The sequence below is a fragment of the Castor canadensis genome, chromosome 8 (assembly GCF_047511655.1).
Source record: "Castor canadensis chromosome 8, mCasCan1.hap1v2, whole genome shotgun sequence".
Taxonomy (NCBI): domain Eukaryota; kingdom Metazoa; phylum Chordata; class Mammalia; order Rodentia; family Castoridae; genus Castor; species Castor canadensis.
In genome coordinates this window covers 142,109,393-142,253,571 of record NC_133393.1, presented here as the reverse complement: position 1 = coordinate 142,253,571, position 144,179 = coordinate 142,109,393, and the positions used below count along the sequence as shown (strand labels likewise).

The following is a 144,179-nucleotide window of genomic DNA, read 5'->3' as shown; positions in this document are numbered from 1 at the left end:
TTGGAAATAATTTTGATAATTAGAAATGCAGAGGGGTTCAAAGAATATATGAAATATCCATGTGACTACCATCTTGAATTACTGTTGACATTTTACCTTATTTATTTCAAATATTTTTATATGAATGAAATTTTAAAAATTTAAGATAAAGTTGAAGTCACCATTTCTCTTCCTTCCCAGCCCACTTCTGCTTTTCTCCTTCCTCTCCCTGCCTTAGCCACCTCATATGATATAGGCACTGGTGCCATGCATATAGTGGGGTTCCCTCCCATCTGTCTTTCATACTTGATAGAGTTATTTTAAACAATGGGTAACATTAAAGAATGAAATAACTTTGCTTTTATAAACCTAATTTCTCTTCTGTTAGTTGCCAAAATGAGAGACCTAAAATCTTAGTTTTAGGAACAGAATTTTCCAATAGGTATCACTAGGAGTGGTTCTTAGATTTGGCAAGTGTGTTATAGGCTAGTGTTATATATATAGTGGGATTCCACATGTTGGTTACAACCTAAGAAATGACAATACAGTGGCCTTCCACATCTATGAGTTTCATATCCTTGGATTCAACTAAACTCAGATTAATAATATTTGGAAAAAAATTGCATCTATACTGAATATGTACAGACTGTTTTTCTTGTCCTTATTCCTTAAACAATATAACAACTATTTATGCAGCATTTACATTGCAGTAGGTATTATAAATAATCTAAAGATGGTTTAGAGTATACAGAAAGATATACATGGGTTATATGCAAATAGTACCCCCATTTTATATAAAGTACTTGAGCATCTGTAGGTTTTGGTAAATGGGAGTGGGATGGTCCTAAAACCAAATCTCCTTCAGATATGGAGGGATGACTACATACTCAAGATTTAAAACACATGAGAATTTGAAGTACATAATCTCATTTAATTTTTTCTACAATGAAGGTATTTTATCCTCATTTTGCTGTTGGGAAAACTGAGACTTAGAAAGGTAAAGTGAGAGGTTACTCAGCTAATATCAGGGGCAGCTGTATTTGAAACTGTCAGTCTCATGAGATGAGAGACAGCCGAGTGACACAGACAGCAAGTGGACTTAGACTTGCAGGCCAAGGTTCTTGTTCTCATTAGTGAGAACTACTATTTGGTGCTATGTTTTCTTTCACTTACTCATAATTTTTTTGAAGATTTCTCTCCATCAGGTAACATTTTCCATCACAAATGGTGATGTGTTTTGGAAAAGTTTGAGTAAAAACAGCTCTATAGTTCTTGATTGCCAGGGAATGGAAAAACATGTGCTATTCAGTTGTATTTTTAATAGCTACTTTAAGAAACAACAGTCACTCATAAATTGTTTCTTCTTTGTTAATCACCTCAAATGCCATCCAATAGTGTCTCCAAAGAATAACTGGGAAAGTGAGTTAAGAAATTGACCAATTTCTTAGCAGACTTACTCTCCATATGAAGTCTGTATTCTTGGCTTCCAAAAAGTAAGTGAGCCTGCTGTTTCTTAACTTTCATTTACTTAATATTTTCCATGGACTGGCAGACTTCCAGGTGTTTGGGAGGCATCTGAGTAGATATGGTTCCTATTTACGGGATTTTCAACTTCAAAACCTCATAGTATGGGTAAAGATGTGTAAGTTCTGTATTAACTGATACTGACTAGTATCTATACAGTGCTTTGCAGTTCATAAAGCCCATTCACATACAGGATTCGATCAGAGAACCTTGTAAGGAAGAGGAAGGGCCCTTGTTATCCCAATTTTATAAAACAGACAAGCAGAGTGCTCAAGGATTGGGCAACTGATTAGGGTTCCCTGCTCTGTGTGTGGCAAAATTTCTCCTCCAGCTAAGGTCTTCCAATCCTGGATCTATTTATACAATTGCACAGGGAGGCAGACTGACTGGGGCTAGGGTCCTGGCTGATGTTGACTAGCCAGGTGCCCTTGACCACACACTCAACCTCTCCAAGTCTCATGTCTTCATCTATAGAAGAAGCAACTAGGATTCTACAGAAGGGACATGAGAAGAATCAGAGAGCTGAGGAGAGACCTGAATAACAAATGTGTTAGGTCAGGTGTGGTGTCTTATGGGAAACTATGAGTATACTTCTTTTCTCTCCTTTCTTCTCCTCCTTTCTCCCTTTATCTTCCTCTTTCTCTCCCACCTTGTCTTCCTTCTTGCTGTCTCTCTTATCCCCTTTTCCCTTTGTACTTGTCCCCCAGACTCCCTGGCCTCTCATCTCTACTTCTCATTCTGCCCATTTTCTTTCTTCCCTCTTCTCAGAGGCTTCCCCTGCTTCTCTGGAGACAGGTACAGAATGGCCACCTCAGCTCTTACCTGCCAGCTTGGTTTGATTGCCAATAGTGAAGAACCAGAATTTCAGAGTATAAATTACAAATTTTAGAAAGACAAATTCCAAATTGGCCCAGTTTGATGAAACCAGAGTTTTAGATCCCATATCCAAACTCCTTGAATTTGGGATGTCAAGTCTGGCCACTCATCACAACACGCAAAATGAAGAGATGAGTAATGGTGAAGGACAGAGAAAGATTTATTATACGGCACTGGCAGCTGTGGGAAGAGGCAAAGTAAATACGTCAGCATATCTTCGGGGTACAGAAATGAGGTTTAGTTTTAAATAGGAAAAGAACTAGGGCAGGGTGAAAAGTAGGCATAGCTCAACAATCTTAGTCACAGGTATGTCCTGATTGATATTATCTCAGTCTTTCTTCTCAGAGGGGTTCTGGAGATAACCAAGAAGTTGTCATCACTTGAAGGGAGCAATATGATCAGGATAAACAAGTCATTGTTGTCTGGCAGGTGGTCTGTCCTGAGGAGGCTCTGCTGTTCTTTACCTTGGGGGCAGTTTTCTCCATCCCTTCATGTAAAGCTGTTATTGATAATGTAAGAGTTGTTTAAACTGCTTTTGCTGAAAAGCACTGACTCCTAACTTGGGCCTATGAATTAACTAAAAGCAGGAGAAAAACTTGGCATCTCTGTCTTCATTTTACACCTGTTGTCCTTTGCTCTGAGCCATTCTCTCCTATAGCCACCTTGGAATCAAGTAAGGATAGGAATGATCGATGACATCTTTATGACAAAGGACTGAAACTACCCCTAGGGAACAGCGGAGCCTTGCAGAACAGACCACCCCTCCAAGTGAGGACAATTACCTATAATGATGCAGCTTTACCCTGGAGCAGGAGTACTCATCTGTTAGGAACCAGATTGTTCCCCTGGAGTGAAGACAGCAACAGTTTCTACTGAACCCTCAAGGAACAAGGACTGAGGTAATGGTCAGCCAGGCCCCACTGACCACTGGAACACACCTGTGACTGAGACCATTCAACTATGCATATCTTTTGAATTCTGCTCTAATTCTATTTAAAGCTAAAGCTCATGCCTGTACCCCAAAGATGGCTGAAAATGGGCTGAATGCTTGCTCTGGTCTCTTCCCCCAGCATGTCCTGAGCCATGTAATAAGGCTACTTTGCTCTTCACCATGTCTCTTCATTTGGTAAGTGGCCAGACCTGACATGTAGAAGCTTAGGAGGTTGGGCCTTGGGTCCAAAACTCTGGTTTCAATAAGTCCTGTTCTTTCTGGATTCCAATGTGGCTGCAAGTTGAGTAGCTCAGAGCAAAGACAGATACAAAAATGGAGACAGGCTGGGTGCCATGCCTATTATCCTAGCTACTCAGGAGGCAGAGATCAGGAGGATTGTGGTTACATTGGGTCATGGTTCTTGGAGAGAAAGATGAAGACCAAGATTGTTGGTCCAGGGGCCAATAATGACTTAGTGAGCCCTTAAGTGTATGTTGATCAGGCACTGTGAGTACACACATTATTTCATTTCATCCTCACAACACCCTTTGAGAGAAGTATAATGAACCTCTATTGTTTTCACATAGAGGAAACTGAGGCTCAGAAAGATTAAACCATTTACCCAAGACACATTCATAATAAAAGGCAGAGCCAAGATTTGAAGCCAGGTCTGTGACTCCAGATAGTCATAGTGTAAGCACAAGGTAACCTTGCCTTTCTATAAGACATTTATTGCTCATCTGAAGGACAGAAGAAGGCATGAGTGGCTCCATCACTAATGTTTGAAGATGCATAGAGCAGGGGAGTGCCATGTTTTCCCCTGAGCTCCCAGGGAGACACATATGCTCTCCATATGTATATCAGCATCATTCTTGGGTCCTTTAAAAAGTATCTCTCAAGCTTGCCTTGATCCTTCATCTCTGGGCTCTCCAGTTCTCTCCTATCTAAGCCCAAATATAAGACACTGACAGCCAGATACCCCAAAGTTCTTCCAGTCAGCATAAAGCTCCAGCTTGACTTGTTGCACCCTCCTCCCTGACAAGATAATAGACAAAATAGGACTTTTGTCAGTCTAGACTGTTCCTTTTTCAGACCCTTGTATGGTGGGAAACTTTGGAGGGTGAAGTGAAAAGCCCACTTCTGAGCACAGGGTGGTCTAAATGTGATGCTCATAGTGTCAACTACAGGCCCATCTCCGGATGGGTCTTGGGCTAGGGAATCAGGAAACAGTTAGGCAGAGCATAATGGGATCCTGACTCCCATCTCTCCTAGCTAGACCTTCTTTATCTTTTCTTTTCTTTCTTTTTTTTTTTTTTTTTGTGGTACTAGGGTTTGAACTCAGGGTCTGTATCTTGAGTCACTCCATCACCCATTTTTTTGTGTTAGGTTTTTTCCAGGTAGGGTCTTGCCAACTTTGCCCAGCCTGGCTTCGAACCATGATCCTCCTAATCTCTGCCTCCTGAGTAGCTAGGATTACAGGCATGAACAACCAGCAACCGGCTCTAGCTAGACTTTCTATTTACTTACTTAGGAAAAAGGTGAAGGGCATTATATCCAAGTTAATACTATGATGAACCAATTCAGTTTATGAAGTCCTGAGGCAGGCTAGATAGATGAGGTGACAGGGAAATTAAAAACAATAAAAAATAACAAAAAGACCAGATTTGGGAATTAAAACAGAACCAGGAAGTTAAGCTGAAAATTCAGAGCAGCAGATTCTCCTTCCCATCACCTTCCCTTTTCCTTTTTGATATTAAGTTACAATTTCCTTAAGTACGGAGATGTGGAATAAAGGATAAGTCTGCTTTCTCCTTTTAGATGTTAAGAAGATACAAGCTCTTTGAATAGGTAGACAGCAGATAAAAGAACATGTGTGATGAATGTACCCTAAAAATTGCACTATTGTCCCTGTGTTTTGGGTAGGCTTGAGCTACTCGTCTCCATATTTTAAGTAATAACAAGACCAATCTTAGTCATGTTTTGGGTAATAAATCCACCCTAAATCCATTGTCTATAAGCCTAAAAATTTAGCAGAACAGATGTTCCTCCTTCTTTTCCTATTTCTCCCTACTTTATTCTATTTTATTAAATAAATCCTTACTAGGTTTGAACTTAAGGCCTTGCACTCACTAAGCAGGCACTCTGCCATTTGAGCCATGCCTCCAGCCCTTTTTGCTTCAAGTTATTTTTTTAGGTAGGGCCTTGTGGTTTTGCCTGAGGCTGACCTGGACCACATTCTCTACCTATAGTCTTTGGAGGAGCTGGGTCCGCAGGTGTGTACCACTATGACTAGCTCATTTATTAAGATGGAGTCAGTTACTGGAAAAATAGTGTTGATAATTACCTTGGTTCTTATAGCTGGCAGGAGAAGAATCCAAGCAAGATGCAGAAGATGTAGTAAAAATAGTAAAGTTTATTAGGAAAGAAATTTAGTATAACAGGATAAGCATGGGGAGAAATGGGAAGGAAAAAAAAAAAAAGAAACATTTCCTGCTCCATGCAGAAAATGGGAGTAGAGACTTAAAATGGCGGCCCCATCTCTGTGCCTTATTCTGGAGAGCTGCAGGGGGATACACATAGTCAAAGATAATGGATCTGGGTGGCTAAGATGGCTGTTGAAACAGGGAGATGTCATCCTGGTCCAAACACAGAGATGATAGTGTGCTTTAGATCTTCCCTCTGCTGCACACAATTATTCTCCACCCATCCAAGGCTCCTTGCAGCTTGTTAACATCTCAAAGAGGAAAGCAGAAGCAAGTAGCTCCTCTTTGTGTCCCTGTTCCTGTAACTTTAGCATCTAAAAGATGGGAGGGGGCCAGCTGTTCTGGCTTTTCAGTTTTTACTTCCTCATTCCAATGTCTGAGTCTGGGCCTTTAAATAATTATTAAAATAATATTTCCTTGTCTCCTCATCCATCTATCCTGCCTCAGAGTCTTGCTAACTTTTCCCCTGAACTGGTCTTGAACCATGATCTACCTGATCTCTTCCTCCTGAGTAACTGGAATTACAGATGTGAACTACCACAACTGGCTGGAGAATCCCTTTTTGTGAGGCTTCTCAAAATGCTTTTCATGGTGGATCTCAAGTTCCTGTATTTTGTGTTGAAATCAAGAAGCTGAATTGAGGGCTTTTCCTCCATTTTTTCCCTTCCTGGGAAAGTCTTCCATGAACTTTTTCCTTCCTTGGTAACAGTCTCAGAACCCCCAGGGTGAGATAGGAAACCATGAATTGATGAGTCCCTGGGGATGTGCACATATGGACAACTCAAAGCAATTCTATATAGACTTTCTTTCTGCTCAAAGCAATCCTATATAGACTTTAAGGCCTGGGAAGGCCTATTTTACATCTGGGTTAAAAGCAGAGCTTTTGTTTGGAACTAGAAAACTGAGTTTATGCCTTTGCTCTGACCCTCACTAGTTGTGTGACCTTTGACAAATAACTTGTGTAACCACTTCAACCCCTCAGGCTCTGCTCTGTGAAGTGGAGATAATAATGGCTGCTCTGCAGACTTGTTCTAAAGATGAAATGAGGTAAGTGATGTCTCTTCCTGGCACACTGCACATTCAGAATGTTTTTCTCTCCTGCAATTCCCTCCCTTCCAGCTCTACTTTGGGAACATCTCTGTCCCTCAGGGACCAGATCCTATGTCACCTTCTTCAGAAAATCTGCCCAACTCATAGTCAGAGGAAAGCCAAATTTCTTCTGTGCTAACCACTGTCCCTGCGCTAACCACTGTCCCTGCGTTTTTCTTTCTTGGAGCCCTCTGGTAAGGGATTCTAGAAGTATTTGTCTTTATGTCAGGCTCCTCGTCATGATCCTAGTATTTAAGAATAGTTTTTATGTGGACACATGGCTGTCCAGAATAAAGACTGTACTGGTCAACCTCTCCTGCAGCTCCTGTGTCCATGGAGCTGAATTAGGGTACGGACAGAAGTGATGTGAAAACTTCTGGATCTTTAGCAAGGGAGAGCCTGTCTGCCTCCTTTTTCTTCTCCTTCTTCTTCCTGCCAGTTAGAAGGCACATAGGTGGTAAGCCATGTTGACCCATGGGCATGAAGGGACAGCCTCTGTAGAAGTTTTCTGGGGCTGCCATAACCAAGCACCACAAATGGGGTGGGGTAGGGGCTTAAATGACTGTTATTATTCTACAATTCTGAGGCTGGGAGTCTGAGGTAACTGAGGGAGGTAAGGGAAGGAGCTGTTCTAGGCCTCTTCATGGCTTGCAGGTGTCCATTTTTTCCCTCGGGCTTCACATCATCTTCTCTCTGTACGGTCAGTGTGCAGGTTTTCCTTTCTTAAGGGGACACCAGTCATATGGGATTAAGGGCTCAGCTACTCTGGTGTGACCCCGTCATAACTTAATCACATCCACAGTGACCTTTTTTCCAAACAAGGCCAAATTCTGAGGTTCTGGGGGCTTGGACTCCCACCTGTGAATTTTGGAGAGGCCCAATGCAACCTGTACAGGCCTCACAGTAGATGCTGCACTGTTCTAGATCACCTTTCAGGACCAGAGGTCTTACTCCTACAGCTGGAAGAATCCTTGGTTCAAAGTCACATCCCTTTCCCAGGGACGGCCAATCTCTATCAAGTGTAGAACGATCCTACTCCTTCATGTCAACTTGGTCTGAGGCCTTGGCTGTGACTATATCACAGCCCACCTTCTCCCTCTGCTCAGTCCAGCTTTGTGCCTCTGCCACAAGTGTTGATTCTGAGAGTAGTCTTCACTAAACTTCCTGCCTGCTGATCTCCACCTTGGAGTTGGCTTTCTGGAGAGCTGGAACTGCAACACTCAGTAAAGAAACTGAGTGAATCCTGTGTCCAAGACTCCACGGGATCTGTGTATCAACCCTATACTGTCTATACCTGGTCTGGGATGTGGGCAAGAAAGAACTGTTCCTCTATTCTAGTTGCTACTATTTCCCAGTCTGTCACTGTGCCAGAGCCTGTGTCCTGAGGACTTGCTGGAGGCTAGGGAGGGTAGAAAGACTCTGATGTTCTTTTCCAGACTGGATTTTCCAGATCCTGTGCACAGGGGGGCCCAAAATCTGTCTACACATTATTAAAAAATACTTGTGTGGGAATTTTATCCAAGATTTAGGAAAAAGAGCAGGTTGTATTGTGTGGCAGTCAGGCCCCCATTTGCGGCTGGCATTTGGGATGTACTGGTAGTGGTGATGGGTTGGTGGGTGGGGAAACACTGACCTATGATTTAGGGACACAGTCTCAGGTTTGAAGGCATCCCTTCCCACCTCTGTGATTATTCTGGCCTTCAGTTTCCTCATCTCTAAAACAGGACCAAGTTTTATTTGAAAGTCCCTTGTTCTGCGGACTCTAGAAAGTTGCTCGAGGCCAAATTGAGCCCAGATGAGGGCTCTGGAAAGGTCAGTAGCGTTGTCTAAACATACAAAGTGCCGTTATCATGATTGGTTTTGACATTAAAAGGCTGTTTTGGTTACAGGTTGTGTGAGCTGATGCTTGACAGATGGTGCTCCCCCCCAAACTCCCAGGGGCCTTGTTACTGGGGGTTTTCCACTGAATGCAGCTCTCTTTCAAAGTTTTGTTTTGTTTTGAAATCAAAGAACCAGCAAGGAGTCTCTGTTAATTCTGGATGCAGGCTGAACAACTCAACCAGCTGAGCATGGGGCCGGCCTTTTATCCAGGCCTGAACCTTTGGTTGACCTGGGAAGAGATGGTCTTTCAGTCCCTAAGACAGCTGCCCATGGTTGACCACAGGTGGGTTGCAGGTTAATTGAAGTTCCCAGAAATCTCCTAACCGCATTGAACAGAACTCGGCCTTTGTCTCGGTGTACACTCTTTGGGACAGGTGTTGAAGGTATGGAGGGGAAGGAGAAGGAGGAGGAGGGGACCATAGCATATTAGAGTCAGAGGGAACTTTAATCATCTAATCCAATTTCTTCATATTGTTAATCATGACATAAGGCCCAGAGAAGTTTAGGATCTGGCCTAAAATCACACAGAAAACTCACAGGCAGCTAGGAGCAGAGCACAATACTTCTAACTTCTAGATTCTGAACTGTTGACCACATCAAAAAGGTTGTTGACTGCAGCTACCTATGAGTTGCATCAGAGTTGTGGAGGGGGTGGAAAGACTGGACACAATTTCACATTTCAGTAACTGGGTTCTCCCTTTGGTGTTGCTAGGTTCTTGTTAGATGAGATGCAGTCATGGGCAGTGACCTGGTTGTCTCTACTTTGAAATGTGATGGATTATGGTCAAGTTCTTTGCCTCTACCTTTCAGCAGACTGCTGCAACGTTGGCCTGACATTCCTACTGTATAGCCTTTGTGTTGCCTTTCTGGGCTTCCTCTACTGAAAATGCAGAGGCTCTTGGGAGGAGCAACACTTCCCCAGTTGCCTGTCCTTGTATAGGATAGCAGAGCAGGTGGGAGAGAATCAAGCTGAGCACATTTGGGGGCGGCCCTAGGCAGGTGGGAGGGACAGTGTGGTTGGCAGTCCAGGCCTGCCTGACTCTTCCCACAATGTGGGACAGGACTGGGCAGGACTCTGTACCCTAGAGCAGAGATGTTTAGAAACAGGGCCCAGGCAGAAAGCCAGATGCTTCTCTGGTCATTTCTAAGGTCCCTTCCCAAGCTCGAGGCTTCCAAGTGGCCTTAAGAGGGAGCAGAGGGTGAGCTCAGTTTCTGAGATGACCAGAAGGAGTGATGGGGAGGATATCTGCAAAGATAGATTTGGCCCTCTTATTCTTGTGTTGGCTTCAGGGGAAAAGAGAAGAAAGTACCTCCTGACCCCTAAATGCCATCATTGGCTGTGTCCCCTCACCAAGGGATCGACATTTCTTGAAAAAAGAGAGAACATTAGGAAAAATTTACAGCGGGCGCCGGTGGCTCACATTTGTAATCCTAGCTACTCAGGAGGCAGAGATCAGGAGGATTGTGGCTCAAAGCCAGCACAGGGAAATAGTTCAGGAGACCCTATCTCAAAAATTGCTAACACAAAAAAGGGCTGGTGGAGTGGCTCAAGGTGTAGGCCCTGAGTTCAAGCCCCAGTACTGAAAAAAAAAAAATTAAACTCATGATTATCATAGAAAATATAAAAATTCACAAAGAAAAAACCCAAAACAATCTCCTGTAATCTTTATGCACAGAGCAACCCAGTGTAAGCATTTTGGCTTGTGTCCTCCCAGTACCCCCAGTAGTAGGTGTGCCTTAGTGTGCGTAGGATCTGACAAAATGGTCCCCCTTCTGTGTGACATCTGAACCTCTTGAGAGCGCTGGCAGGGCAGATCTCAATGAAGAGGAGTGATATTATGGGAGAAATGGCTAAGGTACAAACAGGCAGTGGCCCCAAGACTAGTAATAACTGAAGAACGTGCCTCCCCTAGGGATGTAAGGAAAGCCAGGGATTCCATTTTGACAGCCTGTGGACATGAGGGAACTGCAGGGCAGGTTCCATGGCCATGAAAGGACACAGAAACTGCCAGCAACAGGGCACTTCCCACTCTCTGCCCTTGCTGGAGTGTTCTGTGTGCTGTATCCAGTTGAAAGCCAGAGGTCAATGGAGCCCAGGAGGTATAGCCCACAGAGGTCAGCCTCTCAGGGCCAGATAAAGAACAGAATGGAGCAGGAACAGGGAGTGGCAATGAATCAACAAATTCTTTCCAGGGGAGGAGTGAGTGAGGTCCATGATGATGGCTGAGTTACTCCACAAGTAAGTAAAAGTCAGGAATGGACAGAGCTCCTCCTCCAGCCCTCCTTTGTCTTTCTGTCGATGGAAGGATGAATGACTGGATCAATATCAATCATTCAATCATGATTCTGAATCCTCCTAGGAGAAAATTGGAGACAGTATAGAATAGTAGCTAAGTGTTGGCTTTGAAGCCAGACCACATGAATTTGAATTGAATGCTGACTGGATCACTAACAGGGAGTTCTCTTCCTTCCTTCCTTCCTTCCCTTCTTCCTTCCTTCCTTCCTGCCTTCCTTCCTTTCTTTCATTCTGTCTCGCTCTCTCCCTCTCCCTCCCCCTTTCTCTCCCTCCTCTGTCTACTTTCCTTCCCCTTCCCCTTCTATTTGGGATTTAATCCAGGGCATCCAGTTCAAATGCTCCATCACTTGAGCCTCCTCCAGCCTTTTTTTTTCAATTTGTTTTTGAGAATAGGGTCTGGCTAATTTTACCCAGGCTGGCTTTGAACTTGCAATATTTCTGCCTCAGCTTCCCAAGTAGTTGGAATTACTGTTGTGCACAGCTGTGTGAGTTTGAACTGGTTATTTACCTCTCTGAGGTTCAATTTCCTCATCTCATGATGAGATTGATGGTGGTGTGAGACATCTGAGTGAATACTGTAAAGAACAATACTGGTACATAGTGGGAAACTATGTCCACATTAAGCTTATTAAGAACTAGTGAATAGCTGGATGATACTTCCTGGTAGAAAAAAAAGAGCCAGCCACTGGATCCTGGGGAGGATGGGGATGGGGAACTAGGGTCTGCTTGTCCACCTCTTCTCAGGTGTGCTCTCCCTAAGTTAGATTCAGGACCTTCCCACTCCTGCCCGCAGACCCAGGGGTGGCTCTTGGAGACTTTCTCTTGTAGTTCAGCCTTTGAAAATGAAAATCTTCCTGAGAGGGAGTGATTCTTACTGAGGTGCTAAGAATTCACCAGATCCTGGTGGGCAGGAAGGAAATATTTACTTTGCCCAGATCCAGAGAGGAGAGAAAAGGAGTGGGGGTGGGGGGGAAGGAAGCAAGGGGAGGAGGAAAATGCAGCAAAGGTACCAAAGGGAATATTGTGTTTGAGACACAAAGACTGTCTGCTTGGTGGCCTAATGTGCACCCAGTTTCCCCATTCCTGCTGCTTCAACTGTTCTGTGGCTTAGTGGGGGTGAGCTCAGTCTGCCTCAAATCCTTCTCTGTCCTTTCCTAGGTGTGTCTGACAAGTCACAAAAAGAGCCTCAGTTTCCATAATGGGCATAATAATCCTTGATTTGTTTCTGGCAAGGTTAAACAAGTAAGTCATCTGTGGAGTTGTCAGGATACAGAACACAAAACATGGAGGCACTGTATGGTCATGATGATTAAAACTAAGACTCAATAGACATTTCTTCAAAGAAGGTACGCAAATGGCCAGTAAGTGCATGAAAATATGCCAACATCATTAATCATTTGGGAAATGAAAATCAAAACCCTAACGAGCTACCGCTTTAAACTATTATTTTGCTTAAAAGAACAACACAGAAAATAACAAGTGTTGGCAAAGAGGTGGAGAAATTGGAACCCTTGCACTCTGTTGATGGGAAGATAAAAATGGCGTGGCTACTGTAGAAAGCAGTATGGTAGTTCCTCAAAAATTTAGACTAGAATTACCATCTGATCGAGTTTATGGGACCCCATCTCCAAAATAACCAGAGCAACATGGACTTGGAGATGTGGCTCAAGTGGTAGAGCACTTGCTTTGTGAGCATGAAGCCCAGAGTTTAAACCTCAGTTCCACCAAAAAAACAAGAACAAACAAACAAACCCCCCCCAAAACAAAAACCAAACCCCACCAATGTAAGGAGCAAAAACTTATGGTTGTGATGACAATTTTCTTTCTCCCTTGCTCATTTCCTTCTCATTTCATTTCTGGGGTCTATCACTGGTCTGGCTTGCTAGAATTTTTTTCTGTTCATACAGGACAAAGGGCTATTCCTAAGAAAAGGCTTGTCTCTGTCCTACAACACTCCAGAGAAATTCACCTTGAGGTTATTGATTTGGAGTGTATAGATACAGCAGGGCAAGGAAGAAAATAAAATAAAAGAGACATCTCCTCTTCCTTGGAGGGATCAGTTCCTTAGAGGGATCATTAGGTGGTGAAAAACAAAAGGCTTGGGGCAGAGGAACTAGGACTTGGTGAGGGAAGACCAAGGCTCTCACTCCTAGAAATGCTGTGTATCTCTAAACAGTCACAACAACAAAACAAACCAGATGACTGTCCTCTCCAAGATCCATGTCACTTCCAAAGGGACTGGCTTCATTCCCTTTGAATTACATAAAAGCTTTCCTGGTACTTTGTTTACTTCATTGACTATTCCTTTGAAATGTTCTAGCTCTGGGACACAAAATAGTTTCTTCCTGGTAGAGCAAGATTCATTTCAGGTTGGATAGCTAGTATGTTAACACCCTTGGAGACTGGAATGACAGACATGTTCTCTTGATTGGCTTATTTTCACAGTGCTTTGGTTCATCCATAGTCCTTTTGTATCTTGTTGGCCATATGAGTAGTCTTTGGCTTGAGAGTAGGATTGGACTCTCTGGCTTACAAGGGCAGCAGGTGGTCTGGTTTCTTCATCTTTTCTTCATCTTTAGGGGAGACTTCCCACAGTCACTGCAACTCTTACCACCACCCTTGTGCAACTCAGCGTTGCCCATTGAGTAAGTTAACGTTTGCTTTGTAACAAAGGACTCTAAGATTTAGTGATTTAAAACCACAGCCACTCTTCTGGTTCAAGAGACAGCGTATTGACTAGTTGTTTCTCTTATCTGGGACAGGTGGCACTCATGTTGCTGGGGTCATGCATTTATAGTCAACTACAAGATGACTCAATGACTGGCTGCAAGATGGAACCATTTTGGATTGATTGTCCCCTCATGTGGCTGTCAGGTCAAGGTCATGGAGCCCAAACTTAATAAGGAGCTCATATTTATGGATGAGATGGGAGGTCAAGAGCATTGGGTAGTTCTCCAAAATTTATCTGTGGGATATCTTAGAACAGAAGTTACTAGTTTAATGGGACCTCAAACCAGTGTTTGAAGATATTTACTTTTCATGTAACAATCCAGTTATAATAAAAAGTGTAGAAAGTAAAGACACCATACCACTACCATGACATGGACTGATGGCAGACTCTTGTCTTGATGTCCCCCATCTCTGGGACTTCATCTTCTCTCCATGGTTCATTAGATCATCATCAGATTTACCTTCTAGGTAGCAAGATGGGGAAGGCTAGCTGGACACTGGTGGCTCATGTCTGTAATCCTAGCTACTGAGGAGGCATTGATCAGGAGGATGGCAGTTCAAAGCCAGCCTGGGCAAATAGTTCAGGAGACCCTATCTGGAAAAAACCCATCACAAAAAAGGTCTGACTGAGTGGCTCAAGGTGTAGGCCCTGAGTTCAAACCCCAGTACCACAAAAAAAAAAAAAAAAAAAAAGGGAAAAAGGCTAAGTACTGTCATGATTTTTAAGGACATGACTCAAAAGTTGCCATATCTCCTTTACTTATGTCCTATTGTCCAGAGTCTAGTTATATGCCTACCTAAGCTGCCAGAACAGCTGGGAAATATGGTCTTTATTCTGGATGATGATGTAGCCAGTTAAAAATCAGAGTTCTACTACTACAGAGAAAAGGAGAAGGAGAAGGGTATAGGACTGCTAAAAATCCTGATACAGCATAGTATTTCTAACAAATTGTTCCGAGGATCCAGTGACTTGGTGCATAGGAAACTGAAAGGCAAAATATAACTGTCCACTTCAGCCTTGGTTTTATGAGTCGTGATTGAAAAGTCTTTCTATGAATTTTTCTTATGTTGTCTGTGAATTGTCTGATGCTGGGGTTGAGGCCTCACTTTGGAGTCAGACAGGATTTCACCGTTTATTATGTGTGCCCTGCAGTGAGTAATTTAACCTTTCTGGAACTCAGTTTCCTCAAAGAAAATATGTGTTTAACAATATTTGCTATCCAATTATGTTGAGAAGGTTACTTAATTAAGATTAATGGGTGCCAAGTACTTACTACAAAATCTGGGATATAGTTAGTGTTCAACATGTTATCATTATTTATGGTCTCACCTTGGTGTTATCCAACTGATGCCAGTCAGATGTTAACTGAATTTTAACTTCTTATAGAAATTAAATCTCTGAGAACATTTCTTGGTTAGCTCCCCAGGAGCAATCACTCACAACCTCTTTTCCTACTGTGGAAGCTGAGTATATCAAATACCCAGCCTGCTTTGCAGCTAAGGGTAGCTATGTCACTGGGACGTGTTGGAAGTATTTCTGTTTATCATAAAAGAAGAGAAAGACACATGAAGAGAGATCTGCTTTTGCCCTGACTGATCTTTAAACTTACCCCTTCATATTTCTTTGAAGCCAATAGTATCAGAACGTGACACCTGGAACTAGGGCAACTATGTGTGACCCTGAGGTAATAATCCAAGGTATTAAAAAAAGCTAAGAATAGTAAAGAAGAAGAATAGACAGAATCCATGTCCTTGATGTCTTTGTTGAGCAGCTGAGTCAACTCTGAAACAATTCACCTGCAGGCTTCTTGTCCTGCCAGATGATAACATGTCTTCATTTATTGTTTCAGGCACTAAAAGGGGTCTTCTGTAAATCCTTCCATCACAGGAGGGAAGTGCTCTTTCCTTAAGGCTGTTCAAAAGAATGTGCCACACACTAAAGAAGTTATTCCCCCAAGGATCCATCAAGTGAACCCACTTTTATGGTAGCTACTTTGAAATGGACACCATTTATTTGGGGTTTTTTACACTCTGGTGTGTTAAAAAATCAGTCTCTCTTTTTTTTATAATTACACTTCTGGGCTTCAATTCAGCTTAGTTCAATATTTACTTAGCATCAACCGCATCAAAGACTGTTGCAGCACGAGGGTGACACAATGAAAAAGAGACCCAGACACTGCCTCCAAATAGCTCATAGTCTAGAAGGGAGAACAAGTAGATAAGCAGATAAATCCAACAAAAACTAGAAAGGGCAAGATGGTAAACAAAGGGGGAACTCAGCTATAGGGCATGGGTGAGGAGGAGCAAATCAAACCAGAAAAGAGATTTATTACCTACTGTGTGCTGTGTAGAGTGTGTGAGCATATATGACTTGTAATTTGAAGTCTCAGTTCTGGGACCAATACCATCAGAAGAGAGATGGTTCCTGCACCCCAACCAGGACCACCATATCTTATCAGTCTTGGCATTTCAAGTTAGCCTAATTTACACATCCAAGAAAGAAAGTGAGAAAGATGGGTGGGGCAGTAGAGACAGCATGGCACTAAAACAACCTATCAACATACCAGAACTTGCTTATTTGCATATCAGAAGAAAATTGTGAACAACAACAGCCCAGGGAAGGCAAAAAGAAACTCCTTACTAAACAGCCCAAGCACCCTAATGGCTGACAGTTAGAGGGCAGGGGCTGTGCTGTGTTTACCCCTCACCTACTTTCCTGAGGCCTTTGCCAGAGGCTCTGGATCATGCTCTGATGAGAACCCTTTTTTCTGCTAGGTCCAGTCTATGGCTAAAGCAAGAGAGACCATCCATTCCTAGAGGTCAGTGATTCCTATAGTTACCTTCTTGATAAGGCCTTTTATCCTAAAGAAATATAGTCTGCCCTCTGAATCCATGGGTTGTGCCTCTGTGAATTCAACTGACCATGAATTGCAAATATTAAAAAAAATTATCTGTACTAAACATGTAAGATTCTTTCCCATTATTGTCTAAACAATACAGTCTAACAACTATTTACACAGCATATAGGAGGATGTACATAGGTTAAATGCAAATAGTATGCTTTTTTACATAAGGTAGAAATGCATGGCTCATGTAACTTGGCATTTGTGGGAGTTTCTGGAGTCAACCCCTAGAGAATACCAATGGAAAACTACATGCATGTGCACATGAATGAGAGGGTTTAGTTTAGATAGCTTAGATTTATATTGGATGTTTGGTCTAAGGTTAAACAATTCTAATTGCGTGTGTGTCATAATGTTCATCTGATGGATTTCTACCAGTGACAGCCAGCGCTAGTAGAGTGACCCTCCATGCCTTTGACAGGGTGCTTGTAAGTGGGGACTATACCGGATGCTTCTGTTAAAGTAACAAAGATGGATTTTGTGGAGCTCTGTCATCTGTAGGTTTCACTCATGAGACCAGAGCGACAGTCAAGATTAGACTGTAGAAGTCCACCCTCAGCAGACAAGGTTGCCCTTGGCCAGCACTGCCTCGTGGCACTTTTTTTAAAAAGGGGATGGGCAGTTCATTTACCTGCATCAAGCTCATCTGGCTATGCCAGAGCTTTTGTTCTTTTGGCTAACACAAAAGAATCTGTCTGTGTCTTATTACATACAATATATTCCTACCTAGAGAGCTAGCAAGTCTTCAAACCTCACCTTTCCACTTTACTTCTTATCACAAAAGTGATGTTCTCACCTCCCCTCCTCTCATTGGTGTCCTTCCCTGGCAACCTGGTATGATAGGTTTGGTGATTATTATACCTATTTAACTGATGAGCAAACAGAGACCAAAAAGAAGCCAAAATTTAAGTCCTTGGCTTGCATTCCAAATTTCTATGGGTGACATAAACTCTTGGGCCTCTTGTTGCTCATCTGTGTATTGGATACAATAATGTAATAGCACAGTCCTGCGGGAAGACAAAAGGATGCATGGTGCTTTATCTTTTCTTTTGCTTGTTAGTCCATTCATTCACATTTAACAAGTGTTTTTTTTTTTTTTTTTTGCAGTCCTGATCTGCAGGACAAAGTGCTACCAATGATGCCTAGGGAGAAATTGCTGCCAACCGACAACAAAAATCACAATACACTCCTCCCCCCCTTAATTGAGTCCTTATTACTATTATTTTTTTTTTTTACCAGTCACCAGGTATACTTTAATAAAATCCTCCCAAATTAAATTTATAGGTATTGCTCCTAGTTTGTAATGCAAAAACAGAGACCCAGAGAAATTAAGCCATTTACCCAAGGTCACACAGGTAGAAATGGAAGGGGCTGGGATTTGACTCAGATCTGATTCCAGAGTTTTCATTTATACTGTTATTGTAAGCTCTCCCACATTGCAATTTTTTCTCTGCTTTTTGTTTTTGTTTTTATTTAACTTTAGTCTGATGCAGCAGGATGCTAAGGGGCTACACTGTTGTGTGGAGGTCTGAGCCAGGAGTTAGCTAGGTCAATGACCCTGGAAGGTATTTTGGTGAGAGCTGTTGGGACTTTCAGGTTAAGGTGTTAGGGTCCCAAACTCTGAATCATTGCTGTTTCTGTGCTGTGGCGGGACATGGCCTGAGCGGGCTGCTCAGCTCAGATCCCTTCCTCTCTGTATGAACCACTAGGGGGACTGCCCATGGCTCCTTTGTCAATGCAGGGATTGGCTGGTAACCTGAGAAGGCCAGGGGTGAGAACTGAGCACAGCAGGAAGGGATTATGGGGTGGAAATACCCAAGATATGCTAATTTCACTAAGTGTCCTTCCAGGAAAATGAAGGTCTTGAGAGAATCCAATCAGCTGCCCTTTTAAGAACAAGGAAGCTGCTGCTCTTTTGAAAACTATATAGTCCTTTATAGCTGACAAAGAGTTTTTCCTTTTGTCTAACTTTTCTCCCCATCCACGCAATAAACCTCTCAGGAGTTTTATGGTTGTTCTTAGTTTTACAGATCAGCTAGTGATGGACTTGGCCTCCTTGCTTTATCTTCTTTTTTCTTTTTGGTGGTACTTGGTTTGAACTCAGGTCTCAAGCTTACTAGGCCAGCGCTCTACCACGTGAGCCACCTCACCAGACTTTCACTTCATATTCTTGTTCTCTAGCCACCAGATCACTTCTCCCTGGTTCCTCAAGTCCTTTGAGCCTTTGTCCTAGGAGTTTGTAATTTTGTGTAAAGGGCCAGATAGGAAACATTTTAAGCTTTGATGGCCACACCTACAATCTCCACGGAAACATGCAATTCTGCCTGTGTAGCTCAAAAGCAGGGATAGACATACAGAAATAAGTGGGCATGGTTGTAGTCCCATAATCTTTATTTATGCACCCAAATCTTTATTTCGTATAATTTCTAGGCATCATGAAAGATTATTTTTAGTTGATTTTTTTCCAACCACTTAAAAAATGCAAACACCATTTTTCGCTTGTATAAGGCCCAAAAGTAGGTGATGGGCCATAGTACACTGCCCTCTGCTCTTTATCCATAGAAGTGGGGAGCAGAAATACTTTTGTCTTACACATATGGATTAAATGAGGTTGCACAGAGTCCATCATTGCCTCTCCATCAGGCTGTAAGAGCAGGAACTTCCCTGGCTGTCAGTTTCCCCATCTGTAAAAGGGAAGGGTTAATCGCTTCCAACCTTGACATTCTATGAATTGCTGCCCAATTATTGCCTAATAAGGCTTCCACTCTGCCTTGTCCCTACCCTGGGGACATCTGTGTCACCTGGGTTTCCCCTGAATTTCCACCCTACCTCATTGTGCCAGCTCCTTTTTCTCAATCCTGGCCATCAGAAATTTTGTGCCTTGGCTCATGCTCAAGTGAACTTAAATTTCTCCTCCCTGTTTCTTGGAGTTTTCAGTGGGTAGAGACTCAACCACTTGGTGGTGCTGTGGGAAGATGTTTTTCCTGGTAAAAGCACCAGGATGTTTCTCCTGGAGGAAAATTCGGGGTTTAAAGGTGGAGATACCAGAAATGGTGGTAGTGGTATGTGTGTGTGTGGTAAGGTAGGGTGGGATCAGGGGTTGTCATTCATACCTGTCATGAATTTTCAGCATTTGTCTACATCCAGTTAATTTGGGCAGTTGACCTGAGTTAAGATGTGTCAGGACTCCAAGGAGGGCTGTTTGTACTGGAGGGTCCTGGGAAAGGGGGATGGATCTGGCAGGGTTCTCCATTCACCCACATTCCTGGAAGTTTTCTAGTTGTCCCCAGCTATCTTGGAGGGAAACTGTCTTTCTCCTCACTGTGTAAAACATGCAGTTTTTTTTTTTTTTTTGTAGCCACCAGGTACATAATCTAATGTTAACTTCCATTGAACTTTTTGTACCTTCTCTATGATGACTGTTCATGAAATGTGATGTCATTTGGACATGAGCTGTGGTGACACTGAAATACCTGTGTCAAAGTCCTGGCTCCTCACTTGTAAACTGTGAGATCTCGGGTTAGTATCTTAATCTCTTAGCACATCCTATGACAAATGGGGAAAATAAAAATATCTAATCCCAAGTAAAGTATCATGATGCTTAAAAGATAGCACATTCATGGGAAAGTGTCTTGTAAACTGTAAAGCAAAATACCGATGGGGTCTTAGAACCCCCTGGAGGGCAGAAGGCTGTCTTCTGGTCCTTCTGTCCCCAGCCTTGGCCCCATGACTGCATCATCAAAGATGCTGTTAATAAATGTTGAACTAATGGATAAGCGAGTGGATGCATAGCACCATGCAGGGGAAGATGGAATGGAACTATGCATGGCAAATTAAAGACTTCAAAGAATGAAACTGAGAGAGGGAGCCAGAGAAGCAGAGCCTTGAGAAGAATCTGGGGCTCACTCCTCAACTGCCAGGAAGGTAGCTAGCACATCCCTGGCCAACTGGCTGCCTGGGCAGCCTGGCTCCACTCAGGCTCAGCTGCCAGGCCCAGGCCATCGTAGTCCTCAGTGACTGCTCCAGAGCAGGTGGGCCTGAGCTTTGCCATCCATCATGAGTATGCCGGTGACCTGCCTGGAATGTCCTCCTCTCGAGCCTGCTTTTAGAGACTTTTCCTTGGTGACAGTAAACATTACTAGATGCAGGGTCCGATGCTGAGCTGCCCTGAGTCTTGGCAGGGTGGGGTTGAGGGACCTGTTTCCCATAGTTAAAAAATTACAAATAAAAACTGCACAGGTAAATATAGGCAAGTATGGAGGAAATCCAGGTCTGAACCTATTTTGTCATGCCCTAGTTTTTGGGTTTTTTGTTTGGGAAAGAGTTACTTAGGGAATTGTAGTTGCTTCACATGGTTGTCACAGACCTGGGAGAGGGAGACTTTTCAAATCCAAGTTTGATTACATCACTGCTCAAATCACAATTGGACAAAGACTTTCAAAGACTCAGAATAAAATCCAGTGTTCTAACATCATTCCATGAAGCCCTACAGGATTCCATCCTCCTTCAACTCTCTGGACTCAGCTCCTATCTTTTCCCTCCCGTTACATTCCATCCCAGTGGCTTCCTTTGTGTTCCTTGAACATGCCAAAGATCTTCCTGTCTCCAGGCCTTTGCATGTACCAGTCCCCCCTCTGCCTGGAAGGTGCTTTCCTTATACATCTAGATGGCTCCCAGCTGCCCAGAGTGCCCAGTCACTTGCTTACTTGTGGACTGTGGTAAAATGTCCCCTCACCACCCTCATCCTTCTCTACCTACTTTACTTTTCCTGCTAGCTTTTCACACTATCTGACATAGAAGGCATTTATTTGTCCATGTCTTGTTGTCTGTAGTCCTAATGAACTGGAGGACTTTTTAGTTCACTTATTTATCCTTATACCTACAATTATGATGGGCCCTTAGTTTATATTGTTGAATGCATTAGCTCATCCAGGGAGCAAAATGTAGAGTCTCTACAGCTTCCACCTTGTCCAGAACCCTCCATTAGGCTCAATGAAACCCCACACCTCTTTCATTGCAGCCAACAGGAGTTCTCTTCCATACCACTCCAGCTGCAGCCTGCATATGACGTATTTACTCTCTCCACACCTAGCGACCACTCTTTCCAAGATGGCAGTGTTGTTTTCTGCTCTGGAGTTGTGCCAGTGTCTTCCCAGTGGATGGGAATTTATCACTTTTATCTTCCAGTGAATCCCTGTCGTTTGTTCCCTCAGGAAGAAGCTATCTTATTTTTCAGCATAAAGTTGAAGATGGAGAAAACGAGGCAGATGGAACTACTGCCAATCATCCCCTTCCCCCAGCCTCTTCCCCTGTGCACAGAGAAGGGATGATAAAAGTACTGTGCTCATCAAAGGAATACAGAGGGCCAGTGCTGGAGGGTCACATGGGGTGTCTCCTGTTCCATGGGTTGTCACCATACTACTGTGGGTACCCACCCAAATGGCTGTTCTCCCCACCAGCACCCCTCTGCTTCTTAGTCACCAACTGGACAGAGAAATGAAAAGGAAAAGCTGAACTTGGATGATTCGGTGGATTCTTCTGCTTTTGTACAGGCTGAGTATCCATCATCCCCAAATGCTTGGAACCAGAAGTGTTTCAGATTTCTGTTTTTTTCAGATTTTTGGAATATTTCCATATACAAGTATAAACATGAAATTCATTTATGTTTCATCTATCTATCTATCTTATTAAAATAGCCTGAAGTTAATTTTATATAAAAATATTTGATAATTTTTTGCATGGTACAAAGTATTACAGTGTGGGACTTTCCATTTGTGGCATCATGCACTCACAAAGTTTCAGATTTTAGTATTCTGGATTAAGGATGCCCAATCTATATTTCTGTATCCTAATGTCACCTATTAACCTCCATGGAAAGACCTTTTCTTATATATCCTTTTATACATAAGGAAGATTGGAAGAAAATACTAACAGCTGACACTTATTGGGTGCTGCTGCCCATCTCTTGCTGTCCTTAAGATTTTTTATTTCATTTACTCACAGTCCTTGTGTTAGTCTACTTTTTGTTATTGCAACAAATATATAGGCTAGTCAGCTTATAAAGAGAAAAGGTTTATTTTGGCTCATTTCAGAGGTTTTAGTTTATGACTAAAGGGCTCTGTTGCAATTGGGCCTGTAGTAGGGCAGAACATCATGGTGGGGAGTGCATGGTAGAGCAAAAGACTACTTTCTTCATGATGAGGAGATGAGGGGGAGAGGAAGACACTGGGGTTCTACAAGTCCTACAAGTGCATATCCCCACTAACTGGAAGACCTCTCACTAGGTTCCACTTCTTAAAGGTTCTACCACCTGGGGACTAATCCTTTTCCACATGGGCCTTTGGGGGACACCTAAGATCCAAACTGTAGGAGTCTTCAACAGAAAAGTTTTGGGGTAGGTATTATTGATATTCTCATTTTAAAGATGAGAAAACTGAGAAACAGAAAGTTGCTAAAGACCATACAGCTAGAAGGTGGGAGAGCCATGATTTGAACTTCTCAGCACCATTCTTACTGTCTTTGTAGTCACTTAGCAGGGGAAGAAACACAGCTGTTGGTTTTGATTTGGGAGTAAATTTTAGTTTTTATCTATTCCATGTTCAACTAGCCTGGGTTCTCCCAAGTTTGGTGGAGGTCAGTTGAATGCTGTAGATTGTGCTTACTACTCAAATTGGCAGCTTGGAAGAGGAGACTATGTCTACAGTATCCAGCAGAGCACCTGCCCCCAGTGTTGCAGATAATATTACTGAATGAGTAAACTGGTTTCTTTCTGTTTCAGTAAGATGATAATTATTATCTTACTTGATAACTGGTACATGTCACACAGTAAAAATTCAAGGAAAACCTCCCCCTTCTGTAATCTGCTCTAGCCTTTGTCATTCCTTTCTTTTTTTGAGACAGGGACTCACTATGTATCTCAGGCTGGCCTTGAACTCACTTTGTAGCCCAGGCTGGTCCTGAACTTGTAATCCTCCTGCCTTAGCCTCCTAAGTGTGGTGGTTGAGGCATGTGCCACTACACTCAGCTTCTGCTTTCTCTTTTTTTATTATATATATATTTTTTGTGGTATTGGAGCTTGAACTCAGGGCCCTAACCTTGAGCCACTCCGCCAGCCCTATTTTTGTGAAGGGTTTTTCAAGATAGGGTCCCCCAAACTATATGCCTGGGCTGGCTTTGAACCACGATGCTCCTGCTCTCTGCCTCCTGCGTAGCTAGGATTATAGGGTGAGCCACCGGTGCTTGGCTTCTGCTTTCTCTTTAAACAAGCAGGCAGAGAATACAAAAGCACCATTTTTGGTTCAAACTGTTCATATGGTTGGAATGACAGTATTTTAATTCTCTTTTGGTGGTACTGGGCTTCATACATGCTAAGCAGGTGCTTTACCACTTGAGCCATTCCACCAGCCATATTCGTATGGTTGTTAAAGTCTTCCACTTGAATTTTATGTGTAAATATAGGCAGTATAAACTGTAGGTATTAGGTGTTACAGCACCTAGCTGCTGTAACATATAAATCCTCTAATTTTAAGGACTCAACATAATAGAAGTGTTTATTTCTCACTCATATACCAGTCCAAAGTTTCAATCAGAGAGTGGTGGTGTTCCTCAAGTGATGTAGGAAACCAAGCTTTTTAAGTCCGGGCTTCACCATCTCTTGGGGTCTTAGAGACCTCTGCTTTTAGTCAAACAAAGTGGAGAATGGTCACCCATTTTTCAAACACCCTGGCCTGCAAGCAACAAACCTCATGAATTTGCTCATGTTCCATTAGAGAGAACTAGTCCCATGGCCCTCTTGCTGCAAAGGAAGCTGGGAAATATATCCCAGGCTGAGCAGCTCCCATTTAGCTCCCCTATAGACAAAGACACATAAAGTTTTGGTGGGCAGTCACATGCTTAGCATATGCTTAGGTTGTGGTTTAAGTAGGTTGTCCAGCAGACAACATGTTCAAATTAGAAATGTCACAGTCTTAGTAATTCGCCAAACCTCGTCTAGCAAAATGGATGAATAGCAATCAACAAAAGCACAGGCATTAATTCTCACGAGCTATGACTGCTGAGCAAAACCTTAGTTGCATTACATTCAAGTCCTGACTTGGGCCATTGTTGCTTACTCACAGGGAACTCTCTTAACCTTTTGAGACTCAGTTTTCTGAACAGTGAACTGAGGATCCTAACACCCTCCTTGCAGTTTTAGCATGATTTGAGGTCATAGATTTAGATGGTAGATAAATGATATTTGGTATCACTATGCTTTCTGAATAAAGATTTCTTGAGAAAGCCAGCATACCTTTTTTCTTTTAAATTACTTTGGAAATATCAAGAGCAATAAGGGACAAGCAATGGGCCTTATGTGACTATAAGATGTAGGATGGTGTGAATATCATGCTTATGGTCAGATGTTACGGTATCCAGCATAAACCAGAAATCACAGGCTAGCCAAGTGGTAGGATGAAACTGCTTGCAAATGCTCACAATTCTAAGTAGGAGCTATGGCATACAAATAATATTTATAACCATGACTTATGGCATATGTATAGGTCCCTTAAGCCTCATACTAACCTTGTGGAACACACTGTTACTACTGCCAGTGCCAAATTATTGTCATTGTCTTCATTTCACAGGCGGAGAAAGGGAAAATAGTTGTCCAATATGGTTATATAGTAAGTGGTAGAGCAGGGTTTTGAACCCGGTCAGTCTGACTCTAGAACTGAGACTCTAACCCGAGGAAATGCTCTCTCTTTGTAAAAACCTCGTACACGAGGCATGATAACATTGTGCTGAAGTGTGGTTCCAGTTATCAATGCTACAGGAATTCAGGCTGGAGAGGAACTCCCAGTGCTTGCCATGACTGTGCCAGGCATTGGACTGGGTGGTTTGCATCCTTCCCTTTTAAGGAAAGGTCGCCTGACGCATATGGAGAGCAGGTGCTTTGGAACCAGACAAGTAGGATTTAAATCTTGGTGCTGCTATTTACAAACTGGGTAATCTCAGATGAAGTATCAGACTAAACCTTTCTGATACAATTTTCTCAACTAAAAACAGGGATTATAAACTACCTTAAAGAGAAGGATTTGTTGTCATAATAGTACTAGCATATTGTAGGTGATATCCATTCAACAGATAGGGATTAAGTCCCATGCATTTTGGAGTAACACAATCAGCCAGAATAAGCTGGGTTATGCTGCTGTAACAAACATCCATAACCTCACTGGTTATGAAACACCCATAACCTCACTGGTCTCTATGAAAAGGCCTTTTCATAGACACTTAGGCTGGCTCTGATGCTGCATTGCCATGATTGTCAAGATGGGAAGAGGACACGACAATTGGTTTACTAGCTGTTAACAGTTCCCATGTGGAAGAGACACATATCACTTCTGCTATTATTTCACTGGCCTAAGCAAGTTACATCTAACCTTAAGGGGTAGGGTAGAAGACTGCTACCATATCCCAAGGCAGGGAGAGAACCAGGAAATAGTTGGTGAACAGTTTTAATTATCACTCCAGACATAATCTGCTTCCCTAAAAAACAGATCTGCAAATCCATATTTTAAGAAGAGCAAATGGAAGCTCTGAAAGGTGAAGTCATTTAACCAGGGTCTTTTTTTTTTCTTTTTCTTGGTGGGACTGGGGCTTGAATTCAGAGCTTCACACTTGCATTAACCAAGGTATGACAGCCAATCCGTAAGGGGCTGGGACTCAGCCTGCACACCATTCACTTGACTCTTGAACCCACATGCACAATACTACAAACTTTGTATAAAAGCAGGATATAGTTCAGGATGGGGGCGGAGATGCCCGGCAAGGGTGGTGGACAGAATAGACTGGAATTTGTCTTAGGTGACTGCTCAGAGGGAAAACAGGAAGGGGCAGAGGAATTTATGTCAAGCATTGGTAGAAAAAAAGTTCGGACAGATAAGCAGTACCAAGCCAGAGGGTAGGAGAGGCACGTGTGGGCGGAGACATGATGACTGTGGTGTTTTAGACCATTACTCCCGCAGCAGGGAGGGATCCCGAGGAGGACAGGCTGTTGCCCGAGTCCAGTGTAAGGTGATAAGAGGTGGACAGGAGTGAAGACAACCGGAATGTGGAGGAAGGCATGAACCTGAGTTACAGAGGCCGCTCTACTGGTGGAAAAGTCAAGAACACCCCAGATGCTCTTCCTACTTTGTTTTTCCAATCCCAATGCGGTATATTGCACCATTTATTAAAAAACAAAAACAAACTTCCCCAAGGAAGTTTTCTCATGCTATTCTTCCTTATTTTTCTCGCCTGCATTAAGGAGAACAGGGCAGCCTTGCCAGGGTTGCTCTTCTTGCCTGGACCCTTACTGGTGAGCTAGAATCTGGTCCCTCTAGTTAAAGCTCCCAAGACCGAAGGGGACCAAGGAGCATGCAAGTCGCCTTTAGCTCAGCAGGCCGGAGGCCCCAGGTTTGTCCATCTCCGATGGCGGCCTCCAGGGCAGAGGGGGCCGCCCCGCGGATCCCGCTCGGGGCAGGTGCCTCGAGTACCCCAACTCTTCCATACCCCATTTCTCCTCCCCTCCGGGGCGACTGTCCCGGGTGCAGCCTCTCGACTCCGCTTTTCTCGGGGAGGGCGCGGCGGCCGGGCCCAGGCGGCCCTCTTGGAGTTTTCAAGGGCCTGAGGTTGCCCGAGGAGAACAACATCCTTCCCCGGCTGGAGGCGGGGGGCTTTGCGGGGCTGCCAGGGGTGCGAGCCTCGGCTGGCGGGAGGGGGCGCGCCCCGCGGCGGGAGTGGGGGGCCGTGACTCACCGCCTGTAACCCAACACCGCGCTGCCTCGGCTTCCCCAGCCTCCCCCAGCTCGGCCTGGCCGCCGTGGCGAAACCAAAAAGAAGATGAAGGGACGCCGGGGCCAGCGCAGACCCCGGCCGGATCGCGAGCGGGCCCCGGCTCGGTGCGTTGTCACTTCCCCGGTCGCGAGGCTCCGCGCGCCGCCGCCGCCCGGGCGCGAGCAGGAACTGAGGCCGAGAGGCCGGAGGCAGAGGCGGCGGCGGGCCCGCGGCAGCAGCGGCGGGTGAGCCCGGGGAGGGGGCGCCGGACTGGGAATCCACACCCCCTTCCCACCAGTGCCCATCCCGGCCTGGCGAGGACAAAGCCCTCTGGTCGCCGCCGCGGCCTACGCCGTGCCGGACAAAGGGCGAGTCGCGACACGCACCCAACCCCCTTCCAGCTCGGGTGGCCCGGCCCCGGTGGCGGCGGGGAGGTGGGGAAGCCCTGGCCGCGCCGCCCCTCGCTCCCCCTCCCTCGGGAACGCGCGATCGCGCCGTCCCCGCCCCCGCCTCGGCTGCGCGTCCTCCCCGGGCGGGGTGGGGGGCGCGGCGCCCTGCAGAACACTCCCCCTCCTGCGCTCGGAGCCACCTCTCTCCCCTCCCTCTTGCAAACACCACCGCCTCCCCTGCCACCGCCGCCACCTCGCCCGACGCTCCGCAGCTCGCCGGGGCTGGGGGGCGGTGCGCCGATCGTGCGCGCCGGGGGCTCCAGATGTGCAGTCCCCGCCGCCGCCAGTGACCCAGCCGCAGCCCGGGCGGGATCGGGCCTCTTCGCCAATGCTGCGGGGGCCACCGTGAGCGCACCTCGGCTTCCCTCGGCTGGGACCCCGACGCTCCGAGCTCCGTGCCGGGTCCTGTCCTCGCCAGCCCGGTGCGCCCGCGTCTGGACATGGAAGGGGCCGCTGCGCCCGCGGCGGGGGACGCCCCGGACTTGGGGCCGGGGGCGCCGGGCTCTCCACCGGAGGCGGTGGCTGGGGCGACTGCAGCTTTCCCGGCGGCGGCGGCGGCGGCGGCGGCGGCGGCCCCGGAGCCCAGGAAGCCACACGGCGTGAAGCGGCATCACCACAAGCACAACTTGAAGCACCGCTATGAGCTGCAGGAGACCCTGGGCAAAGGCACTTACGGCAAAGTCAAAAGGGCCACCGAGAGGTTTTCGGGCCGAGTGGTGAGTGGGGAAGCCCCCCGGAGGTACTGGCTAACCAAGTTGGGGACCGAGGGCGTTGGACACAAGGGTCTGTGCACGCTGGGGTTCTCTTGAATTAGAGTGGGGGCTCCTAGGGATCCCCCCCAGACTGACTCCTCACTCTCCCCACAGCACCCCGTGACTCAGGCGTGTTTCTCCTGAAACACTTGTTACATCCTGTCTGCGCATATTTTGGGGCTTTTTTTCCTCTTTTATCCAAGCAGCAAAGTAGTGTTTAGGATTTGCAAACACTTTGCAGCTTTGGGATCATGGGGTCTCCCCCGCGGGCACGCATTCAGACCTATGCCCTTGAATGCCTTCCTTGTTTGTACAACTCCCCAAAGACCCACATCCTGAGGTCAGAGCTAGTCCCTCAAGCCCTGTGTCTCCCCCCATCCCCCGCACTTCTCCCCCATTCTGCACAGACCCCCATCTCTGCATCCTTCCACTCTGTTGCCCCATCATCCTGATGCTGTCGCTGCAAGGGACCCCGTTTTTAAGAGAAGGTTAGGGAGCAAAAATAAAGCTACTACTGCACGCCTGAGGATTGTGACAGTTTGCATCTTGGCTTCTGGGAACTGACATGGGTGGCCATCCAGACACTGCACTGAGTTGCTGCAGCGGGCTTGGTTTCCTCTTGGGCCCTGGCAGCAGGGCTACTACATTGTTGAAGGGGTCTGGCCAGCTGCCCTTGTGACAGCTGAAACTCTGCCAGGGTACCAGCACCATTTACACAGCTCCAAGGAGTGCTGTGAGTGCCTTGGGGTCCCTGTATTGTCCCAGCCTTGGTTTGTTGTCATTTTCCTTTCTGCAGAACAGGCCCTTGAAATCTACACTGTTTGTGGCTAGAGAGTTTGGTTCAAAGTGACTGACTGTTGCAGAAAGATTTTGTGTGGTGTGTGGCAGCAAATTCACATGGTTCTTTGATTCAAAGCAGATTAGATGTATTTTAATTGATTTAGGGCCAAAGTCAGAAGCTAATTACGAGACTCCTTGTGTGCACTTTGGGGGTGTTTCAGGGCCCAGGGTTACAATGGCCACAGGGAAAGACAGAATGAACCGTCAAATGAAATGTTGGTGTTGACATTTTCTTTTGCATTTGTACAGGGACAGGTCCATGAAAAAAAATAGGGGGTACCAATCAGCAAAATTTAGTCCCCCCAGTTTTCAAATATCTGTGTCCCTGGCCATTCTTCCTTATTTCTCAGGTTTACTGTCTGGGATGATACAATTTTATCCTATAACTTTAAAAAGTCTGTTATCAATTAATTGGAAATTTGGGGCATTGAACTTTTTATTTTTTTAAAGCGGTCTTTGTAATAAATTCTACAGCAAGCAAGTTGAGAATTCACTGCACAGGTGCTATTTATGTAGGTTGAAAATGGTAAAGAGTTGAGGTTGCAAAGATGCCCTTTGATGAACGAAGGCGCTTTTGGGTCTGTAGAAGAGGCTGGGAAACACACGCTTCATTCATGCTTTTCTTCTGAGGTGATATTCCCCAGGCTGGATGTTGAATAAGCAAAAACTAAGCTTAGCTTCTTGCTCGTGTTGTCTTAATAACTGTTGAAGAATCGCGCTGGGAAGTTGGAAGGCAGGATAATGAAAAACAGATGCAGCTGGAGGTGCAGGTTGAGGATGTGAGGATGTGAGGGATTGGGTGGGAAGGGTGTGTCTGGGATCTGAGGAAGGACCCAACACCTAAGGGCTGGGGAGCAGACACAACTGTTTGAAAGAAGGAAATTTTGTCTTAATGGCAGATGCCCTTCCGAGCTTCACTGCGGCTTCCTGTGAGGCGTCCTTCTTGTTTGATCCACAGCCTGGCTTAGAGTGAAAGACTCATTAGCAGGCAGGAGACTGCCTTTCTCTTTTGCTGGTGTCTTGCTCTTCATTTGCAGAAGCCGTGAACATTCCTCCAGGATTTAGTTGTTCTGCCACTAGGGGGCGCCCTGAGAACGCTGGAGACTCATGTCTCAGCGGCAAAGAGCTCTGTTATTGTCTACCTCGACTCACTCTCCCATTGTGCTATTGATTTCAGCTAAATCTCTTGTTTTACTCAAAAATTATGTAAAGATTTTAAAGCTAGAAGCAGCTCCAGCCCCAGAAATTGGCAATCCGCAAACTGCTTCATTTATCCATGGGACTGTTTTCTACTTGCTAGCTAAGCTTAGAATGCTAGCAAGCCTTTCTGGTGAACACCTTGCATTAGCAGATGGGAAGCTGAGGTTTGTCGGAGGGAAGTCCTCCTTACCATGAGTCCTCCCCTGCTGAGCACAGTGCTTACAGATGGTAGAAGAACTTCAGTGAGAAACAAGAATTGTCTGGTGGAAAATTCACTGTCTGGCTGAACAGAAAAATAACACAAAACAAACAAACAAAAAAATCAGTCAGCAAGTTGTTCTTGCCCATTCAGTGCCTGGTGACTCAGGCGGTGTCAAGAGCAACAAGAAATTTTCATCTGAAGTACAAACGTGGCGTTTTCTTCTGGTCCCATAACCCATGAGACATTTACAACTTTCCTTTAAGGTTCTCTTGAAAGACTGGAGAGAGCACTGTGTTAATTCTGCCAGCTCCGTCTTCAGGCAGAGTTCTGATGTGATTTTTAGTATTCACGTTGGTACCAGTGCCTCTTGTAGCATCTCTCAGGAGGCGCGGAGGAGGTTCTAACCTGCTTTGCCAGTGGGATTCAAGGGCTGGGTATCCAGCTGTATGAATACTGGGAGATCAGGGGCCCTGCTCATTTAGAAGAGACTTTTTCTTTTTCTTTTTTTTCCCCTTAAGATGAGAATGTTGTGGCTTGGAATTGCATGTCTGGAAGGATTTTATGAAAGAAACACAACAGGGCACCGTCTCACCTTCATTGTTCTGTGAAGTGCAGTTCTGAACAGAGCTGCAGAGGCAGGAATTGGAGTCGCTGGCCTAGTCCTGTCTGTGTGATCTAGGCATCCCCTCTCTTCATCCCCAACTGGGGCTCCCGGCCCCTGCTTAATTAAGCATGTCCACAAGCCAAGTACTCAAAGTGGCTCGAGATTATCAAGTTCAGCACTGGGGTACTCTTGTAGAAAGGCTAAGAGCCTTGACTTGCATTCGAATGCTTCACTGATGCCTTACTGGCTTTGTGAGTTTAGGCAAGCTATGTAACTTTACAGCCTCAGCTTCCTCATCTGTAAAATGGATCATTAATAATGCCAACTTCTCGGACTTAGGAGAGTTGAAGAAAATAATTTATGTAAAGCCTCAAAAGGGGAAAATGAACCAGTTTAGTTTTTCTTTTAGACAATTTTCTTTCTCATCTCACTTAGGAATTCATTTAGATTTTAAGACCATTACTTAGGCAGGATGCATTGGACAATTAGCTTTATGTCATCCAGAGAGAGGTAGGGGAGATAATTAGTTTTTTAGGGTAATTAAATTAACATGCTAGATTAAATAGGGAGGTTTACCTACAGGAAGGTAAGACAATCAGGTAGATTCAGATAAGATCTAAATGCATTTCTGAAGTCTTGAATTTGGGTATCATTTGTTATACAACCTTTGTTTTGATGTAGTTTTGGGCATTGTTATTGGGTGAGCCTCCGGGTCACCACATGGCATGCACTTCCTTTGAGCCAAACTCTTGGGCCTTCAGACTGCACAAAGCATTGCTAAAATAAAGCCCCAAATAAAACCCATACAACTTTTTGGGGAGAGGTGTCATGTGATCACCTCAATGTCAAAGACCAAGTTCAGTTTTCTCCCTGCACCAGGTTATTTGATATGTGGCAGTTGGTGGTGTGTAGTGAGCTAGTGACAAGGCCTCTTGGAGGAGTCTGGGATGGGAGTGGTATGGGTGGAGTGTGCCCCCAGTCTGCCATGGTGCCCTCAGCCACCAGAGCACTAGCTTGGGATAACAGGGCATCCTTAGATAGCGGGACAAGTGATTTGACCAAATTCGAGTGCTGTAAGCTCTGGCCCAAAGCTGATCATAGCCTGATGACAGAAACTGCAGATCAGGGAGGCAAATGAGCTAGAAGGCTGAGCCATGGGACTGACAAGCCTGAGGTACCATGTTGCAGCTCAGGCCCAAACTCAGTTTCACAGCATAAGAGGCTTTGACAATCCAAACTTCTTATCCTCTAGGTGGGAAAAAGAAGCCATAAAAGTGTTAAGTGACTTTTCTGATGTTGCACAGCTGGTGAGTGACTGAGCTGGGTTGAAGAAACCTGAATCTAGGTTTGGAATTTTTCTCATTCATTGAATACCTCTTTACTACAGCAAGACATGGTCCTCACTCCTGAAGAACTTCTAGTCTAGTAGCAAAGATGAACTATATCTACAAATATTGAACCGAGTCTGTTCAATTTGACAAAGGTTTAGTCCCAACTGCCATATGGTACTCAGCTTGTTTAATGGGGAAGAAATAGTGTTGAGCAAGCCCACGGAGCTCACTGTCCAGTGGAGGAGACAGAGTAAGTAGTTTCTAGGCCAGTTCATAGAAGATGCAATAATTTCAGGCAAGTGTCAAGACTAACTCATTGAAGTTTAGTTCATCAAACTAAATTCCATGCTGGGCAGGAGAACCTCCTCCCAGTATTACCACTGCTACTGTCATTACCACAGTTGACATTTTTGAGAATGTGGGGTGTGTCAGGCTACACAAATACTTTCCAGACATGTTCCCTCATTTAACCCTGGTGCCTTTGAGGTGTGTACTCTGGTTGAATCCATTTTATGAAGGGGAAAACAACACCTAACAAGGTAAAGGAACTTGCATAGCTGTACAGTGTCCCTTAAGTCTGTCTGTTTGGAAACCCATTGCTACTAGACAAATCAAGAACCTTCTTTATGTTGCTCAGCTGGTGACCTCTAGATTTGGACATGGTGCTTTGCCAATGGTGCCAGCAGGGCAGCTGTGGGGCGATTCTTCTCTGGGGTTGGTTTTTGTTGCTGTTCTGAAAGGGGACACAGAGAAGGGACCATGACATTCTGAATGAGAAGAGAAGGGATTTCTCCACCAGTTAAGGAGAGGGTAACTACTGTTGAAGATGACCCTGAATTTGGGTTTCGGAAACATGGGCCATTGCAGGCCAAGGGCAGAGTCATTCATGTGTGTTTGGGGAAAAGTGAGCAGGCCAGGTGGTGTGGAATGCAGGGTTTGTTTGTACAGTGGGAGGCAAGATCGGTCAGGTTGGATGAGGGCAATAATAGTAATTGAAAATAATAACAAAAGCAGCTAATGCTTCTCAAGGGCTTATGACATGCCAGGTACATGTTAACTGATTGGGCCTTTGTAACAATCCTGTTATCACTCCATTTTTCAGATGAAGAAACTGAGTCACAGAGAAGTTAACCAGCTTGCCAAGGTTACATGCAACAATAGAGCCAGGGTTTGGACCCAGGCTTGTAAATACAGAGACTTTGACTTTAACCCTTCTGGAGGTGGGCTGAGCTGGGTTCTGGGGGCTCTGTGCCTATGGGACTGGGGTGCTGGCTTGGAGCAGGGAGAATTTCCCTACTTGAGATTTGAGAAGACAAGGATTAGAAGCAAAGTGGGAGAGAGATGGTTTGCCTCTGGCTAAGCTGTCTGCTGTTGGACCCTGAGCAGTGTGTTTTGATGAATCAGGTTAGGGACCCCTCCACCTGGACATACACTGTGTTCTTTGTTTCTTGAGCAGCCTCAGCCCCAGAATCCTTGGGGAGGGGAAGCTGAATGGGTGAGAGAGTTCACTTCCCTGCCTGCAGACAGAAATGCACTCACTCCACCCCAGGATGCGTGGCTCTCCTTCTTCCTGGGAAGCAGTGGGAGATAAGGGACTGAGTCACGCTATCTTGTTTGTGTTATACCCTGTCTAGCTGTCTTGAATCTATCTCACATTGCCACCCACCATGGATGCCTTGCCCGGTGCCAGGCACAAAGCAGGTCTTCCACAAAGTTTGTAGAATGGACTTAAGGCGCATACATTGAGCAGGGGAATGTCTCGGGAGGTGTACAGACTGTAGGTTATCATCCCTGACCACAAGAAACATTTGGATTTGTTGGCAAGAAAAGACATGACTGGAAATGAATGGATGGTTACGCAGCAGAGTCTGCAAAGACAGGCAGACCTTTCCTGGCACAAATTCCTTTTCTGTTAGATTTGCTCATGCATTTGTTAGCGAGAGATGTATATCCAGGGCTTGTCGGGTTTCTGGCCATGGCTTCCTGTCCTCAGTGGCTCAGGAGTCAGACAGCAGAAGTCTCATTTGTCTTTGCCACATGAAAGTCTTGGAGCATCTGTAAGTTATGATTTGTGAAGTATCTGCTTTAAAGCAGAAAGCGTTTATCATTGTGCTGGCCCAGACGACACTGGTGAGTGCAGGAATGAGAAGATCCCAGGCCTCAGGATAGGAGGGGCTGGGCCAGATGACCTACCCGTGAGTAGAGTCTGGCTGAATTGATAAAATTTCCTGGAAACAGCCCAGGAGCAGCCAGATGTTGGCTTCATGGTGAGACTCTTTGGTAAACTTTTAACTACATGTAAAAACCAAGGCTGGGCAATTTCACCCCTAGGTCTACCTGGGAGAAATGCAAACATATGTCCATGTAGAAACTTGTGTACACAAGTGTTGGGTGCAGCATTGTTCATAAGAGCCCCTAAGTGGAAGCCATCCAAATGTCCATCCGCTAACGAATGGATGCATGGAATGTGGCATGTCTACTTGACTTATGGACTGTTATTTATGGTATCTTGCATAATTTTATTTTTGGACTATTTATGGAATGTTTTTTAGCAATAAAAAGAAATGAAGTACTTAATAATGCTACAACATGGATGAACCTTGAAAAACATTTTGCTAAGTGAGAGAAGGCAGTCACAAAAGATCATATGATGTATGATTCTATTTCTATGAAATGTCTCAAATAAGCCAATCCATAGAGACAGAAGGATGAGTGGTTGTCAGGGCTGGGCTGGAGTTGGTAGTAGATGGAGAAGTACCTGCTAGTAGGCGTGGGGTTTCTTTTTGGGGTCATGAAAATATCTTAAAATTGGGATCATGGTTGCCCAACTCTGAGAATGTGCTAAAAACTCCTGATTTGTAGAATTGGGTTAGTTGTATGATATGTGGATTCTGTTTCAAAGATGCTATTGTTATTTTTTAAAATGGGGCTCTGGGAGGGGAGGTGCTGAGAATGGAAAGTCATACCTTTTTGGCCTCCAAGATGCCAAGCTGATGTTCCACATTGTGTGCAAGACACAGAAGACAGCATCCTGCTTGCCCTGATCAACAGAGAGAGATTGAAAGCCTGGAACAGAGTGCCTGCATTCACATCCCATCCCGTCCCATCCCATCCCATCCCATCCCATCCCATCCCATCCCATCCCATCCCATCCCTTCCCATCTCATCCCTTCCCATCTCATCCCTTCCCATCCCATCCCATCCCATCCCTTCCCATCCCATCCCTTCCCATCCCTTCCCATCCCATCCCTTCCCATCTCATCCCTTCCCATCTCATCCCTTCCCATCCCTTCCCATCCCATCCCTTCCCATCCCTTCCCATCTCATCCCTTCCCATCTCATCCCTTCCCATCCCTTCCCATCCCTTCCCATCCCATCCCTTCCCATCTCATCCTTTCCCATCCCATCCCTTCCCATTCCATCCCTTCCCATCTCATCCCTTCCCATCCCTTGACAGCTGTGTGACTCAGGACAGTCACTAAGCTTTAAAACCCCAGTTTTTCTCATCCAGGGCTCGTAATACTTCTTATTTTATGGATTGCTGGGTGGATTCAATAAGATGATGTATATGAATAAATGAATAATAAAAAAGTAACATTCTTATAATCAAGAATGGGTAGTTGAACCCGAGAGATTTCTATACAGACCTCATAATATGTGCTAATAAAATGTTCTTTTTAAAAGAACTATTCTTATCTTCCTTTAGCCTCTCAACAGCTTAGTTACTTTTCCACAGTTGCCTCTCTTTGTTCAACCTAGTCCAAAAGAATTTAGGTTTTGTCACTTCTTTGGATCTTCATTGCTTATGAAGACTTCTGTGTCATGTACAATTTGAATTAAGTAAATTTTAATACTCTTTTATTAATCTCATATGTCAGTTTAATACTCAAACTCAGTTGAAAAAACACCTAAGCGAGTAGAGATAAAATTTTATCTCTTCTACAAGTGTGTAAATATTTAGTATCTATTTATGTCTGAATAATATTCTTTGTATGCTTATGCCACATTAGTTTGCCTATTCATTCATTGATTGGATTGTTTCCACCATTTAGCTATTGTTAACAGTGGTACTAAGAACACTTATGTACACAAATTTTACCTGCTGTTAATTGGTATATGCCAAGGAGTCAAATTGCTGGGTCTTTGGTGTGTACTTTTAAAGCAGATTTCCACTCCAAAAAGATGATGTAGCTAAGCTTATTGCCTAGTGCCTAGAACACAGTAAGTGCACAATAAGTGCAACCAGGGCCATTGCTAGGCACCTTTGTTCAAATTAGGAAAATTTGAAAAAGCTCTGTCCTGGCCTGAAGCAGCCCCCAGACGAGTGATTCTGTGAGACCCTTGTGGGCCAGGTGCCATGCATTTGTCCCTCAGCTGGGCACCTTGTGGATGCATGACCTATCTTGGCAGCCCTGAAAGTAGCTTTTCTTGACTCTTTTTAGCTAACATGCATCACTGCTCTGTGGCGAAGGCTAACTTTAGCGTAAGAAAGACAGTGCACACACTTGGAGCTTGGCACACGCTCTCTTCTTCCCAGCCTAGCAATCTGCTGGGACATTTAACAAGTGCTGTCAATGTGCCCAGGACCATGGGACACTTCAGAGGGGACTATGACAACTCCTACCGTTGAGATACCTAGAATTTCATCTCAGCTGTGTGAGTACTACATCTAGAATAATCTGAGTATATAAATAAGGTGTAGTAGAAGTCACAGCTGTACAATACACAGAATCGGGTCTACATCCTACCCTGCTTGTCAGTAACTACCTGATTTTGGGTGAGTGAGTTACATGCTTGCTCTGAGCTTCTGTCTTCTCATCTAGAAAATACACCTACCCGTATCCTACCAGTTGGCATTGCCATCAGTAATAGGATTTGAAAACTTCCAGTGTAGTTGCATAGTTCCTGCTCTCTCTCTCTCTCTCCTTCTCTTTTTTGTGGTACTGGGAATTTAACCTAGAGTCTTGAGAATGCTAGTCAAGTATACTACCACTTGAGCCATGGCCCCAGCTGTTTTGTTTGTATGTTGTTTTTGAGATATAGTCTTGCTAACTTTGCCTAGGTTGGCCTCAAACTCACAATCCTGGCTCTACCTCCCAAGTAGCTGAGATTACAGGCATGCACCACCACACCTGGCTTCATAGTAGGTTCTTGAAAACTAGGGCTAGTTTTATTAATTTGAGGAGAAGTGTTAGCGTGGAGAATCCGAGGACCTTATCTTGGCTCCTTGCTTTCCCTGTTAAAATCTTCCCAGGAGTTGCATGGGGACTGAAGTTTGCATTTGCCATGCTGTCAAGGCTCCTGCTTGGATCTCCAGACAACCAGCTCTGTGTTGGTTTCCTCAGAGCACGAAGATTGGATTATTGGATTATTTGTGTGCACAGCCCCTGCCCCCCCCCGCCATTCCTTCCCTGTTATAGGAGGGAAGTAGGGTACTGTCTGTCTTACCAGCCCCTGCAGCCTAGCCCATAGCCCAGTGCTAGACATACAGCAGGTGCTCATCAAGAAAGAAGGAATGGGTAAATGAGTACAGGAAGAGTGCACCAGCAGTCCTGAGAAGGGAAAGTCTGGAAGGCACCCTGGGGCTCGATCCCTCTTCTCACCACTGCACACAGGGGTGGGAAGCCCGCCACTGTCAGCGCCCTTCCATTCTGCTCTGCTCTGCCTGGTGGCTGGAGAAAGAGGGAGGCTGAGCCCTCCCCATCTGGCTTTTCAACAGTCTTGAGAGCTCTACAGCCGTCTTGGCTGGGCTGCTCCCATCCTTGCCTCCTCTGGAGGTTCTAGCCTCCCTGCCCCCCATCTGAGAGGCCCTGGTGACCAGCCCTGCACAGTGTGCAGGCTTTAGATGCAAAAGACATCTGTGAGGTTTCCAAAACATTTCTCTGCGGGTTGTAAATCAAGCACTTTAAGAATTGTAAACCGGCTGGAGTGCGGACTTAATGTATGTCTGGAAAAACACCATCATGATTTGCCTTTTAAACTCGAGAAAAGAATTCCACTTCGTTTACTTTCATTAGAGATATTGAAACTTCAGTGGGAAGGCGCTAAGAGGAGGCTGTGGTAGGTTTAGCTCCTTCCCTGGAAGGGGCGGGAGGCCGGGTTCAGTGGCTCTGAGCTCAGCTTTCATCTGTTTGACTAACGGGCACTTTTCAGGTTTAGGAAAGGTAGCTGTGGCTTTCTCATTATCTCTAGCAGACCTCCTTCCCTTCTGTCTGTGCAAAGATCCTATTAAACACGTGATTCAAGGGCCACGGAGGTGTTTGATTGCAGCGGGTTAGAACGCATCCTCACTGGCTGTTGTCATTGCACTATGAATTGGGTACAGTTTGTGTGTTTTGCCCCACCTGCCAAGGGACACTCACATCTACAGGATGGAGGCAGAGAAGTGGATGACCCAGTCTGTGAGTTGAAAAGCACGTGGAGCTGGACTGTCTGGCATGGAGAGCCCCTCACCAACCTCCTGTGTAACCTGCAGATAGTCAGCCAGTGTTCAAGTTTTCCATCTGTGCAACAGGAGCAGCTGAGAGGGTAACGGAGGTGTTTAGTGGTGTTCAGAGAAAGTGTGTGGTCCTCAGTGAGTGGTCAGTGAGTATTATTCTTGGAAGCCCTCCTGAGAAAGGCAAGATAGGGTCTCAGCTGTCTCTGCACCTCCGCCAGCCTGTGCACAATGCATTGCACATAGGTGCCGCAGTGACAGATGTCCTTGCTTCTTCTGTAAATTGAGGGGTGGGGACAAAATATCTTCAAAGCTAGATCATAGGAAGAGAGTTCTAGGACTCACTGAATGAAATTGGTGAAATGGAACTTCATTTCCCATGGCTTGGTTTTTGGCAGGAGCATTCCTTGCTGGGAAAAGGGAAGTAGCTTCAGCCCTCTGAGCTGCTTTTCCAGTGTGAGGCGAGTACAGAGCATCCACCTGTGTGTCACTGCTCCCTGGTTCTGTTGGGTGGCAGCCCTGGCTTTCCTCAGTAGGTCTAAGAAGTGGTTCTTAGCTAGACTTGTGTGTGAGATGCAAAAAATTCACCCTCAGACACCTCTCTCCTTATCTGTGAAATGGCATGGTGGCAGAGGGACTTGCCTCTTTGGTTGACAGAGTATTCATGACAGGACACCTGCTGAGAACAGTGAGCTGTGGCTGTTTGGGTTCAGAGGCGGCATGCTCACCTCATGTTCTGCTGGGGTGCTTGGAGGGATCCTTGCCTTTTCCTTAGATACTTAGAGTTCAGCGGGGCTTTGCATTTGGTCCCAGTGAGGCCAGAGGTTCATGGCTGCCTTAGACCTTGGCTGTGCATTTGGATCTCTCTTTAAACAACTTTTGCTCTCCCAACGACTTTAGCAGTGATGGGGGTGGGAGGCATTCAGCACCCAGGGAGAGTTGTACTCCTTGGTCCCTGGTGACAGATAGGACAGGAGGGGAGGGGAGACTCTGCAGCTAAGAAAAAGACAAAGAAGGGTCCCTCTCAGGGCAAGAGTGTTTCTGGCAGTCTGGAGTAAAGGGAGGACTCCACTAACATGTTTGCGCTATTTCTCCCTTAAAGATGAACAAAGCCTCTGCTGAGCACTTCCATTTGCCAGGCCCTCTGCAGAGTGCACTGGCTGCACCTTCATACACATTCTTAGGGTGGTCCTAAGTGGCAGGTGCTGTCACTGTTCCCACTTTGCTACAGAGAGAGTTGAGGCCCAGAGCCACACTACTGATAACTTGGAGATGACAGAGAGTATGCAACCCATGTCTTTGTGAGCTCCAAACTATGGCCTTATTATTATTATTATTATTTTTTTTTTGTGGCAAGTTTTCCTTTTGCCTGTCCCAGGTAGCAGGCTAAAAATATTTATTCAAGCTCATGCCTATAATCCTAGCTACTTGGGAGACTGAGATTGGGAGGATCATGGTTTGAGGCCAGCTCGGGCAAATAGTTTGTGAGACCCCATCTCTAAAATAACTGCAGCAAAATGGACTGGAGGCATGGCTCAAGCATGCCCGCTTTGGAAGTGTGAAGCCCTAAGTTCAAACCCCAGTTCCACCAAAAAAAAAAAAAAATGATTCATTTATTTGTGATGGCCCTCCAATGGGCACTGGGCAGGCAACAGGGAGTAAGATATGGCCACTGCCATAGAGGAGTTCACCCAGTCCTCGATTCTAGAATGTGCATCTTATCCTGACCATTTTTGTATCCTCAGTCTTTGTGGTCCACGCTATCCCTTCTTGTTGGTTCTTTTAAGGAGACTGATTCCCTATTGGCTTTTCCTCCTTTAATCTCTCAGAATTTTATCACTTTGCATCAAGTATCCATTATGCAGGCTTGGCTTCCTCAGTATCAATTAAAAGAGATGCCAGAAAACTTTGAACAGCTTCCCGTGGCCCTTGATGCAGCATAGTTACCTTGTGTACTTCTTAGTAGATTTGCAAGCAAACCCTCCTCAGCTAGCAGAGATGAGGGGCGAGAAGAGGGGAACAGTCAGTTTGTCTGGTGAGCTCAGAGCCCAGCACTTGGACATGGTCTCATGGGAAGTGATGATGCTGTCACTCCAGGCAGAGCCTCATCTAGCATCTTAGGTAACAGAGATCTGTTTTCCAGGCAGAATCAAGTGGAGCACTCAGGGAGGAGCTGATGAGTGCGTGGATGGATGTTCAGGCAGCTGGTGGCAGAAATCCTGGTGAGGAGAGGAATTAAGCTGAAATCTCACTCACTGAGTGGCATCTACCTTCTAGGATGTGTAGGAAGGTTCAGAGCAGAGGGAGGATCCGGAAACATTTATCGAGTGGCCAGCGTGTGCCAGGCACAGCATAGACTGCTTTCCTTGTCTTCCTTCCTTTCTTCCTTCCTTCCTTCCTTCCTCCCTCCCTTTCTCCCTCCCTCCCTCTCCCCTTCCCTTCCTTCCTTCATCCCCTCCCTCCTTTCCTCTCCCTGCCTTCCTTCTTCCCCCTCCTCCCTCCCTCCCCCCCTTCCCTCCTTCCCTCCTCTCTCCCCTCTTCCCTTCCTTCTTTCCCTCCCTTGGAAAACCAAAGTTACAGAGCCAGGATTTAGGGCTGGGCTGCCTGACTTTAGGGGTCCTGGTTAGAACTCCATTTCTGTAGCATCTCAGGATGAGATGAACCCTGACTTAAAGCTTGGATAAGCTTTCTCTGTGTTTCTGGAAAGAGCAATTTGGGAACTTAGTTCCATGGTCCCAGTCATTCTGTGTTTTACTCACTTATGTCCTCCCATGCTTAGATCAGGCCTGGCACACAAGAATGCTGTAAATGTAGAATGGCCATGAAGTGCTATGGGACTGGGAATGTGGTCAGGAGACTTGGGTGCCGGTCCCTCTGTGTTGCAACTTAAACTGTGACCTTGAACAAGGTATGTTTGGTGCCTTCAACTAATTTTTCTGTTAGATGAGCACTTTGGGATAGATTTTTGTTTTAGGATTCATTATTAATTCAGCATACATAGATGTTCCTTAACTTCTGATGGGGTTACATCTGATAAATTCAATGTCATAAGTGGAAAATGCATTTAGTAATCTAATCTACCATACATCGTAGTGTAGAAACAGGACACTGCAGAGTGTGTGATCTCTTGGCTTTGTGTGATCGCAGACTGACTGGGAGCTGCGGCTCTATGCCCCTGTCCAGCATTACAAGAGAGGACTGTACTGCACATCACTATCTGGGAAGAGATCCAAATTCAGAATCTGAGGTGTGGTTTCTACTGAGTGCCTATCGCTTTCACACCACCGCCAGGTTGAAACTCATAAGCTGAAACATTGGAAGTCAGGCACCTGCTGCATTTATGGAGTGCCTGCCCCACCTCACACACTAGGCAGCAGTGGTAGGAGTGGTGATGAGGGAGGTTTCTGTTTCTTACAGCTTACATTTGAGCCTCTTCTACAAACTGTGTTTTTTGGGAGTCTTCGTGCCTTGTCCTCACATTACTTCAAAGCAGCAGGGGCTGGCTTCTCTTCCCCTTGTCTTCCTCCACTGAAGGCATACTCCAACCAGAGAAGGGTGCTCATTTAACTTTGTTTACTGATGCGTCCCAAGAGCTTAGAACAGGGCCTGGCTAATGAATATTGGTGGTGTGCATGTGTGAGTGATTGCAACATCTGTCTTCAAATGAACTATCTGGCTATAAAAATTCTAGAGCTAAATAAGGCCCGAGGAGAAAGTTAAGGAGCCAAAGTTCCATTTTCCAGGAAAAAACACCATTTTTATAAATCAGGATGCAGCTGAGATCAGGAAGGTATCCTCCTTGCTAGCGGAGGATTATGGGGTCAGGCAAGATTCTCTGCTTTTTTTTCCTCTGGTGATGCATTTTGCCAACCGCAAACAAAATAAAACAAAAACAGAAACTCCCCTCCTCCCCGCCTTTTGCTTCAAGCAGAAAAAGCACTTGCTTCTTGAAACAGCTCATGAAGGAAAAAATTATAACAAATATTTAGCATTTCTCTGGTGGCGGCACAGTCTGAATTCCTTTCAGTCCCACAATGAGTTCTAATTTTATGAAATGTTTGGATTAGCCACCAATTTTCCGGTGGAATTTAGGAGGCTTGTATTTGTACTTAGGCTTGAAACGAAGCAACCTCATAAAATCTGTGTAGTGTCTTGAGCCCAGTGGGATCTTCTAGCCAAGGACAAAATGGCCATTATCAGAGTGACGGGGGGAGAAAGAGATCTCTTTGGCAGCTGTAGCTAGGCTTTGTGGACAGTGGTGTGTTCTCGAGATGCAGTCCCTGGGGCTTGGCCAGGCTGCATACCACTTCCAACTGATCATGGGCTATAAAAATTCCAGTTCAAGCACAATGCCTTGTACCTGACCTTGTTCTTTCAGTTCCTGGAGCCAGAGACCATTAGGGCATCCGGTAATTGAATGAGAGGCATTTGACTCTATATGCCTTGCTCATAGCACCATCTTGCCTTATGTTCTAATTGCGAGGGCCCATCTCTCTCTTCACCCCAGACCTGCACAGTCAAATAGGGACACGTGTGGCTATTAAAATTAATTATAATTAACTAAAATGAAAAATTCAGTCCCTTGGTTATACCAGTTACATTTTAAGTGCAATAACCCCGTGTGGCAAGTGGCTGCCATTGGACAACATGGACTAGGTCATTTCCATCATCTCAGAAGGCTCTGTTGGGCAGAACTAGTGTTCTGTAGAAACTGAGTTTAATGAGGGCAGGGATAGGCTGTACCCCTTACCTTACTGTATCAAGTTTGCTGCTCTTGTTATTACCTGTGAACATCTCTAAGCTCAGTGTTCATTGATTTTTCTGTATCTCTAGTGTGTCGAAGGGTGTCTGGTAAGTAGTATATGCCCAATGATTTTCAGAATGAATGAAGATGTATTTCTGCTTCAGCCTGCCTTTGCATGTGCCTGACACAGGATAGGCCCTCAAAAAAAAAAAAAAAAAGGAACAAATACTTTTAGAGTTTCCATTGAGTCAATCCATCTGATGTTTGTTGAGTATGTACTGTATGTGTCAGACATGGAGCAGGGTTGTGGGGATACAATTATGAGGAACAGATTCAGATTCCCCAGTGAAGGGATGGTTAAGAAGCTTATCCAATCTGATAGTCATTAAATTTATGAGGACAAGTGAATCTCTGGGGTGTAACTGTTTAAATGCATCATGCTTGGCACCCCCACCTCCCAGAGACTTATTTAGCAGGATGGAGTAGGACCTAAGGACCTGGTACCTTCTGCGTTGTAATCAAGCAACTCAGGTGACTGATGGAGGAGGTCAATGGTCTGTACTTTGAGAAACACAGGACAATGGCAAAATAGTAGCAATATTCACCTGGGGATACACCATGCCACTTTCTTCAGTTTACACCTTCTCTTGTGTAAACATTGGGCTCTAACACTCTAGGTTCTTATATTGGGCTAGAAGCTTGAGGTCTCTTTCCTTTTTATCCTATCATGGAGTAATAATAATAACAACAACTGCACAGCAGTAATTGTGTGCCAGGCAGTATTCTAAGCATGTTGGCACTGACTTAAATTCATCCTCTTGGTAACCCTAAGAGCTGTACACCATTTTTACATCCATTTGGCAGTTGAATAGGCCAAGGCACAGAAAACTGAACCACTTGTCCACATTTACACTACTTGTGAGTGGGACTCAAACCCTGGATTGCTATTATGCTGCCACTCACAGCCCCTGAACTTGAGCCTCCTGAATGCCAAGTGTGCCTTTTTGCCAGTTGCTTGGAGTCAAGGTCAGGTGTATTTAAGAAATTCTCATTTAGGGCATTAACACGTGTGGACATTTTGATCTATGAATGTTCAACTCTGGATCTCTGCTGATCTACAGATGTCCATCTCTGCCCTCAAGGAGTATAATTAATTCATTCAGTGGACATTCCCTTGGGCCTACTGTGTGCCAGCCCTGTGGGGCATGAGATTTATGCCTGTCGTGATAAGGACTTTCTAAACAAATGTTCCACCCCAGGTAGGTTTTCTTCCATACAAAAAAAAAAACCAAGCAAATCAAAGAGTAAGCTTTCCCTCATTTTGCTGCTTATGACCCCATTTTTACATGGTTTTGATGTTTAACCTAGGAGAGAATCTTGTGTGTGTGCATTTTGTGTGTGTAGTGGGGTTTGGATAAACCATTCTTTCAGTACTCTTGTTCGTGATTGCCTTTCAGAGAGGCTGTGCCCCTCTCTCCACCCTTTTTGACCACTGGGGCAGGAATCTCCTCAGACTTGGGAGCTGCCCAAAACCCCTGACCATGTGGGTAAGCCTTTAGATGAGAGTGAAAGGAAGCTGGGTTAATGTTACTGTCTTACTGACAGCCTTCTGCAGGACACACTTAATGAGGCAGCTGACATGCATTATCTTGTACGCTCGTTTTCACTCACAGTTAAAGGAACTGATGCGCAGAAAAAATGGCTGATCTACTTAAGTAATCAGGACAGCATTGGTCTACCTGGCTCCACAATGGCTCTTCCACATACACCACTGGATCTCAGCCCTGACTAAGCACCAGACTAACCTGGGGATGACTGAAGACACAGTGGTGTCTGGGTTTGTCTGGGGGAAGGGACCTGGGAATTAGTGTTTTTAAGTGGACCCCTAGCTCCATTTTAATGCACTGCTGTAGTTAAGAGCCACTGGCTGCAACACGTTGGTGCTGGGGCCTTGCCCCAAGAAAGGTGAGCCTCCCCCATCCTTGCTTCCAGTGTGTTTTCTCCATAGAGACCTGGTTGTCCAAAGCCATCCCACTGGGCCTAGGCTGGGACCTTTTGCTCTGTTGCATCATAGGCTGCCTGTAAATCGGTGGCCCTGCTTGTTTTCTTTTTAGGCCCCAGTTGTAGTGACCTTTGTCTGTCTATTTATTTCAGGGAAATAATTCCATCCTGTAAAATTGATTCCCTGGGGGCTACAGAAGTACATTTGCAGGGACTTCTTTTAGTGGGGTGACCTGAAATGGCCTCTCAAAAGAGGCGACAGCTGCTTCCTTTCTCTGGCCCCTTCTCATTTTGCCCTCTGACAGTGTCCTCTCAGCCTTAGAGTTTGAAGGCCTCATGGTAATGGTCTTTCACATGTCTGCATATGCTTTGCTTATTAACAATAATGAAAATGATGAGAACAGTAAGCATGTTTGGATCAGACACAGTATTGTATGTTGGATACTATACTGTTATCTCATTGTATTTTGCTTTCTCTTAACAGTTATGATAGTGGACACAAGCCCAAAGTTTGTTTTTTATCCTTATAAGGAGGGAAGTTCTGATTGTGCCACAATTTCCTGGTCTTGTCGGAGGATGAGGTATTCTGGGACATAGATGCCACCATATTAGAGGAAATTAACCTAGGTGGGATGAGGGTGGGTAGTTAGCTAGTTGAACAGGAGGGCATGAGAAAAGAAAAGAATAGCCGAATAGTCCCTTGGGTTCAACCTGCTATGGTGTTCTTTCAAGTGAATGGAGAACCCTGGTCAAACTGATGTTTTGGTTAAGTAGTAAGTTATGAGAGAGCTCAAGATATATTTTTCCAGGTAATTGAAGCACAATCATTTATGAAACAATCCTCTTAGAAACTGTAGGCATTTCTTAAGGAAATCTCTCTTCAGTGGATGAGCACTTTCCTGCCTTGTTAAAACAAAGTACCTTGAAGGTAGTTGAAAATTTTCCTTGTTGTATTTGGGTAACTTCTCCTAAATGGTCCTCAGTACTATGTTTGAAAATATTCATGTCTGTTATTTATAGTTTATCTGTCATCTCCCTCATCATCTTTTATTCCTTTTTCTATCTTTTTGAAAGATAAATTTTTCCTTTTTTCCCCTATAGCAAAAGCAATGCATTTTCAAAACTGAACACTCATGAGAGTGTTAAAGGGAAAGTTGGTTGTCGTGTCTTGTTCTATCAGTGAGGCTGTTTCTAGTTCCATTTTTTCCAGCTTCCCTACAGAATTGCTGTGACTAAGCTTGTTGGAATTGTGTTAGCAGGAAGACTGCAAGTGACTATATGCAGGGGCTCAGTGCATAGAATCCATGACATTCCTTTGGGTGGTTTTTTTCGGGGCTATGTTCCTTCTTTGGGCAGTCTTTGAAGCTGAGTGGGCCCTGAGCATGAATCTAGACAAGTTCTGTTTACTGGAGTAACAGGATGAGCTCCCTTGTGGGGAACAGTGCCGGCCAGCATCACCCAGTTAGCATGTGGCTGAGCTGGGTCTCATGACTCAAGGTCAAGTGCATTTCCTATTTTGCTACCTGTTACTTGTGTTTTAGATTGTGAGTTAAGGGATAAGTGGTTTTGGAACAAAGGAGCTATCACTATGATTGGATAATTGAAACCAGAAAAATCCTACCTTTACCTCAGTCCTCAAGGTTGCTCGAGTGACAGATTTTTGAACTTCATTTTTGGAGTAAGAAGCAGAATTTAGCCCTCTCTTTAGCATGCCAAACTCAGTCTCTATTGGAACATCAGTCTTAGATTAACACTGAGATGGACTCAGAAACACACTTGAAAGCAGCTTGCATTATTATCTGTACATAGCTTACATTTTATGACCTGCTTAAAGATGCGGGGAGCATAAATCTTGGGAAGGGCTGTCTTATTTACTTCTTCGTCTTTTCTACAGATGGGATGTTCGCAATAGAGACGGGCTGGCCTCAGATGTCTGCTCCAGGATGTTTTAGCTGAACTGTATGAGTCCATTAAACAAATGTAAGAGTTTTGGGAAAGAAGAGCTATGTCTCAAACCAAATGTTTTACATGGAGAACATCTGGGGAATATTGGTATTTGTGTGTACGGTACATCAGAAAGCAGCTTGGCGGGGTTCCGCTGGGATGTTTTTGGCTCGTGGTTGCTGGGTTTGACAGTTTTGTTGTAACGGAATGGTTCTTATGAAGTATTGCCATCAAGGCAATGCTTGATCCAGGAAGGAGGGTCCTTGTCTAGCTGTACACTCAACTTGTTCTGATTAGCTCCCCAACCAGATTTTCTACAGCATTTGAAAATCTGATAACTGAGCTAGTTTTCCCAAGGCTTAGCCTCCAGAGAAAGGAAATATCACCATGCCAAGGCCCCGAGGGTTTCTTCTTTATCAGGTGGTGCTGTAGAGTTGACAAGTTGTGGAAACAGGTGTTGCCCAATGGAGGCAGCATTCGTCACAGAAGATAAGTACCTGGGTTGAAACTGGGGAGTTGCCTTTATGTCTTGTAGGGATGGGGGAGTTCTTTGGGTTTAATGTTCCTCTCCTACACAATGAATAACCTGTTTCATGGGGTTACTGGGTGAGTAAAATAAAGTGGATGGCATTGTGTATTTAGGAGTCATTTATACAACATACCATGCATCCATGGGTTACTGGTCTTATCCACAAGTGCAGAAGCTGTGTGGGTCATGGTGGCATCTGGGAAGACTGTCTGATTTCAGCAACTTGTAGTTTCTGGACCAGGTTGATGATAGTTGGTGGATGCATAGAAAGGATTAATTCTTATAAGATGAAGACTTATGATATTCATCATGTCTGATTCAATTCAACTCAGTAAATATTGATTGAAAGTGTCAGATGGTCTCCTAAATATTGAGGACACAGAGGGTTCAAGTCAGTGACGGTTCCTGTCTTGTAGTCTATATCCTGTGTGTGAGATGTTGACCATGAAAAACCCTCCCTTTCGTTGGGTTGTGTATTGACTGTGGCTTAAGCAGCACGGAGAGTGACTGGTAAATATTTTGTAGGTGTGAACATTATTTGGCAAAAAATATGGACTAGGGTTCCTATACCTTTGTGTAAAGTAGGTCAAGATGATCCTTTCTGACCTCTTCCCCCAAAAGGCAAATCCCATTTAATATGGTAACCATTGCGGTGTGAGAGGAAGTTGTAGAATCTGAATGGGTCCTAAAAATGGCATTTTGACCAATACTGGTCAAGCAACATAGTCACAGGCCTCTTTAGTGGAGGGGATAACAGAGGGTCATGCATGTCGTATGAGAAAGGGACAGTAGAGACACTTCTTTGGCTCTTGTTGGGAGGGGGAAATGCCTAACTTTGAGCAAAGGAGACTCTGTTCTGGTTTGAAGTGACCTTTACTCAGGAGACACAGTAGAAGTGGGGGTTTCTGAGGAGACCCCATCTGCACATACTCTCACCCAAGTTCCCACAAAGCACGCTTGCCAAGATAGTTCCAGTGTCTTAGAAGAGCAGCTCCAGGGCCAGCAATAGAGTTGTGTGCCCTTTGTGGGCCTGGATGATGAACCCTTTGAAACTGCGTACAGTGGAGTGGGGCTAGTCCCCAGTAGAGGATGGAATGGGTGGTGAGTGAAGAGGAAGAGCCCATGTGCCCTGTGCCTTCTCTGACTGGATTGTAAGCCATTTGAGGGGAAGGTCTAGGTCATGTTCTACAGAACTGGATCAATGCCGTGTCCAGAGCACTTTTAAAAATTGTTTCTGGGGAATGGACTCATTGCTACAGCATGTTAAAGACATGTTCCCTAGACCCCCCCCCTTCTGATTTTGCCTTTGCCCAGCTTACCTGACTGGCCCTGCAGAGAGTGGCAAGGAACACCAATGGATGTGCCTTGAAGTTGGAAGTAATGTAAATATGAGCTGAGAAAAAAGACTTTGGGTAGGTCCTTCATGTACCAGGATTCCAATTTAGCTCACATGGCCAGACACAGTGCTAATGGCATTGTCAGTGTGGTACACAGTTTAAGAGTACGGTCTTTGGGTTTAGTGAGACGTGGCTCTTCAGTTTATTAGTTGTGTGCTGTAGGGCACATAACCTCCCTCCAACTTCATTTATATTCACTGAGAGAGCAGAAGTAATGTTTTGTGAGAATTTAATGAGTGAGATGTTGAAAGATTTAATGGACTGGTACCCAATGCCTGGCACATAGGAAAGGCTTGATAACTGGTAATTATTATGATTACTGTTAGCTATTATTGTAAATCATCCCCCAGCCTCCCTGGAATAGGCTCTGTTATTATCTCCATTTGAAAGACAGAAGTTCAGGTTTAGCGATTTTGGGACAAGTGGGGTTTAGTAACTGAAGGAAGACCCAGCAGCAGGTGTCTGGGGTTGAGGTTGTGTGGAATGAGATGGCCCATTATAGTTTTATATTTTTAACTGGTCTTTTTAGTACATTTTAGGAACAACTTCTTTGTGTATACTATGCACGGGCACCTGCTTGACCCCTGGATCTGCTGTAGTGAATAGAAGAGAGACAGTCTTGGTGCATCTGAAGCTTGCAAATAACGGTTAGCCAGGTGGTGAAAGGGGACCCAGATGTGCATCATGGGAGCAGTAGCAAGGATGGGCCAGGTCTCAGGACGGGGAAGGATGTGGAGGCCTTGCCTAGCTGAAAAAGTTAGTTGCAGATGATAAGGTGTGGAGGGATCCTGTCAGAGAAAATGACAGGTGCAAATGTCCAGGCACATGCCTCCTCTTGGGTCCCTGAGATGCCCTGATCTTTCAAAAGGGTTGAGTGCTGGATAAGTCTCCCTGCCTGCTGGGAGGCAGGAAATGCCTGCCGGGGAAATGTGCCGGGGAGCACATTTCTTGAGTGTTGGGCTGGCATTACTTGGGGCGGCCTATTTGCAGCCAGTGTGGAGGGTGCTGCCACAAGCACCCTAGGGCAGGTTTGTGGAACACTTGTTAGGGAGATGACAAACATCCAGAGGGCTTCTGCAATAGGGCTGTGGAGCAGAGACCAGTCTATTAACTCTGAATTATGAGCAAGGAGAGCTTCTCGTGCAGGAAATAGGCATGGTGCTGCTTGTGAGGAGATAATAAGTGAGGCTTGAGGTGCCCAGGTGCCCTCCAGAGGCTGAAGGGACAGATACACTGCAACCTGTGACATTACTCACTCCCCCCAGTATGCTATGCATTCACATACCCTAATTGCTATTAATCAGTTTTCCAAAGGAGGAATTCCATCAGGATAAAAATAACTTCTGAGAAATCTTTCCTTCACTTATCTATAAAATTATCCATGGTTAAAATAAAACTTAAAGCCATCACCCCTGGTTATTTATTTATTTGTCTGTTATATTTTACCACCTTAAGAAATCTAAAACTTTGTTTTCTGTGTCCTGCCTACCTGGACCAGCTAAACCCAGTGGACTAATTTCTTTTCTTTTTGGAAACCTAATTTGGCCTCTTAGGTCTTTTGAGTCCCTTGCTCATTATCCCAAGGTCAGTGATTTACTAGTGACCTGAAGTTAATACTTAAAAGCAATACTTTCAGTGAATTAAGAAATAAGGGATAAAAACCTTATTCATGTGTGATGTCAAGTCAGGCTTCAGAACTTGGAGTGAGGGTTTGGACTGAACTGAACTGAGAATAGTGTTGTCCATCTAACTATGTGAGGACACCCCTGGCCTGAGGTGGAGGTGACATTGTATGCCACACTGTGAAACAAGTCATCATTTGCCAGCACGCTTAGAAGGATCTGTCATTCCTCATCTCGATTTTTTAATAATCCAGTAGTTTTGGGGACTCATGCTGCCTCACATATGGATGTTAATGAGCCTTTTGTGTGGTGGCTTTAGCCCTATTGCTAGCTGTGGCTTGGTTTTAAGTCAGGACTCCTTGCTCAGACTGTTAACCCCTCCTGGAGTGGGAGTCAGGATTCAGTTGTTGCAGTTCCAGTATTTCTGTTAACTTTGTGAACTTGGGCCTGTATTTCTGCTGATCTCCCTGGGACTCAGTTTCCTCATCTGCCCAATGAAGAGGCTGGTCTAGAACATTCTAAGCTCTTTGCAGCCCTAAAGTCTTGGATGATTAGGACTTCTGCATGCTTATAATTTACCTTTTCCAGGCTCCATGATATACAAAATTTGACAGGATCCCCACACCAGTCTCCTGAGGTTCATACTAATAACATCCTCATTTGTAAACAGGGAAACTGAGTCTGAGACTGGATTACCTGAGAACTTCTCCTTGGAGAAGTCTCCTTGACCAAGTTGCTGAGAGTGCTGACAGGACCAAGTGCAGATGCTAGATTCTTAGCTGTTCTGGCTGGGGCTCTGTTGGGTTCCAAGGTCCATAAGAACAAGATGCACAGCCTTGGACTTATCTAAGTTGTTCTTTAAACAGCATCAGAGGGGTCAGAAACTACTGGTAGAGGTTGTCCAACTTAGAAATAACCTTAGCTCCTGGCTCACCTCTTTCCTTCCCTCTTCAATTCAATGGTAAACTGGAAGAAAAGCAATTGCACTTCAGCATTTTGCTCTGGTATTGCATTTGGCTTTGAGCAACGTGCAAGGCCAAAAATAAACAGCAGCCTGAAAATCCAAGTCTCAGCTCACAGCCTTGCATTTTGAATCTTTCTGAGTCTGACACTGCCTATGTTAGCATCTCTTTTATCCCCATAGGTCCATTCATGCTCCAGGTTGTGTGCAGATTGTAAGGACTCACTTCCTGTGACCTTACATCAGCCATGGACTGGCCTCTGGCTAGAATGAGGGAAATATTTGCTGGGAGCACACTTTCCATTTGCCAGGGCTAAATTATCTGGATCACCGGCCTCCTCCAGGAAGCAGCGTGTTTTTTTGTTTTTTTTTTTTAATTGCCCTCTTTATACATGGGCAGCTCATTAATTTAATCAATCATCTAGTGTGTAATATGACTGCATCATACTTAAGTTACAGAATAATAGGAGCTGGTAGGGTCACAGTGACTCTGGTTTAAGATGACAGTTCTCAAACCTAAGAGTACAGTAGAATTACCTGGGAAGTTGTAAAAACTGCGATAATGGGTCTCCCCTAGCCTCACCACCTCACTGCATTTTAACATCACTTTCCTTTTCTTTTCCCCAACTCAGGAATTTGATGCAGGTGGTCTGCTGCCCACCCTTTGACCAATGGTGGGCTCAGAGAATTTGCCTGCTCTTTTTGGCTGGCTAGTTGCTCACTTTTGGCATGGTCACTCAACACTAACTTTCCACTTCTTTTTGCCTTTCTTTTGGTTGTTTCCCAGTCAGTCATGGTCACTACCTCATGTTTACAAACTCCAACACCATACAGAGAATGTCATCTTAGCCATTAGTTCCCCTTCCTTGTGACATTGCTATTGCAATAAGGACATTCTTGATATAGTCCTTGAAGGGGGCAGGTAGGATAAGGGTGGAGGGTGAAGAACGACAATTCATGTAGATAAAGACATCCCTGCCTTGCTCCTGAGCACGGCTCAGTCAAATACAAGTCAGTTTTGCTATTTAAATTCTGGAAATAGAACACATTTTCCATGGCAGGAGAACAATCGAGATCATCCAAGGAATTGGATCTCTTATGGGAGTTTTGGGAAACAGAGGATTGAGAACCAAGTTACAGAGAATTATATTCTTCAGACTCTTACGATGGCGGGATGGCCCTCTTGGAAGGAGAAGCTGCCCCTTTGGCATCTGGTGCCTCTCCTCAGAGCCTGTGCATACAACTCTTGGCTTCCCCCTGCTCCTGCCTGAAAAAGCACCCATGTAACAACATGAGTCAACAGGCCAAGGAGGAAGAGAGAAAGAGCCATGTGCCCCGAGGCGCAGCTGGCTTGAGCCCCATGGGGCCCATTCCATCCTGGCTGCTTGCTGGAGTGTTGTCCTGAGTTGGCTAGGCTCCTCCACAAAATGCTGAGGGTCACTGAAGCAATTAGGGGGTCTGGTTGCAACATGGCCTTCTGGGTGGCATCACCTTGTGCTTCAGGAAAAGACTTTCTGAGTAAAAGCCTTGTGGTCATCTGGTAAGCCTTTGGACCATTGTGGCCCACATGGAGTGAGGCCTTTCCCCAGATTCTGTCCAGTTTCTAGATGCGAGCAGGACTCTGGACCCTGGCATGTACCACTTGATGTGGCCTCTGGGACCCTTGGTAAGGAAAGATCCTCTGCTCCGACTCAGTGCCCTGAAGCTCTGTTGGTAGAAAGTGGCAGATGTGTGTGAGCTCATACCTTGTGAATGGCAGGGAGGCTGCCAGCCCTTTTTGCTGGGATTAGACGCTTGCTTGTGCTCACTAAGTGATGCTAATGCTGTGTTTATGACCTACTTCTTACCCTGTGGGCTGGCTGCTCACTACCCTAGGCCACCTTCCTTCAGGAACCTCACTTAACCCCCAGGGGGGGGGCCCATCCCACCTGGGATCCTTCCGATTGCATCACCTGCCGTGTTGTTCTTCATCCCACCTATATCCACAGCCTCAGGAGTCAACAGCCTCTGGGCTCAGCACCTGTCCTCAAGTTCTAGCTTCATGTTTTATATGCTGTTTGCTTGACTTGGGGCAATACTTATCTTCTCTGGGCCTCAGTGTTTTCATCTGTAAAATGGACCACATGTAATCTATAATTAGGACCAAATGAAATAAAGTCTGCCGGCCCATAGCTGGCACATACTAAATGTCAGTTATTGTTATCATTAAGAATACCACCAGAAGTTTAAAAATGTTGGTACGTCAAGGTCAAAGATAAAGCAGTAAGACCTGGCTTCTCAAAATGTGGTCCCTGGACCAGCATCACTGGCACCTAGGAACTTGCTAGTCCTGGACCTACGGATTCTGAATCCGCATTTTGACAAGATGACAGGGTGCATCCTGTTTGAGATGCACTATTCTAGAATACTCCTGGTAGACTGACATAGGTCAATGAATGAGCATCCGGGGAGGTGGCTGGGGATGGAAGCTGGTAGTGATAGTCTTGGGTAGAGCCTCGTGTGCACACAGCCTGCTCAGACCTCCCCCACTCCACTCCCTACAGCCTGTTGCACACTTCTCCATAGCCCGTCTGGGGATGGCTGGATTTTAATTTTAACCTGAGTTTACTGCTGTACAAGGGAAGAAGGGATATGGGGGCGGGGAGCTGTGGGTGTGTGTGGGCACGTGTATGGTCTGCTGTGGACTTGTTACTCCTTTAGGTCCAGGACCCTGTATCACTGCGTCTCTTGGACAGGCCCCCCTGACAATCACTGCCATTGAGTGAATGCTGGCTGCATGCTGGCACTTCACTCACATTGTTCTCACCAACCCCAGGCAGCATGACTTGGGAACCCCATTTATAGACAAGGAAACTGAGAGCTGTGAGGTTTGGTTTGGCCTGAGGCCACCCAGCCTGGAAAAGTCTTGAGTGTTCACTCTGCCTGTCTGTCCCACTCATTCCTGCCTGTGTCACCCAACTCTCAATCAGTCACTGCCCATGAGGCTGCCCAGCAGGCTGCAGAGCAGGTGACTTTTGGTGCAGATTCAAAAAAAGGGAAAAAAGTGCCAACCCCAAAGAAGCGGTCTCGGCAGAGAGACGGGAATTGATTGGGCTCAGGGTGTCTCTTACATAGGCAGGAATCACGGAGCAGAACTCACAGGGTCACGGCCAACCCTGCTGCCGCATAAGGTTTCAGTGTTAAACCGTAGGGTGGCCGTGTTTAAAAGCCGACTGTTTTATAAGGTGTGTGGTTCTGTCTAGACTTGGAACATTTATGAAAGTGGCCGTGTTGTGTCGGGCTCAAACAAACACCTGCGTTCCCCGCTTCAGCCTTCCCCTCTGACTTGCACAGAGAAAAAGTGGATCATTTTTTGGGGGAAGGAAGGTGTGTGATTTCAGATGTTGGGTAATCTCTTTCTGCTGAGCCCTTTCCCTGCCTCTGTTTCCCTTTGTAGATGTGAGGTGAGGAAGACTGGAGAGGGGCTTTCCTCCACAATGCCGGACATGTCCACATATTTTTTTGGTAGCCCCTGGCCATGAGAGGAATTACATTATTGGTGTACCTTTTGGTTATTGCCTACCTCCTGTCTTGCAGGCTGGGGCAAAATTATGCTACGTCCTGCCTGTGTAACCTGGACCATGGCAGGAACTCAAAAAGAATAAGTGAATTAACAGTCAAATCATGAAGTCCAAAGTGGATATCTTAAGGCTTACTTTTGATCCTGAGCAGTGAGATTTTATTTCCCTTTTAGCTGAATGGACAGCAGTAAGGAGGGAATGGGAGGGAGGCTGGGGATGATTCTGGGGTTGCTTTTAGGCTCAAGTTGTTCACCCTCTTACCTGATTTTAGACTCAGGTGCTGCGATGACAAGGGTGGCCCCAGTGATTCTGAGCTTCCTCTTTCAAATGAGGTTACCATTTAAAGACCCAGAATGGAGATGTTTTGTCTGGTATGTGCTTTTGGAACAAACGTGGTCTCTATGCCCAAGACCTACACTTGTCCCTTGAGGAATCAGAGGAATTCAAGTTTGCTCTGAGGAGGAAAAGTGGAAAAGAAGAAAGGAAAGTTTTACTTCTGGGACACTTACTCCGGATAAAAGTGCCTGACATTTACTAAGCCATATTTACTGGGGTTTGAACTCAGGGCCTCCAGCTTGATAGGAAAGTGCTCTATCACTTGAGCCCAGCCTCCACCCCCAGGCACATTCTGGTTTGTAATCCTCACAGGGACCTGTGAAGCAAGTACTACTACTTCTCTACTTGATGAATGAGGAGACCCGGGCACAGCTAGTTTATGTAACCTGCCCAAGGTCACACAGTGATTTTAGCCAGGACTCAAAGCCATATTTCTGACCATAATGCTCTATTCTCTGTGCACTGGCTCAGTTTATCTTTCAATGAAGCAGGCACTCATTTAGGAGCTATGTTTATATATCTCCTTCTTTCTGAACACTTTAAAAATGTCCTCCAGTCCTACAAAAACAGGTGCAGAAATAAGGCGTAATATTATTGTAGCAAACAAGTAAAGAAGAAAAACAATGTGAGTTGGTATGAAATTCCCCAAAGAAGATTTTAAAAATGGGAAGGGTATGGAGAGGGAGGTGGCTGTGTCAGCTGGAGGGGCCAGGAAGGGTCTCTTTAAGCTTAGTGCATGGTGAAGCTGAAGCTTGAATGAAAGGATTCAAAGATGTGTGGTGTGGGAAGCTCTTAGCACAATGTACTCTACTTAGGTGTTTAATGAATGCTGGCTGTTATGGTCATTGTCGTTACTGTTTTCTTGGTTTGCCATGAACTGGCTTGGCTGACCTGAGGTCATTCACAGTTCTTGGAACTGGAACCAAATGTCTTCCCATGGCCTTGGAAGTCCTACGACTCTTAATGGTTTCTAACATTTGTTTCCTCTTACCTTCCCACCATGGCTTTGATACGGAGCAGAATGAGCACTCTGGCATTTACAGAGGAAGATTCATTGCCAGGCAGAGGGCAGGCTTTGTGGAGGGACAGCCACTGGGGTTATTAACATTTCCAGAGCCCTTTGAGTTTCCCCAGCACTGAGTAGGGCTGGATGAGAATGTGGGCACTTTCTGTACCCGGCTGGAAGCATCACCCTGGCAATTGCACCATAAGACCATTGGCCTTTCGCTTGGTTGTTGGGGGGAAACGACAGTTGGCTCATTTTCTTACAGGATAGAATGTCGCTATCGTCTCCTGACAAGGGAGGTGGGAGAGGGGGGATGGGGATGGTGAAAGAATGTATTTCTATTGTGATTTGACAATAGGGCCTCCTTGAAGCCAAGTTCAGCTTGCTGCATAATCAAATGGGTGGTTTCTACCCTTGGCCCATCTTTAGTTTATGAAGGAATGTAGGAGTTGGTCCAACAGCCACCCACATCCTCCATGGTCTGTGTGTGTTCACTGTCTGTTTTCTCCAAGAGCAAACTCCCAGGATGCAGGCCTTACTCACATAGAATGAAGCCTTCCACTTATAGTGTTGAATCTGAGGTGAGCAGAGGAGGCTTTTCTTATTGCCTTCTGAGTGGGGCTGTCTCGAGGGCTATGGACGTTCAGAGCCTGGCACCATGGTGAAAAGGGGCCTTTAAACTGGAAGGCCTCTTTGACCAGCCCCAGGTTCCAGCCGCAGGGTCCACCCATGGTGGATGCCTGTCTTGGCAATGTTGTTTAGTTGGGGTGGTCCTTCCTCTTTTGCCCCAGTTTCACTACTACTTCTTTGATCTGGGTTCCCGTTACCTCACCTCCTTCCTTCTCACCTCCTTCCTTCTCTGTTCTCCTTGCTTTTTGCTCTACCTGCTGCCTATCTGCACTGAATGTTTGCTCAGGTCTACTACCCATGCATGGGGTAAGAACTGGAGATAAACAAAGCTGCTACTAAGATCCCCACAACTACAGAGTCCAGTAAAGACACGGATCCTGATGCAATCACAGCTAGGAAAGGGACTAAGTGCATAGGAGAGACACAGAGAGCACTGGGTACAATTAACCTACTTTCTGGGAGGTCAGCAAATAGCAAAACCAAAAGCAACAGCTTCCCAATTCTTGTTGAGTCCCAGATGGAAAGATGTATTATGGGAATGTTTCTGTTTATAGTGTTTGTGGAGAGCTGGGCAGGTCAGAAGTTGCAAATGCTCCAGAATGTGAGTCCATTCCTGCTGTGGCTAGCTGTGGCCCACCCTACAACAGTCAAGGTATAGCTGCAGGCTGCTGATAACAAGGAGTTGTTCTTCTGCAGATAAGTCCATGTTTTATCATCTGGTATGGGATAGCTGCCTTTCACCGAGGAAAGGATGGAGAGTGGAGGTCAGAAGAAGGCCTGTTTGGGAGGGAGATAACTAAGCAGGCTTTTGGAGTCAGCAGCAGATTGGTTGGGGGGCTTCCTGTTTACCCATGGATACCTCTTCCCACTTTGCCTCTCTTAGAACCTTGGATGATTAAATCACCAACCAACTTGTTTATGAGCAAAGTGTATCTACTGGCAAATGTATTTTTCCTCATTAGATTTCTATCGTCACTTAATGCCTTTTTATTTATGGCTTTCTTTTGAGAAATTTCTGCTCTGACCCTGGCAATTCTCTGGTTTGGATTTGCAGACTGCATTGGCAGGGAGCTTTTGGAACCCACTGGGCTGGGCACAGACATGAGAGAGCTGTCACTCCCTTTGTTTTATCCCGATTTGTCTCTGGAAGAATCTCTTTGCATGCCACATGCTATTGAAGGTGCCTTGGAAGGGAGGAAGGAATTGCCTTCTGAGCAACTGCATATGCACAGCACAGGCTGGAGTCCTCAAAGCCCAGGTTTGAGGCAGAACTGGCTTCGAGATGGCCATGTAGTGATGCTTTTGTAAGTCACTACTGTGACTGCTGCTCGGTGGAGCTGAGTAGTCTGAATAGCACCTCACACGTTTAGTCATCAACACCCTGCAAACGGAGCTCACCTTCTTTTCTTTTTCAAAGGATCAGAATTTCTAGAGTAAATGAATCTGGCCATGTTAAGCAGCCTCTGCTTTATGAAAAAAACCCAAGATCCCAATCCCAAGATTGTTAAAACCTGATGTTTTCTGTTGCAGGAGAAGGAGGTCTTAGCTGTAAATGAAAGACATGACAAGGGGGTATTTCGAAGCTTTGTTTTGGCGATTGTCCGTTTTGCCAACAAGTAACATCTGTATTTATTTTCCAAACTTCCCCAATGGCTGATTTGCATCTGTTTAGTTCTCTGAGTAACATTTCATTTCCTGACTTTATAGGTTGCTATAAAATCCATTCGTAAGGACAAAATTAAGGATGAACAAGACATGGTTCACATCAGACGAGAGATTGAGATCATGTCATCCCTCAACCATCCTCATATCATCAGTATTTATGAAGGTCAGTGATTCTTAGTTTTTATTTTTTCCACTCCTGTATTAGTTACCATTTCTCATACCATGGGGACCTGCCAAGACTTTTAGGTAATTGCTGTTCTGGGTGGGAGCCAAGTGTTTGGTCTCATAAGGCAAAAATAGCCCAGTGTTATCTATTTGGTTACCTCGAATGCAACCAGACACACATAGGGCAGCTCATTTTGGTCATAAAACATCTCCGGCTGGCATCTTCTTTCCTCTTTTCTCTTCCCAGTACCTTGGTGCTTGCTAAGCAACCTGACTTATTGAAAGCCAGTCTATGAGATAGGGATAAGGATGGTTTCTGAAAAATGGCAGTTTGCTTGGTAATAAGTATTGTGGAATAAATGCTATTCCCTTAAGCTGATCACTTTGCTGATGGTAGGTAGGAAGGAAGTGCTATTCCAAGCAAGGCTGCTTGAGTTGGGAATGAACTCTGAGCAGGTCTAGGCAGCACCAGAAACAGGGTTGGCTTGCAAGAGGAGTCCAAATTGTAGCTGGTGTTTATAAAAGAGCAGAGTGGGGAAAATCTTACAAAAATGCTCATGCTTCAGTTCAACTCTGGTCCTTCACGGGAAGAAATGCAAAGTATAAACCTCCCACCGCCTGCAAGTTTTTAAAATATCTGTAAAGAAATTATACAAGCCATGTGTGTTTATTACAGAAATGATTGAAATACAAATGTCGAAATTAAAAACAATTTCTGTTCTTAGTCCCAGTTTGTTAAATGACTGCATCTCTATATTTTAATATGTTTTTCTATCTGCGGTTTTTATCCAAAGTTATATTATACTGTTTATATTGCTTTTTAGCTGGCTTTTTTTCATTTGTTATATCATGTATATCTTCCTATGTCAATAAATATTCCCCATAAAGACAGTTTAAAAGGCTTTATAATATTCCATTTATGGACATACCGTAATTTATTGAATCTAATTTCTTTTGCCAAACATTTGAATTGTTCCAAATTTCTGGTTATTATAAACAGGGCTTTATTGATGCTTCTTGGGGAGAGGTTTTTTTTTTTTTTTTGTCTTTTCTTTTTTGGTGCTGGGATCGAACCCAGGGCCTCACGCATGCTAGGCAAGCGCTGTACCACCGAGCTACATCCCAGCCCTATTGATGCTTCTTGTGTATCATTTTTTCATATTCATTTCTGATTATTTTCTTATGAAAAATTCCTAATCTTGGACTTACTCAGTCAAAGTGTTTCTCCAGAATATTTTTAGTATGTGATTGATTCAGAATAAACCTCTTTTAAATTTCTGGGCTGATCATACATTATCAGGAAGGACTAAAAGGAAAGCAGACAGTGGCCCTAAGGTTTTTAGGGCCACTAAATCTTTTGTCCACTTCTCTCTCTCTTTTTTTTTTCCTACTGCTTCTAGTTTTGCTTCTTATCGAGGAGTATATGTTGGTAATATCTTATCTTTTATCTTGACCTTTCTAAAACTCACTTTTGGAGCCCTTGGGGGATAGGATAGGATTTTCATTCATTCAATCACGTATTCGTCCCACAAACATCGCTTGCAGAGGTTCTCAAGGTGCAGTCCCTGGGCCAGCAGCGTGGGCATCGCTTGAGATGAACAGAAATGAATATTCTCAGGCCCCACCTGGGACCACTGAATGGGAAACTCTGGGAGTTGGAGCCAGGTAGTCTGTGCTTTAGCAAGTTTGATGACCATTGGTCTACTTCTTAAGACCTCTGTTAAATGAGGATACAAGTGTAAAGATAAATGTGTTTTGCAGTTCCTAAACAAGAAATAATATAAGGCAGTATGGAGATAGAACTAGGGGCTGTCTGTGTAGCTCAGTGGAACAGCACTTGCGTAGCGTGCATGAGACTCTAGATTTGATTTTTAAAAAGTATGTAGATTATATGTGTAATATATTCTGGGAGCATGGAGGCCTGGGTGTTAGAGGTTTTCATGCAGATGTATGGAATCCTGGCTGAATCTTGAAAATTTTGGGGGGAAGACTTGGCAGAAGTAAAATTCCATACTGACAAAACCAATCTGAATATGCCTGGTGAATGAGGGGAATTTCTAGATGTTAGATGTGAGTAGAGATACGAAATGAAGGGTGAGAGTGAGTTCTATTAAATTCTGAGGGTTTTTACTCCATGTGCTCTGGCTACCATAGAAACCTGAAGGCCAGGGGAAAGGATGACCTGTATGACGTGGGCCAGTGTGGACCTGTGCTCTGTGAGCACTGATGGCCTAGTGCAGGACCCTCTTTATCAGGAAGGCAGAGAGTGTCAACTCCTAGGGTGGATTTTCCATGCTTGTTATTTGGAAGGTAGATATGGTAACTGAAGTCTGGCATGGAGACTGACTTCTGGATCAGCACCCATGGCCTCTTTGGGAGCCAAAAAGGATCAGTGGGGAACAGGAAACCATCCCTCTGCTATAGGATGGTCCGAAATGAACCTGATGGAAGAACATTCTATTGCCACTGTCAGTTGACTTTAGTCCAGCCCCTGCTGGTGGTTTCAGGAAGAGAAGCTTTTGTATTATAACTTTAAATATGGCTACCTGTGTGAATTGAAGTTCTTTTGATGACTAGAAATAATTTCTTTCAAGTCCTCAGGGAGGATCTTGGGCCTGCATTTGTAGAACCCTTAGAGCAGGTCCTAGGGAGTCAGGGAAGAACTTGAGTTTACATGTTAGATGGACGTGGGTTTCTATCCCAAATCCTCCACTGAGGCCTAGAGGTGAGACTTTGGACAAGATGGCAGGCCTCAATAACAGCACATCAAATGGGTAAATTCTCTACCAATCTTATAGGAGTGTTGTTGGGATTAAATGGCATTAGACACATACCAGCTCAAGAAAGATAATTGTTATGAGGACACTATAATCATCACATTTCATCAGTAACCACATGTGGCTAGTGGCTACCACACTGGACAGTACAGATCTGGAACATTCTCACCATTGCAGAAAGTTCTCATGGACAATGTTGATATATAATGCTTTATATATTATGTGCTTGGGTTAGTCTTTTTTTCCTGGGGAGAAGGCACATAGCTTTTATCAGACTCTCAAAGGAATTCCTGCCCTTTAATAGGTTAAAAGAACCTACTGCTGTCAAATGTTTTGGACCTGCCGGTGCCATTCAAATAAAAAGTGGTGTCTTTGTGCAGAAAACTCCCAGGGACTTACATGTGGTCTTTTTTCCTTTCAATTTCTTAGAGATCTCTGGTTTCTGTTCTGTTCCCTTTTCCTTCTCCTACGCAAGTTCTGTTTCTCCCACATCCACTAAATAACTGTGGAGGAGAGCAGCTCCCTCCCTCCTTGGGGGTTGGTGGCAGGAGCTTGCCATGGCTCTGTTCCAGCTCTTACACCTCTGCCTATGACCCTATAATCCCCTGGTCCCATGACCTTCTCTGCTTTATTGCCTAGCATCTCAGGATCCATTCCTGTGAGTGAAATTAGAAATCCCACTGTCATCTTTAGAACTCTTTGAAGTGTCCAAAGGTCTCCCACACCTAGACTCGTTGGATTCCCATAGCAAACACATAAGGTGGGCAGGCCAGGTATTCACATTTTGCAGTTATGGAAACGGAGGCTCCAAAAGGTTAATGACTTATTAATGAATTATTTGTTTGCTAGGGCTGCCAGAACACAGTACTATAGACTGGGGGCTTACATGTAGAACAGAAATGTATTTTGTCACAGTTCTCGAAGCTGAAATCTGAAATCAAGGAGATGGCAGGTGGGTTCCTTCTGAGGGTAGGGAGGAAATAGCTGTTCCAGGCCTCTCTTCTGGGCTCCTAGATGCCACAGTGATAGCACTGTGTTCTCATATCATCTTCCCTCTACATGTCTGTCCAATTTTTTTCTTTTCATAAGGACATGGATCAAACTGGATTATAGCCCATGCTAATGACCTCATTTTAACTTAATTATCTCTCTAAACAGAATCATATTCTGAGGCAGTGGGTATTAGATCTTCAACCTGAGTTTTGAGTTAAGGACATAGGTGTCACAGCTAGCTGGTGGCCCTGACGCCTAGGCCTCCTGACCCTGTTTTTTTCTCAGCTGTACCTCATTCCTGCTTTCTGACCTTTGCTGGCTCTGCAGCCACCTCCCACTGGCCTTTTCTATCCTGACCTTGCTGCCTGTATGCAGGCTGGAACGAGGTAGGGACAAAGGTGGGGTGATGGGGCCTCAGTCTGTAGGTTTATATGCTGGTCTCCTGCCACTCACAGAGTGAAGGGAACCTTTTCTCCAGGAGCTCATTGGTGACATTGCCAATCAAAAGCCTGAGTGAAGTGCAGAAGTACATTCATTTGCTTAGTGGGACATTAATGCTGAGGCACTGAAGTGACTATTTGGACACTAGTCAAGGAATTGAAGCTATTAAAGAACTTTACAATTTCCTCCTCAATAAGGACCTCCATAATTAACACACACATGTGCACACACATGTGCACACATGCACAGTACCAACAGAAAAATAACAAAGCAGTGCTGTTTAGGAACTTTGGGTTTTTGTAAGGGGAAGGCACCATCTGGTACTGTACTCACAGGTGATGCTGGTCCCAGAAAAAAAAAGTAATTCCTTCACTTGAGCTATGTCCCCAGCCGCCCCCTCTCCACCCTGAGCCCCTTTAAAAATTTTTGTTTTTGAGATAAGGTCTTGATAACTTTGCTCAGACTGTCCTGGAACTCAGGATTGTCCTGCCTCCACCTCCCAAGTAGCTGGGATTACAGGTGTGCCCCACTATGCCTGGCTTAAGCATCTAATTTTTGAGGTGAGTCTTGGATGAAACAAGGTGTTAGTCCCTTCTGAGAGTCAGGCCTTCCAGGCAAAAGGAACAGCATATGCAAATGCTCAGAGGAAGGAAGAGTTTGTTTTGGCAGAAGACTGGTGAGTTTGAGGGAAGGGTGAGAGAGGAGATTGGAGAGGGCCAGATCTGGACCTTTCAGCTACAGGAAAGAGTGTAGATTCCACACCAGGAACAATGGGAAGCTACTGGAAGGTTTTGAGGAAAAGCAGCTTTTTGTTTGTTTGTTTGTTTTTTAGTTTATACTTTAAAATAATGTATATTAATCTTACATTTATATATTATATATTTATATTACAATATATAGTACTAATACTAACTAGGAGTTACTGAGTATTTACCCCTGCTAGGAATTGGATATATTATCTCACTTAATACTTATGTCTGTGAAATATAAACTATTAGCACCCCTGTTTTATTGAGAGAAGCAAAGTTTATTTTCCAGAGTTACACTAATTAGTAAGTTGTGAACAGGACTGTGGAATCCAGACAGTGACACCCTGAATTCCTAACACTACCCAGGGCCTTTGACAGTGTGCAGGGATCCTCACTGAAGGAGTGTATTGTCCCAGACCCCGTGATACAGGGAATCCTGGCTTTCACACAGGTTACTGTCTTACACATCTGAGAGCAGTAAGTCCCAGCTTTGTAAGAGATCAGGCAGAGGCTTGAAGCCCACATCCGGTAACCTCATAGGTCAAGTGTTTTCTACACTGCAGAACACCATGAAAATGTATGTTATTTATAGATCAGTCACAATATCCACAGGCCTATAAAATTGTGACTTCATTGAGTCAGCTCTGTTCTTCACATAATTACTTTCAAATGTGTCTTTCTGGAACCAGACCCTGGGGTTAACTATCCTATTGACTGGTGGGTAAAGGTGATTTACCCTCAAATTTGTCTACTTTGAGTAGAGGCAAACCATTACCAACTCCAAATGCAAAGTCAATAAGAGGCCAGACACAGGCTTTCTAGTGTGTGATGCTAGGGTAACTCAATCAGGAGAAAAGACAGAAATCTCGGCAACATCTCAGAGGTGGACCCCTGATTCCTTTCAGTCAAAGGAATTCCATTCACTCAGCAGGGAGGTAATTGACAATATGGGAAAAACAGCTGAAAAGGAAGTGCCCGCTGGAGCTTTCAACTTGGTTGCCTAGGATGGAAGAGATAAAAACAGTTTTTGCCTGAGGTTCTGATTTCAGGCAGAGTTCAAACATCAAAGGCCGGTTGTCTCACCCCTGCTTCCGCTTTGAAAGCCTAGGAGCCCAATCTACAAAACCATCAAGGACGCCCATTTTGTCACAAAGCATTTTGGGGAACCTCAGCCCCATCTGGTGATAGTCCAGCATGTGACATGCGAGAGAAAGACGGGGTGCGGGGGGTTGGGGAGATTCATTCTGAGCTTTCATCGGATGCCTTTGGCTTTGGTCTGGAAATATCTCTTTCTGGCTATGCATGATTACACTTCTTTATTGGCTACAGTGGGCCACCTTTTCATCACTTCAATCTTAGGTATGGAAGATCTTGGCTTTCTGGGACACAGAAAGAAGCCTATTTGGCATTTGTTAGCTGTGATCACTCTCTGTTGGAAGAGTTCTCAAGCCTGAAAACAAAATGAAATAGACAGACATGCCTCCTTTGATAAGTATGTCAATCTCATGCCCCCACCCTGGGAGTCTTACACCTGTTGTCTATGAGAAGATGAAAAAGACTATCTTCTCCAATAGTCTCTGAATTCCTACCATGAAGGCAGTTTGTATGACTCCTCCATCTTTCTAGAAAATGCATTAAAATTTTTTTTTTTTTTTTTACCCAAGCTACTCGTGCTCCTGAGATTTTGGTAGGTCTTTCTGGAAGGGGATATTGCTTTTACCTCCTGTAGACAATCTCTGCTCTAAAAATCCAGAAAAGCAGAGGGGAAATCAAGAGACAGAGTCTGTGGAGAAGCCCATAGCTCATATTGTGGACTGCAGCTCTCCCATTTTGTGGCCAAGGGACAGGGTGGCTTGTGCAAGTTGTTTCTGTAGAATCCAGTAGAGGTCTAGGAGTCAGAAAGTGTTGCTATCCCATCCTCTGCCCTTTGAAAATAACTCCTTGAGAATGGCAAGACTGGTAAGCAGCCTGATGGTGCACTCGATCGATGGTTCTCAAAGGGTAACCCAGGACCACCAAAATCAGCATCAGCTGCCCTGCCCCACCCAGTCAGAACCTTGCGGGTGGGCCTCACCGTCTGCATAAGAGCAGGTCTCCAGAGAAGTACGATGTTCCCCCAAGTGTGAGAACTATTGATATAGAGAAACCCCTCCTTAGCAGGTGAGAAACCAAAGCAGGGCTGCATTCTTATATTCATTATTGGGAAAGACAGTGGAAGCAATTTACATTTCTCAGGCTACAGTGTGCTAATCCAGGTTCTCAGGCACAAGACTTGCAAGCATATTCTGATTTACGTTGTGGCATGATTTAGGCAGAATTGATCTAACAAGATCAGTGGTCAGTAACACTATCCATGCTCCCATTCATTCACTTATTTAGTCATTTGTTCATTATTATCTGCTTTACAAAAACTTACTGAGTGCTTATGTTCCAGGTACTGTCCTAGTAGGGCAAGTATGTAATTTATCGCCCAATCAGCCTGAGATTTTTGCTGACTTCTCAGAGACTCAGTTTTCTTATCTATAAAATGGGTCATTATCTGGCTACTCCATAGATAAGATTGTAGTATTACATGAACTAAGGAATAAAATCCCTAAACATCAGTGCTAAGGTCATGCTGAATAAATGGTATCGATTATTCCTGATGCAATTTTTACAGATGAGTGAGATTTTTAGAGATCTTCTGGCTGGAGAAGAAGTTTCTCTCGGGAAGTGATAGGAGAGACTGTATCATCCAGATTTGTCATTCTGAATGCTGGATGCACATTTGACTGTCATGAGGAGTTTTTAAAAAATGCCTCATCCCTGAGAATTCTAATGTAATTGGCAAGGTTGAGAAATATGGACTGAATCCTTCAACCAAGAGGATGTGAGCCTTGGTCTAAAAGCTTGTCTTGGTCTGATCATTTGTCATCAGTGAACCCCAGAGAATGGTGTCTGGCAGCAATCACCAAGGAACAGTTAGTGACACCTTGGGTTGACTTCATTAAGCCATTTGGTTGCTGTCCTTATTGGGGACCTAGAGTCCCAAGAAACAGTTTGTTGAACTTGGCAATATGGTGTATTATGCTCTTTTGAACCTGTGAACAATTGTTGAGCATTTAAACACACTCTTTGCTGCCATGTTCAAAAGTTCCCCACGAAGTCCCTGAAGTCTAGACCCAAACAAGGACTCCCTCCTATTAATAAACCAGCCCAGAAAGTTTTCTTCTCATTTAATCATAGAATGAGCTGTTCAGCTGTGAGTCTGTCCAGCCACGTTTCTAATGAGTTTCCTATTAAGTTAGCTATTTGACCTTCAAGTGTATTATTTTCATTGTTTTCATTTGATTACACCCAAGTCATTTTTCTAGAGGCCGGAGATTAGAAGTAAAACAACTAAGAACTAATGCTACTCCCTGGTTGTCCTGCCTCACCCTCCTGGGTTTCCTGGAATTCAATATTTTCTAGTGCCTTAAATAATACCATTTGTACTTGAAGTTAATTTGGTGGTTTTTTTTTTTTTTTTTGCTGTACTTGGGTTTGAACTCAGGGCCTACACCTTGAGCCACTCTACCAGCCCTTTTTTGTGTTGGTTATTTTCAAGATAGGGTCTTGTGGAATTATTTGCTTGGTCTGGCTTTGAACTGCGATTCTCCTGCTCTGCCTCTTCAGTAGCTAGGATTATAGGTGTGAGCCACGGGTGCCCGGCTTGAAGCTAATTTTTTAAAGAAAATAAAAAACAGTATTGCATTTAATGTAAGGTCTTCTGAAATGGACTGGATGGCCTGCATAATTTGCTTAGGCGGTCACAGCATGCATTTAGGAAGGCTCAGAGAACACCAGAGAGGCCTCTGAAATGACCATGCACAGCAGAGGGATTTAGATATTGAAAGAGGGTTGGATAAGCTATAGTTTCTAACCTGCAGAGTCTGGGATATATATATATATATATATTTTTTTTTAATTTGGGCAATTTGACCTTCTCCCTACTCTCCATGGGCACATCTAGAAAGTCCATGCTGTAGACAGCACTGGGACTTTGAGATTGACACCTATGCTTTGCGAGGTGCCAGAGATTGAAGCAGGGATCCTAGCTAATGGAGCTAAGTGGCTTTTGTGGTGAGCCACACAAGTTCTTTGATGTCTGTGAGTGTTAGCTCACCATCTTCACCATTATCTCACCCCTCCCTTCACACACACACACACACACACACACACACGCATCTCAAGAAAGTATGATTTAAGGTCTGGGTTCTGCCAATACAGATCCATAATCCTGGCACTGATCCCAGCCTGTGTTCATTTGTTCTTTCTTACTTGCTGTCTAATTGTAACAGTTTGTACTTCTTCATCTGCTGCTGCTGGGTGCTGTCATAACCCTCATCATGAGGATACCAGGTACAGGCTTTGTTTCAACAGATGAAGAAATTGAGGCACAGAAAAGCTAAGTCTCTTGCTGAGGTCACCCTGCTGATAAGTGGCAGAGCCTGGATTTGAACCTAAGGTGCCTGCTCTAAATGTCAGGTTCTTAGCTGCTGTGTTCTGATGCCCAATGAGGCAGACTAGAACTGACAATGGGCAAAACACTCCTCAGAGTGGCTCAGCTGTACGTGATGGGTCAGGCACTGGCTACAGCCGGAGCTGTGATAGACATGGACCTGGCTTTCTCATTGGCCAGGTGGCTGAAGGTGGAATGAGGCCCTGAGTCCCCTCAGCCAAGCCTGCTGGGGTGCTGGGGTTTTCAGGAGAGGAAACTGAGGCTGTCTTCTTATAAGGATTTTGCCCCTGTTGTTGCTGCGGTGGAGAAGCACTTTTTTTTTTCTTGCAGTGCTGGGGATTGAATTCAGGGCCTTGTACATGCTTAGATAAATGCTTTTCCGCTGAGCTGTATCTCCAGCCTGGGCAGCCCACTTTTTAAATTCATTGCGTTAGGTTCAAGAGCCCTCACTCTAGTCTCAGGTAGTTGTGAGAAGTTCTGATCATCTGTCCGGACTCTCAGCTTTAAGATTGTGTGAGTGTGCACATGTGAGTGTATGTGTGTGTGCGTGTGATACAAAGGCTGAGACCGAAGTAGAGGGGATGATCAGGGAGACTGTGGGGTGTGTATGATGGGTTTGGGTGATACTCAGTGGAATCCATTCCCCTTTAGTGTCCTACTTTGTTTCCATGGCCCTCTAGTAGTGGTTGTGTAAGGAGGGTGGAGCCCATGGCCAGTTCAGAATGGTGCCCTTGAATCCTCTCTTCCTCACAACTCCTCTTTTTGTCCTTGTCTTATCCTCTGCCTTCCTAGGATTTGGTATTTGTTCACTAAATAGCACTAATAATCTTAGCAGAAGTGAATGATTCTTAGTGAACCTTTGGGATCCCCTCTTCCACAGGTGGTGTCTACATTTTCTTTCCATTTCCTGAAGTCCACTATTGGCAGTGGGTGGCCTGGCTGGCTATGGTTCTTCTTGGGCATGCCAGCCAACATCCAAAAGAGTGTTGGTTTATGAAGACAATGAAGGAATTAAAAAGCCTTCCATTGTCCAAACCAGGAAACACAATGACTCAACTCTGGCCACCTCGTTGACAATGGGGAACTGCTAGTCTAGTTGAATTTTCTCACCCTCACTGCACTGCCCACTGACTCAAATCAGAGGACCACTCTGTGAAGCCATGAGTCTATGAAGTGTTTGAAGTTTAACTCTGGGGAGAAGAATAAATCCTGTATTGACTAAATTACTTAATTAGGTTGCAGATAGTCCTTTCAAGGAAAGATCACTCTGTTTCTGAAATGAAAACTGGGGGACTTTCTGTGAAGATCTTCCTGGCTTTTAATTAAAGACTGCCCTCAGAGTCGAAAGGTACTTTTTCTGAGGTTTGAGGACACTGATAAAAATGCTGCTGTCCTGTGGTGGGAATGGCAGCACCCTGGAACTAATGTAGGAGCCAAACCTGATAGAAGGCAAAGGCATGAAGCAAATTCTGGTGGGTCTCCTCCAAAGCCCTTGTTCTTCTTGCTTAAAACCCACAAACTCGTGGTCTACCCTTGAGGTTATGTAAACCATTAAAACATCCTCCATCACCACAGGCAGAAAGCCTCCATTTTCTAGAACCTTCTCTCCCAGAGCATCCTCTAAATTGATTCCCACTCACTTCCCTCCCTGGCCCACTTTCCTTAAATGGTCTGGTGTACTTGGCTCTGAAGTAGCAGTGGATGGTTAACAATCTGAAGATCTCCTCACTCATCAGCATTTCTCTCAGGCAAGAGCATGGTTTTATAATTTTCTCGAGTTGTACAGTTGTGTTATTAACCTTGAGGGCAGCAGGCGGGAATCGTTAGGAGTTGGGTAATTAGTGTGGTTGTGAAAGCCAGACAATCAGAAGGCAGAACTGGACTGTCGGAGTGAACATCTGATGAAATTCAGGATTAATTTGGAGAAGTAGCTGTTGCCATAGCAACCAGTCCTCCCTCTCCCTTGAAATGGAAAATAAACAGAAAACAAGAAAAGTCATTCAGGTTGGTGTCTGGGAAGAAGGAAGGCCCTCTGTAGAAGAAAAGGGTGAGAGTTTGAATATTTTAGGATATATGGAAACGATGTAAAATTGTCTAATTAAAGCAAAACCTATGGCATTTTGGAGGGTTTGTTTCTACCCCCACGTTCTCTAGGAATCTTTTCAGGGCCAGGTAGACTCATCTGACAGGTCTTTGATCATCTACATGCTGAAAGTCTGAGCCACACAGGTTAGCTCATGGATTATTTACTAAGTTGAAGTCACTTGCATCGAGGAAGAAACTCCCTGAGGGCAAAGGCTGTGCCTTATGGTGCTGTGTATCCCTTTTAACACATGGCACATAGACACATAGACAAAGGCTTCAGGTGGGCTGATAAAAAACCATCCTCAGAGAAGTCATGAGACAGGCTCCATTTAACAAAGGCGAAGCTTTGCTGAGCACAATGCAAGGACGGTGAATGGATGGCGAACAGTTGTGGAAAAAGCATTCTTTTTTTTTTTTTTGGTGATTCTGGGGTTTGAACTCAGGGCCTCACACTTGCTAGGCAGGCACTTTTACCTCCTGAGCCACTCTGGCAGCCCATAGCCTTCTTCTTTCTCTTCTCTTATTCCCTGGCACCTGCCAGTGGCTGTCAGTGCCCTGCTTATTGTCTTTCTTGTGCTGTCCCGTCCACCTGGCCTGTCTTTCATCCCTCTCTCAACTAGAAAAGTCTTCATTATCCCCAGTGCCATTCACATACTAGGTGCTTTATAAAATTTTTTGGCTTCACTAAAACCCAGGCTCTGTACCACACAAACCTGGCCCAGTACTGTGGGCTGACTCAAACTTAGCTAAGTTTCTATTCAGGTCATTCAGTTTCCTGGTAGACCTGGCATGTCAAGAGCCACAGTTTTCCTTACCATTCTGGAGCCACCAGGCTTCTGGGTAAAACGGTCTGGCCAAGAGACACAGGCTTTCATTTTTTAGAAAGGAAACCCTTCCCAACTGGTGGAAAATAAGCTTTTGCTTAGTGACTAATAACATAAACACAGACAAGATTTCTGGGCTTATAAATAATCAGTTGTAAAAGTGCCCAAGGGAAGCAGTCTGTTTTGCCAGAAGAATGGCCAAGAGTGTTCCTACCACCTTGCTGATAGTGACCCTAACCATGGGCAAGGAGCCTCGGGCCAACTGTGAGGAAGCTGGTCATTCTTCATGCAAATTCCCAGGCTTTGCTTTTACGCATTATAAATCCTGGGCTATTCTGGAAAAGTAATAAAAGATCACTGGTCCCTTTCTGCTTGAAAACCCTGTGATTCCATAGCAGCCACAATACGTTTTAAAGAGTGACACTGGTGGGGAGAGGAAAGCCTTAGGATTTTGTCTTGCCAGGGTTGTCCAAGAAACTAGCGAAGGAATTACGAGAGTAGCTTCTGTTTATTGAGCACTGGCCCAGGCGTCATGCAGAAGGTGAACTCTCTGAGTCCCTGTAACCATCTTTGGAAATTATTAGCTTCATTTGCCTGATGAGGCGAGTGAGGTCAGGGGGATTAATGTATACAGATTGTAATATAACGGCTAAGAGCTTAGAGTCAGCAGTTGGACTGCCTAGGCCCAGATCCAGCTTGGCCAGAGCCTCTGTAGCCATGGCAGTTATTGTGAGCCTTGCTGTACTCAGGTGTTCCCGGCTGTAGGGTCACAGCCATATGACGTCATTTCGTGCAAAATGCTTCTTCAGTGCCAGCACATTGAAGAAGCAATGCAGTATACGTTACTATTGCTGAGAAAGGGCTCAGGAAGCTTTGTCCCTAACATCACACATCCTCCTTGATGAATCGTTGTGCTTCAAGCCTAAAACTCTCATTTGCATATAGCTCCTCCAAAGTTACTCTCAGGGCCTGGGCCTTGAGACTGGGGATGCTTTCTGGGGTGTGTGCGTGTGTGTGACAGATGGTGGCCCAGAGCCAGGTCTGACCATGTGCAGAGTTCTCTGACCAGGCTGCCCACTCATGACAATGAGGGGGCAATCTTACTACTCAGGCATCATTTCATTCATTCAGCATTTCCTCCACTGGGTTCACATCGGTTCCTCTGGAAGTTAGTAGGAATATAGAGGTGGCCCAGGTCACCGGCAGAAGTCTGAGCTAAGGAAACCAGGCTTTCCAAAGACCATCAAATACAGGTATTGGCATTTCCCAAACATCTTATGTTTGTTTGATCATGGAGCCCTTTTCCTCCAGGATATCTTGCAGGACCAGAGCTCCAGGAAAGACACTTGGGGCTTTATTTCTCAGCTCCCTTCCAAAGCACTCAACAGAGGGATGAGGGAGAAGGTGACACTGTGAGGATGGGGTTGCTGGGGTCTTGGGGAGAAGACACAGGTGAATGAACTAGGGATAGAGAGCACTAGCTGACCTTACTGATGGAATCGGCTTAGAGAAATATCTGTTGTTTTGGGCTGAATTGAACTGCACTGTGCTTCTGCCAAGTCAGACAGTTGGAGAAGGGGGAGCCAGTCACTGGAACAGTCCTTATGTGTGTGTGAGGCAAGTGACCTGACCTTCTGACAACAGTCTCTGGAGGGCCAGTGGCTTTGGCTCCTATAAGGATGCACCACACTCTGGGGCGTGAGTTCCCTTGTTTATTTTCTTGTCAAAGTACTTTCCCACTTTCTACCTTCCTTCCTTTTTTAAAATTAGAAAACCTGCTGCTTCCCCCACTGGGCACATTGCTCCATCATTTTTGGAGCCTGAGCATCCCAAGGCAGCCTTTCAGTTTCTAAAGTTTATTGTTAATGAAAAGTCCACGCCAGGCTGAAATCCTGGCAGGAGCTGAAGCGGTGGGGTACAGAGAGGCCAGCAGACGCTGGGGCAGCCAGTTTTATCTGGCGGCTCCCCCTCCTCCTGCCTGCCTCCCTGCCTCCTTCCCCTTCATTTTATCAGAGAGGTTTGGCTGGACTTAAAGGAGCCAAGAAGGAACTGGGGGTGGTGGTGGACTGAACTTTTGCCAGTGACACAGTGTGGGAGGACAGGGGACCCAGACCTGGGGCAGGTTCCAGTTCAACTAAGTTGCTCATTGAGTGTGTGTGTGTGTGTGTGTGTGTCTTGGTCCCAGGCTCCACGGGGATGTCAATTAATATCGATACCAACAATAATAGCTAACGTTATTGAGTATGCCCTATAAATGCAGGCTTTGCTCTAAGCCTCAATGCTTGCTATCAATAGATTCTCCCAGCAGTTCTATAAAGTACTTACTAATTTTATTCACATCTTACTAAACTCAGGCACGGAGAGGGAGAGCAGCTTTCCTAGAGTCACACAGTCATTAAGCGCTAGACCAGGGACCCTACTTAGGAGTATCTTTCAGTCTAGCTCACAGTGCAGGCAGAGGAAATGGCCATGTCACCCATGAAATAAGTTAGCACAGTTTGAAAGTGCTGTGAGGCAAGTATCGGCCAGTACACAAGAGGCAGAAGGTAGGTAATGTGGCTGTGTATTTGAATTGGATCTGGGATGCTGAGTCGGAGTTTCCCTGACAGGTGAGACAGAAAGAGCTGAGTGCAAGGAGGTAGAAAATGCAAGTGTGAGTGTGTGTGTGATTGTGAGAAGTGGAGAATACCCCTGCATAGTAGGCACAGGGGCCTGATGGAAATACTAGAAGTCGATATGATGGAGGGGAGAGGTCCTTTCAGTAGGTTCTGGGGTACCCTACAAAGGTTTTTTTTTTTTTAACCATACTTCCTAAGAGGGATCTATTTCAAAAGTGGTTATTGCTTATTTTGTTTTGCTCAAAGGATATCTTATGTGAAAGATCAAAGTAAGAATCAGGTAGCAATGGCGTGGCTGATTGTGGTGAGGGCCTAGGGCTTTGACTCTTCTGTCTCTCTGCATCAGTCTCAGGATGTCTCCCTGGAGTCTTGAGTTTGAACATCACTGTTAGAGAGATCACAACTGGGGAGAGAGAAGCACTCGTGGGAAATACAAGTGTTGTGGGATATGATCCCCTGGTGATCTGGAGGTTGAGGGAGAAGAGACTGGAACTGAAGGCAGGGGCTAATTCAACAGATGGTAGCTCTGTGGTTCCCCATCTTCAGGAACTAGTGGTAGCTGGTTCTAATAAGCTCTTTGGGAGGCCAAAGAGTGATTCTGTACTTGGTCTTTGGAGCCAAACTGTCTGATTGCAGATCACAACCTCCATAGGCCTTAGTTTCTTCATTTTTTTCAAGTGGTACAGTTACAGCTATTTTCTTGATGCTTTGCTGTAAGGTCTGCATACATCAACTTCTCAAAGCCTTAAGTGAGCCTGGTGCATAAAAAGTGCTATGTGTCTATTTAAGATTGTCTAAAATGCATTTATGAAATTCGAGTTCTCTCATTTACTAGATATTAATTGATCCCCTACAATATGCCGGATACCATTGTGGGTGCTAGGTATACATCAGTGAATGAAATACAGTGAGCCTATTGCCACCCACGTTGGAGATATGGGAAAAATGAATACACAGAATGGATGTGAAATAGGGCTAAGAAGGGCCCATGGGCCCATGGGATCCTGTAGGACATGGTGGGCCACATTAAGCAACTGTGAGTTTTATTTTGAGTGAGATGTATGGGAAGTTTGGATGGTTTTGAGCAGAGAGATGACAAGGTTGGGCATCTGTTTTGGAGCCAGCGTGGCTCTGTCACAGATCAAGTACCTGGTCTTTGTCAAATAGTTAATTGCCTGGGTGTGGTGACTCACACCTATAATCTCAGCCTCTTGGGAGGCAGAGGTAGGAGGATCATGGTCAGGCAAAAGCACAAGACTCTATCTGAAAATCAAATTAAAAAGCAAAAGGACAGGGAATGTGACTCAAGTTGTAGAGGGCTTGCTTAGCAAATGTGAGGCCCTGAATTCAATCCCCAGTACCACAAAAAATGGTTAATAGAGGGTAGCTGCGTTTTGCTTATTACCCAGTATCCTATCCACAGGAATGTGAGGGATGATCTTGGAAAAGAACCCCATTTCCCTCAACATTTTTACAAAGACGCATCCAGGCATGATGGTGATGCTGCCATTATCCACCTGGCTGGAGAACTTGCCCAAGTCCATGTGATGCTGAATGCACCGATCTGTGACCTGATCCCTTGGAAGCATTCGCCTCCCAACCTATCCGCTCAGTGAAGAGCTTGCTGGGTAAACAGGCTATTTGTTTATTGCTACCCCCCACAGTGTTTGAGAACAAAGATAAGATTGTGATCATCATGGAATACGCCAGCAAAGGGGAGCTGTACGATTACATCAGCGAGCGTCGACGGCTCAGTGAGAGGGAGACCAGACACTTCTTCCGGCAGATCGTCTCCGCTGTGCACTATTGTCACAAGGTATGACCGAGCCCGGCCAGAGCTTTGACCACAGATGGCTTTTACCGCGCACGGTGATTTTCATATTATAGAAGCAGTATCCATCTGTTCATTGTAGTCTGTATGGAGAATTTACAAACTAGAAAGAAGAAGGTCACCATTAGCTAAATCCCAGACTCTTAACCTATGTGTCCACCTCTTTGTGGACTCAAAAGACACCCATGATTCAAATCATACAGCATTTTGTCCTCAGGTGTCATTGGAAAGTACCACTGACCATATTTCCATGATTTGAAGTGTGTGAACACATGGATTCTGTTTGAATGAGGCTTTCTTTTATTTATTTATTTTTTCTTTTATTATTCATATGTGCATAGAAGGCTTGGGTCATTTCTCCCCCCTGCCCCCACCCCCTCCCTTACCACCCACTCCGCCCCCTCCCTCTCCCTGCTACCCCCTCAATACCCAGCAGAAACTATTTTGCCCTTATCTTTAATTTTGTTGTAGAGAGAGTATAAGCAATAATAGGAAGGAACAAGGGTTTTTGCTGGTTGAGATAAGGATAGCTATACAGGGCATTGACTCACATTGATTTCCTGTGCATGTGTGTTACCTTCTAGGTTAATTCTTTTTGATCTAACCTTTTCTCTAGTTCCTGGTCCCCTTTTCCTATTGGCCTCAGTTGCTTTTAAGGTATCTGCTTTAGTTTCTCTGCGTTGAGGGCAACAAATGCTAGCTAGTTTTTTAGGTGTCTTACCTATCCTCACCCCTCCCTTGTGTGCTTTCGCTTTTATCATGTGCTCAAAGTCCAATCCCATTGTTGTGTTTGCCCTTGATCTAATGTCCACATATGAGGGAGAACATACAAGTTTTGGTCTTTTGGGCCAGGCTAAACTCACTCAGAACAATGTTCTCCAATTCCATCCATTTACCAGCGAATGATAACATTTCGTTCTTCTTCATGGCTGCATAAAATTCCATTGTATATAGATACCACATTTTCTTAATCCATTCGTCAGTGCTGGGGCATCTTGGCTGTTTCCATAACTTGGCTATTGTGAATAGTGCCACAATAAACATGGGTGTGCAGGTGCCTGAATGAGGCTTTCTTATCTTATCTCCATCTTATGAAAGCCACGAATTTAGCAATGCCATCTAAAGTGCTCCCCATGTGAAAAACCAAACAAAATCAGGTTCCTGTGCCCTACACCTCTTCTTCAGGAGATCAGAGACTTGGTTTTGTGCATTTTTTAATTCAAAGCACTTCCCTGAATGCGTAGATTAGGAAAAGAGTAGTAGAAGTACACATTGTCATCTCTCTCTAGTAAGTGCCTTTGGAGGTAGAAAGGAAAAATAAATCATAAAGAACCAACTGTGAACATGCCGGTTGGTTTGCTCAAAGCATCAGCTTCGATTACAGATGCTCTTTATGTCAGATGATGTTGGGAACCTACTCCTAGGCATTTTTCCACCTAGCCCCCAAATAGGCTCATCCCTCAGGCTCACTGTTCTTCTTTGCCCGCCCACACCTAAGACGATAACTGAGTCTTAAGAAGAATTGAGCAAGCCCGTTGTGACTGCTGTGTAGAGTCTCAGCCTACTGGGGGATGGTCCCTTCTCCCCTTTCAGCTGGCTGGCTGCTTGTCCCTGAAGTTCAGCCTTCAGCCTTGCCAGAGTTTGCCTGAATGAAAAGGCCACACAGCATGGTAGTCACCTGCTTTAGTTAGCCAATGGCTTTGGTCTCATTGGCCTGCTTCCACACCTCATCTTTCCCTGGCCCTGAGTCCTTCCTGCTGAGCAAGAGCAGGACTTTCAGAATCTGCCCAGCTGGCTGCTAAGGAAGGACCCTGATATCCTCAAGACAGATCTAGATTGGTTTCATGGGTCCAAGTAGATTGAACAGGCCCCTTTCCAGGATGGGGGGTGCAGACAGACAGACAGGCAGGCAGGCAAGGCCTGGGAGCTGCCCATTCTGAGTCTCCAGCAGAGAAGTGTGCTGCTTCCCTGGGAATCTCGTTTCAGACAGACAGGGTCTGGCTGCCTGGGATTATATTGCTTCTACACAGTGGAATTACATTCCGACAGAATCCCCCTGCTGCTTTACAGGCTCTGGGGGAGAATGGATTCCAGTCATTTTTCCCTTAACCACACAGCAAGTGACTAATGCTCGCTTGTCACTGGTCGCTGGCAGGGGAGCCTCCAGACAGCAAGCACAGCTATGAAGGATGGAGGTGAAGACCACCGGGCTGGTGCACGCCTTTCATCTGTCAGACGTTTTCCTTTGCTCAGTCTCTTCCTTCCTCTTTCTCCCTGTCTCATCCCACCCGCTCCCATTTAGTTCTTTCCTATCTTCTCATTTCAGAACGGAGTAGTCCACCGGGACTTGAAGCTGGAAAATATACTGCTTGATGACAACTGCAATATTAAGGTAAATCTCTTGCCTTGTGGATTGATAGGCAGGGCCTGGGTATTGCAGCCAGGCAGGGAGCTTAGCTTACCCTGCTCCATGCTGTGCCTGCAATGAGTTAGCCACCACCTTGGCAGGCAGCAGGTTCCAGAAGAGTCTCTCTATTTTCACTCAGTTCAGTTTGAACAGTTAAATTCAACAAGCACTAATTAATCTCCTATGACATGTTTGATACTGTTCTTTCTCCTGGGATAAAAAGATAATAGAGACATAGTCCCTGCTCTCATAAAGCTCATAGTCTACCATCATGACCATAAAAGTGCTTATACATATTTCCTATGTATTTTATATCCCATTTGCCTGATATTCCCTTAAATTCAAACTTCAGGACAGCCATACAAGATAGATACTGTTCATTTACATCATTTCACATGCAGGGGAAACTGAGGCACAGAGAAGTCATTAACTTACCCACAGTCATACAATGGTAAGTAGTGGAGCTGGGATTTGAACCCCACCAATCCAAGTTCACATTGCTATGCTGGATTTGCTAGCTGAGCCCCAATTATTTTAGACTTACAGGTCTTTCCCTGGCCACTTTTCTACTCTGTGTCTCCTGTCCTCACTCACCACCCTCCCACCTCCCTCTGAATCAGCCACAGAACTGGAAGCTCAACAGAAATGATGATGGTGTTTGCTGTTGGGAAATGGCAAGTGATGGAGTTTACTTTTGTAGAAAGTATTATTGCTGGCTGCTGTTGGAGCTGGAGAAAGCTCTCCCGGCTGATTGGGTTCAAGTGTCTCCTGGGTAGTGCTCCGAATGTCCTTTTGATCATGTCTGCAAAATAAGCAAATACAGTTTGAAAATAAACAGAGCTCACCGCATGGGTTTCATTATGAAATGGCCTTATACTCCCAGACCCAGCAGGGGCCTTCCAATTGGACACTTGTGACGTTAGTGGCTTTCCTCTGGTCCCCAGGCAAAGCATGGGAATGACCTTGTACCTTTCTCCTTTTTGTTGTTGTTGCTGTCAGTTGAAAGGTGTGTGATAGGACCACTCACTTGCTTGGAAGGATGGAATTCTTTAGGGTTTGGATTCTGTTTGTAGATCACGGCAGCAACCATTAGTCACCATCATCCTTTGAGAGGCCTCTTGCAGAGAAGTTGACCTTAATCGCATGTTTCTATGTCATCCGTAGAGTAAGGAGAAAATAGTTGATCAAAGCAGTTCTCCCTAGGAACAGGAAGTGAAATCTCAGGGTCTCTTCCTTTCTGGCAAAGTGGCTGGATTTTTCTAGAAGGAACACTGACCATGGAGTTAGAAAATTTGGGGCTCTGAGGTTTACTACCTGCTTGACATTGGGAGAACCATGTAACTGCATTTCCTGAACTATAAAATGATTCAACAGTAATACCCAGAGGTTCGATCTGGGGTCTAAGTGATGTTCTCCACATTTGGTTTTTTAAAACTGTTAAGCACTGTGTACAAATGAGTCAAAAGTAAGAGTTGGATAGCGTGGGTTTGCATTGCAATGCTGCCTCTTATTAACTGCCGGGTTTTGGGCACATTACTCACTAGTCTGAGCCTTTGTTTCATCATCTGTTAAGTAGGATGCCAATTCCTGTCTCTAGGGTTTGTTACTTGTTTATTTTTTTCAATGAGTATTTTCTGAGTGGTTACTGTGTGCGGTGTCCTGTTTCCAGTCCTGGAGTATTAGTTAGTAACAAATGAGATGATTTTAGGCCATACTGCTGTCAAAGCAGATAACACATAGCTATTACTATACCAGGAGTCTGCTTAAGTGACTTGTACCTGGAGAGGGAATTGAACCAGAAGCCAGCTACTATGAAGGTACTGGGTTCTGGGGCAGTGGTGGGCAGGCCCCGGCTGGAAAATTGGCATCTGGCCTTCTAAGTGTTTATGTCATCGACCTTGGTGACTTTCTCTCCAGATTCTTCCTGCCACCTGCCCTCAGAGCTCTTAGAACTAAATGTAGTCTTTACAAGGCCTGGAATGTGAGCCTCTCGCCTGCGAATTGGGTCCTGTGTCACAGTGTGACCTCTTGGTCCCATGATGTAGTCCCAGAAGTGATAAGCCACATAGCTTCCTGCAGAGTCATAGAATTCCTCAATGAAGGAGGAGAGTGGTTAGATTCTTGAAAGCAATTGTGCAGGGGACAATGGGGCAGAAGCATGGAAGAATGGCACAATGACTTAAGTTGTAGGGTGATGACATTGGGCCTAACAGTGCCCAGAGACCACATTCTTCAGCCTGGGATCCTATGCATTCTGTAGACAAACAGTACACACATAGAACATTATAAAATTAAGGCTTGGTCATATTTTTCTCTTTACTTTAGGAATTTCTGCTTCTGGCATTCCCCAAGGTAGAATACACACACACACACACACACACACACACGATAAATAGAAATCGAATCTTCCCAATATTTTTTTTTATCATTTATTCTTCCTGTGCTTGTTCAAGGAATCCTACTAAGATCTGAAAATCCCAGAACTTTGATGGTCATTTTCCAACCCCTTGTTTTAGTGATCAGATCCAAAAAGTCTAAGGCATGTGCCCAAGGTTCCACCGTGGATCAGCGGATTATCACGTGTCTTTGTTTCCTCAGCATGTCACAGAGTGCTTGGCACACAGTAGGTCCTTAAAACTGTTTGCTCTTGGAATGCAGGAAGGATGAGCCAGGATTAGAACGCACATGTTTGACTTCCGGGCAAATTCTCTTTTCATCATCTCACACCCACTTCCAAGGTTCTTTAAACTGTGTTTCAGCTGGTGTTGATTTGTCTTCCTGCTGTATAGGCTCAGCTCTTCCTGACTCAGCATTTTGCAGAAGCGTATTTAGAAAGGACACTTGCTGACAGAAGCAGGCAGACACATGGTCACAAGCTGGCCTGTGTGTACACGAAAGCCCAGGCCATTGCTGCCAGGACCTGGGGTCCACAGGCACAGATGGGCTGCCAAGCACCCGGATGTGAATGGCTAGGTCCACTCAGAGCCCGCAGTGCCTGTCCAAATGTGGGTCCATCTTCTGTATTTAAAGAGTGGCCCAGGAAGCCTCTAAAAATGCTGCTGGTTTAAACTTGTCACATGGTGCTACAATTTTGGTGTGAGCTATGCAACTTGTTTCTTTCCTCTTCCCTGGCTGATGTTGTTTTGCAAAGAGCACATCTAGTGTTGGAAATTTATTATTATTATTATTGTTAATTTTTTTCTGTGCCAGAGATCGAGCCCAGGGCCTCACATATGCAAGGCAATCACTCTACCATTGAGCTACAGCCTCAGCTGGAAATTATTTATCTGGCCACTGCAGGAGGGTGTGGTTTCTAAAAATATTCACACAGTCAGTCGGCAGAAGGAATGAGAGCAATGTACTGCTTTGGTTGCATTCCGTACTCTGTGGAAGCATGTACTAAAATAGCACCCAGCATAGCCTTAATTTGCAATTAATAAAAAAAGGGACCAGATTCACATCCCACTCTCTGGGAGAATGGAATGCTGACAATTCCCATAGAAGGCTCCCGTAAAAACGCCTCCCCATGAGCAGAGGGCCCGGCACCAGGGTCAGCTGGCCTCCGCAAAGAGGGCTGGGAATCTGCTGAGCTCCTGGGGCTCAGGGTACAGGAGCACAGAGGAGATGGCCTGCTGCCCCCCATGACAATGGAAGAAGCAAAGCTGCTGAGGTTAAGAAAAGAAGCTTTGAATAGCCAGGGACAAAATAAGATAGAATCTCCAAGGCTTCTTAATAAGACCGAAGCTTGGGATCATGGGCCTCTGGGTTTTGATTACATGAATGTGAGAACTTTGCATTCATACGCTGACATTCACTTGTCCATTCATTAAGCCATTGTGTGTGAGTGTGTGTGTGTGTGTGTGTGTGTAGCTATATCTATCTACATCTATCCATGCACACCTGCATTCACTCGTCTATTCCAGCATTTACTTCATTCACCTGTTGAACATTCCTTATGGGCAATATTTATTTGGTCACAAATATTTACCAGGTTCTTACTGTGTAATTGGCCCTGTGCTGGGTGGTGGGGATTTAATAGTGAATCAGACGGCCAGGTTCCTGTCTTCTTGGAACTCAGAGTCTAGCAGTTGTTAAACCATCAGAAATAACAAGCCATGGGAAGGATATAGAGGTAAGTGAAGAAGATAGATTACCTCCCCTAATGGGAATTCCAGTTGGGCGATATAAGAAATAACAAAGAAATAGTGCTGCAATTGTTCAGTGAAGGAAATCCACTCAGCACAATCTGGAGCATGGTGGTCCATTTTCAGAGTGGGTGGTCAGAGAAGGCTCCTCGATAGCACTTTAACTCCAAAATCCCAACAAGCTTTCTGACCTTGGCATACCTGGTTCCTTCTGTCTGGAATGCCCTTCCCACTCCTCTTTGCCTGTCCCTCCTCTGGACTTAGGCTTGAATGCTTCTTCCAAGAAGCCTTCCCTGATCCTTGTCCCTTGGCAGGGCCAGATGGTCTTGTGTCACATGTTGTAGAAGTGCTGAACAGGAAGTGGTAGGTCTGTCCAGCTGGGTGGACCAGAGAATCTTCATTGAGAAAATGGTCATAGAGCTGGGTTTTGAAGGGTGAGTAGAAGTTTAACAGAAAGTAATGTGAGTATAGTCTTTCAAGAGGAAGGAATAGCAAGCACAAGAATAGGGCATGGCGATTAGAAAAAGAAAGTGATGTTTATTGAGTCCCTGCTAGGAACCAGAGCCCTGTGCCAGACATTAAGCATACCTTATTCATTTGGTCCTCATGACGTCCCCAGCAGGGTAGGTCTGAGTTCCACCTTTCTGCAGACAAAGAGGTTCCCCTAGCTAATAAGTAATGGTCTGGCTAGTTGACTCTAGTGTCTGCCCTCTACCATCACCTCCCAAATTTGCCCTCAGTCCAAGAGAGCATCATCTGGGGGTCCATTTTGCTCCTCACTTTAGTCAGCCTTGCCTTGTCTTCAGGAGGCTTGCAGACATTGTCCATGGGAGAGAATTTCCAAGTGCTCATGGTGCCCAAGTCACTGTAAGAGTAGCTGTGTGGGATGCTGGAGTTGTGTGTGCAGTGAGCCAGCACCGGCTGCACGTTAGTGTCTCCTGAGAGGCTGGCCCTTGAATGCACCCTCTGTTAGGAGTCTCCCCAGATTGCTCCTGGTTGGTCATTTGTGGTCTCCTGGGAAAGGCCATGTGAGCTTAGGTCTTCTGAAGATGAAAGCCGGCCCCACTCCCATCTGCTCATTGTTCCGCTCCCTGCCTTCACTTCCTCACTGCTCAGGGGTATGGCTGTCATGGGTAAAGCCACAGAAGTTAACTCCAGGGTGGAAAGGGGCAATGGACTGTGTCTTCCTGGATGGGACTGCTGTCTTCCCAGAGTCACAGAAAGCTCCCCTCACCTCTCAGCAATAACGCCCTTTGTTATGGAGCTTTACAGCCAGGACAGCTCTTACTGACTCCTCGGGCAAGCCACTTGACCCCCTGTGCCTCAGTTTCCTCACCTGCAAAGTGGGGATAACAGTGGAACCCTCCTGAGGGGGGTTGCTGTTGGAACTCTACTATGTTAGTGCTTACAGATCAGTGCCTGGTTCATGGGGATACTGTTGTTTTTATTCTTTTACCCCACTGAACGTGACTTTGGTTTTCACAACACTGTGTGGTTTTAGTGCTACTGCAATTTCACTACCCAGAAAAGACTCAGAGAGGTTAAAGTACAACAGCTGGCAGTTATTAAAGGCCTTCTTTGTACCAGGATGGTGTGTGCATTTTCTCTGTATCAGTTCATATTGTTTCATACCTTCCCTTTAGGGCTGATTACATTTTCATAATCAGTGTGGTATTATAGGTTAAGAAATGCACCTCCAGAAGGGCTAATGTACAAGTGAATCTCCTGGGCCCCTGTTCAGATGCAGGTTCTGGTTGACTGCACTGGAAGCAGGGCCTGAGAGTCATTTCTAAGATGCTTCCAGGTGATGTTGATGCTTCTGGTCCGTGGACCAGACAGGAATAGGGCAGGACTGACTGCCCTGCCTCAGGTTAGATGCTGGTAAGAAGAGAGGCTGGGATTTGAGCTCAAGTACTTAAGCTTTACATCCCTTATTTTTCCAGTCCTGCGTTGCAGCCTCTCACATTGGACATACCATTTCTCTTGGCTCTGTAGTGGGCCGTGGTACCTAGTGCTTTGAGCTCTGGGTTTGCCTTGCCTGGCAACCGAATGTTAAGTCCAGTCAACATCAGCACTATTATGATGGCCTGTAACGACTAGGGTCGTTCCATGGGCTTTACCTGCAGGTTCCTCAGGCCTGTCATCACCTTTAGGAACTGAGTTCTACATGAGTCTCATTTTGCAGAGTCACTTGGCAGATCTCACTAGGTACCTGTGAATGACAAGGTCAAGGCTAGCCCCAGGTTCTCCCGACTCCAAAGACTCTGATCAGTCAAGTGCACCACATTTCCTCTTGGACACTGCTAGTGACTGTCAAACCACTGCTGACTATCATCCTGATCAACTTCCTTTTTTAGTGGTTAATATCAGCAAGCTGATACTTCCTTTTTCACCGGGTGAGCTCATTTTTTCACAGTAATCTGGGGTTAATCCTCTTTCTGTGATGGTAAAATATGCATAATGTTGCAGAAAACCTGCTGCATTTGGGCATACAGCACAAGGGCCTTAAGCACGCTCCTGCTCATGCTCATGGTTGTCACCCTCACAGCTCCCATCTCCAGAACACGCTCATCTCCCCTCCCTCCCCCCATCTCTACATCCATTAAGCACTCCTTGCTTCCCCTCCCCCAGCCCCTGGCAACCACCATTCTACTTTCTGTCTCTATGAATTTGTCTACTCAAGGGACCACATATAAATAGAATCAGACAGTATGTGTCTTTTTGTGCCTGGCTTATTTCACTTAGCACGTCGTCTTCAAGGTTCATCCATGTTGTAGTGGGGTTAATCCTTTTGACATGTGAATGATTACAAACTAATTTATCTTTTTAACTCTCATTTTCACTTAGCAGGACACACCTCTAGAAAGGATTGATAGCAACAAAAACTCCCCCAATTAGGACATGAGCCTGGCCCTCCCTGATTCCTTGGCAGAGCCTGAGGCTGAACTGCACTGCACAGGGCAGAGACAGATGGGTGTCTCTGAACAAATACAGGGCTGGGGAACAATCCAGCACCAGCAGCTGCATCAGCAAGGTGCCTTTCTCCAGAGCTTACCAGTGTGTCAGCACAGAGCTCCTCTAAAAGTGAGGCCCAGAGGCGCCTTTGCAGGAGAGCCACCTTGACACCCAGCTAATGCTCTGTTACAGGGAACCTGGACAGCTGGGCGAGTCCCCACATGTCTGAGTGCTTGTTGCCGTCCCCTGTGACCTTCAGCAGAGCTTTTACCTCTGGATCTCAGCTGCTTCATTTTCCGAGCAAAAAAGCAAGATTAGCATCGTTTAGGAAACCAATTCTGAGACGTGATTTTTTTTTTTATTATGTTTAAATCTGATATCTCACAAATCTCAGTTTTTCTTTCATTCATGGATTTTTCTTTTTGCCTTTTCTTGGGCTATTTGACTTAATGTCTTTATTTAGTCCAACCACTTTCTAAAAGAATAATTATTTGAAAAAGGAGCCCTAAGTAATTACCTGTAATGGAAAAAGCAGTGCCATTAATAGAAGATAGCTCAAACACAAATATAGCAGAAACTAAACAGAATTATTAAGTCTAGCTTAATGTTGATTGCTGGTGAAATCTGTGAGCCCAAAGCCTGCTGTCTTTGAGGTGCTGAAGATCCACTGTGGGCCATCGGAGACTTTCTCCTTGACTCGATTCGAAGGACTGATAGAGAATCCAGAATGTATAGAATTCTTCATTTGTGATTCAGTTACTTAATTCTGTGACTGGCACCTAAAACCTTCTCTGTTTCTTCACATTTGAGAGTCCCTGGTGTTGGGATAAACTGTTTCAATCAGCACACAATATACTACCTGCATTAAAAATGGGAGGCAAATATTTATTTAGTTCCAATTTGTGCCAATCACTGTTCTAAGCATTTTATGTACTTTAGATTCTTTAATCTTCAGCATGACACCATAGTGGTAGAAACTCTTCCTACTCCTGTTTTACAGATGAGGAAACTGAGGCTTATGAGGTGTTCTATAACCAGTGGCATCTACCTTCTTACCAATAGTTGATTTAAGCTCCATGTGGATGAAATCTTCAAGCTAAAGCCCAAGTTTGAATGGCTGAGAGTCTGAGAACTTTGTGTGTGTTGATTAATATTGCTTTTCCATTCAAGTGCCAAGAACATGGGCTAATCTAGATTTCTATTAATCTTGTGTCCACAGCAAGGACAGCTTTACAGGGAGAGGCTGATAAGCATCAGCCTGTGAGAATGGGAGTGGGCTGTAACATAAACACACTTCTCCAGAATGACTGCACAGCAAGCAAGGATGCCCAGCCCCGATGAAAACTCCTGGTGTGAGCAGATGCGCACAGCAGGGCTCTCACACATGGGTGTGCGTGGAAGCTCTGACGTGCCCCAGATGGCGTAGACACTGCTGGGAATGTGTTGTCATGTGCTGTGGTGGAGCTATACCATAGCTGCAGCCCGAGGGAGGCTAAAGCTTGGGGTCTTCTTAGGATCTGCAGAGCTGCAGTCATTCCGTTCTTCCGATTGACAGGGCACACTTTATAAAGCTTCCCACCAACTTCTGCAAGCGAGCCAGGGGGCACTTGATAAGGAAGTGGAGTGCAGGGCATTTAGGTGCAATCTGAGCTCTGAGGATGTGCATTCTGAGGGCGGTGGTACATCAGCTGCTTCCAGTGACATTCCTTCATTCAAGGATGACTTTTACAAAATAGGCTTATTCTGGGGGCCTCACTCAACACAGAGCCCCAGGGCGTCCAGGTTGAGCTGTGAAACACCCAGCCTATTCAGAAGCTGCAAATGGAAATCAGGTTGGGGGAATGGCAGAACCCACAGGGGCTCCGTTTGCAAGGCTGGACGGACTGGAGCGAAACATTTGGATTTACCCAAGAGTGGTGTGGCATGTGGTTTGAAACTTGAGAGATGCACCTCTGGTTGCTGCTTACTAGTTAACAAATCCTCCATGAATAACTTCATCTCCCTAAACTTGTTTTTGCATCTGTTAAATGGGTTCTTTAATAAATTGTGGTAATATCCATAACCTAAACTTGACCATTTTTGAGCGTTCTTAGATATAAAGTTCAGGGATATGAAGTATATCCATGTTGTTATATAACTACAGGTTTTGGTAGGATGAGAGGAGAAAATGCAACAGTGCTGATAATTGGAATTTGTTCAATAAGTGATAATAACGCTGACTTCTATTACCATTATTTTGCACTATCTGTTAGTATATTGTGCTTTTCAAAATATAACGCCTATTGTAGTGACAAGTTGATCCTTGGTTGGCAGCAGGTGCTAATCAGGGGATGATAAAAAGATGAGGGGAAGCTGTGGAACCTGCCAACTGCCCAGGGAAACTTAGAGTCTGGTAGGGAAGGCAAATGTGTATGTATAGACACATGCATATGTGTGTATACATAGTGTGTACAGATGTGTATGTGTTTGTAAATGTGTACATACACTGTATACATACACTTGTAGAACTGTTGCTCTAAAGGTAATAAATAAAATGCTTCAGGAAACCAAAGAACAAAATGGTTCCAAGGAGTGTGACATACAGCAGAGGCAGGGCTTTGTAAAATATTTGCACAAAACTTGCAGGTTATGAAACACTTTGACATTCATGGTCTTATCTTGATTGATTTTCTTAAATTATTCTCACAATAATCTTGTGAGCTAGAACAGGGTAGGCATCATGAAATTCTCATCTTCTGGTGGGTAAACTGAGGCTCAGAGTTGTCGAGTGTCAATGTAAACATGAGTTCAATGTTCACGAATTGCCAGTGGCAGAATTTAGGCTGAAATATGACAACTCAAAACCCTATGGTCTGTGCATTCCATCTGTGTCACACCCAGACAAGATGCAGTCCTGATCAGAGCTGGGTGAACAGAAACGTGGTGGTGTCAGCTGTACGGGTCAGGATTTTCCACAGTATGATGTGCACACCATGTGGGTACAGTGTGATTTTGAATAGGCCATAGAGGGACAATTTTTAAATTGATAGACAATAGCCTGTCAATCTGAGGTTTTACTTCCCATGATTTTAATTACCCATGGTGAACCACAGTCCAAATATATTACTTGGAAAATAAACAATTCATATGCTTTAAATTATGTCCCATTCTGAGTAGCATAATGAAATCTTGGGCCCTCCAGGTCCATATCATCTGGGCAGTGAATCATCTCTTTGTCCAGTGCATCCACACTGTATATGCTGCCCACCCGTTTCATTTATCAGTCACTTACTAGCCGTCTCATTTATCAGATTGACCATTGAGGTATTATAAGGCTTGTGTTCTAGTGACCCTTATTTTACTTAATAATGACACTAGTGCATAAGAATGTGATGCTGGCAATTAATTTTATTACACTATATTGTTATGATTATTCTGTTTTATTATTAGATGTTATTAATCTCTTACTGTGCTTAATTTGTCAATTAAACTTTATCATAGGAATGTATGTATAGAAAAGAACATACAATGTGTAGGATTCAGTACTATCCAAGGTTTCAGGCATCCAATGGGGGTCTTGAAATACATTCTCCATATTAAAGGGTGGGGCCTACTGTACCCTCTAATGTTCATCAGAAACATCAGGTTGGTGATTATGTGGAAGTTATTTCTCAGGGTTAAGTCTAAGCTAAAGTTGAAAAGAGAGTCCATAGAAAAAGCAATTTAAAGTAACAGAGTATGCAGTCTGCAGATATGGCAGAACTGGGAATGGCTGTTATTGACTCAGTGGGGAAATGCGTGGCCCAGTTGTGTCCAGTGGTCCTTTGACGAAGACTCAGAACTGGAGAGAAAATGGTGACCCAAGGCCCCATCTGCTCCATGTCCTATGAACTGACTTACTGTAGACACTACCAATTTAACCATAACAAGTCTTGGGTCTTGTTTCTCTTTGTAGATTGCTGACTTTGGCCTTTCCAACCTGTACCAGAAGGACAAGTTCTTGCAAACATTTTGTGGGAGCCCCCTCTATGCATCCCCTGAAATTGTCAATGGGAGGCCTTACCGGGGGCCAGAGGTGAGAAGGTTGCCTAGTGTATATGGGGTTTGAGGGGAGAAGAGGGAGGAAGGGCAAGAACTAGATCTGGAAAATTCTTAAAAAAAAATAAAAAGGAAGCAAGGAAAACCTGTGAGTAGACTATAATCATAAAAGCAATAATATACACACCTGAGAGAAAATTTGGAAAACCTAGAAAAGTCAAAGAGAGAAAATAAAGTCACCTACATTCCCTGATCAAGAAACAACCACTTAATATTTTTGTGACTCTTCTAGTCTTTTCCCAGGTAGATCTCTGCATTTCAAAAATAATTGAGATCACCTAAACATGATTGAGGTCAAGTTAATAGAGGGCAAGATATCCATACTGTGATACACAAGCATATGTATCTCTTGCCTTTTTCACCTAAAATTATATTGTAACAGCTTCCAAATTCATTATTATTAAAAATATGGCCTGTAATTACCACATAATGTCTTATTATGTGACTATACTGTATTTAATAATGTTCCTGAATTTGGACATTTAACTTTCCCTTATTACATCACAAACAAATAGAACAAGCAAAGATGAAATCTACTGACTCTTGAGTTAATATCTTTTTGCACATATTTTTGACAGCACACACATTTAATTAAGGAAATACATTCAATTTGCATCTCCTGTTTCATGAGAAATGTATTTCTTTGCAAGCTGAAAGCTTTCAGAGCCACGTAAGATACGTACATATGAAAACGTTATTTTGAGAACGGGTGAATTGTTAGTGATTATTCTCTTTTAAGAAGATGGCTGTCTTTACAGAGCGGCCCATCTACTCATTGTCCTTTAAGTAGCAGCTGCTCAGTGTGTGGAAATGTTTTCTTCCAAATATTTATCTGTTTGAAAGTGTTTGGGGGCAGGGTTGGAGTGAAGAGAAGTCTGCCAAGAGCCTCTACCAATTAAAGTGAGAGAAAGTCTTTTAAAAATAAGAATATAAGGGAAGAGCATAAGATTTCATTTATGAACTTGCCCAAACTCAACGTTGTAAATTTATCACAGATAATGAATACTTCTTTGGTCTTCGATGGTTTCTGTCTGAGGTTACAAGCTGACAGCCTATGGTCTGGCCACCAAGTACGCTTTATTTGGCCACATCATCTTTATTAAAACAAATGAATAAACATTGAATAATTGAGAGATTTCACAGAAAATCCTGGTTTCTGACTTCTCTGTAAAAACCAAAGGCTCCAGCAGTGCTGAGCCCATATTTCTGCATGGTACCAGTTAGCCAAGGAGAGGTTGCCTGCCCAAGATGGATGAATGCACCGTGCAGTTTGTTTCTGTCCCTAACATTCCACATTGTACCCCAAGTTCTTTCCTATTTTGTTCATGTTTTTTGTCTGCCTGGTTCTTACAAGATTTAAGTTTGCAACCTATGATCCATTTGAAGAAGGTGAAGGAAGGAACTGATTCCTGCATTGGGAATGAGAGCCCAGCATCCTAAGTTTTCTCTATCCCTTGGAGGGGGCCTCTGGAGAAGCCACTTAGCAGCCTTTTGCTTCAGTGTTCTCATCTGTCAAATGGAGCTGAAAATAATCCAGGCCCTGCCTGCTTCACAAAATTGCAGTGAGGAACAAAGAAGATAATCTACTTAGAAAGTTCTTAAATAGGCAGGCCCCAGCTGCACTGCTATCAGTTGTCAGGCTGTGGTGGGAACCTGTCTGCCAGGTGCTAAATTCAGTTCCTGGGGGCGTTGGGGGTGGCTGCTCACACACTGTGATGCCAACAGTTTGGAAGGAATCCCAGGAGTCTGCTTCCCAGGTCCCATGTGTCTTGTCTCTGTGCTCCAGGTGGACAGCTGGGCCTTGGGCGTGTTGCTTTACACTCTCGTTTATGGAACAATGCCCTTCGATGGTTTCGATCACAAAAACCTCATTCGGCAGATCAGCAGTGGAGAGTACCGGGAGCCCACGCAGCCCTCAGGTCCGTGTCTGGGGAGGGTCAGGGTGAGGGGAGAGTGGTTGGCTTACCTGTTCCAGATCACGTGCTCTGCTTTGTATGTCTATAAGGAATCTACTGCTTTTCTGCATTTATCTTTCCAGAAAAGACCACCTTGGAAAAGCTGGCTTCTTGGGCTGCTTTATCCAAATCTTCCTAGGTGAAATTTTCATAGCAGATGTTGTACCTGGCAGCCTGGGAGTCCTGTTTGCTCGCTGTGCTAATGTGGGCCAGTTGGTTAGCCTCTTTGGATTCAGGTTCTCTATTATAAATTAAAAATTTGGAAAGGGTATTATATGAAGTTCCATCCAGTTCTTGTAGACAAATAACCCCTCCTTCCTACACTGAAGTGCCATGAGAGTGGCAATGCTCTGTCCTTTCCATTTCTGTGCCCTGATCAAGGGCACTGTTTCATTTTCACTGTGTAACGGCTATCCTATTCCCCCCAAACTCATTGGTTTAAACTACCACCACATAATCATCTCTCTTAATTGTCTGGGTTGGGGAGCACTCTTTTGGCCTTGCCTGGGGTTTCTTCTGCACTTGCAGCCAGCTGGTAGTTGGGGCTGCTTCTGGGACTGAGTGTCATACATCTCAGTAGTTGACCATGTATGCTTAATCTCTTTGAGGTTCCGCCCCACTGCCTGTTCTTTCTAGGAAGAGCTTGGACTTCTTAGATGGCATCTCAGTGCTCTGAAAAGGAGGGAGAGGCTGTCAGATGTTCTTATTGACTGTGCTTGGGAGCTGGGTACAGTTGCTTCTGGCATGTTCTATTGGTCAAAGCAAACAAGGTCACAGCTCCATCTCTTCATGACAGAACATCGTGCACGTGCAGCAAGAGTGTGTGCAGGTGGCCACCTTGGAATGTGGTTAATCCAGGCATTCCATTTATATACATAGCATATATATGTACACATCCTCCCCATAGATATACATGCACACAGAGTTGACTCTTACTGTTTTCAGTAATTATGTTGTATAAAGTTGCTGTAAACATTGAATTAGTGAATACTGAATCATTGCTTCTTGGGAAAATACAGGGTTAGATTCCTGTGAGCCTATGATCACAATATTTATGTCTATCAATCAATACTCAAGCTTTTTTGTATGTTTATACTTAAAGACACCTTGTATATATACAGTATTTATTCATTCACATCAAAGTGGGTTGTCAACAGCTGTAAAACTCATGCCCAAATGAAAAATGAAGTTTATATAACATATATATTTTCTCCATAGGGAGAACACTTAGGAACACTAGACAACACTTAGAGCGTGTGTTTGGGGCATTAAAAATAGCAGAATTACAGCACAAAGTGCTAGAATGCGAAAAACATAGCACTAAGACAGAGAAAGGGACACTGGTTTACCATCTGAGAGCTGAAACCAGGCTGCCAGTACACATAGGCTTTGGAGACAATCAAGCTTTTCGCTGCTCTGGGCATGTGCAAAGATGCTTGCAAAAGAACTGCAAATATTGGTTTTTGGATTACAAGTAAATTTTAGATGAGAAAGGATTTTGTTTTTTTTTTTTCCTTTTTTTTCCGGTGCTGGGGACCGAACTCAGGGCCTTACACTTGCCAGGCAAGCGCTCTTCCACTGAGCTAAATCTCCAACCCCACAAGTAAATTTTAGTAAGTCAGTTACAAATACAAAATCCATGGATAATGAGGACTGACTACTGTATATGTATATAGACATACTATCTATCTATCATCTGTCTGTCTACATAGAGAGAGATGCATATGTCTATCTATAGATTGTTTTTTTCAATAAGCCAAGCTGATCTTTTCAGAAATTTTCAGGGTGACTTCTGTGGTGGTTGTATTTGCCTCACAAGCTAACTGGTGCCAGTGAAATTCTTGGCACATTGTAGGGTTCAGAAAACACTTATTGAATGACTGAACGATCATCCTGTTAATTTTTAGGGGTGCAGCTCACCTCAGTCCCCATTGTTGGGCTGTTGCCAGCTACTCATCAGCCTTCCTAAGTGGTTGAGGGGAAGTGGCAACTTCCCAGGATATACTTCAACCCCAACTGGGTAAAGACAGTTTGACCCTAAAACTCAGTTTATCAGCTATGAGAGTGGCTTTGGTCTTGTGGCCTTTGACATCCTCTGGGCCTTTCCCCTAAATCTCCGGCAGCAGAAATGTGCAAGGGATATGCTTCCAGATGGACTGTAGACACCCACAGTACAGATCAGCTTTCTGATCTGACAGCTCCACAGATACCAATGTGGCTTATGTCAGACAAGGAAAGAGGTGAGCTCCTGGTGTGGCTTTCAGAATCTGGCTAAGACCTTGGGGTGAGGCTAGCTTTGGGGACAGCTGCTCTCCCTGGCAGGTGTGTCAGGTAAGCACCATGCCTGGCACAGGTGAGCTCCTCTCCTTACTTTGACTGTGAGCTCTGTGGTAAGAACCTACTTTTAGAGGAATACAGTAAGCCATGGTGCTCAACACCTGTTTTCTGTTTTGGTAAAATGATATCCGTGAAAGGTATAGTGAGGTCAAGTGTGAATTCTTTCCCAATTACCTGGCCTTTCGTGCTTTATGAAGATCTGGGGTAGTGGAAAGGCCATTTGTTGACTCGTGGAAAAGCAGACCAGGATGTGACTGCTCACTGGCCTGTAATTCTGAGCCTTGGTTATGTTTTTGATGTCCAATCTGAAGGAGTTTGATTTCCAGCTCCATAGTGAGACTGGAGCAGGACTCCAAATGGATTTTTCCCTAAGTGAGCATGTCTGTAGCCATTTGTGGAGTCACTCCTGCCTTAAAGCCTAAAGCTGCTATGCAGAGCATGACTCTTTCTGTCTTGTCCCTTAGATGCTCGAGGCCTCATTCGGTGGATGCTGATGGTGAACCCTGATCGCCGGGCCACCATTGAGGACATTGCCAACCACTGGTGGGTGAACTGGGGCTACAAGAGTAGCGTCTGTGACTGCGATGCCCTTTGTGACTCTGAGTCCCCACTCTTGGCACGGATCATCGACTGGCATCACCGTTCCACGGGGCTGCAGGCTGAGGCTGAAGCCAAAATTAAGGGTCTGACCAAACCTGGGGCTTCTGAGGTCATGCTGGAGCGGCAGAGGTCACTGAAGAAGTCCAAGAAAGAGAATGACTTTGCCCAGTCCGGCCAGGACTCAGTGCCTGAAAGCCTATCCAAGTTGAATTCCAAGAGGCCCAAAGGCATCCTGAAGAAACGAAGCAACAGTGAGCATCGCTCTCACAGCACAGGCTTCATTGAAGGTGTCGTGAGTCCTGCCTTACCATCTCCTTTCAAGATGGAGCAGGACCTGTGCCGGACTGGTGTGCCCCTCCCCAGCTCCCCCGAGGCAGATGTGCCGGGGAAACTCAGCCCCAAGCAGTCAGCCACTTTGCCCAAGAAGGGCATCTTGAAAAAGACCCAGCAGAGAGAATCAGGTTACTACTCATCGCCAGAGCGCAGCGAGTCCTCAGAGCTGCTGGACAGTAATGACATGATAGGCAGTGGTCTCCCTTCCCCTAATCCCCCGGACCCAACCAGGGTGACTTCCCACAGCCTGTCCTGCCGGAGGAAGGGCATATTGAAACACAGCAGCAAGTACTCGGCAAATGCCAGGGACCCGGCCCTTGCCAGCCCCGATATGCCCACACTGGAATCCTTGTCAACACCTGGCATCCCTGCTGAGGGGCTCTCCCGGAGCTACAGCCGTCCCTCCAGCGTCATCAGCGATGACAGTGTCCTGTCCAACGACTCCTTCGACTTGTTAGATTTGCAGGAGAATCGCCCCGCTCGCCAACGCATCCGCAGCTGTGTCTCTGCTGAAAATTTCCTTCAGCTCCAGGACTTTGAGGCACTTCACAACCGTCCCCGGGCCCAGTACCTGAAGCGGTACCGGAATCGGCTGGCAGACAGCAGCTTCTCCCTCCTCACAGACATGGATGATGTGACTCAGGTCTATAAGAAAGCTCTGGAGATCTGCAGCAAACTCAACTAGCCCTCCAGGGCTCGGGGGATGGGACGGGTGGGTGCAAGGGAGGAAGGGGAGCAGGACTTGTACTAACAGGCTGGTTACCACTGTGCTGGCCATGACGACAGACTGAAAAAAGACTGGCGCCATCTGGCTTGGCCAGGTTTGCAGCCTTGAACCAGCACCTAAAAAGGAAAAAACAGCTCTCTGCCAATTCTGCCAACTGCCAGTCAGAATATGTGTCCTAATTGGCATTTGCATATGGCACCTTGTAGAGGACAAGCTGTCTAGAGAATGTGGTGTTGGCCAGCACTTAGTGGGAGGGGGTCACAAGGAGGAGGATGCATTTCCCTGGAAGTCATCCAAATACTTCTGGAGGAGGTATAAGAGACTGGGACCATCTACTTTGGATGAGCTCAAAGAGCTTGCTCATTTTCTCATGTTAGCAAGCTTGGCCTGACTGCTTGGGGCTGGCAAGATTTTAGCAATCTGAGCTTGAATTGGTGATCAGTTGATAATGTCTAGAGGATGTGCTGGTTTGAGCAGCCCAGGCACATCAGAGAATGCTGTGCTTGAGTAGTAATGGCTGCCATGGGAATGGGAGGGAAGGCAGTAGCAATCATGCTATGTAGTTGTCATCTTGGATCTGGCTAAGCCTGGGCATTAGGTTAAAGCATTCTGTGGAATCTGTGCTAACTCTTCCATGCCATTTGTTAATTTGCTACTTGATCTTGAGTGGAAGGCAGGGCTTTGGTTAGAGTTTAGGACATTCTCTAAACTGTTTTTTAAGGACACAGAGTCAGCCCATGGTAATTTTTTGGCTCCTTGCTGTCTGCCTCCTCTTTCCTGATGTCTGCCTTGCTCTTCAGCACAACCTCCTGAGGGTGGACAGGGAAACAAGATAGCACTGCGGGAGGCCAATACTATGATGTATGATAGAGCACAAGACCCTCTGTGGTCTTTGCACAGGTGAATGGAAGGTGATGCACACCAGCAAGGGGCAACTTGTCACTTTCTTTAATGTCTCAATATTAACTGGAATGCTGCCTCTTTGGTTCTCACCTGCATGAATGCTTTGGATGTGATACTGTCTGCAATCTCCAAGGGAGTACTGGCCCAACAGTTGGCCTTGTTCACTGACAGTGTTTTTACCCTCTGCAGAGTGTGGAATCCTCAGTGGTAGAGGAGTTTGTGTCTAGGGAGTTAGTGTGTAGGTGGGACAGTTAGATGAGGAAAGGAAAGTCAAACAGAAGGTGCTTTGTTCCCCAAATCTAAGTATTCTGTATCATGGTTTTGAACTTTGACTTGAACTCCTGGGCTTTGTGGGGAAAGCATGTTCCATCCCTTTAGAGGAACAAGGTGTTGAAAGAGCAGAGTAGATCAGGAAGAAGTTTAGAGGAGAGAAACATTTCCTTAGGAGTCATCCAGATGGCTCTGGAGGAGGTATAAGAGAAATGTGGCAGGACTCTTAACATTTTAAAAACTAGTTATATAATTTCTAAGTGCCCAGATTATAAGTGATTCCCACAATGGGCATCTTGAGAGTACTGGATTTGAAGTTAACGGTCTGTGGGATGTCTTTGGATTCCACTGGCTTAGGCAAATCAAAATCTTTGTCTTGAGGTGGCCAACTTCTGATAACCCCTTAAAGAGACAGAAGGAAGGGTGTTGAGATATCTTTGGAGTAACCAGAATTCACCTTACAGCTAAGAACAGTAATTAGGATGACATTGTCCTTTCCTTAAGGAGACAGTTCTGTTTCTGCCCTTGCTACTAGCTCTGGTGTTTTTGGCTTGTGTATTCATTCCTTCAGGTTGAACTGAGCAGTGCATTATGGGAAGCTACTTGGTTTCCTTTCATTCAATTCCATGTCCTTCCTGAACTCCAAGAGAGGCTAAAAGGGAAAAAAACTATAGATAGTAAATAGTTTTGGGGGTGTGTGGTGCATGGAGGGCAGTCTGCAGCCTCTGAGCTCTCCCATCTCCTTGCCTCTTATAAGCAGCCTTCTCTGAACAGCTCCTATCACACTACACTGCTGGCCTCTGAGCATGGCAGCTGACCTCATCCGTAGCTGTCATATGACTTAGGCATAACACTCATCTACTAATTGATGTGATTTTCCCATTTGCCAATTAATCACATCTGCTTAGTCTTTTCCATCATTCTAATCTTTAAGTTAAAATGACGTTATTCAGGATAACCATCCTACTCCTTTCTCCCTCCCCACAAACACTAGTATGCTCTCTTTTGTCAGTAAGCCCAGATCATGAATTGTGGCCAAAAAATGTCCTTCAGAAGCCGAGGCTGAGATGAGACCTGGTCTGTTGTGAGATCTGGTGGCCTTGGCACCTGCAGTTATGGGAGCTGTTTTCCTATCAGTTAGGGCTGGAGGGTGGATGGGCTGGTCTCTCAGGCCCTGCTCAGTTCTGGCATTCTGCTGACATGTCTGCTTCTAGACGTGATGACTGTCCTTTCAAGGAAAAATTTGGAATAGAGGGAAAAGCCCTTAAAAGTAGCTTCCCTACTGCTTCCTGATCAAGTCCCATCATCCCTACCAGCCAATCCCCAGCCAAAGAATTTATGCTTGACTCATTTCTATGGAATTCCAAGGGAGAGACACTTTGATAACCTGATCTCCTGGTCCTTTCCTTGCCTATGGGGCCCTTCCAGCTCTTAGTTTACACATCTGCCAAAGGGGTGGAATATTTCTTTTACAGGTAAATTTCAAGGCATGATCAGTTTTCAGGAAGTGCTTCAAGATCCCAGGCAAAATGGAAACGCTAATTACCCTCTGAATTTCCATCTTGTTAGCAGGTGCTCTTCCTCACCCAAATGACAGGGGGCACTTTGCATGGTGAAATTCAGTCGAGTTTTGCCCAGGCCTGCTGTCTTGAGTACAAATGTGAATGATCGACTGACTGCTTGTTGCCAAACTGGAAATGTTCTGTAGGGATTTACTGGCATGATATCATTCCTAGGAGAAAAAAAGAAAGAAACTTGACTGCACATTTTTTTTTTTTAAATCCGTGTTGTGACTTTTATTTAATTCCTATTTTTTTTTTTTGGTAATAAAAAGTTGACTTTTTAATTTGAATTTGTCTTTTTTTTATTTATTGGTCTGAAAGGCATTTCAAAGGTATTATAATAATATATTGGTGTAATTTAATTGGTGCAACATGCTTTATGGCTCCAGTCAAAATTGGTTTTTACTCATTTGATTGGTTTGAGAACAGCCTACAGGGATTAAAAAGCTGGATAACCACCCAAAGTGTTTGTTTTTCATTGGAAACTGATTTTTGTTTTGCTTTTTTGTTTCTGTTTTTATTTTTAAATTAAATAAATTGTAATGAACCGAACTGAACTGGCACCTTGCATCTTTATTTGATTTTTTTTTTTTCTTAGTCAAGTAAGTGACAGAATGGGGACAGGTAACAGAAAACTACCCAAGCTGGCCTAAGCACCAAGACAGCGTTTACTTAGTGTGCTCAGAGGGGAGATGAAGCTTGCAGTGCTTAAAAAGTGAAACCTCAAAGAACTGTGTGCTCTTTCTGCTTCTTACATACCACTTTTTTCTTCTTTTTGAATATCAAGTGATATCAAACTCTACACTAGTACCAAGCACTGAAGAATCATGCACTGCACCTCATACTGTTAGGAGATCCAGGCAAGAAAAGTCAGACTTTCCAAAGAAATTGCAATCATGTTCCTTTTCTGATCTACTGCCAGAATCTTAGATGCAGCATTGCCACATTTAGTCAAAACAACAATGGGATGCCTACGAAAATTCCAACTCCAGATAAAGAAAGGCTAATCTTGGCTGGCACAGTATCTCAAGTGGTAGAGCACTTGCCTAGCAAGCATGAGGCTCTGAGTTCAAACACCACTACCATCAAAGCCAAAACAAAACAAAAAGGATAATCTTTTAGTGTAACTATGCCCTATGCAGTATTTGTGTCATGTTTATACTAAAACAATTCAAATTTAACTGGTCATCCTGTATTTTATTTGGCAGCCTAATCTGGCGGGACTTAATTGATTGAATCAACCAGGTGTTGGGTATTATAAGGATTGGAAATGGATGCTTACATTGTGGCTTGATTAGACCATGTTGGTGCCTTTTGATTGAGTGCAGTGGAAAGAATCCCAGTTCTAGTCTGGACTTGGTGAGTGTTGCAGTCAATTTGCTATAACTCTTTGGGCCTTAGTTTTCTCAACTCTGTAATGGCTTTATTAATTGTTATCTTGCCTATCTCTAATGAGGCTGTGAAGGAAGATTGAGGGAGTTCCTATAAAGTTACCTTGAGTGGAAAACTCATTATGAATGGGAAATAATAGTCCTCACTTAATAGGATAATATTCATGGACTTTAAAAAATAGGACATTTATAGGCAATGCACCCAGCCTGCAGGCTTTTAATTTTTGCTCCAGTCCCTGCCATAATTGACAAATGGGCAATCATTTGTAGAGGAAGGGACAAAGGGGAAGTTCACTTAACATTGGGGGCCTTTGGAAATAACTAATTCTGCATCTAGATCCAGTTGACATGTTGCCATGTCAATTTGGTGGGGCTAATGGGCAGTGGTTACTTTAAAGAGGAAAACTGAGAGAACTAACATTTATTACATTTCTTTGTGATATTCATTACATCCTTATTTGATGGTAATTGGTAGAAATCCACTCAGAACTTAAGTACAAGATGAATTTATTGCTTTATGGAACTGTGAAGTCCAAGGGGTCTGTCTTAGGTACAGATCAATTCAGGGGTCCCAGGGAGATCATTTGGCCCTTTTTTTTTTTTTTTTTAATCATTCTTGCTGGCAGGATCTTTCTACATGTAGGAAGATAGCACCTGGCAGCAGCAGGGTTATGAGGTCCTTCTATTGTGTCATCCTAAGATCAGGAGGGTTCTCACTGTAGGTAACAATAAAGGACTGTGATTGGTTTTGCTTGAGTCTTTTGACTTCTGGTCCAGTCAGACTGTGGGTGGAGAGAACTGCTCTGATTGACCAGGCTGGATCATGTGCCTACTTTGTGGTGTACTTGGATGGTAGCTCCTTTTGAATCATACAGTGAGGGAGGGAAGATCTGCCAAAGGAAGGGATGCAGAGCAGACAAAAAGTAGCCTCAATGTCCTCATCTAGAGAATGGCATTAAATAATGCCAAACTTTTAGAGTTATTTTGAACTAAAGTACCTAACATAGTGCCTAGCACACAAGATTTATTTTGACAATCTCAGTGATGATAGCAGTCCTTATACTGTAGAGAGGAGATATATTTGTTAGGAAGATTTTGGCTGTAAAATCAGCTATAATATCAGAAAAAATCAGCTAAAATTGGCTTAAACAATACAGGTGCTTTTTAATTCACATACCTGGAATTCTAAAGGTAGGGTGGGCTTCATGGTTACACCTAATGGGATAAATGAGCAGAGTAATAAAGTTAAATAAAACCTTTCCATATAGTAATAAATACTCTAAGCTGTAATACATGCTCTCAGGGAACTGGATAAGATGCAGAGAAAGAGAAAAGAGGGATCACCTCCTGTAGAAAGAGTAGTCAGAGAAGGTGTCTCTAAGGAAGTGACCTTTGGTCCTAGATTGGAAGATAAGAACTAGCCATAGGGAGAGAATTCCAGGCAGAGGGAACAGCACATGCAAAGACCCAGAGGTCTTTAATACAGAGCATTTACAAGATTGATTTCTGTCCATTGGTATAGGACAACTGTGGTAGGGAGTGTGGTGTTTTGCTAAACATGTGTGGCCACATTTTAACATTGGCTGGCTGTGATCATTTATGACTTGTGTATGCTTAATTATAAATGACTGCTTCCTTCAACAGGTGGTCCCCAGACATGACACATGCTATGATGCTCAATTTTAAATGAAAATATGTTTCCACTGCAGAAATTCACTGCCAATTTATTGAAATTCACGGAAAGGATGTTTTTAATCTGCAAAATCATGCAAAGATTGAGGCAAGGAAATGGGACAGCAGTGATGCTATAGAAGACTGCAAAGTACAGATTAAGGTTTTCATGTCACTAGATCTGTCCCATGTGAGCACAACTGTGGTTCTAATAGGAAACTGTGTGAGAAACTGGCAATCAATTTTGTGTCAAAATTGTGACTATTATTTTCATCCTGATGAAAAATTGATGCTGCCCATTTCTACTCTACTTGACTGAGACTATCCATTGCATTGTGACCAGCTGACCCTGATCCACTGTCTCTGCTATCTTTTGTTTGTGAATTAGTCTGGATAGGCTATGCTATGCTAAAATAACAAGTAAATCCCAAAATGTCAGTATAGTAAATATTTATTCCTCCCACAAATCCAGTTCTCTTCTCATGCCACCTCCAGAGCCACCCAAAGAACCAAGCTTCTTGCATTGTACTGGCTGTACAAGTGAGGGAGGAGCACAAGGAAGAACCTGTGAAGATCAGGCCTGGATGTGGTGTGTATCCCTGGGGTCTACATCCATTGGCCAGATCTCAGTCTCTTGACTCCAACCTAACTTCATGGGTAGTCTTTGAGTCTATAATACTTAAAAAGCAGAAAATAAGGAATCAGATAAGCACTTAGCAATGTTTCTACCACAGCTTATTTTTGCCTGCCATGAGATGTTCTCAGTTAAAAGGAAAATAATCATTGATGATATTCACCAAGTGTTTATGGAGCAGCACATGATCTGCCTCCATCAAGCCTTTTAACACTCCTCATGTTTGCTTATCTCCATTTTTATAGATGAGGAAATAGTTTGGGAAAAGTGCAGTGACTCGCCCAAGTCACACAAAGTTGGATTCTAATAGGTGCTGGGCTGATTAACTCCCACGCTTAATTGCTCTGTTGGCCACCTGCGATAACCCTTCTGCAACTCAGACTCCCTGATCATAAGCCCTGGCCTGTCAACACCCCATTCATGTAAACAGCATCTTCTTTGCAGGACTGATAGAATCAAATAGGAAGACACTGGCTCAAGTCAATGCATTCTCTAAACAAATATGGAGAGAAGGGCAATCCCCTCTATAATTCCCTCTTGATGTCAAATTCTAGAAAATCCAGGCTGACAGATGGAATTAATGAAATGATTTAAGTTTCTTAAGGCCTCTAGAGTGGAGTGGGATGCAAGAGTCCATCTTTCTCTATCCTGAGCATCTGTAGTTGCTCAGAACAGAGAGCACAGGAGGCCTTCTGTGGTAGGTGGCTGCTATTCAAAGATGTGCACCCCCCACCCCATCAGGGCTCCATGAGCTCTTTCCTGTGCTGCTAGGCCTCAGGAACTCTTGCTTCTGGAGGACAGAGAGCTCACAGCAACTACTTGGAGTCCCATGGAAAGCCAAGATGCCAGGCTGGGCTACATGGACCTGCCTTAACTAAACTGAGTTAAGTTGCAACAGTAACTTCCATCACACCACTTCATATTAGCACCAGAGCAGAGTGTGTGTGTGTGTGTGTGACACAAACATAACTCCAAGTCAGACTTTCTGAGGAATACCTCACCATCAGGTGAAACAGGGGTTGGGGTTTAGTTTATTTTAGAAGTAGTTGGAGAAAAAGGCTCCAAAAAATAGCTAGCCTGAGAATGTTCTGCAAATTGGAATTTGTGAATCACTGAAGCTGAAAAACATCTGATTCAGCAGTGCCTAGGGCATTCCAGAAGCTCCAGCCATCAGGCTTTGGAAACCAGACAAAGCATGTGTGGAAAGCAGAAAGCCAGATGCAGACCTCAGAACCAGCCCTGCCAGTCTGCTCCAAAGAGGACCTGGTTTTGAGTTCAATCCTTGTGAAGTACAGCTGGCCTCTGAAGTGGGCCCTGCTTGGGCTGGCTTCTCAGACACACATGTCTTTAGGTGCCATGATGATGAAGTCAAAGAGACATGGAGGGTTGAGGAGAAATTGCCTCTCTTTTTAGAAAAACAGCCCATAGCCACATGTTCACATACCGTTGGGATTCAGAATGGTGGGATCAGGTTACCCAAGAGGCTAAGTTGGAGCTCCTTGGGTGGAGAGGGCTCCAGAGTAAAGGGACATATTGAAAGAGGCAAGTCGTCCTCTGAGGGTCCAGTGCAGTTGCCCATCAGTGCTCTCACTGCTGTTTCACCAAGGGTCTTCCTTTCCTTGCCACTATCCATTCTGGCTCATCTCCCTGGAATCCTGCCACCATACTCACTGCCAACTGTGTTGCTTAAAGCCAAAGTCCTGAACCCCACTGCTCTGATACTTAATCCCCTCACCCCCCTTCTGCTTTCTCTTGATGCTTGAATTCTTGCATTGCCTTTGTTTTTAGCCTCCCACTCCTTCCTTCCACATGACTACTGTGTGACTTTTCTAGCATGGACCCTTAGCTCAGCCACCATCCTCTACTGACATTGGACAACCTTGTTGTGTGACATAACGCCTAGTAAGTGATTGAGAATCATCTTTTCAGATGATTCTCAGAATCAGAAGTGTGTGATCTAAGATAGATGCTCATGCTGAGCAGGAAATCTCAGTTATGTTCCCTTTCTGGGTTCAATTTTTCTCATGTGCAAAGGGAAAGATTGCATTGGAACAGTGATGTTCAAACTGTGTTCTTAGACTCATCTAAGAAGTAACCTGACTTAGTGGGATTTAGAATGTCTCCCCGTGTCAACCTAAAAATCTTCCATTTTATCTCTCTATTGTACTTCTTGAAAACTCTTTGTTTGAAGAGTAAAAGTCATGGTTAGAAACTTTTCAAGAATACTGGGCTATATAGCCTTTGTCAGGGATATGCTGAGCACTGCTTAACAACCAGCCCCAGAACAGCTGTGCAGTGGGAGCAGGTATGGAGCACAAGGAGATGCACTGATTTGTAGTGTTTGCCAATCTCTATGGTGTAACTACTCCCCACCACAAGATACTAATGTGATACCAACCAACTGGAAAAATTTCAGCATATAAAATAAAAGTGGGCTCTTGTGAGCCAGTATAAGTCTCCCCCAGCATCCTGTTGGTCTTTGCAAATGCCACACAGATGGAAGTAGCTACTTGAGAACACTTCGGATTTTACTGGATGGACATAGCGAATCTATTTTGCTCAGTTTTATAGCACTGCTTCCTATTGTTTTTAGGATCAGAAATGCTCTACCCCTTTCAATAGGAAATGATTTCCTTGCCCCACTTCATTAATTGGCTGATTCAATAAATACTGTACTGTGTACTGTTGTAGGTGTAGGGGGTTCAGCAATGGATTGAGTAGATATGGTCCTTGGCCTCCTGAGATAACTTCTAGTGGCAAGTGGGAGGAGGCAGATAGCAAACAAAGAAGAATGTATAAAATATCAGATGGTGATAAGTATAATGAAAAAATAAAGCATGTAAGGGAGCTGGGGCTATTTTTTATAGAGTGATCATCTTTATTCTGGCTTTTTGCCTGCTTTTTCTTTTTCGCCTTATCATGACAACTCATAGGGCTACATGGTATTGTTATTCCCACTATACATGAAATTATGAAGAGGTTATATATGTATGCCTTAATGAAGCATAATTTACATAAAACAAAACACACACCTTTAAAAGTGTGTTTTTTAAAAATACATACACCCATGTGACTGCCACTACAATAAGGACACAGAACATTTTCATCATCTCCAAAAATTTTCTTATGCCCCTTTGCAGTTAGTCCACATCTCTAGCTGGGCAAACAACTGAGGTTTCTGTCACCAGAGGTGAGATTAACCATTTCATACAAATGGAAGCGATAGCATGTATTCTTTTGTGTGTGGCTTTTTAATTCAGCATAGTATTTTTGAGATTCTTCCATATTTCAGCAAGTATCTGTAGTTCATTCCTTTTGGTTGCCACGTGATATTCCATTGTGTGAATACACACCAACTTGTTATGAATAAAGTTGCTGTGACCCATGTTTATTGCGGCACTATTCACAATCACCAAGTTATGGAAACAGCCAAGATGCCCCACCACTGACGAATGGATTAAGAAAATGTGGTATCTATACACAATGGAATTCTATGCAGCCATGAAGAAGAACAAAATGTTATCATTCACTGGTAAATGGATGGAATTGGAGAACATCATTCTGAGTGAGGTTAGCCTGGCCCAAAAGACCAAAAATCGTATGTTTTCCCTCATATGTGGACATTAGATCAAGGGCAAACACAACAAGGGGATTGGACTATGAGCACATGATAAAAGCGAGAGCACACAAGGGAGAGGTGAGGATAGGTAAGACACCTAAAAAATTACCTAGCATTTGTTGCCCTCAAAGCAGAGAAACTAAAGCAGATACCTTAAAAGCAACTGAGGCCAATAGGAAAAGGGGAACAGGTACTAGAGAAAAGGTTAGTTCAAGAAAAATTAACCTAGAAGGTAACACCCATGCACAGGAAATCAATGTGAGTCAATGCCCTGTATAGCTATCCTTATCTCAACCAGCAAAAACCCTTGTTCCTTCCTATTATTGCTTATACTCTCTCTACAACAAAATTAGAAATAAGGGCAAAATAGTTTCTGCTGGGTATTGGAGGGGGAGAGGGAGGGGGTGGAGTGGGTGGTAAGGGAGGGGGTGGGGGCAGGGGGGTGAAATGAACCAAGCCTTGTATGCACATATGAATAATAAAAGAAAAAGGAAAAAAAAGTTGCTGTGAATATTTGCATATAAGTCCTTGCGTGGATACAAGTTATCGTCTTGGGCAAGCATCTAGGAGTAGAATTGCTGTATTGTATGGCAAATATATGTTTAACTTTAAAAGAACCTCAGTTTTCTAAAGTGGTTGTACTATTCTACATTATTTACCACAAGTATATGACTCACATCCACTCCAAAACTGCGCATTGTAGTCTTTTTAATTTTAGTCATTCTAGTGAATATGTATTGGTATATGACTATAGTTTTAATTTATATTCACTTGAGAATATTTTCGTGTGCTCTGGGGGCATACATTTTCTTTTGTAAAATACCTCTCTAATAGTTTGCTCATTCAAAAAATTGGGTTAGTCATCTTCCTATTATTGAGTTGCAAGTTCTTATTCATCAAGACACAAGGACCTTGTGAAATATATATTTATAAATATTTTCCCAACTTATGAGTTTGCCCTTTTCTTTTCTTTCTTTATTTATTAGCATATAAGAGTTGTATGGGTGTGGGGTACATTGTGACATTTACATATGTTCTTACAATAATCTTTATTAGATTCATCCCCTTCATCATTCTTACTCATCTCCCTCTTCCCTTTTATTCTCTTAATTAAATGATTTGAAAGTGGAAGTTTTAAATTTTGACTAAAGTCCATTTTATGAATTTTTGAATAGTGTGTGTGTGTGTTTTGAGTCCTATCTAAGGAATTTTTGCCCACATCAATGGTGCAAGATCTGTTCTATGCTGTCTTCTATGAGATTTATATTTGAGAGGTAGTGTTTAGGTGTATAATCCATTTTGAAGTAATTTCTGCTTAATATGTGGGGAAATGTTGAGTTTCACTTTTTTCTTTATAGATCTCATTTGTTGAAATATTATTTGATGAAAAGACTATTTTGCTCCACTAACTTGATATAGCACTCATCAAAAATTATACATGGATGTGTAAATATATTTCAGACCTTTTTCCTTGCCATTAGTTTGTGAATTATGTCAAAATTACACTGCTTTGATTACTATACCTTTTATAGTAAATCTTAAAATCATGTAACCTTGTTTCTCTTTTAAAATTATTTTGGAAAAAGCAAGAAAATAGAGAGTAACATCAAGTTAGGTACACACAATCAAACCTTCAAACAACTAAGACAACTAAATGACAGGAATCACTACATACCCATCAGTACTAACACTTAATGTTAATGGACTTAATTCCCCCATCAAAAGGCACCTTTTGATGAACAGGATTAAAAAGGAAGACCCAACAATTTGTTGCTTACAGGAGACCCATCTCACTGACAGAAATAAGTATAGGCTTGGGATGAAAGGCTGGAAGAAGATTTACCAAGCTAATGGCCCCCCAAAACAGGCAGGAGTAGCAATATTTATCTTTGACAAAGTAGACTTCAAACCTACATTGATCAAATGAGATAAAGAAGGACATTCCATACTAATAAAAGGGGAAATGGACCAAAAAGAAATAATAATTATCAACTTATATGCACCCAATGTCAATGCACCCAATTTCATCAAACATACCCTGAAGGACCTAAAAGCATATATTAACTCCAACACAGTGGTTGTGGGAGACTTTAACACCCCACTACCATCAATAGATAGGTCATCCAAACAAAAAATCAATAAAGAAATCCTAGATCTAAAATATACCATAGATCAAATGGACCTACTTGATGTCTATAGAACATTTCATCCAACTTCTACACAATATACATTCTTCTCGCAGCCCAGGGAACCTTCTCCAAAATAGATAATATCCTAGGGCACAAAGCAAGCCTCAGCAAATATAAGAAAACAGAAATTATACCATGCATTCTATCTGATCACAGTGCAATAAAACTAGAACTCAACAACAAAAATAAAGACAAAAAACATGCAAACAGCTGGAAACTGAATAACTTATTGTTTAATGAACAATGGATCATCGATGAAATAAAAGAGGAAATTAAAAAGTTCCTGGAAGTCAATGAAAATGAAAACACAACCTACTGGAACCTATGGGACACAGCAAGGCAGTCCTGAGAGGAAAGTTTATAGCCATGAGTGCATATATTAAAAAGACTGAAAGATCTCAAATCAATGACCTAATGATAGAAAAAAAAGAACAAGCAAATCCAAAAACAAGTAGAAGGAGAGAAATAATAAAAATAAGAGCTGAAATCAATGGTATAGAAACCAAAAAAAACATACAAAGAATTAATGAAACAAAAAGTTGGTTCTTTAAAAAAATAAACAAGATCGATAGACCCCTGGGAAACCTGACCAAAATGAAGAGAGAAAAAACACAAATTAGTAAAATCAGGAATGCAGAAGGGGAGATAACAACAAACACCATAGAAGTCCAGGAAATCATCAGAGACTACTTTGAGAACCTATATTCCAATAAATTCAAAAATCTTAAAGAAATGGACAGATTTCTAGATACATATGATCATCCAAAACTGAACCAAGAAGACATTAATCACTTGAATAGATCTATAACACAAAATGACATTGAATCAGCAATCAAGAGTCTCCCTAAAAAGAAAAGTCCAGGACCTGATGGATTCTCTGCTGAATTCTATCAGACCTTTAAAGAAGAACTGATACCAACCCTCCTTAAACTGTTCCATGAAATAGAAAGGGAAGGAAAACTGCCTAACACATTTTATAAAGCCAGTATAACACTTATCCCAAAACCAGGCAAAGACACCTCCAAAAAGGAGAACTGTAGGCCAATCTCCTTAATGAACATTGATGCAAAATTCCTCAATAAAATAATGGCAAACTGAATTCAACAACACATCAAAAAGATCATTCACCACGACCAAGTAGGCTTCATCCCAGGAATGCAGGGGTGATTCAACATATGAAAATCAATAAACGTAATAAACCACATTAACAGAAGCAAAGACAAAAACCACTTGATCATCTCAATAGATTCAGCAAAAGCCTTTGATAAGATCCAATGCTATCTCATGATAAAATCTCTAAGAAAACTAGGAATAGAAGGAAATTACCTCAACATTATAAAAGCTATATATGACAAACCTACAGCCAGCATTATACTTAACGGAGAAAAACTGAAACCATTCCCTATAAAATCAGGAATGAGACAAGGATGTCTACTATGTCCACTCCTATTCAACATAGTACTGGAATTCCTAGCCAGAGCAATTAGGCAAGAAGAAGGAATAAAAGGAATACAAATAGGTAAAGAAACTGTCAAAATATCCCTATTTGCAGATGATATGATCCTATACCTTAAAGACTCAAAAAACTCTACTCAAAAGCTCCTAGACACCATCAACAGCTATAGCAAGGTAGTAGGATATAAAATCAACATAGAAAAATCAGTAGCATTTCTATACACTAATAATGAACAAACTGAGAAAGAATATATGAAAACAATTCCATTTACAATAGCCTAAAAAAAATCAAATCCCTAAGTGTAAACTTAACAAAGGATGTGAAAGACCTCTACAAGGAAAACTATAAACAGCTGAAGAAAGAGATTGAGGAAGACTATAGAAAGTGGAGAGATCTCCCATGCTCATGGACTGGTAGAATCAACATAGTAAAAATGTCGATACTCCCAAAAGTAACGTACATGTTTAATGCAATTCTCATCAAAATCCCAATGACATTCATCAAAGAGATTGAAAAATCTACCATTAAATTTATATGGAAACACAAGAGGCCACGAACAGCCAAGGCAATACTCAGTCAAAAGAACAATGCTGGAGGTATCACAATACCTGACTTCAAACTATATTACAAAGCAATAACAATAAAAACAGCATGGTACTGGCACAGAAACAGACATGAAGACCAGTGGAACAGAATAGAGGACCTGAATATGAAGTCACACAACTATAACCAACTTATCTTTGATAAAGGGGCTAAAAATATACGATGAAGAAAAGTCTGCCTCTTCAACAAAAACTGCTGGGAAAACTGGTTAGCAGTCTGCAAAAAACTGAAACTAGATCCATGTTTATCACCGTATACCAGTATTAACTCAAAATGGATCAAGGATCTTAATATCAGACCCTAAACTCTAAAGTTGGTACAGGAAATAGTAGGAAATACTCTGGAGTTAGTAGGTATAGGCAAGAACTTTCTCAATGGAGTCCCAGCAGCTCAACAACTAAGAGATAGCATAGATAAATGGGATTTCATAAACGAAAAAGCTTCTGCTCAACAAAAGAAATGGTCTCTAAACTGAAGAGAACACCCACAGAGTGGGAGAAAATATTTGCCAGCTACACATCAGACAAAGGACTGATAACCAGACTATATAGGGAAATAAAAAAACTAAATTCTCCCAAAATTAATGAACCAATAAAGAAATGGGCAAGTGAACTAAACAGAACTTTCTCAAAAGAAGAAATTCAAATAGCCAAAAAACACATGAAAAAATGCTTACCATCCCTAATAATAAAGGAAATGCAAATTAAAACCACACTAAGATTCCACCTCACCCCTGTTAGAATAGCCATCATTAGCAACACCACTAACAACAGGTGTTGGCGAGGATGCAGGGAAAAAGGAACCCTTTTACACTGCTGTTGGGAATGCAAACTAGTACAACCATTCTGGAAAAAAAATTGGAGGCTTCTTAAAAATCTAAACATAGATCTACCATATGATCCAGCAATACCACTCTTGGGGATATACCCAAAAAAATGCGACTTAGGTTACTCCAGAGGCACCTGCACACCCATGTTTATTGCAGCACTATTCACAATAGCCAAGTTATGGAAACAGCCAAGATGCCCCACTACTAACGAATGGATTAAGAAAATGTGGTATTTATACACAATGGAATTTTATGCAGCCATGTAGAAGAATGAAATGTTATCATTCACAGGTAAATGGATGGAACTGGAGAACATTATTCTGAGTGAGGTTAGCCTGGCCCAAAAGACCAAAAATCATATGTTCTCCCTCATATGTGGACATTAGATAAAGGACAAACATAACAAGAGGATTGGACTTTGAGCACATGATAAAAGTGAGAGCACACAAGGGAAATATGAGGATAGGTAGGACACCCAAAAAACTAGATAGCATCTGTTGCCCTCAGCACAGAGAAACAGCGACAGAGGCCAATAGGAGAAGGGGACCAGGAACTAGAGAAAAGGTTTGTTTGAGAAGAATTAATGTAAAAGGTAACACACATGTACAGGAAAGCAATGCGAGTCAACTCCCTGTATTGCTATCCTTATCTCAACTAGCAAAAACCCTTGTTCCTTCCTATTATTGCTTATACTCTTTCTTCAACAAAATTAGAGATAAGGGCAAAATAGTTTCTGCCTGGAAGCAAGTGGGTTGGGGAGATAGGGAGGGGGTGGGGTGGTTAAGGGAGGGGGCAAGGGGAAGGAGAGAGAAATGACCCAAACATTGTATGTACATATGAATAAAATAAAAAAAAATTATTTTGTATCTTTTAGGTCCTTTGCACTTACAAATATATTTTAGACTCAACTTGTTCATTTCTACAACTCAGCCTGCTAAGATTTTGGTTGTGATTACAATGATTTTATATATCACCTGGGGGAAAATTAATGTGTTAACAATGACAGGTCTCTCAGTTTGTAGACAAAATGTATCTACTTATTTAGGCCTTCTTTAATTTCTGTCAACATTATTTTGGATTTTCAGTGTACATTTATTGCACAGTTTTTGTGAAATTTAATATTATATATTTTACATTTCTAATAAAGGGCATTCTTTACAAATTTGTTTTCCAATTATGTGCAACAAATACATAGAAGTATATAGAAAATGCAATTGAATTTTCTGACTTGGCTAAATTCACTTAATAATTGATGTAGTTTTTCTTATCAAAGACTCTGAACTTTCCTTGTTATATGACTAGGTTTTCTATGAATAATGGCTATTCTACTTCTTTCTTTTTTTAGTTTTTTTAGTTTTCTTGCCCTTTATTTCTCTTCCTTGCATCATTACAGTATGATACAATAAAAAAATCTGTAATTAGAACCTCAGGTATGATGTTGAATAGAGAAAGAGTGAGCAGATATCTGTGCCTCATACCTGAATGTTAGTCTTCCACCATTAAGTGTTAGTTCTAGGTTGAGCAACTTCCTTTATATTGCTGGTTTGCTGAGAAATGTTTTTGGTGGTGGTTTTGTTATAAATGGTATAGAAAATTCATGTACTTTTCTTGAATTTAAAAAAATAATCCACATACCTTTTCTCCTTTAATATATTAACATGGTGATTGTCTTGATTATTTTTGAATATTAAACCAACCTTGCATTCCTGAGATAATTACCACCATATCAGTGTTGTATTGTTATTTTTCTATATTGATGGATTTTGATTTACCAATATTTTTTAAGTGAGATAGTGGTTTATAGCTCTCTCTCTCTCCCCCTCTATTTTTTCTCTTTCTTTCTCTCCTTTTTTGTAATGTATTCATCTAGTTTTGTAATCAGAGTAATGCGTACTCTAAAATGTGTTGGTAAATGTTTTTGTAATGTAGGACTGATATTGTTTCATCATTAAATATTTGATTTAGTTCATTAGTGAAGCTATTTGGATCAGGAATTCCTTCAGAGGGAAAGGTTTAATAATGAGTTTAATTTTTTTCTTAATATAGAGTTATTTGCATTTCTGTTGCTTCTTTGACTACCTTTGATAACTAATGGTATTTGTGTAATTAGTCCAAGCATCTAGGCTATCTAATTTTTGATATGATTTTAACTCCTAATACTTCATTATTTTCCTTTTTGATTGTTGTAGGTTTTCTACTGATAATCCTTTTATTCTCGGTATTTTTCTTTTTCTCCCTTGTCTGCTGGCTCTAGTTCTCTCTATCTATCTACTTCCTAGAATTTTATCAATTCTTTTGATTTGTTTCCCTCAAAGAATAAGGTTTTGGAATCACTGGTTTTTAAAATTTGGAATCTTTATTTTGGGCTATCTGTTTCTGATTTTTTTTCCCCTTCCACTTGTTTTGGGTTTAATTTTCTTTTTTCCTAGCTTTTTAAAAAGAAGTTTAGGTCATTAATTTTGATTCTTTCTTTTATTCAACTATAAACAATATAAGCTGTTTGACTTTGTCTAATAACTGCTGAAACTGCATCCCACAACTATTAATCTATTGGATTTTCATTTGGTTAAAATATTTTCTGGTTTCTTTGTTGATATTTTTCTTTTTCTATGGGTTATTTATAATTATATGGTCCAATTTCAAAAATAGTTTGGTTTTCTTTTTCAGATATTCCTGTTACTGATTTTTAAGTTAATCCCACTGTAGTCAGAGAAAATACTCTTTAATTTCAATCCTTTTAACTTCATGGAAACTTGTTTTATGCCCTATATCTGGTCTAGCTTGGGAAATGCTCCACATACAGTAGAAAATATTCAACATACATATCTATGTATATATAAATATGTGTATATATAGAAAGATACATTTTTTCATTTTAGTTATGTTTTTCTTTATATCTGTATATAAACTATATGGACTATATAATATAATAATTAACTTGTCTTTTAAAATTTATATATTTCTTTGATCAATTTCCTCCTCTCATGAATCAGATTTTCTTGTCATATCAACTAATTTCTTAATTGGATGCTGGACATCGGTCATTTAGTATTGGTTCCTGTTGGATTTTGTTATATCCCTTTAAAGAGTGTTAGGCTTTACATTGATAGGTAGTTAAGTTGCTTGTAGTTCAGTCTTATTCTTCTGAGTCTCAGTTTTGACATTTGTAAATGACTAATTTTATATCTTTACTCAAGTGTTAATTTAACCCCATGAATAATATATACAACTTTGCAGGGGTTGCTAAATTCCCTGAGCATTCAGCAATACCTCTTTACTCTGACTGGTGGGAACTTGAAATTTTCAGCCCTAGGTCAGCTTAGAGCTGTTTGGCTTGAAGCTCCCTGGTGATTGTTCTTCTGTTACTGTTCTTTGGCCTCATGCATATGCATATCAGTATTTACCTAAAGACTCAGAATGTTGTTACACGGATTTCTAGAGCTCTTTCTTTGCTTAGTTCCCTCTCCTCTAGTACTCTGTGCCCCCAAATCTAGCTTCCCTTGCCTCTCCAATGATGTCTGTCACCTGTTCTGTTTGGGTTCCTCCTCCTGGTAATTCAATGCAGACACTGCCCCCTGATTAAGCTGGGACAACTGTAGAGGCTACCTTATTTTTTTCTTCTACTGGGAATTATGGTCTTATGTTGCCTATTGTTTAATGCCTAAAAACAGTGGTCTAATATTTTTTTGTTCTGTTTGTAGTTTGTTTTTTCAGTGGGCAGGGAGTGTTTCATGGGTAGAAGCAAAAGCTGAGACTTTTTTGTCTAATCACAGAAATAGTGGATGGCAGAAACTCAGATATGGCAGACTTCAAAGCCATGCCCTTCAGTATTGTCAGGATCACATTTTCTCCTGTTTTGATCACATTCTAGAAAGAAGGCAATGAAAAGCAAATTGGTTGTTCTGTTTGTTGGCAATTCTGGTAAAAAAAGAAGGATTAGCCAGGGAGCTTGCTGTTACACTTGGCTACTTCTCAGAGGTGCCCTGCCAAGGTTAGTGTTCATTAATTTTTTTCCTTGTTAGTGAATGGAGAAAGTATGAGGCGGCTTTTTGCTTATTTGTTCACTCATTCTTTAGTTCTCTCACTTATCCATCCATTCAGGTTATTTAAGGAGTAGCTATGTATTTCTAAAGCCATAGGCATTTGGCTTTTTTTCTTTCCAGGTACTGGAAAGTGTTTTTAAATAAGAAATCTTCTGTGTTCTTGGCATTGTTTTCCTTTGTCTTTTTTCTTTGTCTTTGCTTACTAAGCCTAAACTTCAGTGTGCTGATGTGGAGCAGGCCCTGATGGTGGCATTTCAGTGATGTCTTGCTGTTCCCTAGAGAAGATTCTAGGAGGTTAGGACAGCAGTTAGGGTCTTATTCTCTATAAAATAAATTCCAATATCCCTGTGAGGAATCACATATTAAGTTATTGTCAGATAAGCCTTAGCCAGTTATTAATGTTGCAGGAGAGACTGATTAAGTGTTGTTTTAGAAAAACTCAGTGTATGAGAACTGACTACCAAAGACAGAAGGTGCTAAGAAACCAAAGCAAGAGGTGGACAAATCGAGCACTGCACAAAGTGCAATTTACCTGGAACTTAGAATCCTGTACGAGTGGCAGTAAGACAGGTAGATCGCTATATTCCAAGAAGAGAGGAAAGGGTTATATGCTAAGCCAGACAAAGACAGCCCATGGCCAGATGGAATGTGCTTGGCCTTCCTCAAAGACTATTAACAGGTTGCAATGTCAGTTAAGAAACCGGCTGAGCATCAGTGACCAGCACAACACATGACACTGATTATCTTAATGACTTTGTGTGTCTCACAGCGCTGGGATGTTGGCCAAGGTCACCTAGTGGGCAAGATGGTGGTTATGACCAAGATGGTTGTAGTCAGGTCAAGCTAGATCCCTAGAAATACTAACTGACAATAAGAATGGAGAACAGCACACATCTTTTGGCAAACGGGGGAGGATGAGAAAGCAAAGGAGTTCTCACTGGAAGGTGACAAGGATAGACTGAAGTTTTGCCTCAAGCTGAGCCCATGTAATTGTACATTCTTTCCTTGTCTTCTTTGGTCAGTGTGTCATAATGGTAACAAAGTCAAGTGGCACTTTGTTACCAAAGTGTTGCTGTAGGTCACCTTCACACTCATTTTTTTTTCTTTCTTAAATCCACCCATCAATAGGCCTTGGAAGTGAGCATTAATACTGGGAATCTGGGATATGGAAAATCATGGGCTCAAGTGGTCCAGCTGGTAAGTGCATGGTCTGAATTTGAACTTGTGCCATCCAACTCCAGAGCTTCTGGTCCTAATTCTGTTCTGTCATCCAAGCATGCAAAGTTGCTTGCTATGACCAAATAGTTTTTGTCTTCATTACTGCTGCCATCGATTAAACATTTTGCATGTATAACCCCTCCACAGAGTTTTTTTTTTTTTGCACTAGGTTTTGTTTCCAAGGTCATTTGGGCTCCTTGCATGTCATGCAGATGTTTGTTGCCAACTTTGGGAATGATTTCTTCCTCTTTGTGATTGGTTGATTGGAATGGAAGTGAAAAAGCAAGTCAGGCCAGCTACTGCCTGGAAGACCAAGGAATGACAAACAAAAGGACACAGATGGTCTTGTCTTAAAGCTCTGCACAACATCTGGGCAACTAAGCTGGGATTTTGGGGAGAAGCATGAATCCAATGACAGTTTGTTGTGAGGTTTATTGTTGCTGGGAAAATAAACACAATGTATTTGCAGGGTGAGGTTTTAAAGCCACTCCTAGGAGAAGCAAGAGCAGGCTGGAGTGAGGGCTAGATGGGCTAATGAAATCAATGCATTTCCTGCTTCTTCATGATTTTATTTCTAAGGCTGCATTATATAATAATTCAATAAAGCTGAAATGGCAGGAATGTCTGGCAGTTTTTTTTTTTTTTTTTGGAATAAGATACTTGGCTTATTAGAGTGGTTCAATTTCAGTATCAGGATAAGAGTGAGATACAAAGGCACATCGAAAAGGCTGTGTTACCTCAACACAGCCTACTCCATCTCAACTTTATTCATGTCAGTATCACAAGTTATTTACCGCCAGTTTCCCAAAGCTTATGGTCTATTTGGGAGTGAGATTTCCACTGCCTGCTAATCATGGTCTTCATGATTAGGAAGTTCACACCTCAGTCAGTGGTTTCTCTTTTTCTCTTGACTTTACCTTTTTCCCTTGAGGAATGCTGAGATTATTGCTCTTGACCATTTCCCTCTGTTAGGACCCCAGGGACTATCTGAAACCTCTTTCTTCTGTGTGTGAATGAGTGATGAGTATGTGCGAGACAGATAGATAGGAGGGGGCAGAGAGAGGAAGGGAGGGAGGGAGGGGGAGAGAGAACAGGAGGGAAGGAGAGGAGAGGGGAGGATGATGTCAACCTAAAGATACTGTAGTATTATTACTATTATCAGATTCTATCACAAAATGATGATAGAGATGGGAGTGCATGAGGGAGAGAGAGAAGAAGAGAGGGAGGGAGAGAAAGAGAGAGAGAGAGAGAGAGAGAGAGAGAGAGAGAGAGAGAGAGAATGAACTTGAAGTCCCAATTTTTACTTTTTCCTTTGTTCTTGGATATAGCAGACACTACCCTGGTCTATGCATGTACTTCCCAGATTATAATACTATTTTTTTTGTTTATTTCCAAGTAAAACCTATTGTGCAGATAAAATAAAAAAGAAGATAGTAAGTGCACTGTGTGCAGCAGCATTTTTGGATCTTGAGTCTAGCAATCCCTAAAGCAAATACTAGCTAGAGACTTCATGGTGTTGAGTGTATTCCCTTTTTTGGGGCTCAATTTGTTTGGTTTGGGTTTTTGTCACTTGCAACCAAAGGATTCTTTTTAAATTTTTTTTCTTTCTTAAGAGAAGCTTGGAACAGCCAAAGGATTTTTGACTGATAAAGTTTCCGAGCATAACATGGGATGAAAAGACAAGGAAACTCTTAATGATACTCAAGACAAACTTGGCCTTTGCTGTCAGGTTGCTCATGGTCCAAGGGACATGTCATTTTACTGGCTGTATCAATAAGAGTTCTCAGTCTCAAATACTGGAAGCAAATTCTGATTCTTTAAGCAGAAATAGAAATTTTTATAGACTCTGTAGTAAGCACAGAATATTCTGCAGGGCTAGACTTTGACAGAGGATGTGCAAAAACAAAACTGTGCTCTAGAGCAGCTCATCCAGAGACCTCACTGCTAGTGGTCACAGACATTTCTCCATGCACTGCTAACATGTGATAAGGTGATATTGAAGACAAGGCATTTGTCATAGCTGTGTCTGAAAACTGGAGGGATAAGCCAATGCTCTTCCCAGAATGCACTTCATGGGAGGTCTGCTTTCTGGTCAAAGTTAGGCATGAATTGTCTAACTGGAGGAGTACTGCACCCTAGTGGCAAAAGCAATGAATATCTGGTTTCCATAGTAACCTCTACTTTGCATAAAATGGAGACTTCTTCAGACATACGAAGGGCATTCAAAGGGCATAACCAGACTGGATGACCAGTATCTACAGTGTTGAGCACATTAGGGAAGGTCAAGTTTGAACCTAGACGATCATGGTGCCTCAAGTATAAGATCTATGCAGCATGTCACAGTGGGAGACCCAGATAGGACAGACTTAACCAAGAACAGTCATGTGGCATGTTGCCCTTGGGTCCAAGCAACTAATGCTCCTTCCCTTTTGCTTGCACATTTACTGTTAGAAGAAGAAGAAAAGAATACAGAGTCAATTTCTTGTGAACAATCTCACTCTGTCTTAGCGTCTGAGTCTCTTGACAGACCAATCTGGTGCTAACTCTATTATTAGCTTCATTACTACTATAGCAAAATTAGAGAATATGGTTTGGATTCAAAGTCAAAATAGGCCTTTTGCATCTTCTCTTGTCAAGTGAACTAATGTAGCAGCAACAGGCAAAGAAGATGAACGTTCATCATCTCCTGAGCAAGGCACCTCACCCAATGTCATGACAATCCTATGAAATAATATCAGAGCTAATACTTACATAGTGTTTACTAAATTCTAAAAACAGCTCTAAGCACTAAGTATGGACTATTCATTCATCCATCCATTCATTCATCCATTCAGTCATCCCTTACCAGCTTTGTCAGAGGCCTGGAATGACATGGCTAGTTTGAGAAGGTTTTAATAAAAGGACAATTTGTGAAGGTGTGGGCAGGAAGTAGAGAAGCAGGAGACCTGCAGTATCCATGGGTAGTAAAGAAGGTGTGAGGAAGAGAGCAGCTCCTGGACTCAAGAAGGAGAGCTCTTCTCTTGAGAGGGCGTTGGTGACATGGACTGTCACCAATGGGAGCAGTCAGCCAGAGGTCAGCTTGCAGAGAGGGATGACCTGGGAAATGACAACCTGGGCCGTGTTGCCCATTTCCTCAGATCTGTCCACAGGCCCCGCTGGCTGAGCTTCCCCGCTGAAGCTCGAAGGTGGGTATCTGCTGATGTAATTAACACAGATTGGCTCTCAAGGCACTGAGCAGATAGAAGGGTAGAGAGGGCAGTCAAAGAAACAAATGGTGACATTCAGCCAAGGTGCTGGCTGTTAGGGCAAGCTCACCATTCTTAATCCCAAAGTCCAGAATCTGAAATGCTCCTAAACCAAAACTCTTATGTCACAAGCAGAAAATTCCACAACTAACCTTGTGTGACCAGTCATAGTCAAAACACAGGTGCGCCAAAATATCATATAAAATTACCTTTAGGCTATGGGCATAAGGTGTACATAAAACATCAATGAATTACATGTTTAGACTTGAGTCCCATCCCAAAGATATCTCATTGTGTATATACAAATATTTCAAAGTCCAAAAGTTGAAAAATCCTAAACACTTCTGACCCAAACATTTCTGAAAAGGGACATTCAACCTGTCTTCCTGTTTTATAGATGAGGAAACCAGGGCTAAGAGAGGTCCCATAGATAACAAGCCCAAGATTATAAGTGGCAAAGTCAGACATCAGGCAACTCAGTCCTTCTGACAATGAAGTTCTGGCTCTGGGAATTTGGCTGAACTCATTTACCTCTGAAAAGGGATCCACAGGCCTGTGTGCCCAAGCTGGAAGGTAGAGACCAATGTCGCTTTAGCTTCTTCTTCTTGCCAGGCACTGTTAGGCATTTTACTCATAATAGACCTACTGGGATAAGCATTACCCATTCCATTCAATATGTAAACAATCAGAGCTTCAGAGAGGACAAATAATCCACTCAAGGCCACGGAGCTTGTTAACAAACTAGCTTAGGTCTAGAGGATTCCTAAGATCCTGATCTTTCCAGTGTATTTTAGGGTAGGAAGCCAGGGAAGGGTGAGACAGAGAAAAGGAGGAGGCTGCTGTGGGGGCACATTTGGAGATGGTAGGCAGGAGCGGAGGAGAATCCAGGTGGCAGTGCCCTTCTTGGGCCTGGGAACCATAAGGCACGTGGGCAGGAAGCCCAGAGTACCATCTGGAGTTCCATAATGTCTGTGAGCAGCTTTATCACTGCAAAATCAGGAGAGCAGGCCTGTGCGCATGAGGCACGGAGCTTGGATTTTGGAAAGGAAGGCAGGGTAGATGATTAAGCAGCAGACTCTCAGGCGAGCTGGTGAGCTGAGGGGGTGGGCAGTGTTTGGGACTGCCGGCACTTCCCTCTCTCTGGCTCCCTCCTACTTTCTCCTTTTCTTTTACTGCTTTTATTTTTAACTCTAGCTTTCGTTTTCTGAAGTTTCCTCTGCCCTGAAGTGATGCATCTTCACTTCATGTTCTTCAAATCAACATCACTTTCTCCCCACCCAGCAAACCTGTTTCTTGGTGGTTTCCCATTCTGCTCACTGGCAAGGATGGGATGGCTGAGATGGCCAGCTGGGAAGAGCCAGCTGTGCTTTGTGTCTCCCCTTCCTTTCTCAAACACTCACCTCATGGTTCTCAATGCCTCATTTGCTATCCTGCCTGGTCCCTCTCCATCTTCATTTGACTTGGTGGAAGACTTTCTGAGCTGAGCTCTCTAAGTTCTTCCTTGGGCACAGCCCCATGGATCAGACCTCATTTCAAAATGTTTTCTAGGCAACATCTACAGTCTCAGCAATGAAAGACAGTTGAGTCGTTTTAGGGTTCTTTGGGAAGGAAGGGGTAGTGAGCAGATTTCCAGCCGCTGCAAATTTCTAGCTCCAGTCCTTGGGGCTGTGCATGTTTTTCCCATGGTTAACAGGATTTTGCAGATGCCATTTTGGTTGGTAGACAGTTAACTTGAAGATAGGGAGATTACCCTGTATTTCCTAGCGGGGTCAAGAAGAGGCAGGCAGGAGAGAAAGCAGAGAGATTTGAAGGATGAGAAGGATTTGATGCTCTGTTGATGGGTTGAAGATGGAATGGGCCATAAATCAAGGAGCCTCAGTCCTCCAACTTCCAGGAAATGAATTCTGTCAACGACCCTAATGAGGTTGGAAGTGGGTTCTGCCCTGGAGCCTCCAGAAGGGATGCAGTTCTGCAGGCATCTTGACTTTGGCCTTGTGAGAGACTGAACAGAGAATTCAGTCACATTGGGCCAGACTTCTGAAAGACAGCCTTGTGAGATAAGAAGTGTTGTTATTCTTTTTAAGCCCCTCAATTGGTAGCATTTTGTTATGGTTGTCCTAAAGCTACTTAATACAAATAGAAAACTAACACAGAGGGAAACTAGCATGTATTACTCACTTGCTGCTCCCAGACACTGAGAAGCCCCTTTGATTGCTGAGTCAGATATGGCTCTCAGGTGAAGCAAGAGAAAGGAATGTTCTGATCTAAGAAATTTGTGAAAGAATATGGCAAAGTCCCAGAAGCTGCAAGAAAGCTGGGGAGCAAGGCTTGGGGAAGAGTTAGGGACATAAAGAAAGCAAGGTAGCCAGAACCCAGCCACAATGGAATCAGTTTGCTGCGTTAACCACAGCTATTGCACTCAGCACTGGCACTGTTGCTCCAGTCAGGTCTGCCATGGGTACCACTGGGGACATTGCTACCCTAGGAAGTCAGATGTTGTTGGCCAGTTGTACCAGAGTGAACAGTCTCTGTTCCTGCTCCTGCAGATCATTACTTTCAGGCCTGCAATCCTGAGCAGGTATACCTAACCTCTTGCCAGAAGGCTCTGATGCTGAGCAGACAGAAAATGGTCCATCACAAGAAACAAGATAACCCTGTACTATCTCATTTAATCCACAGAATAACTCAGCAGGGGCCACTATTACCCCCATTTCAGAGTTGAAGAAACTGAGGCCCCAGGGAGAAGAAGCTACCTTCCTCACATCTTGAGTTTATCCAGGGCACAGCTAAAACTTGGACCCTGGTTGTCTAAGTCTTGAACATGCATCATGTGATCTCTTCCCTGGTGACTTCAGCTTGGCCAAAGTCAAGGTTCAGATCCCTTCTGAAGAAAGAAGAGGCAAGTAAATCTTTGCTGGGTCTTTGAACTCTAGGAAGGACTCTGGGAAGACAGGTTGGATGAGGTCAGAAGCTAGACCGAGTTTGGACCTGTTTGCTGGTGAGGTCTGGGCATGGAGGAACCTAAAATGTTCTTACTTGGTGTGATATACCTTCCACCATCTGTTCTGATCCTGTTGCTTTTGGGTCATACAACACGACCTATACTGTGTCAACCTGTAATATGAACAAGTAATGTTGAAACCCTGCTGAGGAGACCATTACTGGGGAGCCTCACCCTGATCTCATCCTGCCCCTTCTTGTCTCCTTTGTTACCCAGGATTCTGCCTGGATACATGGGACACACATTTCCACTGCCTGGGATCAGGATCCACCTTGTGTACTCAGTGCCCCACCCATTTACTGTTCTTGAGCTGGCTCCTTTCTCTTGCCCTATGTTCTCCCAGCTATGACCCAGGTCAATAATGGACAGAAAGAGCACAAAAAGCCTTGATTTAGAGTCCATTTCTTGACTCAGAATTTCTGGAGCACACAGCCACAGGCCAGTGATGAAAGAGATTTGAATTACCAGTCTAGAGCAAGGGTCAAGGCTGAATGGAAACAAGCCAGGCTCAGACCCCAGAGCAAGGAAACCCTAATTCCAAAGTGCCTTGGGATGAACCCCAATGCAAGTCATCTGTGAATGTGACTTAGCAGCACTGAGAAGAATTGGTTCATTTAGGCATTATGTATGATAAATATGAAACATATAGATTCAACATAGACATTCAATATTCAAACATAAGACCTAGATGTTTAATATATAAATATTCAGTGCTTGCTGCACACCCAAGGTTATGCAGTAGAGCAGAGGTATTGAGCACATGGATTGTTGAACTCTCACTATGTCCAGGCATCTGACACACATGGTCTCACTTAACATGCACATCAGATGCTGAGGAAGGTCTCATTGTGAATATCTTTAATTTACAGATAATAAATGGAGACTGAGAACAGAGATAATGTGAGGGAGATTGTTTTCATATATCATACCCTGGGGTGGATTATCCCCATCAGATCTGAAATATAGCGGATCAATGAAACCACACCTTCTCTAGGCCATAGTCTGTTGGCATGTCAGTCAGGAGGGACCACAAAATGAAGTGCAGAGTCCTTTGTCCAAAACTCACTTCCTGTGTCTATTTAGATACACTTGATCCTAACAGCCACCCTGAGAGATAGAGACTATGATTATTCTCCTTTTACAATAGAAGAAACTGATGCATAGAAAGACACCAAGCAGTTGTTCAAGTTCATATAACTGATGGGAATTTACACCTGGCAGTCAGACTCCAGACTTGTTTTTGCTTTTTGTACCATTGAGCCACACAGCCTCTGTGACATTCAGCCTTTGTCATATCCCAAGGGTTTAGGATGGGCAGATTTTGCTATTAGCAAACTGTGGGATGCCCAATTAAATTTGAATTTCAAATAAATGGCAAATAATTTTTTAGTATAAGTGGATCCCATGAGATTTGACCATATGATAATTTATAGAGTCTGCTTAAACACCTGGTACATAGTTGGTTCCTCCAAAACCTAGTTTCTTTTTTCTGTCAGACTACCAGCTGCCTAGCCAACTCAGTCAACTCTTGTTATCCAGCTCACCTCAGTAATTAATCCTAACTTTTCAGCTGGGCACATTTTCCAACTAAGTTTTCTAGCCTCCCTTGTGGTTTCCATAATGAGGAGTGGCTAAGGAGCTAAGTTATATCATGAAATGTAATCATAAGTATTATTTGGTGCTTATGGAAGTTTCCACAAAAGGAAAGGGACAAACTATTTTTCATTCCCTTTGATTTTTTTTCATATTTAATCCTTTATCTGGCCTGTAATATCGACAAAATGACTGGCATTCTGGCAGCCATCTTGGACTAGCAGGTGACCACGAGAGAGGAAACTGTAAGATAATGTCAGTAGAGAAGGAAGATAGACACCTGTGTCTCTAATGACCAGGGATCCATCATCTCTGCCCAGATTGCTCACTTGTAGACATCTTTTTCCTTGAGAGAAATATGTTTGGCCTGTGTTAGTATCAATCAGTGCAATTCATAAGTGGTATGCATCTGTTGACTAAACATTTATGAGCACCTATTGTAAGTCAGACATTGTGTTGAGTTCTAGAAGTCAAAGAATGTCATCCTTCAGTTCATGGTCTTTTGAAAACTTCTTTATTTAAACTTGTATTTGAGCTAGGAGAAACCTTGACCATTACTTAATTGCATTATTTTATGTATTTAATATCCATTCTACTTTTTGCCTCATGTACAGAGAGATTTGTAAGTCATTTCTCTCAGCTATTAGCACATTGATAATAATTAGGCCCTGGAAAGACTCTTTTTTTTCCCCTTTGACTGAGCCTGTTCTTTCTTCCTTCAGTAAATAACATTCTGATGAGAGAAGTATATGTCTTGAATATGACCGTGTCCTTGTAAAATATTGCCATAGTGTGTGTTTGCAATTTTCACAAATGGTGTTAAAGTATAAATCTTATTCCTTCCTTAGTTTTCCTTTTGCAGTATTGGAGACTGAACTCAGGACTTTGTGCATGCTAGGTAAGCACTCTATTCCCAGTCTTTTTATTTTGTTTTTTAGCTAGGATCTTGCTAAATTTGCCCAGGGTTGGCCTTGAACTTTTGATCTTCCTACCTCTGCCTCCCAAGTAACTGGAACTGCAGTTGCATGCCACCATGACTGACTACTATTTTTTAAAAAAAACACAAATACTAACAATGAAACTACTGAGTGAGGTTTAAGGTTTCCCTGAAAAACACTTTGTCATTGTGGTTCTTAAAGTGTATCCCACTAAGGATGAATAGTTAGGATATTGTGCAAAAAGGTTTCTTTTCAATTTTGAGATTTACCTTCTCTCCTTTGGTTTAATTTATTTCTAAATATGTAAAACATATAGTCCAAAGGAAAAGGCTGCATAAAAAATTCCACCCAGTGATTTCTCCTTCCCACCCCCTCCTCTCCATCCTATTTTTGGACCTTATGTTCATAAAAGTAACCATTATTACTGGTTTCTAATTAATTTTTTTGGTGAGATTTTTCGGCAAAAATAAATATTTACATATATATGTATACATACAGACATATATGTTCTTATTTCTCTTTCTTATTGCATGAAATGTAGTACACACATAAATAGTATTTGATACCTTGTTTGTTTGTTATTCACTTACAATATGACTGTAGGAAGTTCAGGTCAGTGTACGGAAGTCTTCTCAGTGTTTATAAAGTCACACAGTTCTCCAGGGTGATGATGTACAATTGTTTCTTTGATATGTTTCCTATTGCTTGAAATTTAGGTTGCTTTAATTCTTTTATGATTATAGACAAAGCCACTGTGAATACCCTGGACACACATTGTATTTTTTGTAGGTTCATTTTCAGGGTGGATTCTTGGAAATGAACTTGCAGGGTTCAAGGACAAATGCTGTACCCTTTGGTGAACTATTTTCAAGTCTACTCCCCTTAGGAGTTATATCATTTGCATCCCATTAAGAATACATGAGATGTCTATTAATCCATAGAGCTGCCAATAGGGAGAAGTTGAACTTTTATACTTTTAACCATGTGATAGCTAAGAAAGGTATCTTGTCATAGATTGAATTGGAGATTTTCCTTACTAGGAGAGGGACTGTGCACTTTTTCATGTGTTTCTGCACTTCTTGCTTGTTATGCCTACTAACATTGCAGCTTTGAGATCTATGCACAGTGCTCTAAGGATGAGTACTTTGTTGCTTATTTGTGCTGCATTGCATTCCACAGACTGCATCCATTGTGTTTCACTGTTGTTTCTCCTAGCATTTCCCATGATCATAGGCCATTATCATAAGCCATGTGTGGAGAGAGTTTCTCTGGGATACATATCTAGGAGGACATGTGGATATTTAACTTCAGTAAAGGCTTACAGATTGTTTGGAAGCATCTGAAACCATTTTTCTTTCACCAACATGGTGAATTTCACTTTGAATTTATTTATTCTACAGATGAGGCAGGGAAGCTTTGACGGAGTCACAAAATTAGGTAGTGAGAGTCAGGATTTGCACTTTGGTCCTTTAAGCCCATTTTTATCATTTTTGGCTAATGCCTTTTTCTGTAAAGATGAGTTAACTCAGAGAGCACTGATGAGGTACTTACTGCACCCAAGATAGGTGCTGGACCCTGGACTTACGATGAGGAGGCTAGGGTCTTGAGGGGTGGAGCTGTCAGCAAGTGTGCATGTGGATGGGCTGTGTGTATTGGTCAGGCCTGCCCTTCTCCTAACTATGGCCAAGAATGAGTAGGATGAAGGAGACTGGTGTTTTGTTCTTTGGTCTTCTCCAGGTTCATGGTCACAGGCTCATTTTATGAGTCTTGGTGGGAACATTTCCGTACCTAGAAATGTTGGCCAACCATTCTGCCCTGCTTTATTCTTTAGAAAGTTCAATACACTTATAATTAGAAAAGAACAATATATCTTCCTCAGATATTGTCCTCAAGGCTATGAATTTCTGATGAGAATTTAGGAAATTGAGTTTTTCCTTTTATACTTTTCTCCAACTTGGCTCCCATAATTTCTTGCTTCCACTGAAAGCAACTAGATTGGACTAGAGTTAAGTCCCACACTTTTCAATTCTTGGTTCTGTTGTGTCTTATTTCTCTTCTACCCATGTTTTGAGACATTGTCTTTTTAAAAATTTTTTTTATTATTTTTTGCTAAATAATAATTTTCTTTTTTGCATTTATGATTCAGGTATGTCAATATTTTGATTATGTGATATAAAATCATATTTTAAGAATTCTTATGATAGCCCTGACAGCCGATCAGAGATTCTAATCAGGAAGTGGTAAGTATTGGGATATGTGGTTCCCATTTTGGGAACCTTAACAATATTGAAGACCTTTTTTAGGCTTCACAGCTCTGAAGCTGTCATGCCCTGGCCTTCACATTGTCATGATACCATGGATGGTGCCATGGAGGGAAGGGCAGGGGTAACAAGGAGGGGAAAGCAGTTGGGGTACAAAGGGAAGGGAGGAGGAAGAACACAGGCACACCATCACTGCTAAAATACCATGCTTCTATCAAGGGTAATATAATGATTAGATGCACAGGATTTGGAGTCCAACAAATACTGTTATAAATTTCAGCTCTGTCTTTTTCTGCAAGATGCAAGTTACTGTTTTTACCTGTAAAATGGCAGTCATTTAATCAACCTTGTGTAGTTACCATGAATGTTTAAAGAGACTGTCCACAAAATGCCTGGAACATCAGAGGTGTTCAATAAATAATAGCTTTGAGCAGAATCTTGTTTCCTCAACACAGTCTACAGGTCCTCTGTGATCGTCCCCATCTGCCCTCCTTTTCCATCTCTCCTCCTCTCCCTGATGTTTGTTGCACACATGCAAACACATTGAACTTCTTCCAGCCCCCCAAACATGCCACGTCTGTTCCCCACTCAGAGCCTTTGCATGTGCTGCTCCCTTGGCCTGGAGAACTTTCCTCACCAATCTTCAGCCTTCTTATCACGTGGCTTTCATTTCCAAGAATGCTTCCTGTCATCTCTTATCTCCTTAATTCACCCAGTCTCTCTACAACACCACGCTGCTTTGTTTCTTTAACATTTATCAGTATCTGAAATTATTGGAAAGTTTTTAACAGACTCTCCCACTATGATGGAAGTTCCATGAAGGCAAAACCTCCTTTGTGTTGCTTATGCTGTGTTCCCAGTGCCTGGCACATAGTAAGTACTCAATAAATTTCCTAGAGAGCGTGACAATGATGATAGTAGCAGTGACGTTGGTGGTGATGAGGACTCTGATCTTTTCCTGGCTTCAGGAATTATTTTCTTTTCTGGCTTGCCTCAACTCCTGAGCTTCTCCTAGTGCCTTGCAGGAGTTTTGGAGATAACAAGCAGCACAGGTTGCAAAGAACACAGCCCACGGATTGAGCTTGTAGAGTCAGCTCAGGTTCTGGGAAGGCAGGGCTCATGGGAGACAGTGACGTGAAGCAGTAAAATTTTTTTGGCCTAAGGCCTGAGATTCTGGGAGAGTTTATAGAAGGCTATCCAGTAATTATTGCTTGTTACTGAATATTTTATCACTCAGTGTTGGCTGGGATCTTTTACAATCCTTTTTTATCAAATTTGCAGAGCTTTACAATTTTTTTTTTAAATTAGCTATTCATTATTAACCTGGCAGGGTATACCTGCATCAGAAAAAGGAAAGGCTTGCACTTTGGGGGGCTGGAATGTTTTTCATTCTTGGATGCCCCAGAATGCTTATATAAATATCAGCTGCTTATATAAATATCAGAAAGCACAATGGAGAGGGTTATATTAGGGCATAAAGTCTCCAGACAGACCTATGAGGCTCTGAAGGAGTTCTTGAGAAGAGATCCTGGCCACTGCTTCGGACATGTGTCCTTGCCTAAACTCCTTGTGCTGTCACCACACATGGCATCGTATCTGTCATCTAACTTCAGCATTGTGCTATGAACTTTTGATGGCAAGGACTACATCTGAGTCATCCTTTTAAAATTTTGGATTAACGTATTAGTTATACATACTAATGGAGCATTAATGTGAAATTTCAATACATACAGTGTGCCCTGATCAAGTCCAGCTTCCTTTTATCTACTGTCTCCCTCTCCCTTCCCAAACTCAAACAATCACTATCCCACATTCAGGTTGATGATGGATAAGGAAAATGTGGTATATATAAGCAATGGAATAGGATTCAGCCACAAAGAAGAATGAAATTCTGTCATTTGCAGCAAAATAGAACTGGAGGACATTATGTTAAGTGAAATAAGCCAGACACAGAAAGACAAGTGCTGGCTGTTCCCTCTCATATGTGAAAACTAAAAAAATGTTGAATTATCTTTTTAATCTTTAACCCAGTGCTCGGGATGTAGTTGCTATGGTTGACCCTCCATGCATGTGGGTTCCAACTCCATACACATGGGCTCCAACTGCATGGATTCAACCAATAGTGGCTCAAGCAGTTTTGAAAAACATAATTACAGACAACCTTCTTCTTATCATTCTCTAAATAATATGGTATAACAACTGTGCATGCAACATTTACATTGGTTAGGAACTACAAGACATCTAGAGGTGAATTAAAGTATATGGGAGAGTGCCAGTAGGCTGCGTGAAAGTACCATACCATTCTCTATATGGACCTGAGCATCCATGTATTTTAGTGTCCTCAGGGGTTTTGAAGCCCATCCCTTGCAAATACCAAAGGATGACTGTATTTAATAAATGTTTCTTGACTACATAATTTAAATGAACTTAGGTGAATAAATAATTGAGATCTTCCTATTGTAGGCACATATCACATATGGAAAAATCATCAATGTTTAGAATACCCATCTTTTTTTATTTGTGGGCTGTGGCCTATGGGCCATTTCTCTTTTTATTTACACCCTCCTTTCCCATGCCAGCCAGACCAAGAGCAGGAAGACTTAAACCTTAACAATGGCAAACTTGCTGGACCCAGTCTCTCTCCCTGGCATCAAAACCCAAGCCCAGTTTCCTGGGATGATAATGTTCTTTTGTTAGCTGACTATCAATCAATTCATTGTATATCACTATGTTGCAATATAATTGTATGAATGACATCTCTAAATACATTGATAATGACATTTCTAAAATAATAAAATATCTTTAAAACATATTAAGATAATACGTACTTCTCATGGTGGAATAATTAATACAAACAAAAAGAAAATAGAAATCACTTGTAACCCTACTATCCATAATTACTCACTGTTATTTTTATAGGATATGTATGTATGTTTGTGTATATACACACAACAATGGCATCAGTGTTTCTGTTTATAATAGCTGATATTTGTAGAGGACCTTCTATGCGCAGATATTCTAATGCCTTTATATGTTCTAGCTTGCTTAAAGCTCATTATAACCCTTTGAGGCAGAAATTACTATTATTGTCCTCAAGTTGGAGATGAGGACACTGAATCCCAGAAAGGTTATATAAAGCAACATAACAATAAATAATGGAACGAGTATTTGAACCTAGGTAGTTTTACTCCAAACTTAAAGAAATACTTGCGAATACCTTGCCGTATATTAATATTTTTCTGTAGTAGTGGCTATAAGTTTTCTACTGTACTATGATTGATTTAACCCAAGCTGTTAGATTTCAAATCAAGTATAAACCAAAACAAATGGCCATATCAGATTAGAGCCCAGTCCAGTGATTATCTCTGCAAAGACCCTGTCTCCGAATCATGCCATACTCTGAGGGACTGGGAGCTAGACTTCCAACTATAAGGGCATTAGTGCTTATGATTTCTTTTTCATTTGGCTTGATGGGGACACTGATTTTTTGCAATTGTAGCCTGCTAGCCAAAATGAAATAATATTAGATGCTAAAGACTTTCAAAATTAGCAACAATACTAGAAAGACACATGCAGCAAAATTTCTAGGTTACAGAATAAGAATTTTTTTGATGGTACTGGGGACTGAATGCAGGGCCTCTACTTGCTAAGCAGGTGCCCTACCACTTGAAGCACTCCACTAACCCTTTTATTGTGTTGGTTATTTTTGAGATGAGGTCTTGCCTTATGTCATCCTATTTGTGCTTCTCTGTGCAGCTGAGATGACAGGGTGTGTACCACTGTGTCCAACCATTGGTTGAGATAGGGGCTTGTGATCTTTTTGTCCTGGCTGGTCTTGAATCATGATCTTCCTGATCTCTTCCTCACAAATAGCTAGGATTATAATCTACCGTTTTAAAGGCCTTTAATATTTATTGGCAAATTTCCTCCAGAAAGACTGACATGCTATGTTCTCTGTTAGGACAACAGCAGGTTTTCCTCAAAGGTTGAATTATGCTTTATTATAATAAAGTTTTATTGAGCGGCATCAATTAAGCATGTAAAACATAGTTCAGCGCAAAACACAGCTTCTTCATTCTACTTTATTTTTTAAAAGTCATGAGGATGTGTAAAGTATTCCATGGGCTATACTTCAACTCAAAAATTATTCATTTTTTTTGTCTGAAATTCAAGTTTAAGTAGGCATCCTGTGTTTTTATTTGCTCAACTCAGCAACCTCATTCATTTGTACCATGGGAATAAAAGCAACCCCTCTCTCATGGCCACAGTGCAACCACCATAATCACTCAGGACAATCGCTGGCCAGGGACTGGCATGGAGTAGGTTTTTTTCCCAAAGTAGCTTAGTCACTTATTTCTCTGCACTCTTGTGGTTGCAGGCAGCTACCATTTATTTGAGCATTTATGAAGTCTCAGGCATTTTAGAGGCATCATTTCTACTCTTCACATTTACCAAGGTCAACAAAATAGCAATTTACAGCTAAAGCAATTGAGACTTGACAGGTGAATAAATGTACCATACCAGTCCATGTGGAAATGAGATTAGATTTACTCCTCCTCTGACTCCTGCACCAGCTGCCTTCAAGCCTCCTGATAGTCAGCCTCAGTTGCCTCCTTGGATAGACTTTTGATTCCACCTCACAACCCTTCCCACTCCTTTTTCTTACTCCTCCTCTGCTCTGTCTCAGTAAATGGCACTCACACAGGAGCTCTAAATAGGAGACATTCAAATGTCTTACCACATGGACAAAAGCCTGTGAGGTGTGACCCTCTTTCTCCATTCCTGCTTTCCCATTTTGTCTCCCTATGCTTTTGTATTTATTCACTCAACTCCAGTCACACTGGTTTCCTTTAGGCTCCTCAGACAAAAGTCAGCCTGTCCCAGCCTCAGGGTCTTTACACAACCTTATTTTTCTGCCTGGAGCACTCTTGCCCTAACCCCTTTGTGTGGTCACCTGTTGTCATCATTCAGGTTTTAGCTTAAATATTATTCCCCTAGAAACATCATTGCTACTCACTAAAACTGCTTTGTTTTGCTCTCAAGTCTCATGTGATCCTCTGTGTTTCACCTTCTGCCTGACTTCTTTTCTTTCTGAGGTAGAGCTGCAGAGAGAGGCCATGGTGACACATAGGACCAAAGGTTAAAGGAGCTGTGTCAGGGACCCATGTCAGACCCTGATGACTCACTCTATAGCTTTTAGAGAGAAGCTAGGATGCAGAATGAATTCAGTGTGTGCTGACCCAACTTGTAACAGGACTGGAGACATAGGGTGGGATGTGAGGCTACCAGATATTCAGAGGAGCAGGAAATGTCATTCCTGGAGCAGAGGAGAGAGAGAGAGAGAGAAAGAGAGAGGGAGAGAAGCCCTTGCTACCTGGTGGCTGAAGTGAAATGTAGTTGAGCTCACTTAACTCCCTTACTCCTAAACCTCACTGGGAAGACTCTGATGGGAATTGGAGTTTCCCTGACAATGTGGCATGAAGCCAGAGAAATTCTTTTTGTTACCGGTATTGGGTAGTGGGGAAAATTGTGGCTAAATCTTCTTCAAAGAAGGTAGAATGAAATCAAGTGACTAAGACAGAGACATGTAAAGAATGCTGACTCTACTCAGTGCTCCACAGCCAGCCCCCAGAACATTTTTGTGGGACAGTTGTAAGGAGAGATCTTAGCCAGTGAGGGACTTTTGGTCTTATCAGTCTTCCGGTTGCGTCAGACCTGAGACCATTTGGTGTGCTGGGTATGTGTGGTGATGTGGGAGGAATCTTTACTCCAGCCACAAGTAGCTACATGCCTTGACCCAGAGAGTCTTTTAGGAGAAACTCCTTCTCCTATTTTCATGTTTCCATCAGGAAAGTGGGGAAAGCTTTGCCCCACTTTTCAGAAGGTGAAAGTATTTAAGAGTAATACACTTTCTATGTCTTGCTAACTGAATCAAAAGATAAAGGCTGTCTAATCTGATTTGCCAAACTAGAAGAAGGAACTGGATATGTGTGCTTACCCCTTCATCTCTTCAGGCATTCCTTCCGTGATGTAGGATACAGGCTTTTCAGAGGCAGTAAAGACAGATGCTCAAGTCATGTAATGCAAAACTTCATAGAATTCCATTTACAGAGAGGGAGCAAATAGTACACCCTAGGGTTCTGCAAACTCAGAATTATTCACCAATTTCAGCCCCGATTCATGGGTTAAATACCTTGGGATCAGAGTCCAGAGGCAGGCGCTAGTGGTAGATCTGGAAGTCCATCTCTTGTTGTCCTAGTGTAGGGCTCTGTGATGGACAGAATATTGATACCTGCTCCCCAACCCAAGATGTCCATGCCCTAATCCCTGGAACCTCCAAATATGTTATCTTATGTGACAAAAGGAAACTTGCAGACATGATTAAGAGTCTGCAAATGGGAAGCTTATTACTGATAATTTTGCTGAGGCCAAAAGTTGTTCTAAGAGGGAAAGCAGTGTGATGATTTGATGAAGAAAGAAGAGAGGGGCTTAACTTAAAGATGTTTTGCTGCTGACTTCGAAGGTGGAGGAAGGGGCCATAAGCCAAGGCATGCAGAAACAACTCTTTCTAAGAGCTTCTAGAAGGGAATACAGCTCTGTGACACCATGATTTTAGTCTGACAAAATATATGTTGAGTTTCTGATACCCAGGACTGGAAGATGATAATTTTGGATTTCTTTAAACCACTAAGGTTGTGGTTATTTGTTGCGGCAATATCAGGAAACCATTTTAGAATCTGCTGGTAAGAGGCAGTGATTCCTGTTCCTGCTGCTGTGGCATGTGGATGTTCTTTGTTTCTTGGACATGTAGGGGTGCTCCAAGGTCTAGACTTCTGTTGTCCAATACTGTGGCCACTAGCCATATGGAGTTAGTTAAATTAAAATAAAGTTTTAGTATATTACATTTTAAATAAATTGATACAAATGGAAAGTTGTATCAATTGAAAATTGATACAAATTGATGCAAATGTAGTTCAAGTACTCAATAGTTCCATCTGTTTGGTGGCCACCTATTGGGCAGTACGAATATGACATTTTCGTTATGTGATGGTTAATCTTGATTGTCAACTTGATTAAATTGAGAAGCAGCTAGGAGACTACTAAAGCAACCTCTAGTTGTGTCTGGGAGGGTACTGGGAGTAGTGGTGTCATGCTGTGACTAAACCTGGTCATGTGGTTCAGGAGTCTTTGGATCTGGTTTGTGGGAGGAAATTAGAGAAGCGTGGAGAAGCAGGCCAGAGAAATTCTAGAATGATATAAGCAGAGCTTAATGAGAAATTCTGGTGGGAACTCAGGAGACCAGAATACTGGTAGGAATGCTGACAGTAAAGACTGTGATTATGATGTTTCAGGTGGAAATGAGAACTCTCCTGCAATTGGACTACAGGTCTTTTGTATGTTGTATGCTGGCAAAGTACATGGCTACATTTTTTACATGCCCTGAGACTTTGAGGGAGGCTGAGTTTGAAGGAAGTAGACTAATTAATCTGTAAGAGGAAGTTTCAAGGCAGCCCAGCATTCAGGTTGTGGAATGGTTATTACTGTCTGCTTTTAACCAAGTTTTTAGTGAGAACTGGGAGCAAAAGCCAAGAAGAAAGGTTCTAAAAGCCTATAGTTTTCCCAGAAAAGAAGCTCATGTAAAGTTGGGCCAAGGGAAGTGTGGTGGCTCAAGAGATTAGGGACATTAAAAGGAAGTTAAATACTTTTCATCAGGACAATAGAAGAGATGTTTTGAAGCTATCTCAGGAATTGATGGGACCCGCCCATGGCAGATTCAATTGCATAAAGGTTCTAATTTATTTGAAATATTTTGATTTGAGAAGAGAGCTCCAGAGTTCCCTGCTTATACAGAGACATCTAGGAAAGTGTTTCCCCACGTTCAGCCAGTCATCCAGATACCTAGAGGCAGATACAGCATGATCTAGGGGGCCCAGCTACTGCTTGAGCAGGTGACAGACTTTGGCATCATGCTGGTCTTGGAGGAATTCAGAATGCAAGAGTTATGGGCTAATGAGGGCTTCCACCAAGATTTCAAAGGAAAGTCTGAGAGACCAGACAATGCATGGCAGGGTCAGAATCCTTGCAAGGCTGCCTGTAAGAGGGCGATGTGTGAATCTGAGAGGCTGAGGACTAAGCTGCAATGGAGAGCCCAGAAAGTTAGAAATGATAGGAATGTGGAATGTCCACCAAGGAAAGCAAGCAACAAATGGAGCCAGTCCAGGCAAAAAGGTCACATGGGCTACAAATGGCAAAGCTGTGAGGGCAAGGCTGCCCAAGCCCTGGGGCGCTCACATGACACTACCATGTGGACATGATTTATAGGATTTAATGTTTGCCCTGCTGGCTTCTGGTCTTGCTTTGGTCTGATTCCTCCTTGTTATTTTTCTATTCCTCTCTCTTTCTCTCTCTTTCTAGTGGGATGCTTGCTTGGTGCTATTGTAATTTGAGAATATGTAACTTAAAATTTTATTTTTAGGGGCTCACAGCTAAGAATTTGCCTCCAGTCTCAGAGCAGATTTTGAAGTTGGATTTTTGAACAATGTTGATCTCTTAGGACTCTTGGTGTTGCACTGAATGCATTAGGCATTATGAGATGGACATGGGCATTTTTAAAAATTATTGTTGTGCTGGGTGGGGGTCCATTGGAGTATTTACAAAGGTTCTTACAATGTGTCAAACATATCATACTTGAGAGAATTTTGCACACCAAGGGAGGCATGCTACGGTTCAAGGAGATGTGTTTAGATGTTGACAAGGTGTGGACTTGTGATGGTGAATCTTGATTGTTAACTTAATTGGATAGAGAAGTGCCTGGGAGATTGGTAAAACACACGTCTGAGTGAGTCTGTGAGTCTGAGAGATTCAACTTGAATGTGGGTAGCTATCCATAGAATGAGGGCCCAGAAGGAATAAAAGGGGAAAACGGATAAAGCCAGCTAGCACAGGTATATTCTCTTTCTCTATCTCTGTCTCTGTCTGTCTGTCTGTCTGTCTCTCTCTTCTTCTGACCTTCTGATCTTCTAGCTATTGTGATGTGATGTGAGCTGCTCTGCTCTGCCATGCACTCCCAGCCAGGATGAACTGAAACCTCTAAAACCATGAGCCAAAATTTTTTCTCCTTTAAGTTGTTTTTGTGGGGTAGCTTGTCATAGAAATAAATGACTGATTAATACACATCACCACAGAAAGTTGTACTGCACAGTTCTGGGCTAAAAAGGAGGAATTCTCAGGAACTCATCCTGCAAGGGAGTATCAGTCCTGTTCTCCAATTAGGCAACGTAAGTATTGCATCTTCCACCTGACTTCTGAATTTATAGTTCTAGATATATGTTGCCTTGGGGGGAAGCAAGGCATAGTTGAGATTAATCCTTTCAAATTCCAATTAAATCAAGGAAGGACAAAAGTATAATAGAACCTTGCCTTGAAAGGGAGACTGAAAGGGAGGGAACCCCCCCCCCACTGCCAAGGGACCAGAGGATGCCAAGACTGACCCCCAAGAGAGCTCTTAGGAGGGAAGTGGAGATGTCCATCAGACTCAACCCAGACTGCAGCTTCAGAACATTGAGATCCAGATAATATTAGCTTGAAACTTATCCCCTTTTCCTGAGCATTCCACCTCCCTTCTCCAGATTTCAGAGTATTCTTTTACATTTTTATTATTATTACCTTTGTTTTGTAGTTTTGAGAATTGAACTCAGGACCTCCAGCATAGTAAGCAAGCACTCTACCACTGAGCTACATCCCATCCCTACATTTCTGAGTATTCTTGACATTCTTTTTTAAAAAATTTTTTTTTTAGTACTTAAGTGTTTTTATTTACTTATTTTTTCTTTTATTCATATGTGCATACAATGTTTGGGTCATTTCTCCACCCCCTTCCCCACCCTCTCTCCCTTTCCCCCCTCAGTTCCAGGGAGGTCTTGTTCTGCCTTTATCACTAATTTTGTTGAAGAAAAGAGACAAGCATAGTAAGGAAGACAAAGTGTTTTTGTTAGTTGAGTTAAGGATAGCTGTACAGAAATATTCCTAGCATTGCTTTTGTGTACATGTGTTATGACCCATGTTGATTCATCTCTAACTGATCTTTACACTGGTTACTGATTTTTTTCTATTTGAGGTTAACCTCTCTGTGCTGCATAGACCTGACTTCTTGCTCCTTCTTTGACTTCAATGATCATCGCTTTGTCATGTTTCTGTTTGGAAGGCAATGAGAAATGGGGATTCAGAGTACAGACTCTGAAGTCAGACTGTTTTTTACTACATTTGAGATCTTGGGCCAATAATCTAACTTCTCTGTGCCTCAGTTTCCTCATCTGGAAAACTGGGATAATAATTAACCTGTTTGAGGATTAAATTGGTTATTTTGTGGAAATTTCCAGAAGCGTTCTTAGCACAATTTGGGTTTGTAGAAATTCCTGGAACATCTCCTGACACATAAGAAGTCTTTAAAGAGTTAGTTGACATTTGTGTGTATATTAGACTTTACTGAAATTGGATTCACAAAGAGAAATCAGACTTTGTACCCTCCATATCCAATTAACCATTCAAGCTCTTAAGCCCAGCTTTTGACACTATTGGCCCCATGTGGGTGGTACCTGTCTCTTCTTCTTCCTCTCCTTCCTTTGGTTGGTGTCTCCAGAGTAGAGACTTCCACTGCTATTGTGGGGTGCAGGACTTTATAATGTAATTCTGCATTGCTAGTTCACCAGGACTTTTTATCATTCCAGATTTATTACTCCTCATGTGTTTATGCCAATGGTATTTCAGGCTAAAATAGCTGCTGTTATCTATTTCACAGGAAGTGGGAGATAGGAGCTTCTAGACGTGCGTGTGAGCAGCAGCTGCGGTTCTGAGTCAGTAATTCCTGGTCTCTTTTATCTGGGGTCCAGGCTGTGGCTGGTCTGAAGTTTTTGTTGGGGTGTTCTCTAGGCCTAGAGTAAGCACCATCCCTTTGAGGGAGGAAACAAAAGACCTTGAGTGGCTACATTGGAATACCTGGCATAGAAAAAAGCCAGGTTTCATGTCAGTTTCTGCTACTAAACAGGTCTGTGACCTTTGGCAAGTTACTTCACTTGGGTTTCAGTCTCCTTACATACAAACCTTATGAAAAACAGCTACCTTCTGGGGTTGTTACTAAGTGCAGGGTGATGATGCATTTAAAAGGCATTTAAAAGGCCTGGTATACTGGTGGGTGCTCAGTAAGCAATAGTTATAACTCACTTTACTCAGTGCCAATAAAATGATTATGAGGCCGGTATTATTGTCCTGTTCTGAAACAAACTGCCACAGTCACAAAGCTAAGAAACACTGGAGCCAAGGTGGTAGTCCAAGTGTCTTGTATGCATACAAGAAATCCAACAGTACATTTTCTTTGTAAAATATCCTAACAATTTAGAAAGCATTGCAAAACATTGAGTTCATCTTCCTCCTATTGTTATGGTTGGATAAGTGTCCTCCATGTATTAAAGGCTTGGTTCCCAGCCCTCGGCACTACTGGGAGATGGTGGAACCATTAAGAAGTGGAGTCTAGTGGGAGGTTTTAAGGGGTACCCTTATAGGGGATATTGGAACCCCAGTCCCTTCTTATTCCTTTATTTTTTACATTCCAGCCATTAAGCAATGGTTTTACCATGTGTTCCTGCCACAATGTTCTGCCATGCCACAGGTCCAAAAGTAATGGTGTTAACTGACCGTGCTGTGGGCTAAACCTTCCAAAACTGTGAGCCAAAATAAATCTTTTCTCCTTTTAAGTTTATTGTTTCAGGTGTATTTTGTTCCAGTAATGGAGAACTGACTGACATACCTAGTGACCTCATTCTCCTCCTGATGGACATCACTGTGTGACTGTGGCCCATTTTCTATTATGTTGCATAATAATTTTCACATACTTTAAAAAAATGAATGGGATTTCTCTCTCTTTCTCTCCCTTTCCCTCTCCTGCCTCCATATCCATCTAGACAGTTCTGTGACTCATTTTTGACACTCAGTTATATGTCATGGAGATTTTTCCATGCCAGCACATATGTAACCTTATATCATCTTTGTAACCGCCACTTAAGAATCCATAAAATGGCTGCAAGATAAATTATGTAATCAAGACTATTAATGTTTTCCCTACTGAAAAAAATTTGGACTGTTTGTTTTAACTGCGCTTGTTGGTTTTATTTTGACAGGACTTTAAATTCAGGTGCAGTCATATCAGTCAGTCTTTCCTCTTTCCGCTTGAGTTTTATGACTAACTTCAGAAAGCCTTCTTCTTATCTCAGGGTAGTAAAATAGTCTTCTGTTTTTCTTCTTACATGCTAAAATCCCACTGTAATGCTACAAGTGGGGCCTAAAATATGTACTGTCACTAAAAGTGTGGAGATGGTGTCATCGAACTATTGAGGATGAGAATGAGAGGATGAGAAGGAATTGCTACCCCTGGTCACTTTATGTTCAAATATGTCTGTTGGGGGAGCATGCTTTGCAGTTCTGTTTTTCATATTGAACTCTGATACATCTGGGACTCATTGTTTTTGAATGGCATGAAGTAGGATCTAATTTTATTCTTCCCCTTGTAAATGAACAGTTTTATTAATACCTCATTTGGTTAATCTTTCCTTTTCCCTTCTAATTTAAATAGTCACTGTCATTATCATGAAGAACATACCTATTTATGGGCTTGTTTCTGAAATCTTCTTTTTCATTAATATATTTGTAGTCTTAATCATATCATTCAACTTTGTGTTCAGTTGCTCTATAACTGAGCCAATACTACACTGGCAAAGAATAGTGCTCAGATAATACAATAAATATTTCTGAATGAGTTAATATAGTGAATTATAGTAATAGATACCTTACTTCATGATTCTGGTATTTCTGATCTATTAATATTTATTTGGCCTTTAGCATTTAGTGTACTGAAGATGGATGATGGTTTTTATTTGTGTGCTTTTCTTGTCTGGCTTTGGTAACAGTGAGTGAATCCCATGGTCTTTCTATTGGATCACACCTCCTCTACTGAATTTGCACATATGTTAGTGACAGATTTTATTCCGGCTGTCATGATATTTCTTAGCCCTGGAGTATCATAGAGAGGCTATCACTTAAAAAAAATTCAGATCTTGATCATGGAAGAAGTTGCTGGAATCTCAGGTTTGTTGGAGGGGGAGTTGCAAGCTTGATGAACTGGCTCTATGGAGGAAGATGGGTGTGGCTTCTAGGGTCAGTATTGTGAATTTGACAGGGCCTGGATGCTTATTTCCATCATATGTGAATATGGGTGTGTCTTAATGTGATGCATCTGCAGGGGAATTGGCATATGTGTTTGTGTAAGCATGAGATTGTAGTGTGTATATGTGTATATGTAAATAGGTGAGTGAGTGTATGCATCCAGGTATATGAATATATGTGCCTTGGGGAGCGGCGCTTCTATATATATTGAAGCAGTTCCTGCATCATCCCAGGGCTGGTCAGGACTGTGTAGGGACTGTTTTGGCCTTCAAGGGATTTTGAGGGTGGAAGGACAGAAAGCCAAGGTGACATAAACAGGGAAAGGCTGACACAGGGAAGGTGAGAACAAGATCAACAGTGTGACTGTAAGAAAGTAATTTAACTTCTCTCAGTCTTTATCTCCACACAAACAAACAAAAACATGGAAGAGACTTAGCCCTTCTTTATTCCTTCCCCTGCTCTCAGGCTGGATGTGAGGCTCAGTGAGTTGAGATCTGTGGGTCAGAACTGAAGGACCTGCCATCAGACTCCAGCTTCTTAATTCCCAGCTCTGCTATCACTAACAAGGCAGGGCCATGGACAACATGGGGTCCTGGAGTGACTCTGCTTTTCTTGCTTTGCGCTGTCAAGCAACATGTGGAAATATACTTTCTTCCCCGGATCTGGTGCCCTTGGTCACAAGTCACAGGCTTGGGCACTGTTCAAATGCAAGCTGATGTCACTTTGTGTTGTGGATGCAAGGTGTTGGCTCCTCTGCCTCCATTGTTCCTTTGGCACACACATGAGCCAAGACAGACAAACTGCATCTTTCTCCAGAGCAGACATCTGACAGGCAGTACCAGCTTTGGAACTTGCCTGTTGGGTTAACTGGAAAACTTCAAGTACCCCGTCTTGCTGAAGTCGTTTGGCAGAGGCCACTAACTTCCCTCAGATAACCATTTTCAGGTTTGAATCCACTTAGGGAAAATGGTTTCTGCTCTATCTTCTGCTTTAAGTGCGAGGGTGTGGGCATAGTGGTCTGCAGGAACCATGTTCCTTGTGCTGCTGGGCAGCTGAGGACAAGACAGCCAGGAGATGAGGGCAGCAAGGAAAACCTGCTGTGTTTGAGTCTGAGAAACTATGGGGGAATGCTGCTCAGCAGCTCCCCATCTGAAAAAATGGAGCTAAAATTCGAACCAGCTCATATCTCATGGTAAGTTTATTAGGACTCTTTTTTTATATAAACGATAAAAGAAATGAAAACAAAACAGTCAAGTCAAATTAACTTATGATAAAGTAAAATCTATTAGCTTAAAAATTAGAAAGTCCCAAGTATGTTTCAGGAATAGCTGGATCCAGGTCTCAACCACCTTCAGAATGCACTCTCTTTCTTTATCTCTTTGCTCTTCCCCATCTCTCAATTGGCAGTATTTCCCCCTCTTACAGATAGGTTCGTTCTCTATGATGAGGAAGATAGTGATGAGCTCCAGCTTCACGTTTCTCAAGATCCTCCAAAACAGGACATCATCTTCCCAGAGTGCTTTAACAGAAAACTCTCAGAGAAGGCTGATTTGCTTGGCTCAGGTCATATGTCCACTCTTGTCCAATCACTGTGGCTGGAAAGACATATTGCTTTGATTGGCCATCATAGACCACTGACCTAACCCTGTGGTTGGAGTTGGGGATTAGTAGTTCCCTGACAGCACCTGAGTTAGGGAGGAGTGCATCTTCAAAATAGAAGGAATCCTAGACAATCAAAATTTGTGCTTCCTCAGCAACTAAGAGATAGCATAGATAAATGGGACCTCATAAAACTAAAAAGCTTCTGTTCATCAAAAGAAATGGTCTCTAAACTGAAGAGAACACCCACAGAGTGGGAGAAAATATTTGCCAACTGTACATCAGACAAAGGACTGATAACCAGAATATACAGGGAACTTAAAAAACTAAATTCTCCCAAAACTAATGAACCAATAAAGAAATGGGCAAGTGAACTAAACAGAACTTTCTCAAAAGAAGAAATTCAAATGGCCAGAAAACACATGAAAAAATGCTCACCATCTCTAGCAATAAAGGAAATGCAAATTAAAACCACACTAAGATTCCACCTCACCCCTGTTAGAATAGCCATCATCAGCAACACCACCAACAACAGGTGTTGGCGAGGATACGGGGAAAAAGGAACCCTCTTACACTGTTGGTGGGAATGTAGACTAGTACACCACTCTGGAAAAAAATTTGGAGGCTACTTAAAAAGCTGGACATCGATCTACCATTTGATCCAGCAATACCACTCTTGGGGATATACCCAAAAGACTGTTACTCCAGAGGCACCTGCACATCCATGTTTATTGCGGCACTATTCACAATAGCCAAGTTATGGAAACAGCCAAGATGCCCCAGCACTGACGAATGGATTAAGAAAATGTGGTATCTATACACAATGGAATTTTATGCAGCCATGAAGAAGAACGAAATGTTATCATTCGCTGGTAAATGGATGGAATTGGAGAACATCATTCTGAGTGAGGTTAGCCTGGCTCAAAAAACCAAAAATTGTATGTTCTCCCTCATATGTGGACATTAGATCAAGGGCAAACACAACAAGGGGATTGGACTATGAGCACATGATAAAAGCGAGAGCACACAAGGGAGGGGTGAGGATAGGTAAGACACCTAAAAAGCTAGCTAGCATTTGTTGCCCTTAACGCAGAGAAACTAAAGCAGATACCTTAAAGCAACTGAGGCCAATAGGAAAAGGGGAACAGGTACTAGAGAAAAGGTTAGATCAAAAAGAATTAACCTAGAAGGTAACACCCATGCACAGGAAATCAATGTGAGTCAATGCCCTGTATAGCTATCCTTATCTCAACCAGCAAAAACCCTTGTTCCTTCCTATTATTGCTTATACTCTCTCTACAACAAAATTAGAAATAAGGGCAAAATAGTTTCTGCTGGGTATTGAGGGGGGGGGAGAGGGAGGGGGCGGAGTGGGTGGTAAGGGAGGGGGTGGGGGCGGGGGGGAGAAATGAACCAAGCCTTGTATGCACATATGAATAATAAAAGAAAAATGAAAAAAAAATTTGTGCTTCCTACAGGAAGAATAAATGCTGGCTCAATTTAGAGAAAATTGGGCCCCTTGACTTAAATTGCTTTCTGAGTCCTGGTAGGTAGCATTTTCTGTATCTTTGAAGCCATCTCAGAGTTGAAAGAATAGGATGGGTTATTATACTGTTGATGTTAAGTGTGCTGATTTCCACCTTGACCTTACATCTCAAGGACAAATAAGGTCACCTTTGGAAGTTATTTATGCATGTCTATCTCTTTCTTGAGACCCTGGAAACCCCGCTGGAAAGACTAGCCTAAAG

General features: G+C 43.3%; 1 protein-coding gene across 2 annotated transcripts; it reads left to right on the top strand.

The window, feature by feature from the left end:
• The first annotated feature begins 28,039 nt into the window (after window positions 1–28,039).
• Window positions 28,040–99,478, top strand: Nuak1 (NUAK family kinase 1). Of its 2 annotated transcripts, XM_074084290.1 has the most exons (8): window positions 28,524–28,648; window positions 58,582–59,643; window positions 59,735–59,855; window positions 76,489–76,640; window positions 78,982–79,047; window positions 90,097–90,216; window positions 92,026–92,158; window positions 94,996–99,478. In XM_074084290.1, the coding sequence occupies exons 3-8, from the start codon at window positions 59,783–59,785 to the stop codon at window positions 96,147–96,149; spliced, it is 1,698 nt and encodes a 565-aa protein (XP_073940391.1). In that variant the 5' UTR covers window positions 28,524–28,648; window positions 58,582–59,643; window positions 59,735–59,782; the 3' UTR covers window positions 96,150–99,478. The 2 variants fall into 2 exon arrangements, with proteins under 2 accessions (XP_020037331.2, XP_073940391.1); XM_020181742.2 differs by lacking the exon at window positions 58,582–59,643 and having other exon boundaries at window positions 28,040–28,648.
• Window positions 99,479–144,179: the final 44,701 nt, after the last annotated feature.

What these genes read in the sequence shown, in the direction of transcription:
- Nuak1 (XM_020181742.2), top strand. Translation starts at nt 28,373, where the DNA reads ATGGAAGGGGCCGCTGCGCCCGCGGCGGGGGACGCCCCGGACTTGGGG. An exon ending in TATCATCAGTATTTATGAAG is followed by an intron (nt 59,856 to 76,488) that starts GTCAGTGATTCT and finishes TACCCCCCACAG; the next exon opens with TGTTTGAGAACAAAGATAAG. An exon ending in CTGTGCACTATTGTCACAAG is followed by an intron (nt 76,641 to 78,981) that starts GTATGACCGAGC and finishes TTCTCATTTCAG; the next exon opens with AACGGAGTAGTCCACCGGGA.